At 38.3% G+C, this 131,328-nt stretch overlaps 25 protein-coding genes, 1 long non-coding RNA gene and 5 other non-coding genes across 38 annotated transcripts in view; 9 read left to right on the top strand and 22 right to left on the bottom strand.

Annotated features, from left to right (window-relative positions):
• Positions 1–2,293, bottom strand: part of LOC103955416 (arabinosyltransferase RRA3) — a 2,653-nt gene extending 360 nt beyond the window's left edge. Inside the window, exons 1-2 of the mRNA XM_009367307.3 lie at positions 1,801–2,293; positions 1–1,030 (exon numbers count right to left, since the gene is read on the bottom strand). The exon at positions 1–1,030 is cut by the window's left edge and continues 360 nt beyond it. Of these exons, the coding sequence (XP_009365582.2) occupies positions 1–1,030; positions 1,801–1,989 (1,219 nt within the window). The 5' untranslated portion in view covers positions 1,990–2,293. The remainder of the gene's footprint in view (positions 1,031–1,800) is intronic.
• A 987-nt stretch (positions 2,294–3,280) lies between these two features.
• LOC103955417 (probable protein phosphatase 2C 55) lies at positions 3,281–6,779 on the bottom strand. The gene is made up of 5 exons (XM_009367308.3): positions 6,452–6,779; positions 5,152–6,099; positions 4,350–4,674; positions 3,931–4,080; positions 3,281–3,741 (listed from the first exon to the last, which is right to left on the bottom strand). The coding sequence occupies exons 2-5, from the start codon at positions 5,928–5,930 to the stop codon at positions 3,445–3,447; spliced, it is 1,551 nt and encodes a 516-aa protein (XP_009365583.2). The 5' UTR covers positions 5,931–6,099; positions 6,452–6,779; the 3' UTR covers positions 3,281–3,444.
• Positions 6,780–8,037: 1,258 nt separating this feature from the next.
• On the bottom strand, positions 8,038–16,190 carry LOC103955419 (cytochrome P450 734A1). The gene is made up of 5 exons (XM_048588296.1): positions 15,594–16,190; positions 15,103–15,347; positions 14,594–14,957; positions 14,137–14,436; positions 8,038–8,287 (listed from the first exon to the last, which is right to left on the bottom strand). The coding sequence occupies exons 1-5, from the start codon at positions 16,077–16,079 to the stop codon at positions 8,168–8,170; spliced, it is 1,515 nt and encodes a 504-aa protein (XP_048444253.1). The 5' UTR covers positions 16,080–16,190; the 3' UTR covers positions 8,038–8,167.
• A 3,950-nt stretch (positions 16,191–20,140) lies between these two features.
• On the bottom strand, positions 20,141–22,995 carry LOC103955488 (cytochrome P450 734A1-like). The gene is made up of 3 exons (XM_048588289.1): positions 22,473–22,995; positions 20,798–21,042; positions 20,141–20,726 (listed from the first exon to the last, which is right to left on the bottom strand). Exons 1-3 carry the CDS (start codon positions 22,617–22,619, stop codon positions 20,519–20,521), a joined length of 600 nt encoding a protein of 199 aa, XP_048444246.1. The 5' UTR covers positions 22,620–22,995; the 3' UTR covers positions 20,141–20,518.
• A 1,200-nt stretch (positions 22,996–24,195) lies between these two features.
• On the bottom strand, positions 24,196–27,012 carry LOC103955422 (cytochrome P450 734A1). The gene is made up of 4 exons (XM_009367315.3): positions 26,474–27,012; positions 25,368–25,612; positions 24,941–25,304; positions 24,196–24,811 (listed from the first exon to the last, which is right to left on the bottom strand). The coding sequence occupies exons 1-4, from the start codon at positions 26,963–26,965 to the stop codon at positions 24,392–24,394; spliced, it is 1,521 nt and encodes a 506-aa protein (XP_009365590.1). The 5' UTR covers positions 26,966–27,012; the 3' UTR covers positions 24,196–24,391.
• A 1,851-nt stretch (positions 27,013–28,863) lies between these two features.
• LOC103955421 (zinc finger protein GAI-ASSOCIATED FACTOR 1) lies at positions 28,864–32,952 on the bottom strand. Its single transcript, XM_009367312.3, has 4 exons — positions 32,465–32,952; positions 31,967–32,363; positions 31,629–31,843; positions 28,864–29,944 (listed from the first exon to the last, which is right to left on the bottom strand). Exons 1-4 carry the CDS (start codon positions 32,610–32,612, stop codon positions 29,097–29,099), a joined length of 1,608 nt encoding a protein of 535 aa, XP_009365587.1. The 5' UTR covers positions 32,613–32,952; the 3' UTR covers positions 28,864–29,096.
• Positions 30,789–31,622, bottom strand: LOC125479231. The gene is made up of 2 exons (XR_007259892.1): positions 31,297–31,622; positions 30,789–31,173 (listed from the first exon to the last, which is right to left on the bottom strand). It is a non-coding gene; the product is annotated as an uncharacterized LOC125479231 (long non-coding RNA).
• Positions 32,953–39,902: 6,950 nt separating the features above from the next.
• On the bottom strand, positions 39,903–45,401 carry LOC103955420. Of its 2 annotated transcripts, none has more exons than XM_018649478.2 (16): positions 45,250–45,401; positions 44,477–44,688; positions 43,935–44,071; positions 43,744–43,854; positions 43,516–43,617; positions 43,234–43,342; positions 42,938–43,138; positions 42,481–42,649; positions 42,190–42,306; positions 42,042–42,124; positions 41,740–41,836; positions 41,455–41,539; positions 41,277–41,349; positions 40,882–41,055; positions 40,660–40,782; positions 39,903–40,375 (listed from the first exon to the last, which is right to left on the bottom strand). In XM_018649478.2, the coding sequence occupies exons 1-16, from the start codon at positions 45,260–45,262 to the stop codon at positions 40,214–40,216; spliced, it is 1,968 nt and encodes a 655-aa protein (XP_018504994.1). In that variant the 5' UTR covers positions 45,263–45,401; the 3' UTR covers positions 39,903–40,213. The 2 variants fall into 2 exon arrangements, with proteins under 2 accessions (XP_018504994.1, XP_009365586.1); XM_009367311.3 differs by having other exon boundaries at positions 42,042–42,135; positions 42,225–42,306.
• Positions 45,402–45,620: 219 nt separating this feature from the next.
• On the top strand, positions 45,621–49,574 carry LOC103955423 (COP9 signalosome complex subunit 4). Its single transcript, XM_009367316.3, has 14 exons — positions 45,621–45,768; positions 45,871–46,016; positions 46,237–46,340; positions 46,444–46,504; positions 47,075–47,167; positions 47,271–47,371; positions 47,454–47,562; positions 47,640–47,684; positions 47,818–47,886; positions 47,965–48,056; positions 48,146–48,188; positions 48,387–48,446; positions 48,858–48,917; positions 49,141–49,574. The coding sequence occupies exons 1-14, from the start codon at positions 45,639–45,641 to the stop codon at positions 49,213–49,215; spliced, it is 1,188 nt and encodes a 395-aa protein (XP_009365591.1). The 5' UTR covers positions 45,621–45,638; the 3' UTR covers positions 49,216–49,574.
• A 505-nt stretch (positions 49,575–50,079) lies between these two features.
• LOC125479239 lies at positions 50,080–50,937 on the bottom strand. The gene is made up of 2 exons (XM_048588379.1): positions 50,632–50,937; positions 50,080–50,278 (listed from the first exon to the last, which is right to left on the bottom strand). Exons 1-2 carry the CDS (start codon positions 50,935–50,937, stop codon positions 50,237–50,239), a joined length of 348 nt encoding a protein of 115 aa, XP_048444336.1. The 3' UTR covers positions 50,080–50,236.
• Positions 50,447–53,428, bottom strand: LOC103955424 (uncharacterized membrane protein At1g75140-like). The gene has a single exon (XM_009367317.3). The coding sequence runs from the start codon at positions 53,155–53,157 to the stop codon at positions 51,244–51,246; it is 1,914 nt and encodes a 637-aa protein (XP_009365592.1). The 5' UTR covers positions 53,158–53,428; the 3' UTR covers positions 50,447–51,243.
• Positions 53,429–58,736: 5,308 nt separating this feature from the next.
• LOC103955425 (protein IWS1 homolog) lies at positions 58,737–63,181 on the bottom strand. The gene is made up of 11 exons (XM_009367318.3): positions 62,259–63,181; positions 62,113–62,167; positions 61,925–62,024; positions 61,677–61,833; positions 61,192–61,245; positions 60,966–61,105; positions 60,200–60,806; positions 59,910–60,021; positions 59,746–59,795; positions 59,464–59,601; positions 58,737–59,266 (listed from the first exon to the last, which is right to left on the bottom strand). Exons 1-11 carry the CDS (start codon positions 62,919–62,921, stop codon positions 58,889–58,891), a joined length of 2,454 nt encoding a protein of 817 aa, XP_009365593.1. The 5' UTR covers positions 62,922–63,181; the 3' UTR covers positions 58,737–58,888.
• Positions 63,163–63,264, bottom strand: LOC125479383. The gene has a single exon (XR_007259944.1). It is a non-coding gene; the product is annotated as a U6 spliceosomal RNA (small nuclear RNA).
• A 1,216-nt stretch (positions 63,265–64,480) lies between these two features.
• On the bottom strand, positions 64,481–66,463 carry LOC103955426 (outer envelope pore protein 24B, chloroplastic). The gene is made up of 3 exons (XM_009367319.3): positions 66,251–66,463; positions 65,798–66,154; positions 64,481–64,805 (listed from the first exon to the last, which is right to left on the bottom strand). Exons 1-3 carry the CDS (start codon positions 66,446–66,448, stop codon positions 64,725–64,727), a joined length of 636 nt encoding a protein of 211 aa, XP_009365594.1. The 5' UTR covers positions 66,449–66,463; the 3' UTR covers positions 64,481–64,724.
• A 2,094-nt stretch (positions 66,464–68,557) lies between these two features.
• On the top strand, positions 68,558–73,033 carry LOC103955489. Its single transcript, XM_009367386.3, has 7 exons — positions 68,558–68,893; positions 69,062–69,127; positions 69,422–71,630; positions 71,709–71,784; positions 72,054–72,436; positions 72,545–72,643; positions 72,847–73,033. The coding sequence occupies exons 3-7, from the start codon at positions 69,489–69,491 to the stop codon at positions 72,988–72,990; spliced, it is 2,844 nt and encodes a 947-aa protein (XP_009365661.3). The 5' UTR covers positions 68,558–68,893; positions 69,062–69,127; positions 69,422–69,488; the 3' UTR covers positions 72,991–73,033.
• Positions 72,998–74,226, bottom strand: LOC103955428 (transcription repressor OFP7-like). The gene has a single exon (XM_009367321.3). It carries the CDS (start codon positions 74,096–74,098, stop codon positions 73,085–73,087), a length of 1,014 nt encoding a protein of 337 aa, XP_009365596.1. The 5' UTR covers positions 74,099–74,226; the 3' UTR covers positions 72,998–73,084.
• Positions 74,227–76,247: 2,021 nt separating this feature from the next.
• On the top strand, positions 76,248–79,258 carry LOC103955490. The gene is made up of 3 exons (XM_009367387.3): positions 76,248–76,661; positions 76,778–77,125; positions 77,396–79,258. The coding sequence occupies exons 1-3, from the start codon at positions 76,398–76,400 to the stop codon at positions 77,885–77,887; spliced, it is 1,104 nt and encodes a 367-aa protein (XP_009365662.1). The 5' UTR covers positions 76,248–76,397; the 3' UTR covers positions 77,888–79,258.
• LOC125479388 lies at positions 79,221–79,308 on the top strand. Its single transcript, XR_007259949.1, has one exon. It is a non-coding gene; the product is annotated as a small nucleolar RNA R16 (small nucleolar RNA).
• Positions 79,309–79,656: 348 nt separating this feature from the next.
• Positions 79,657–79,742, top strand: LOC125479389. The gene has a single exon (XR_007259950.1). It is a non-coding gene; the product is annotated as a small nucleolar RNA R16 (small nucleolar RNA).
• A 4,260-nt stretch (positions 79,743–84,002) lies between these two features.
• Positions 84,003–85,608, top strand: LOC103955427. The gene is made up of 3 exons (XM_009367320.3): positions 84,003–84,339; positions 84,465–84,689; positions 85,246–85,608. The coding sequence occupies exons 1-3, from the start codon at positions 84,076–84,078 to the stop codon at positions 85,321–85,323; spliced, it is 567 nt and encodes a 188-aa protein (XP_009365595.1). The 5' UTR covers positions 84,003–84,075; the 3' UTR covers positions 85,324–85,608.
• A 636-nt stretch (positions 85,609–86,244) lies between these two features.
• LOC103955430 (protein ESSENTIAL FOR POTEXVIRUS ACCUMULATION 1) lies at positions 86,245–94,020 on the bottom strand. Of its 2 annotated transcripts, none has more exons than XM_009367322.3 (10): positions 93,853–94,020; positions 93,123–93,211; positions 92,023–92,940; positions 91,831–91,942; positions 91,545–91,739; positions 90,451–91,218; positions 87,707–90,323; positions 87,313–87,500; positions 87,172–87,231; positions 86,245–86,901 (listed from the first exon to the last, which is right to left on the bottom strand). In XM_009367322.3, the coding sequence occupies exons 1-10, from the start codon at positions 93,920–93,922 to the stop codon at positions 86,528–86,530; spliced, it is 5,391 nt and encodes a 1,796-aa protein (XP_009365597.2). In that variant the 5' UTR covers positions 93,923–94,020; the 3' UTR covers positions 86,245–86,527. The 2 variants fall into 2 exon arrangements, with proteins under 2 accessions (XP_009365597.2, XP_009365598.2); XM_009367323.3 differs by having other exon boundaries at positions 91,545–91,736; positions 93,853–94,019.
• Positions 94,021–98,028: 4,008 nt separating this feature from the next.
• LOC103955431 (deoxyuridine 5'-triphosphate nucleotidohydrolase) lies at positions 98,029–99,364 on the top strand. Its single transcript, XM_009367324.3, has 3 exons — positions 98,029–98,675; positions 98,777–98,868; positions 98,967–99,364. Exons 1-3 carry the CDS (start codon positions 98,335–98,337, stop codon positions 99,209–99,211), a joined length of 678 nt encoding a protein of 225 aa, XP_009365599.1. The 5' UTR covers positions 98,029–98,334; the 3' UTR covers positions 99,212–99,364.
• LOC103955432 (glucose-6-phosphate isomerase, cytosolic) lies at positions 99,334–105,185 on the bottom strand. Of its 2 annotated transcripts, XM_018649479.2 has the most exons (25): positions 105,077–105,185; positions 104,743–104,920; positions 104,557–104,643; positions 104,393–104,469; positions 104,192–104,273; positions 104,052–104,099; positions 103,747–103,902; positions 103,572–103,668; positions 103,376–103,418; positions 103,139–103,206; positions 102,947–103,031; positions 102,762–102,810; positions 102,406–102,478; positions 102,264–102,324; positions 101,752–101,818; positions 101,398–101,454; positions 101,258–101,311; positions 101,042–101,170; positions 100,807–100,870; positions 100,641–100,714; positions 100,512–100,565; positions 100,371–100,439; positions 99,962–100,051; positions 99,746–99,853; positions 99,334–99,610 (listed from the first exon to the last, which is right to left on the bottom strand). In XM_018649479.2, the coding sequence occupies exons 3-25, from the start codon at positions 104,605–104,607 to the stop codon at positions 99,560–99,562; spliced, it is 1,707 nt and encodes a 568-aa protein (XP_018504995.1). In that variant the 5' UTR covers positions 104,608–104,643; positions 104,743–104,920; positions 105,077–105,185; the 3' UTR covers positions 99,334–99,559. The 2 variants fall into 2 exon arrangements, with proteins under 2 accessions (XP_018504995.1, XP_009365601.1); XM_009367326.3 differs by lacking the exon at positions 104,743–104,920 and having other exon boundaries at positions 105,077–105,150.
• Positions 105,186–105,632: 447 nt separating this feature from the next.
• Positions 105,633–105,704, bottom strand: TRNAE-UUC. The gene has a single exon. It is a non-coding gene; the product is annotated as a tRNA-Glu (tRNA).
• A 166-nt stretch (positions 105,705–105,870) lies between these two features.
• LOC103955433 (protein LIKE COV 1-like) lies at positions 105,871–108,454 on the bottom strand. 2 transcript variants are annotated; one of them, XM_009367328.3, is made up of 7 exons: positions 108,098–108,454; positions 107,713–107,765; positions 107,189–107,298; positions 106,728–106,895; positions 106,429–106,653; positions 106,229–106,353; positions 105,871–106,122 (listed from the first exon to the last, which is right to left on the bottom strand). In XM_009367328.3, the coding sequence occupies exons 1-6, from the start codon at positions 108,248–108,250 to the stop codon at positions 106,247–106,249; spliced, it is 816 nt and encodes a 271-aa protein (XP_009365603.1). In that variant the 5' UTR covers positions 108,251–108,454; the 3' UTR covers positions 105,871–106,122; positions 106,229–106,246. The 2 variants fall into 2 exon arrangements, with proteins under 2 accessions (XP_009365603.1, XP_009365604.1); XM_009367329.3 differs by having other exon boundaries at positions 105,871–106,119.
• Positions 108,455–109,047: 593 nt separating this feature from the next.
• On the bottom strand, positions 109,048–111,719 carry LOC103955434 (glucan endo-1,3-beta-glucosidase 7). 3 transcript variants are annotated; one of them, XM_009367330.2, is made up of 5 exons: positions 111,560–111,719; positions 110,776–111,440; positions 110,336–110,659; positions 109,370–109,736; positions 109,048–109,300 (listed from the first exon to the last, which is right to left on the bottom strand). In XM_009367330.2, the coding sequence occupies exons 1-5, from the start codon at positions 111,615–111,617 to the stop codon at positions 109,263–109,265; spliced, it is 1,452 nt and encodes a 483-aa protein (XP_009365605.1). In that variant the 5' UTR covers positions 111,618–111,719; the 3' UTR covers positions 109,048–109,262. The 3 variants fall into 3 exon arrangements, with proteins under 3 accessions (XP_009365605.1, XP_048444157.1, XP_048444158.1); XM_048588200.1 differs by lacking the exon at positions 109,048–109,300 and having other exon boundaries at positions 109,326–109,736; XM_048588201.1 differs by lacking the exon at positions 109,048–109,300 and having other exon boundaries at positions 109,612–109,769.
• Positions 111,720–112,966: 1,247 nt separating this feature from the next.
• LOC125479384 lies at positions 112,967–113,069 on the top strand. The gene has a single exon (XR_007259945.1). It is a non-coding gene; the product is annotated as a U6 spliceosomal RNA (small nuclear RNA).
• A 15-nt stretch (positions 113,070–113,084) lies between these two features.
• On the bottom strand, positions 113,085–117,372 carry LOC103955491. Of its 2 annotated transcripts, none has more exons than XM_018649480.2 (5): positions 117,036–117,372; positions 116,463–116,524; positions 114,302–116,353; positions 114,132–114,210; positions 113,085–113,921 (listed from the first exon to the last, which is right to left on the bottom strand). In XM_018649480.2, exons 1-5 carry the CDS (start codon positions 117,142–117,144, stop codon positions 113,281–113,283), a joined length of 2,943 nt encoding a protein of 980 aa, XP_018504996.1. In that variant the 5' UTR covers positions 117,145–117,372; the 3' UTR covers positions 113,085–113,280. The 2 variants fall into 2 exon arrangements, with proteins under 2 accessions (XP_018504996.1, XP_009365663.1); XM_009367388.3 differs by having other exon boundaries at positions 113,085–113,915; positions 117,036–117,371.
• Positions 117,373–122,808: 5,436 nt separating this feature from the next.
• On the top strand, positions 122,809–124,897 carry LOC103955435 (DNA-3-methyladenine glycosylase 1). Its single transcript, XM_048588457.1, has 4 exons — positions 122,809–123,446; positions 123,804–123,945; positions 124,059–124,185; positions 124,304–124,897. The coding sequence occupies exons 1-4, from the start codon at positions 123,068–123,070 to the stop codon at positions 124,643–124,645; spliced, it is 990 nt and encodes a 329-aa protein (XP_048444414.1). The 5' UTR covers positions 122,809–123,067; the 3' UTR covers positions 124,646–124,897.
• Positions 124,898–125,120: 223 nt separating this feature from the next.
• On the bottom strand, positions 125,121–126,511 carry LOC103955436 (protein BRASSINAZOLE-RESISTANT 1). Its single transcript, XM_009367332.3, has 2 exons — positions 126,118–126,511; positions 125,121–125,985 (listed from the first exon to the last, which is right to left on the bottom strand). Exons 1-2 carry the CDS (start codon positions 126,358–126,360, stop codon positions 125,341–125,343), a joined length of 888 nt encoding a protein of 295 aa, XP_009365607.1. The 5' UTR covers positions 126,361–126,511; the 3' UTR covers positions 125,121–125,340.
• A 1,241-nt stretch (positions 126,512–127,752) lies between these two features.
• LOC125479367 (NEDD8-conjugating enzyme Ubc12-like) lies at positions 127,753–128,860 on the bottom strand. The gene is made up of 4 exons (XM_048588609.1): positions 128,797–128,860; positions 128,580–128,693; positions 128,179–128,287; positions 127,753–128,093 (listed from the first exon to the last, which is right to left on the bottom strand). The coding sequence occupies exons 2-4, from the start codon at positions 128,686–128,688 to the stop codon at positions 127,892–127,894; spliced, it is 420 nt and encodes a 139-aa protein (XP_048444566.1). The 5' UTR covers positions 128,689–128,693; positions 128,797–128,860; the 3' UTR covers positions 127,753–127,891.
• Positions 128,861–131,328: the final 2,468 nt, after the last annotated feature.

Here is a 131,328-nt window from a genome sequence, read left to right as displayed (position 1 = left end):
TATCCGGGTGGTAGTTTACATGAAGGATTACTGGTTTCAACTTTTTCAAGTTAGCATCTTTCCTGACCGTCTTGAAGAGGACCTTGCTATTCATAAACAGATAGAAATCCATTGTTCTCTTGGAAGCATGAAGCCCACTGTACCCCGGATGAGAAGGGAAAAATAGTTCCTCGTTGAATACTGCTTGGTCCCATGCTTTTTGTGGCCTAGAGAGTCGTTCAGCCACACGATCAAGAAGCTCAATTGCAGGAAGCGTAGGTCTTATGTAAAAGAAACCAGAGTTATAAACCCATATCCTCATCGTGTGAGCATAACGAGCCCACCCCATAGAGGGTTCGTCAAACACATCATTAAATCCATAAGCTGTATAGTTATTGTGACCATCAGTCATGGACTCTACATCAGAATCTCGATAAAGATGATTGAACGGGTTTTGCAAATATATTATATCAACATCCGAGAGAAGAACACTATAACCTAGTTGCAGAAACTCCCTCAAGATGCGAAACTTCAACCCTGAGACGGCATGGTTACCTCCCTTCTTCGCAATTGGATCAATACCCTCGTCCGAATCTCTCTTGTACACAGGAACGTCATTAGCTTTGCAAAATTCTTCAATTTCATCGTCTAATCCTACTACCAGATAATTGGTTATACCAACTTTCTTGATGCTAGTAAACCATACCTCCAACATGACTTTCACATTTGAATTCGCAAGTGCAACTATAAGCTCCCTTTGAACTGCAACTTCCTCCAAGATCTTTGCCAGCCTCGGATTCACGGATTCATCAGGAACGACTGTCGGGTTAGTTCTCAAGCCCTTGACGGTACCAAAAGGGCCAGCCTTATGTGGTTTACCTAACACAGAAAACTGATCATGTGCATGATCCTTTCCTTGTTCAGACAGACGTAGCTTTTCAGTTAGTTCCTGCACCTCCTTCTTCAGCTCGTCATTCTTGTCCGACAATGATGCAATATCGGACCTCAACGCGGTAATCCGTTCTGTTGATTCACATTGTGATGAGCTAATCTGCAAGCAAAAATCGCATAGCCAGCCATATGACATCGTTCCACATTTTAAAAAATTATGCTATTTAGCATTATATCGATACTTCTAAAATACCAAATACAATCTGTAAGCTTAATGCAGACTAAAGATCGATGCTTCTAGAAGGTTAAAAGTGTTATATGACATCAAAAGCACTTCCGACAACGTTTTGCCCAAAAAAAAAAAGAAAAAAAAAGAGTAAATTGTTATATGACATCTTAGCTACACGTTTTGATGAATCGAGGGACCCCAATTGTAGCAATGGTCCTTCCAATATAACTTATTTTAACAAAATTTTGACGAAGTTGACGAAAATGACCATAATTACACATTTTAATAAGTTGAGGGAAGGTAACGAATTTTTAGTTAAGAGATCATTACTCTAATTTGATTAAAGTTGAGGAACCATTGCAATAATTTAGTCAAACAATAAAATAAAAAAATTATGGATCGCAGAAACGCTTTTTCGAGAAGAGCCCGCCGAAGATGCACTTGGATTTTAATAAAAAAAAATTAACCAATTTATAATAAAAGCACTTCTTAACTGCTGGAAGTGCTTTCTGCAATCCCGAACAACACTTCGTAACTGCTTCTGGATTAAATTGATTAGAAACTGAATCCAATTTCTCAGAAAAATGTAAGCTTTACATGTAAGTTCTATAATCACTAAATGAAGCGATCAGATATGTAATTAGCGCTGATTAAAAGCGAAAAGGCAGTGAGTGAGTAAATTAGGGAAGCGAGATCCAAACCTGGAGATCCGATTTCCCGACTCTGCGGTTTTGGATAGGCCTATCGGAGCCCAGGAATCCGTGAGGAAACAAGTAGGCGACGACAAAGCCGAGTAGGATTCCGATGACAATGGCGGTCACGATTCGAGATCCAGGAAACGACTGCGTCTTGTCCCTCATCAACGACCCCTCTCTACGACCTGCCATCATTCCCACCTTCTTCCAATCTCTCTCGAGTCGTTCACAGCCGTTGGCGAGAAAGAGATGAAACAAATCAGTATTCGATTAGTACTCTACCAGTTGCGGCGGTGGTGGTTGCGGCGGTTGTGGTGGAGTTGCCACTATCTCTTTCAAAAATAACAGCGGAGCAGCGGGGTTGCTCTCTCCGGGGGGCTGATGAGAGAGGGAAAAGATCGAGCTGGCAAAGATTCGGTGCTTTGCATGTACGGAACTAGATAACCATCATTGCTGTCTTTGTTTGCACATCGGCCAAGACTAGGTGTGTTTTTTTTGTGTGTGAAGTTTGTCGTTTTTTGGGTGGACAGTTAATTTAGTTTCAGTTTAACCAGTCCTAGTGGGCCTAACACCGAAAGTCTAGTAAAGAAGGGTTACATCTAAGGAAAAAGGATAGGGATTTTAGAAATTCCGTGATTGTAACCGTTCATCGTATATCGTACGATAAAAAATTATTTTAAAATTTAAAATTAAATATAAATAACACCTAACGAAAACTGACCACATGATATACGATAAATGATCATAATCACGGAATCTTTAGAATTTCTAAGAAAAGAATCCGACGAGGATCCTTTTTCCACATCTAAGTATAGCATTTCAGTCTAATATTATACTATTATGTGATAAAGGACTGGTAGCACCACAATCCATCTAAATGCGGTCATTTATGGTTCGTGAAACTATAGGGAAGGCAGATTCGGGATACTCCATTCAACCTTCTAATTTTCTTTTCTTTTTTTTTTCTTTTCTGAATTTTCGTCTTCCCATAAAACTCCCTCTTGAAACATTTCTGAGAGACTTAGTCTTATTTCATTTTTTTCACACACGATGCCGTTATTAGGATTGGGTTCTCCAGAATAAACACAAAGGGTGTGGAGAGAATATTGTTGTTGTTTGCGTTTTGGGTTATAAAATTAATTTTTCTTTTTAATTTATTTAAGGACAAACTTGAAAGTTTGATATATAAATTTTTTCAGTTGCATATAGATATAAGAAAGCTAGGTTTAAATAAAATTTTCAGGAATAATATTCATCAGCTTGACAACAATAACAAATGCAAAAAAAAGTTGTAAAAAGATTAGATAGAGTAGGTTTCTTTATACCAAATGAGGGTAGTTTAGGAACTAAAGTTGGGTGTAAAGAGATTTTGATAGATAAATCAAATAAAATATGTGGACATAGTAGGTTGGGTGTAAAAATAAATAGTCGAGTATAAACAGAGCGCAAAAAAAGGAGAAAAGGTAAAAAGAAGAGTATACGTGAATAAAAACAAAAGAAAGAAGAACATAATAAAGTAAAAGTAACGTCATGACAAAAGAAATGCAATGGAATTTTATCCAAGTGAGCAAAAAGGGAGACGAAGGAAAGAGGAAGAAGTGCAGCATATACATGAGAGAGAGAGAGAGAGAGAGAGTCCAATTGTTTGTGTCATGGATCATTTGAACTGGTCACATATGAAACAACAACAGTTATATCATCAAGCTTGCCGCCATAATAACGGAACCCAGCATCTTGAGCGGCAGTGGAGAAAGGCGTCTGCCGGTCTCGATCCTGTGCTCGTTGGCGTGCCAACGCTGCAATCTTCTGCGCTGTCACCTGAGGCCCTAAGCCAGCTCTTATGGCATGGACCACTACTGCAGTAATCTCGTTGTTGTACAAGTTGTCAAACAGGCCATCAGTTCCGGCAACTATAACATCCCTGGGTGCAACAGGGACTGTAAAAACCTGAATCATACAAAACCATCTTAGCTTTGTTATATGTACGACAATCATTCCAGGACACTTGAAACATTAAATGAAAAATCATGAAATCATGTTCTAAGTGACGTTGTAACTTGCTTCTGCAACAAACTCAATCTATTATGCCATATTTATCAACCAGCATAGAGAAATTTCGGAAACATTGATGCTAACCTGGCCAGAGCTAGGTAGATCACCGCTGTTTCCACTCTCCAGTTGATAGGTAAAGTTAAAATCATGCTGTTGCACAGGGGATCTAAAGACGGTGCACCCATCTCGAACCACTATAAACCCACTATCACCTAAATTAACTGCATGAATACCCTGCAGGGAGATAGCAAACAGTTAATGCAAGTCCCCAAATAGTCGGTATGATAAAATAGCATTATTATCAGATCCTTGCAATCCAATTAATCTACAAAAACCACTCTTACAAGAAAATAAAACATAAGAGATGAGACTTCCAAAGTTAATTTTACTACAAAGTTCATTATTTCAGCATACGGCAATTTTAAACAGTGTCACAAGAATGGATATTAGTTCCTTGATACAAGCATTAAACATCCTGCTTAGAACGAAGAGAAGTTCCACACCTGTTCTGTGAGTGCTATGATGCATGCCGTTGAGGAACCCCTGGCTTTTGTGCTCGAGTGAGCTTTCTCCAATACGCGAGCAGGGTCAATGGAACCCTTGGGCTCCTCCTGAACAGCGGCCACAGAATTAGACATCAGTTCTCTGGAGTACAATCCGGAATTAACACCGAGATCTGCCCAGCCACCAACACCATCCGCCACCCCTATTGCTTGTTCATTCGCACAAATGAAGTGAGCATCCTCCCCGCCAGTTTCCTCTTTATCAGGATGGGGCAGGTAGTACGATCCTGAAGTTAGTTTGAGGGACTTTCCATCTGTAATCTTCCTGTAATCATAGCAATGTATGTTTAACAAATGCTGAGACTTATTGCACTACTTAAAGTAAGACAAATTACATCGGACCAAATACTTTTCCACCACAGAATACCTTATATTCCAATAAGTTAGTACATACTTATGTACCAAAATATGCAGGTTATTATTGAACAAAAAAGAATACTAATTGTGACTTGTGAACACATATCAAGGTTTAGTGATTTCTTCTCATCAAATCCAGAAACCTACAAAGTATCCTAACTCTATAACTATGCAATTTCTCATCACAGCTAACTTTCTATTAAAATAAAGGAAACCCTAGCCGCAGGATGTATGTTACACAGAGAACTAGAAAAAATGAAATCAGTCGAGATGAGCATTTAAAATATAAAATATGCCTCTCAACTAGATAAGACAACAAAGAAATAACATCTCAGAGACAAATATGACAAAGCATTTGAGATAAAACCTGGTCTCTACAACTTACTCATTAGATGAATCTGCAGAACTTGAAAGTTGCTCCTCAGGAGCAGAACTTGAAACTTGCCCTTCATGAGCAGAACTATCGAAAGACACGTCATGGGCAGTCCTTGTAGATGAGCATGTTGATGAACCATGAAATTCTCTTGACCCTGATCCTTTACTTGGGGAGGAATTACACCATCTCTTTCCAACTTCATACATGAAATACCCATAAATTGCATTAGTGTTGGACTGCCCACTTGTTTTCAAACTCATGCTAGCTGTTTGAAAACAGTCCAAACTTCTTTTGTTGTATAATGTACAGGCACTTTCGGGTACCATTGCATGAAGCCCACACCTTGAAGTTAAATTATCTGGGCAGCATCCCCCAAATAAAGTTCTAGAACCGCAAGCAGCCATAGGTTTATTCTGAAACTTACTTCTGGTCACAAACTGACTGGGCTCAGAAAGCGCACAATCGATATGATACCCACAAACCTGAATTGAAGGCCCTGACACAGACGGGGTTGAAATAATGCGCGAAATCTCTTCAACAACAGAAATGTTCCTTCTTTTATTAACTAGCTGCGAATCCAACCTCGCAGCAAAAACAATGCCTGGTGAAAACAATGCTTGGAGGTCTGAAATAGTTGAAAACGGTCTCGACTGGAACAACTTAGAATTTCCAAACAACAATTTTCCCTGCCCAATTAACCCATCTACCGATTCCTGAAGCGCTCCTTCCTGCCCAACAATCGATCTCTGCAACGCAGTCCTAATCTTCGACAAGTAAGAAGATGTCATCTTACCCTCTTAAACAAAACAGCTTAGCTTCAACCCCTCTATGGCACATAACACAAAGGCCACCACCGTACGCAAAATTAAATCTCATAACTATATGCACATCTAATCCTACATTAACTAATCACATGATCCCCTATCTCGAACCAATATATCACGATCGTTCAAAATCCTGAGAAACGAACACAAACGGTGCACGTAATCAGCCATCGAAATTTGTATCAGCACAAATTCCGCAGAAAAATCTCCATAATCCACAAGCAATCAGATATATCTCTATATAAACCAGAAAATTGAAAATTAAAGAAAACCGAGTAGCCAGCTAACAATAACATGTATCTAATCAGGCAGACGTGAGTTAGGCCAGTTCCCCCGGGCAGCGTACCCGCCCCTCGTAGTTTACAATATAAACCGTATAGCAAAACTCCAGGAAAAAATAAAAATTCAAATTCAATCTCCCAAAATAACACAAATCATACTTAAAATAATGGAAAATAGCTGAATCAAAGAAATAGAAATCTCACCGTGCTTAGCCGCGATCGGATTCGAAGCCCCAATCCAGAAAAATCAAAAACTAGATCCCTTATTTCCCCGAGACCCAAAAATCCGACGATCGCCTTCAACGGTTAGAAAAGTTGAGTCCCGGAAAATTCCAATTTCACGGGTTTTATGCTTTAGGGTTTTTTCACTTCAGATGGAGCGTTGAATTTACTGACTGTTTAACCACTGGTTGTACTGATATTTACGGAACACTACCGGTAGTTTACGATCTCATACGATGGTGGTTTGGTAATTGTGCTGACGGCTGAACAACTAGATCCGACCGGTACGTGAAGACATTTATCCGAAGTCTTTGGACTCTTTGCCATATTTTCTTGATTTTGTCCAATATAATTGGAGGATAAGCTGGTGGCGCGTTGATGTGAGCGCAACCACATGATTTAGTCTTTGAATTCAAATATTGATCAATATCGTCTTCCAATTTAACTATCATACATCAATATCGTATTTGTCGTTAAACTTTATTAAATGTTGTGTTAAGTGTTCTTTTTATAAACTGAGTTCGTATCTTTCCTCCCATAATTGTGATTAGATTACAATAAAAAATTTGTCATTTCAATTTTCAAATGAGAAGATAAACGATAATGATTATATATGTGTAACATGATGAGAGTTGAAGTAGAAGGTAGGTCTTGTTCTGTTAAAAAATGTGGAAGGTAGGTTATAAATTAACCTTTCTACAAATAAAATAAAAAAAGTGGAAGTTAGGTTATGTATGTGTATATGAGAAAATAAATGAGTGGATTTTGATATAATGTTAAACTATACAAAAGATTAGGAGTGCACTTTTGTCATTTTATATGTGATTTACCCCGAACTTTTATAATTGGTTAATTCTTCTCTTGAATTTTAGTTTTAGCCGATTACCTCATAAACTTCTACAATTGGGCAATTTCTCCCCGAACTTTAATTTCTCTCTTAAACCCTAAAGTTCAAACAAGAAGTGTATTGAGTGAACTAGCGGAAAAGAAGAAGAAGAAGAGAAAGAGAGAAAAAAATATATATATATGTGTCCACATTAGGGATAAAATTACCTTTTTGCAATTAAAAAAATAAAGTTTTGGGAGAAATTGACCAATTATAAAAGTTTAGAGGGTATCGGCTAAAATTAAAGTTCAAGGGAAATTTGTCAATCATAAAAGTTTAAGGGCATAATTGGCTAAAATGAAAGCTCATGAGAAAAATTGACCTCTCCTCACAAGTTCAGAGAAAAATCGACAAACACTTCTTTTTGGAGTAACAATAACAACATCCTAATAATTTTTTTTTACAATTTGTTGAATAGTAATTCTACTTGAGAGACACACAAAATTGCTCAACAAACACAACCATCAAATTGTAATGCGTACCTATTTAATATGTTTATGAATTTTTTTTCCTGATAAAAACGTAAGTAAAATGCGTTTGACCAAATATGTTTATTTCACAAAAAAAAAAAAAAGTGACAAATGAGGGCAAATTGACACATTTTAAATGCGACTCATAACCAAAGTAAAAATCAAGAAGCCAAATTGAAAGAACATCATAAGTTATTGATGGGCAAGTACTCTGAAGGACAGAAACCCTAATTTGAAATTGCATGCCAAGCTCTTATTGCATAAATAAATCAACAAAAAAAAAAAAAAAAATCCACACAAATTTCTGCCCCAAATTTCTTTGTCGGAAAACCTCCAAAATTTTCAATTTGAAATCTTCGTGAAGAGGATCTGAGCGCCGTACTGGGGCTGTAAAGTTAAAAACAGCATGGGGGCATGAACATATGTTGGTGACACCGTGAAAGAATAGCACCGGATGATGAGTGCTATGTAAGACATATTCTGAAATCACAACAACAAGACATTAGGATCACTAATAAATCAAATCAATATAAAATAGAGATTAACTAATTATATTAAACTTATCTGTAGAATACGGAAGACATTGCAGAGTTCTAGGTCGTCTTCTACTTCCAGTACTACAAAATATCTCTCTGCTGTGAATAGGGTTTAGCGTATTTTTGAGAGATTGAGCGTGTGGAAGCAGGGACTTAACCATAGTATTTATATCATTAGGGTTTAATCACAGCCGGCCTATTATTGGTTGTGGAAATCAAACCCTATCACTTAAGTGTTTAAGTCCCACCATGATACTATATCTTTGTAGCGAAATCCATCAGATTTCTTTAGGTCAATTGCAAGGGATAAGACTCCATAATCTTTATTTTATTAGGATTATCAGATTACTTAAGTTGTTAACAACTCACTAAACAAGTGGCCTACAACATAAGTAATCCAATACATCATTCATTGTCATTCACAACCTTACATTCTCCCACTTGAATGTCAATGATTTATCCTAACAAATAAGAACTCATGGTGATCACTGAGTCTTCATAAGTATGCAACAACCTTTCCTAGCAACGTGTCACTTTGAATCGAATGTAGAACCAAAGAAAACAAAGAACAATTTGGTCTGTTCCTTGCACTCCAAGATCACATACACATTCAACTTAAAAGCACTTTGTTGCTATCAAAGTCATGGTGTCAAGAGCTAATAGTCAAAACATTAGCTCACAATAGTCGAACTGAAATATGGTACAAAAGTAGTTCACAAAAGAACTCAACAACGTTGGTGACAACATCCAACTTTTCTGTCAATTTAGAATATGATAAGAGAACAAGTAAAATATGACATACTGTTTACAAAATCAGAACCTCTTATTAAAACTTATAAACAAAACTTAAACAAAATTTACTCTTAAATTATCAGCCACTAACACTTCAAATTTTTAACACAAAAGGTAATTTCTTACTCCCACTGATTAGTAGAGATAAACAAATTATTACTCCCACTGATTAAGAGAGTAAAAAAAAAAAAAAAAACTTTATAAATGCCTACAAAATGAAACATATACCTTTCAAATACTCCCATTAGCAAAACATTAGTCATGGGATCTAAAACATAAAATTTGTGAGCTCAACATCTTTATTCTAGATATTTGTAGGGAAGTGACTCTTGTGACTGAAAAACTATACAAAATCATTTGGTCAGTTTTGTTCATCTAACATTTGACAGAAATAGAAAACTTTAACTAAATGTTTTCTAATGCATCAAAAGCATATAATTCTAGAATCATCTTTGGACAGAAACTAATTATATTAGGTTTGCATAGCTAAAACATAAAATACAAGGGTAAACATATATAGCTTCAACACTTTTGAGCAGATGAAGTATATACCATCTTGTCAATTCCATGCTTCACTATACATTGATTTATAGTTGTGCTGAATAAGAAAACACTTTTGAGCAGATTAATTATCCATCAATAACATATAAATCACAAGTCCAATTTCTTGAACAACATACAAGAATTAATAAGCAAAACACTTTTGAGCAGAATATACTTATTAACCCTTATTGAATTTCCTACAAGATTAGTTGCATATATAACAAATAAAATATAAACAAGTATGATAATGTACGTTTTATCTACCAAAACTATGACCATTAAAAGCATGCAAAATTGATGAGTGTGAAGCCCATAATAAATTCTTTCTCCCACTTGGGCAAACACTCAAAATTGCAAGATTAAACACTAGAGAAAGTGGTTTTCATATAACAAAATATAGGCTAGTTGAATCAATAAAGATAGTGTGTAGGCTCTACCAAAATTTCAGAATTAATCATAATTTAAATAAAATCAATTTACAATCTTTAATATGCTCAAAACACGAAAATTTCTTAAATAAATTAAAGGTTCATTTCATTAGAGAAATAACCGTTAATATGCCCAAAACATTAAAATTTCTTAAACAAATTTGTTGTGTCACAAAATAGTTGGTTTGGACAAAATAAACCAATCTATATGTATCAAAATTAGGCTTATATAAGGAACAATATCTCAACATTATTAATTGATCTAAAAGTGACAAGTGATTAGATAAACCAATGGCTACAAAATGTATTTTAGTGTATGAGAGAAGACTCACATACGTGTTAAAGCTTAGGTCATAAATTAAAATGAAACCTAATAAGAGAATCCAAACTCAAAATTTATGTTTTAATTCTAAAACAAAGTCGATTAAAGTAAACACATAGATATCTTAACAACATCAAATTTTCAACAATAATTTTAATCCAATTTAGAACTTACAGAAAATTAAGGCAAAAGATTGGCAAATTTACCTACTCATTCTTGATTCTGCAAGATTCATCATGGAAGTAGTCGAGTTGTGGAGGATCGAACAAACTCCAAATTGCATAATTGTTACACCTTTGGGCAGAAACTAATCATGCAAAGAAAATACCTGCATAGCTAGCTAAAACATAAAATACACAAAATACATATAGTTTCAACAGCTTTGGCCAGATGAACATATGTCAAAAGTATTTCATGATTTGCTATAATACTAATTTATAATTGGTGAGTGATTTCCTGAAATTCCCATTGGGACAAAAGTATTCACCATATAAATTAGAATTCTGATTTTTCAAAATAATCCTTTAGAACAATATTAAATAACCGTTTTGTTGGATATTTAATGATTCTCAAAAGATTCAATCAGACACAAAAGTATGTCGTTGTTGACGTTGAACAATAGAGTTCTCGAAAGAGGAAACATGGTTATTCAGTTATTCGATAGAGACCAAAATGATCAATTAGTAAACTGATATCACTTTCCAATTTTTGTCTCAAAAGACAATGATCATCGTAATCATAATTGATGACCAAACAAAATATTGGTTTGAGCAAAATAAACCAATACATTCTTTTCAACCAAATTTAATCAGTGTTGCTTAATAAAAAAAATCATTAAAATTGAGAATTTGCACAAGATAAGAACAAATAGGAGCAATTAAACATGTCAAACAGTTGATACCATTAGATGTGCACAAATCACTGAAAACAATATTTCAGAACATATGTAGTTTTCGAAATTCAAAACTTAGCAATACTACTTTTGTTTGCAAATTCACTCAAAATCAATTCTCGTTAGATTGCCATAAAAATTTTTAGGTATGCACTAGACATATATGGCTACTATTTTGCAAAATTTCATGATTTTTAAAACTTTTAAGCTGGCCAAAATATGAATTCGAAAAGAGAGGTGCAGAAAATGCAGAAAATGTTCGGTACAGACCTGAGATTACAAATTCACCAAATATTCATTGTTCATCTGATATAGATCAGAATTTTCAGACATAAAGTAAACATAAAAATCTGTTATTTCCCAAAATTTCATAATTTTTGAGATTTTACAAGTGTACTAAAAACAAATTCGAAATAAGTTGTGCTGCTGAAACAACAGAAATTCTGCAAAACATACCCGAGACTAAATAATTCACCAAAACTTCAATCTTCCTCCAATGTGCACGAAATTTTTTTTTTAGAAATGAAGTAGACATATAAATTTACTGTCCCCCAAAATTTCATAATTTGTTTGATTTTACAAGTGGGCTAAAAATAAAATCAAAATGGAATGTGCTGCTGAAACTGCATTAATTCTGCAGTACAGTCTCGAGATTAAAAATTCACTAATAATTCATTTTCAAACTAATGCTTGTGAAAATTTCCAAATTTGAAATAAATATCTCAATGTATATCATACTAAAATTTCTTGAATTTATCAATTACATAAATATATCAAAATAATATTACAAACACACTATTCTGCAGAAGTCTGCAGGCTTCCAGCAACATGGTATCACACTTAAAAATTTACCACAAGTCCATTTCTTGTCCAAAAAACGTGAAAAAAAAAAAAATAATACCAGTTTCTACAATCCATTCTATATTACAATATGACAAAATTTCATAACATTTGGAGTTATGAAAGTCTATTAAGCCCAGGTTATTGTCATGAATGGTTTTCCTTATGAAAATTACATCAGTTATATAGAATACTAAAAGTAATATTCATTGCAATAATAGAAGCGACTATCATTTCATAGAGAAATAACCAAGAACCAAAACTTACTTTTTCATTTGCATATGCACTATAAGGATAAGAGTCGAAAAATGCAAAATTGAATTAATCCCAAATGAAAACACTATATTTGCTCAGAAACAACAAGATAGTATTCAACTTCTCAATTATAGTGTCACAAAATCAATTCAGTTGAAACCAAAAGCTTAATTTCAATTCAACCAAATTGCAATAATTTATGAAACACAGTTTCATACCTTCGCGGGAATAACCCGAAATTTCAAGCTTCAAGTCAAGCATTACAGTGATTGAAGGAGGTTGGTGTAAGCTGAGCATTGATGAACAGCAACCTCACGCGAGGGAGAAACCCTTTACTGTTCGCATGTTTTTAACCCTTTGTTTTTTTTTTTTTTAATAACCAAATAGTAACTGGTAATATTTATCAACTAAATTAATAATCAGAAAATTATATAATAAATCAAAATATTACGCAAGATAAGATTAGGTCATCGTTCACCGGACCTTAATATATATATATATATATATTAATTATTAATTCATAATTATCAAATAGGAGTCCATAAAGTCGCATACAACAAACCCAGTTAGAGTTGTATACCTAATTTCAGTTTATCTTGATGCCCAGGTAAACGTGATAAAAACAAATTGCAAGAAAAATATGCAGAAAACAGAAGCCTGGTTATGAAAGAAAACCCTCATTGCCCAGATTCAACAATCCCTTTTCCTAGTTCTTTATTTTGGCATTAGACAGATAATTTATTTAAAGACACTTGATTCATATAATTGGAAAAATCACAACATAGATGACACGATCTTCTTGGCAATACAAGGTTAACATATCCATACAAGAAGAAAAAGCGCGTAAGCAAGAAAAACCCCAGAATTATATCACAAGAGCGCGATTAGTCAAACCAAAAACAAACCCACTCTTAATAATTAAATGAGAGCCAAAAAGAAAAATAAATAATTAAATTTCATGAAAACTACTATGCATAGTCACCACCCAGGCCAATCCATATATTATTAACCATGAAAAATCATTGCACACCAACACAAAATTGCGGAAGCATCAAAACAAATTTTCATGAGATGGAACAGTAAAAGGCATCCAACCAAAACGATAAGCAAATTTTCTTTAGTACGTGAATCATATTCCATAAACAAATTTGCTTATACCTTTATATCGGACCCTAAGCTTGTTGTGCGGCTCTGATACCACATGTAAGACATATTCTGAAATCACAACAACAAGACATTAGGATCACTAATAAATCAAATCAATATAAAATAGAGATTAACTAATTATATTAAACTTATCTGTAGAATACGGAAGACATTGCAGAGTTCTAGGTCGTCTTCTACTTCCAGTACTACAAAATATCTCTCTGCTGTGAATAGGGTTTAGCGTATTTTTGAGAGATTGAGCGTGTGGAAGCAGGGACTTAACCATAGTATTTATATCATTAGGGTTTAATCACAGCCGGCCTATTATTGGTTGTGGAAATCAAACCCTATCACTTAAGTGTTTAAGTCCCACCATGATACTATATCTTTGTAGCGAAATCCATCAGATTTCTTTAGGTCAATTGCAAGGGATAAGACTCCATAATCTTTATTTTATTAGGATTATCAGATTACTTAAGTTGTTAACAACTCACTAAACAAGTGGCCTACAACATAAGTAATCCAATACATCATTCATTGTCATTCACAACCTTACATGCTAACGCTAGTTTTGCTTCAACCACAGCCGAAGTTTGACCTACGCAGATTCGAGGCCCCAGGCCAAATGGGATGAACGAGGCTGAATGCCTTCGAGATTCCAAAAACCTCGATGGATTGAATTCGTGAGCATCTTTTCCCCATTTCTCAGTGTCGTGATGGACAGCGATCAACGGCAAATAAAGCTGTGCATCAGCAGGAATTTCCAGGCTCCCGAGCTTTACCTTCTTTGTTGTTTCCCTCATAAGCATCGCGGCTGGAGAGTATAGCCTGAGCGTTTCATTAATGATTATAGTTACCTGTTCAAAAAGTGACAGAAAATAAACAAAATGCGAGGATCAAGCAACTTGTTTCTGTAATTTAAGTACTACTTTTATCCAAAGCGTAGTACATCAGTGATACAAATAAACGGGAATGGATTTCGTTATGTTGGCGAAATAAATAGACCGAGCTTACATTTTTGAGTTCATTCAAATTCTCTGCAACCGGGAGCTGATTGTCTCCAAAAACACGGAATACTTCTTCCCTAGCCTTGCTTTGCCATTCCGGATGCTGTGCCAAAAGTAGTAGTGCCCAAGTCAAAAGATTAGCTGTTGTTTCTTTTCCCGCAAAGTAGAAGGTCTTGCATTCATCTATAACTTCCTGTATCCCTAGCTTTTCCTCTTCACCATCCGGATTCTTGTATGGCGTCATTAGCAGACTAAGCAGATTTCTCGACTCTCCCTTCTTTTTGCCATTTTTCGCAATCAACGTCCGTATGGATTCACTACTTTCCTTATCTAATCTCCACCTTTCTCTGTTACTCTTGGTAGGCAAAAACCTGCATGCCAAGAAAACCAATCAATAGAACCGCCTTGTTTAACTAAGAATATCTCAGTAATTAGCGCGTATATAAACGACAACAAACGAGGGTAACGAAGGATTAGGAGAACATATATATACGAACAAGGTTTAAATTACTCCACCTGAATCCAGGAATGTAGATGCTCCTTGCTGCCTTAATGTAAAGATGCATTTGTTGTTCTTGCAAGTCGAAAACATGTTTTCCCTCCTCGAAACTGCTTCCAAAAGCCGTCCTCGATATGACTTCCCCTAAGAGCTCATGAAGTTCTTTGTGCGCATCCAACTCAAACTCTTCCCTCCCTCCTCTTACGTCCTCCCATTTCTCCAACATCTTCATCGTACTTTCCACAATCCCGGGAACCCAACTCTGTTGTATTAAAACCAGTAACAAATCAATTTTCTAGCCATTTAGTGCTTAACTAACTTGGGGTTCCGTTTGTAATGCGAAACCTTTTTGTTTCACAATTACGCTACTAATTTACCGGATATAATATGGACGGACAAAATAGTTGATACGCTACTATGAACCTTAAACATAATGTTCAGTAATAAATATGGATATATTGTATTAAATTGATAACGCTAGATGACTGTGCAAGAACGGAGTTCTCACCTTGACACGATCCATTCTAAAGGCCTGGTTCACGATCCTTCTGTGAAAAGCCCATTTATCGCCCTCGAGGCCGACGAGCCCCCAGTCACCAAACAAAAACTTAGTCAGAGGTGTAGACGGTACCTTTCTAAACGACCCACCCGAATTTAAAAGGACTTCCTTGATCATATCCGGGTCGGATATTGCCACTCGGGGCCTCAACCCGAACCAGTAGACGAAATTCTTCCCGTACATCAAAGACCACCGGTAGTAAAATGGGGTAACGCGTCGAACAATGTCGTGGTCGAAAGGGAGCGGCTTGGAGAGAACTTCCGCGAACATACGGCGGATCTCGGCCGAGTTTCCGACGACCGGACGGTAGGCGGGGCCCCGCAGGCCTTGCTTTTGGAAATAGGTTTGTGTCCTCAGTGGTACCCATATAGTTGAGTACACAAATTTGAAGATGAGGATAAGAAGAGGGAAAGTCAGAAGAAGAAGAAAATGCATCACGAAAGCTTTTCTGGGTTTGTACAAACGCTGCTTCCCACAAAAACACTGCTGCTGACAGCAGAAGCTGCTTTTTGGCCTGAACAAGTGAAGCTGCAAAAGAGTAGTTGGTGGTTCTTATACAGAGAGAGTTGAGCGGTTGTGTCGATTTTTAAGTTTCAATAAGAAAAGTCTTTAGGGAATCTAAGACAGGTTTTTGAAAAGTCATCCGCGATTATTCATATGGAACCGGGTCCCTCTAGATTCAATAAAATTGAGCTTGCAGAGCAGGCGATCCGGATAGTTGAAGTTTGATTCAACGACTACAAACAAGGACCCTCTAAAAGTTATAATAATTGTAGCCGTTAAATCAAATTTAAACGGCTCGGATCGCTTGTTTAGTAGGCTCAGTATATATGGATCCGGTTCCTATTCAAATGACGTTCTATAGTTCATTTTTCAATGTTTAATTCGATTAGAAGACTAGGAAAAAAATTGCCTACAAAAACTAAGACAGGTTTTTGAAAAGTCATCGGGGATTATTCAAATGATGTTCTAAAGTTTATTTTTCAATGTTTAAATTTTAATTTTCGTTTTAAGTGTTAGAGCATCGGGAGAAATAGGACTTCCACCACCAATTAATATTCATTTCGTTGGATTATTGGGGTTGGGTATAAAAATATAAAAGTTATATCTACCATTGGTTTTCCGACGGTTCAAAAGTAAAAGGAAAGTTGCAGGAATAGCTACTAGCATTCACATAAAAAATCAAGAAAAAAAAAATGAGTTGACGATGTGTAGCATTCTCATGTGGGTGAGATTTGTTTGCCACTCAAAATTAACAATACACCCACTCTTTGAGTCCATATATACAGTTCTCACATTTAAGAATTTTTTTTTAATTATCTGTCGAGTCTCTATATATTCCGACTCATTAAAAGTCTTTGTCCCTAGATTTAAGGTATATACAGTTGTATGGACTCCTATTTATGGTCCCATTAGACCATCTCCAAGGATAAAGCTTAAAAATTTTAGCCACAAAATTGTAAGCCATAACCCATAAATTGTTATTCTCCTCCAACCTTATGGCTTAAAATTTTAGCCCGAAATTATTAAATAATAATTTTAGCCTAATTTTTTTTTCTCTGTAACTTTTTTTGAAAATAAAATTTATGTAGATTATCCTAATTTATTTTTATGAACATTTTATTCTAAAAATATTTAAATTTCGATAAATAATTAAAAATCATACAAATACATAGGTATTTATAAAGTTTTAAGTGAAATTTGATTTAAATAATTTTCTTAAATTATTTAAGATGTTATATTTAATTTTGGGCACTCAATTTTTTTTTTTTTTTTACCATTAGATTTGATCTCATTTGATAACAGCAGTTAGATTATAAGTAATAAATAAATAAATAAATGTTTGAAATATGACAGTTTTGTGGGTTCAAAATAATTTAAGTTAGACTTAAATCTTGGGAAGAATCTAGCCCAAAAATATATTTTCTCTCTATGACTTATTTTAGCCCAATGATTAAAGATGGTTTGGGAAGTTTAAGGCTTTTATTTTAAATTTTATCTAATGGGTTAGAGATGGTCTTAGAAGGAAAGGGATCATCTCTGGATTCCTTTCCACCTAATCCACTTAGTTTGGCATCCGAGCAGTTGAAATCTGATCTAACGGTTATAAATAAAGAACCCCTTTAAAAGTGATAATAACGACTACATAGCCGTTAGATCAAATTTCAACGATCCAGATTCCAAACTAGATGAATTAGGTGAAAAGAGATCCTCCGTCTTTGAAATGCCCTTATTCCATAACATTTAGAGCAGGGGAGGACGCGTTTTTGTTCGTGCAAACAAGTGTTGAACTTTCTTTATTTTACCGGAAAATGTAAAGGGTTGAACTTTCTGAGTCTCTGACAGCCTAAGAAACATCTTTTTTTTCTTCTTTTTTTGGCCTGCTCAGCTGTACTACTAAATTTCCATGAGCTTACTAAACACGAACGAAAACGGAGTGGAAAGTATATACGTCTCCCGTTAAAATTCTTAATTTATTATTAAGGATATTAAAGTTAGATTGACAAAAGAATAGTTGTTCCATTACTTATTTCGGAACTCTCCTATTCTTGACTTACGCGGTTTCTTTCACTTCAAGTAACTACTATTCCTCTCCATAGCAGTGTGACTGATGTCGAGTTTGCATCTTTTTCTTGTTGACAATTCAATATTCTAAAATGAGGTAATTAGTGCAGAAGGAAAATTCGAACTTGAATGCAAAAAGAATCGACCAAAGTTACAAGTCAAATTCCACTTACAATCTTAAAGTCACCGGAAATAAAGGGAAGTTCGTAGAAAATACAATCACATATGGTTGCAATATGACTTAAGATATCTGTGTTCTGATGCTTCAACAAGAGCCAAATATTGGCCTGCACGGATTCGAGGACCCAAACCAAATGGAAAGTACGAGGCTAAATGGCTTTGAGGCTCGGAAAAACTCAGCGGGTTGAACTCGTTAGCATCTTCTCCCCATATCTCAGTGTCGTGATGGACGGTGGTCAAGGCCAAATAAAACTGTGCGTGTGCAAGAATGTCCAGGCTCCCAAGCTTAACCTTCTTTGTTGCTTGCCTCAAAAGCATCACCGCCGGCGGGTAGAGCCTAAGCGTTTCGTTAATGATCAGCTAACCCGTTCAAAACGGGACAGAAAATAAACAAGATATGGGGTTGCAGCAAATAAGTACTGATGAGTCAATTTCATATCATATATTTTACCTTATTCTTAGTATATTTTAGTTAGTATTTTGAAAGAATTTTGATACTTTGAATTGTATTTTCAATATAAGACTTTTGACTACCTCTAGAGCAAAACATGGTCAAATGGACGAATTTTAGAGTAATTCTAGTTGGAGGATGTTTGTGAGTCGCTTAGTTTGATCATGTCAAAATATCATATTTTTCCACCAAGCAGTTATTTTCTGGCAATAAAATAAATGAGCGATGTACGATGCTGGAATAGTGACGTTTTGAGTTTGAATTGCGTTTTTGAAACCCAAGATGACCTCGGATGGGTTCGTGGCCTTCTAGAGATATGTTCAGAATGTCCCGATCTTCAAAACAAGCTATTATGGACCGGATTTAGAGGATGTCTGAGGTTAAAACGTGGCTGGACAGTTCCCTTGCAGTGTTTCCTAGTTTAATTAAGACTTTATTTTCTAAGTATTTTATTTTATTATTTAGTTCCTAGTTGGAATAAGAGACCTATGTTTTAGGATTTGTGCCATGGCTTAGCAATTATATTGCTTTGCCGTTCTTAGTTTTAGGCTACGCTTCCTTTATTCAACTTTGGAGACAGAGAGCTTTGCTAGGGTTTTCAAAGGCTTTCAAATTTTCTACTTCAAGGTGTTTTCATTCTAAGAATATTTTCTGTGATTTTTATTATGAGTATGCGTAACTAATTCCTTTGCTAGGGTTAGGCCATAAGTCTTAGTATGAATATGTGATTTTATTAATTTGCTTATGAATGGATGCATGTTTTCTTTGAATTATTAATTACCGCGATTAAAACTATCTATATATTTTGATGATTGATCACCATTAGGACATTTAGACAAGTAATTTGATGCAATTTCTATTGGAACATCACCCTGAAATTGAGGAGGACTTCTTGTAATTGGTAATTGTAAGTTCACTTAAGGCGAACATCACGCTCTTAAGGGTTGCATGGTTTTTCAGAGGATTTTCACGAAACTTAATGAGTCTTACATGTTTATATTTGATCTGAACATCACAGACGGATTGCATGTTAGATATACGTTTTCACTTGAACATCACAAGGAAATATGTATTAGGAAAACCTAACCTTCAAAGCATGTATGTGGAAATTCATAAGTAATTGATGGAATTGCATAGGATCGTGACGATGATGGCTAAACCCTAGATTTCTTCAAATTGTTAATTTTATAAAAACGTTTTTCTTCTTTGCTGTTATTATTTGTAGACTTTCAGATTTCTTTTATTGTTTATCTAATCTTTTTAAATTCATAAATCTCAATTCTTTGATAAAATATGTTTTAATAGTTAATCAAGAGTTAGTTTAATTACAAAATTAGTCAAACAATCTTTGGGGACAACGACCTTGCATGAGCATTTATACAACAATTACCTTGTAATTCTTGTAAGTATTTTTAGTGATTTTAACCCTATTTGGGCAAGTACTAAAAATCCTATCAAGTACAAAATTAAATTTCTTCCCAGCATTGGTACATGTACATAGGAAAGACTGCATGGAACTTACGATCTTGAGGTCATTAAAATTATCTGCAACCGGAAGCTTATTGTCCCCCGACATGCGAATGATTTCTTCCCTAGCTTTGTCTTGTCATTCCTGATGCTTTGCCAAGAGCAGAAGCGCCCAGCTCAGAAGATTAGCAGTCGTTTCCTTTCCTGCAAATTAGAAGGTCTTGCACTCATCTATAACTTCCTCTATCCCTAATTTCTCCTCTTTGCCGTCCTGATTCTTGTAAGGAGACATCAACAGACTAAGCAGATTTGTTGAATCTTCACTTCTTTCGCAGTTACTCACGATCAACATCCGTATTGATTCACGAGTTTCCATGTCGAGTTTCCACCCTTCTCGGTTATTCTTGGTAGGCAAAAACCTGCATTCAAAAGAAGTCAACGAGTTTGGAATTAGTCACATTTCGCCGTTGAATTTTGGAAGGAAAGTCACCTGAATCCCGGAATGTAGATACTCCTGGCTCCCTTGGTGAACAAATGCATTTGTTGTTCTTGTAAGTCGAAAACTCGCTTTCCTTCCTCAAAACTGGTTCCGAAAGCTGTCCTTGATATCACGTCCGCTGAGAGGTCATGAAGGTCTTTGTGCACATCGATTTCGAACTCATCTGTCCCTCCTCTTACATTCTCCCACTTCTCAAACATTTTCATGGTACTCCCCACAATTTCTGGTACCCAACCCTGCATTCCATAAGAAACCCCAACAAATGCATCAAACTAAACGATATAAGATGTTGTCATTTGATACCTACTAAAAGCCATCGTTTCCGAAAGCATTTGATAGAAAAACTTAAAAAAGTGCTCTTAGTTGAAGAATCACTTATGAGCAAAGGAAAGGAACTTCTTACGCTTAATCTTGCTTACTATGATATAAAGGCTAAAATATCATTACCTATATCATTAAGCTTAGTACAAAGTTCAGCTGTCGGGACTTTTAACTTGTGTAATTTACTAATTATTTCTAAACATAAAAAATCCAACTTATCCTTGCACATCTCGCTTGCAAGCTTAATTGTAATATACACAAATTATACTTCAATTGTGAAAAAGGTAAGGTCTATGTCTTCTCTTTTTCTTGTATTATCTTTTAGAAAAAGAGTAAGGTTTATGTCATTTCATTTTTTATGTGTGTTCTTTTTTTAATATCAATATTCTTCGTACCCTAAAAGTTCCTCTTCTTAAAAAAAAAAAATACTTAAACTGTTAAAATTAATAAACTACAATAATCAAAGAACGACAACTGAAACTATAATGATGAAGCGACTAAATTCATGTACGCCGAATAATAATGCCTAAAATGAAAAGCCCATTTTAGGAATCTCCATGTTATTAGAACAAGTTCATCCCCACCCAATTGTCCCCCAAAGCCCAACAATCATCTTCCTTACCACCCAGCCTAATAAGTCTGACCACAGGTGGGCCCAAGACCACCGAACTAAGGAGTTCAGTAAAAATAAACTCATTGTGCGTCTGAGGTCATGTGACGTCACCCATTTTTTTTTTTTTTTTTTTTTTTTTGTGCCAGATGAGTACGTTTCACTCGCGCATGACGTCTAGTTGTCCAACAAAATGCAATCGGTGAGGCCCGCACTACAGGCACTTACGCCATTTGCGAACATGGGATGTTGGATTTCCCAAATTCAACGGCCCATGGTAATTTTGATTTTTTTTTAATTAGAAAAAAAAAAACAAAAAAAGGATATATCTGGAAAAAGACATTGTGACTATGTGGCACAACCTGCACTCTTGGATTGAAAAAAAAAATGTCATCCAACAATCCATATTAATTATGTTAGTAAAAAATGTTTAAAATTATAAAAAAATACAAAAAAGAAAAAAGAAAAAAAAGGAGAATATGAACTGTGGGTCGACCGAGAAGGGATTATTTCTTAAGAAAATGACACGTAATATGACGAAATTGGTTAAAAGTCTCATTCAAAATTGAACATAATATTAATTTTAAGGTGAATTACCCACACAATTTATTTACAGAATAAAGGCCTATTTAAAAAATTACTATTCATTAAGGCAAGAATTACCTTTGCTCAATTGATGGAGAAATTATTGCCTTGGGGGTGGACTTCTCTTAATTGGGTTAATAGAGTAATTACCTTGACCCGCTCCATTTTAAAGGCCTGGTTTACCATCCTTCTATGAAAAGCCCATTCTTCTCCGACAAGCCCAAAAAGTCCCTCTCCAAACAAAGTTTTTGTTAAAGGGGTAAACGGTAATTTCCGAAACGACCCACTCGTATTCATCAACACTTCCTTGATTATGTCAGGTTCGGATATTGCCAGCCTGGCCCTGGGCCCGAACCAGTACAGGAAATTCGTCCCGTATGTGCGGGACCACTTGTGGTAATGTTGGGACGCGCGGGGAAGCGTGTCGTGGTCAAAACGACCCCGCTTTGAGAGAGATTCCGAGGACAGCCGGCGGATCTCGGCAGAGTTCCCAAGGATCGGACGGTGGGCAGGCCCCTGTATGCCTTTGCCTTCGGAAGTGATGTTGCGTCCTCAGTGGGACCCACAACGTGGAGTTTACAAATTTGAAGAGGAAGAAAAGGAGAGGCAGTAAAAGAACTGCAAGGAGAAGGAAATGCATCGTGAAATCTCAGAAGAAGAGAGAGAGAGAGATAGAGAGAGAGAGAGGGGAGAGAGGACAATTAAGTTCCTAAATACATCATGCGTGACGTACACCAACGTAATCTGCTTGATAAAACAACTTGTTAGTTGATAATTAGGGCTGGAAATTTTTTTCGGAAATCCCAAATCAAATAAAAAAATTTTGATCCCATACCGAAAAATTTTCAAATTGATAATAGCGAAATTTTTGGGATCCATACTGAACCAATTCCAAACCTTTCGGAAGAATCGGTATTACATATTCAATGATCTGAAAATCTCGAACCGAACCGAAAAAACATATATATTTATTTTGTTTGCATATATGTTAAATGTTGAATTTAAGTAGTTTGGTGGTAGATTATATTAGAAACAGAAGTATGAAATTAAGTAGTTTAAAACTTTCGAACATCAATTCAACTTGGTATGAAATTTAAAATTAATATGAGATTAAAAACATAAATTTCAATTGATATGAAATTTGGAACAAAATTTTAGGCCAAAAGCCCAAATTTTGGCCCACATTAAAAAAATCTCAAATTTTAACCCAAAAGTTCAAAAGTCAAAAATTAATCCCGATCCATCTCGAAATACCGAAAGCATTTCGAGAATATTGAAAATTGGAAATACCAAAATTTCGGTTCAGGATTAGTCTTCAAATTCCCGTCCCAAAAATTTTCAGTTTGGGATTCAAGATCCCATTTTCGGTTTGAGATCCCATACTAAACCACCTATGCTAAGTAGTGTCACAGATCGTTAAAATACATTACGAAGTGGATCTTACAAAAATGTGTCAAAATTTGTGTAAAAAAATGGTGTCATGAATCTACCTCCAATATAATTAGATAGATAAAGAATAGTAATTTATTTCTCATTTGGCTAAATATCCAAAATGGTACTTGAGATTTGCATAATCAATCTAATTATATTCTTAGTCGTTTGGACAATCTCGGGACCATTTATATTGATTATACAAATCTTAGAGACTATTTTGGATATTTAGCCAAACGAGTAATAAATTACTATTCTTTATCTATCTAATTATATTAGAGGCATATTCATGACACCATTTTTTTTAAGATGAGACAAAGATAATGGTACCTTTCTATTGATTATGCAAATCTTAAAGACCATTTTGGATATTTAGCCTACTTGTTTCTTATATCTTCTATACTTAACTTACGCGGTTTCTTTTTATTTCAAGTAATTAGTGTGGAAGGAAAATTCGAACTTAATGTAAGAGAACAATCAAAGTCACAAGTGAAATTCAACTTACAGCCTTAACGTCGCCGAAAATAAGGGGAAATTTCGTAGAAAATACAATCACATATGGTTACAATATGACTTTAGGAATCTGTTTTCTGAAGCTTCATTGTACAATAAGATAAATAAAACCCTAATTAGAATCTTCAATTTGAAATCCTGCTAAAGAGGATTTGAGCGCCATACTGTGGCTGCAAGGTTATGAGCAACGTAGGGGCATGAACATATGTTGGAGACACCCTGAAAGAATAGCGCCGGATGACGATTGCTAACACAAGTTTTGCTTCAACAAGAGCCAAATTTTGGCCTGCACAGATTCGAGGACCCAGACCAAATGGAAAGTACGAGGCTAAATGGCTTCGAGGCTCGGAAAACCTCAGCGGGTTGAACTCGTTAGCATCTTCTCCCCATATCTCGGTGTCGTGATGGACGGCGGTCAAGGCCAAATAAAGCTGTGTGTCTGCAGGAATGTCCAGGCTCCCAAGCTTAACCTTCTTTGTTGCTTGCCTCATAATCATAACCGCCGGAGGGTAGAGCCTAAGTGTTTCGTTAACGATCATGCTAACCTGTTCAAAACGGGATGGAAAATAAACATGTATGGGGATGCAGCAAACTAATTGTGCAATTTAAGTACAAAAATTAACTTTCTTCCCAGCATTGATACATATAAAAAGGAAAGATTTTACAGAACTTACAATTTTGAGGTCATTCAAATTATCTGCAACCGGAAGCTTATTGTCCCCCGACACGCGAATTATTTCTTCCCTAGCTTTGTCTTGCCATTCCTGATGCTTTGCCAAGAGCAGAAGTGCCCAGCTTAGAAGATTAGCAGTCGTTTCCTTTCCTGCAAAGTAGAAGGTCTTGCACTCATCTACAACTTCCTCTGTCTCTAATTTCACCTCTTGTCCATCCTGATTCTTGCAAGGAGACATCAACAGACTAAGCAGATTTGTCGAATCTTCACTTCTTTTGCAGTTATTCGCGATCAAGATCCGTATTGATTCGCGAGTTTCCTTGTCGAGTCTCCACCTTTCTCGGTTATTCTTGGTAGGCAAAAACCTGCATTCAAAAGAATTCAATGAGTTTGGAATCAATCACATTTCGCTTTTGAAGGAAAGTCACCTGAATCCCGGAATGTAGATGCTCCTGACAGCCTTGGAGAACAGATGCATTTGTTGTTCTTGTAAGTCGAAAACACGCTTTCCCTCCTCAAAGCTGGTTCCGAAAGCTGTCCTTGATATCACGTCTGCTGAGAGCTCATGAAGTTCTTTGTGCACATCGATTTCAAACTCATCTCTCCCTCCTCTTACATTCTCCCACTTCTCCAACATCTTCATGGTACTCCCCACAATATCTGGCACCCAACCCTGCATTGCAGAAAAGAGCCCCCCAACAACAATGCAAATAAAAAGATTTAAGATGGTGTCATTTGATACCTACTAAACGCCATAACTAAAATCGTTTCCAAAAGAGCTTGATAAAAAAAAAAATTCAAAAGTGCTTTTAGATGTAAAAGCACTTGCCAAAGTACCTCAAGACTAACTTATGAGCAAAAGAGCTTCGTACGCTTAATCTTGCATATCATGATATAAAGGGTAAAGTATAATTAGGTTCCCTATCCTAAGCTTAGTTCAAAGTTCAGTTGTTAACTCGTGTAGTTTACTAATTATTTCTGCAACAACAATAACAATAATAGTCTCATCCCACTAAATGGGATCGGTTGCATGAATCCTAAAACGTTACTGCACTCAGCTTTGCGTCAAATATTCCGTTAACTCCAAGTACACTAAGCATTTCTAAACATTAAAAATCCAATTTACCCTTGCATATCTCGCTTGCAAGCTAATTGAAGTATCCACGAATTATACTTAAACTACGAAGAGTAAGATTTATATCCCCCTTTTTTTTTTTTTTTTTTTATATATATTTTGTTTTTCTTGTTTATGTGGGCTAATGTTTATATCTCATGAGTAAATATAATGCGAGATTGTTAGATTAAATTAACAAACTAAATGAAGTGTCACCAATAAAAAATGAGCACATTTATACCGATTAAGTAATAATTCAATCACCAACTTTCATGTCATTTAGTTTACAAAATTTAATCAACAAATTAAGTCTCGCTAGCATTACTCAGTCAAAATCACAGGACTAAAATTTAGATTGCTTAAAATGAAAGCCCATTTTGGTAATCTCCATTCAATTAAGTGGGTTCGTAGAGTAATTACCTTGACCCGATCCATTTTGAAGGCCCGGTTCACAATTCTTCTATGGAAGGCCCATTCCTCTCCCTCAAGCCCAACAAGTCCCTCTCCAAACAAAGTTTTAGTCAACGGGGTAAACGGTGTTTTCCGAAACGACCCGCCAGCATCCATCAACACTTCCTTGATCATGTCGGGATCGGATATTGCCAGCCTGGCCCTGGGCCCGAACCAGTAGAGGAAATTCTTCCCGTACATGCGGGACCACCTGTGGTAAAATGGGGACGCGCGGTGAAGATTGTCGTGGTCAAAAGGGCCCCGCTTTGAGAGAGCTTCCGCGAACAGACGGCGGATCTCGGCGGAGTTCCCGAAGATCGGACGGTAGGCAGGCCCCCGTATGCCTTGCTTCCGGAAGTGATGTTGCGTCCTCAGTGGGACCCATATCGTGGAGGTTACAAATTTGGAGAGGAAGAAAAGTAGAGGAAGTAAAAGAACAGCAAGGAGGAGAAGGAAATGCATAATCTCAGTGTATCATTAGCAGAAGCAGAGAGAGAAGATGAAGATTTATTAGTTCCTAATACATCATGCATGACGTACATCAACTAATCCTTTTGAACAAATTGTTAGTTTTTAACGAGGAAATTGTTATTAAAATTTCAAAAATCTCTTTCGACACTCCTCACAAACGTATTTTTCTTTTTAATTATAACTATTTTATTATCAGATAGTACTGTTTACACAATCAATTTTTATTTTTAACACACTTTTTTAATTTTCGATCATCAACTCAAAGGAATTGAAAAAAAAAATTAATATAGCTTGCCCTATGTGTATCAGAAGTAAAAATAAGTCACTGTATGTACTACATACGGAGGATGATTCTCTTCTCTTCCCTCCTCTTCTATTTGAACGATTACGGTCTAACCACGTTAATATCTTATATTGATTTTTTTTATAGAGACAATAAGACAAAAAAAAATATGTGAGAGGAGGGGAGGGATTAAGATGAGAATAGGAGAAGAGAAAATTCTACTCCGCTACTTATTTGCATTCATGGCAGTGTTGAATATCACAAAGAAACTTATCCAAAAAATGGGGTAATTCAGTTAGTTATGAGCATCCACTTCGGGACGCGCTTTCGATAAACCTTTCAACTGCTGGTAACGTTTTGAGTCTTCGACGTTAAAAATCTCTTATCCAGATGAACAACACAGGTAGCTGGGTGGCATTAGCACCGGAGGCAGATTGTTTGCCCTTCTGTTTGGTGCTCTTTCTATCCTCTCCTATTTTATGTGATCATGATTAAGTCATGTCAACATTTTATACTGATCTTTTTATAAAGATAATAAGATAAAGCAATAAAAATATAAAATATTAACGTAATTTAACCGTAATCTTACAAATAAAAATGAATAAAAAGCGCACACAAAAAGAAGTGCAGACGATCTGCCTCCATTAGCACCCGTAGGGTTGCCGCTGCCAACCAGAGATACGACCGAGCAGGCAGGTGCCCTACCACACCATAAAACCATGGGACCCACATGTGGTCTAGTCAGAGCAGCACACAACAAATGCAACCCGCCAGTTCACAAATTAAATACATCTTCATCTTGCTACTGACCGATCGACCAACCCGCATGTTGTCCATACTGTGTCAAATTAAACCGAGGTCCCAGTTTAATCCGCTCCGATTTGACTCGTTTGACCGCCATCAATTTAGTCCATGTGCTCATTAGGACCAAAAGAAAATCCATGTGCTCATCAATGCAAAACGGCACCGTCTCATGCATAATTTTTTACTTTTCTTTAATTAATTTTTTAAATTTTTTAATTTTTTTACTAAGTGTTTTATCACGTGGTATAAATGTGACAGTCACGTCAGCACAAATAGAAATCTCATATTTGTCACATCATTACTCAACGGTTAACTTAACAAATTTTTTAACGATTGTATGAAATTGAAAAAAAATAATAATACTAAACGTATGAGATTAAAATGCTTTAAAAATGTTGTATGAGGTTGTAATTGCACCGAAATCTAAGAGGGTAAAATGTAATTTACCCAAATTCTTTTCTTTGATTTTCTCCAACGCATTAATTGCGACGAGTAATGCTAAAGTACCACATTTTTCATACTATTTTTTTTTCTTTTGAGGAAAAAGACAATTGATGGTAAACTACGATTATCCATCTTTTTCGAACTCAAGAAGTTTTCTTTTGCCTGTGACCACAATCAAATAAACTCACCAACTCAAAATATTGAACCCAAAACTTCCTACATTTTTTTATTTTTTAGAAACTTCCTACATTTTTTTTATCTTTTAGAGAGCCGCAGTCCGTGATATTATCAGTGGACTATATCTTTAGAGAGATGTACAAATTTAATATGGAAAGTATTAGAGTATAGCAATTTTGAATTGGGATGGTCACACTGCTACGATATTTTAGAATAGGACAAAGTGTTGACTTTGTCGATCAATGTGTTATAACATAGGTTGAACAAGCTCCTGTACAACTTAATTTAACTTTTCCATCTAGAACGGCGACGTTTCAAAAATCAAAGCACGATCTATCGCAAAAACAAGGAAGCTATTCTTCTCTGCAGTTTACTACATAATATATGATATAACCAGCACAGAATACAGGAGGCCTAAATGTTGGGCTTTCTATCTTGTGCACCTTCCCACGATTCTCCCTGCGAGCTTCCACCGCCCGCTCCTCCACTTCCGTACGGAGCTGCAACATTGAAGGCACCGCCGCTGCCGCCAAAGGAATTCAGGAAAGCAGAAAATCCGCCTGTGGAAGCGCCACCGCCACCACCACTACCGATGCTCAGCCCAAGAAGGTCACGAGTCATGGGCTGGCCCCCGAACGACGAAGGTGGACCCATCATTAGATCATTCAATTGGGTAACATTTGCAGTTGAGAGAAGTTGAAGCCCTAACTCGGCTCCCACGTGAGCACCACCACCACTCTCTGGCTTCTTGTTCCACTGCAATGTGGTGCTACTTTCTTGAGACGGGGATGAGGTCGTGGACAACCCGAACCCACGAAGCAGTGAGGCGTTTGATGCTGCAGCACCCATTTGGGCTGCCTTTTGGAGCAATGCCGTGGCGGACATGGCAGCGGGCTGAGCGTAGTCGCGGTGGTCTTGTTGATCGGGTGTTGGAAACAGTGAGAAGCCAGTGCTGGAGAGGTAAAGGGAGGTAGAGAGTGAGAGTGATGTGGGTTCATTAATGGCGGAGGTTGTGGTGGAGCCATCCAGGCGGCCCAATGTGGATACTTGATTGGTGAATGAGGACGGTGACGATGCTTGGGGTGGCTGTGTCATCAACGCTGAAGCGGAGGAAGGTGCAAATACACTGGCGAATACACTAGTACCATTGTTGCAATTTCCAGTCGAGGTGGTGGCAATGGAGGTGGTGCTGATTGCCGTGGTAGTTAAGCATGTCGTGGCTGGCGCCGGAGGGGACAGGCCAATTGGGTTTTCTGGCAATTCTGTAACCACCATAAAACAATCAAGCAATCATGATCATCAAAACTTAAAAAGCAGAATGCAACAAAGTGGTGCAGTCATGAATAAAGCATGTAGGAAATGTGTTTGAAAATTCTACCCAAGTCCCTCATTGGAAACAACTTAAAAATCTTTGAGATCTTTGTGCTTTATGTGCAAAAGGAGAAAGGAGAGAGGCAATCATGGCGTCCTTTCCCCTCAAACTTTTTCTTCTATTTTTTCGTTTTTTTGTTTTTCAACCCTAATACTCCTCGATCCCTGAGCTCCCATATCAATCGTGCATCCATCCATTTTTCCTGTCGCCGTGGGACAACTCCACTCTCTCTCTCTCTCTCTCTCTCTCTCTCACTCTCTCTACATCCCCATGCCTATACTACTGTGAAAGTTTCAACTTTACAAAAGCCTACTCACCCACGCGAGGGCAACATCAAGGTAGAGACAAAAACCCAGTAAGTATGATTCTCTCTTCTCTTTTTACCTTCTCCTTCCCTCCTTTTCCCTCCCTTTCTATTTAAACGATCACAGTTAAACCACGTCAACATCTTATAGTAATTTTTTATAACAAAAAAAAGACAAAATAAAAGAATGTGAGAGGAAATGAAGGAAAAAAGAGGGGAGAGATCCTAGTCCATAAAAGAATCCGGATCCTCTCAAAGAGGATTCCGGATATCCGTCAATTATGTCTGTTCATTATATATCATGAAGTTAAAAATTATTTTAAATATTTTTATTTAAATTAAATACAAATAGTATTTGACAAAAACTGCCTGCACGATATATATTGAACGAACACGATTCACGAATTTCCATAATCTGCACCAAAACCCGAAGAGGATCCTGTTGGATAAAATAACACCCCAACAGCCTTCATTATTATTTTTTACAAAGTAATGCTAGAAGGACTCTAAAAACAGTAGGACTCTTTAAGGAGTCTCAGTCATTCATAGTTTAACGTCAATTCGTATGCTAATATTGTAAAATATTATGCAAAAAACATGAAGAGGCAGGAGTTCCACTTTTGAGTCTCTTTAGTATTTCAAGAAGGAAATTGAACTCCCTTTAGAACTAATCAACCCTATGTGTTTCTAACTATGTAATTAGACAGAGACGCATATACGTACGTTAGGCCAGTTACACATAGTAAGGCCACCTTCGCATTGAGTTTGATTCCTCTCGACAATCTACGGTAGTTTCCTTTTCATGCAAGAGCTATCTAGAAGAACGAGAATCAAACTCGGGATTTCAGCACAAGTGTGAACGTATTCAACCAACTTACAAGTCACCGAGTGCTAGCGTAGTTCTAAGTTTATTTGTAAGATGTGCAAAATAATAAAACCTGAGAATTTTGTTGAAAGGACTGCGACAATCATGTTACGTATCCAAGACGCGCTCCCAAGATTAGCGTTTGACACATCAAGTGAGAGATTTTTCAGTGTAACAAAAACACAAGATGTACTTGTTACAATACAAATGACAGGATATGTGCGTTAAAAAATTAATAACTTAAAATATAAAATTTTCCATCACTTATATAAAAACCCGTAATATACTATTCGTATTCCGACTACAATAAAAAACAAATTTCGCGTACACGATGTGCCAATGGTCATATTATTCATCATATCGCAATGATAAACCGCATTTATTGACCTTATTAAATAGTGTTACCTGAGCTCTGAATAGACAAGGCCGGAGACACCACCGTGTTTGACGGTGTGTGAGGCGGTGGAGGCGGCGACGCCACCACCGCACTCTTTGCACTCGGAGCCGGATTTGAACTCGGGTTCGTACTTCCGCCGGACCCAACCATTAGGGTTTGAGCCTTCGCGCTCTCCTCCGCCAAAGCGTCGCAGAACGCCCTGTGCGTTATGAAGCTATCCCTCCTTCAACCATCCCAAAACAAAACGACAACGCATTAATAACCGGCGGTTTCCCGAGAAAATGTACGAAAATGGAAAGGAAAAGGAAAAGGAAAATGTAAGTTTTCTCGGGAAACAAACACACACCTAGAGAATAAAGTCCCGCAATCGCATTTGTACTCTCGGGTGCCGCACGTCTTCATGTGCGCCTTCCAATCGGACTGCACTGCGTATTTCTTGGAGCACCGCTCGCACTGCCACTTCTTCTCGCCGTGCTTTCGACAAAAGTGCTTCTTAATCCCCGTCAGGTCGCCTAGCGCCCGGGTCGGGTTGTGGTGCACGCAGGAGGTCTCGGGGCAGACGTAGACCCGCTTCCGTACTTCTTTGCTCGTCCGCTGCTTCAGCTTCCACGGCAGGTTGTGGCCCCGCCGGTGGAGCTGCAGGTTCTGGTCCCGCTGGAAGCCTTTGCTGCAGATCTCGCACACGAAACGGTTCGTAGCAAGCAGAGTCGTCGGCGACAGCGTGATCACATCCGCTTCGGGATCTGAAAAAGTCGAAAATTAGCAAGGAAATACGTGCTAGCTCAGCTCTAAATAGCAAAAATTAGCAAAATTTAAAGACTAATCGAGAAACGACGTCGTCTACCTGGCATTCCGGGAAGGTTTCGCTTTTTCTTTTGCGGCGGCTCCGAACGAGTCATGGCTTCGCGAGCGGAGGAAGTTAAACTGGCTTCGCCGCCGGAAGCCGTTGAAACCTTCGGTAACGGCGATGAGGAATTATCCAGCTCCCCCATTTTCCAATTTTTAAATCTCTGAGCTCAAAGCCTCTCAAACAAGCTATAAAAACAAGCTGACTACTTACGGTTTCAGTTCTGATTGATTAAAATAAACAAAAACTCTGATTGTTTCCCGAGAAAAGAGAATTTTCCGAGAAAAACCGACAAAATTGCTCGAGCTAAATTAATGGACTCTTTGCCCCGGAACGCCGAGTCAACTCAGTCCTCGAGGTCGCACACGGAGAGCCAAAGTCCCATTAGGCGGCGCGGCTCCATAGCTGGAAATGGAAGAGAGGGGGGAGAGAGAGTGTGTGTGCGTGTTTGTGAAATACAGGCAGAGAGAGAGAGAGATTTGAACGGAGTTGAAAAATCTTAAATTTATTGAAAACGGGTTAAAGCGGCGGCATTAACCATGGTTAAATTAGGAAGCTATGGATTTTAACCATGGTTAGGGGATATACCCGAACCCGATGAGTCGAAAGCTGATCCCGTGGCTGATGGGGTAGATCTGGGCGTCCACGTGTCGCAAGAAGCGAGAAGGCGACGTTTGTCGGAGGACTAGGCGGTGCTTGTCTTTTTGCACTTTGAAACTATTTTTCTAACCAATAATATACCAAACTTTTTTAAATCAGGACAAAAACCTTGCCTAATACTAATTACGTCAAAAGCCAGTTTTACCCCTGCACAATCCCCCGTTTCACAGCGGAATGAAGCGGGGTTTTTGGAATTTGACGTGTTTTTTGTAATTTTACAGTAATGCCACTGAGCCGATAAGGATGGGCAAGCAAATGTGGACGAGACAATCTAAACGTTTTGTCCACGGCCTCAGTGGCTTTCTTGTGATTCTCTTGAAAAGCCTGTCTTGTTTGTGTCACTTACATTGGTAAGGGAGAAGAACTTTCATGTCCACATCTCAACTTAATCACGTCTTAATCATGTGATTAAGGGTTTAATCACCGTTACAGTAACAATCTGTTGCAAGGGCACATTCTTCTGGTGGAAGAACTTTCTTGTCCACATCTCAACTTAATCACGTCTTAATCATGTGATTAAGGGTTTAATCACCGTTACAGTAACAATCTGTTGCGAGGGCACATTCTTCTGATGGTATCTAAAAGAAACATGAACGCAACATCACATATCTTAATTTTTCGACTGATAATATGCTATTAATTGCTACAATGCATATTTAGTGTAAGTTTTTCTAGTCCATCACAAGGGCTTACTTATTACTCGATATGCCATCGTACATTATAATCGGTAATACAATGTCATTTGTTTTACCGTTTTCACACCGCACGACATAACGAATACGAAATGTTAATGTGGCATAATAGAATTTAGGCATAATAGAATTTAGGTAAGTCTCCTTCTTTCATCTATCAAAATCAAACAGTAGAATACTGTACCAACGGAGGTCAAATGTCACGGATGCCCTCGTGAATCATGTGGGTGCTTGCACCCCTTGCGTGCACGTGCTTGAGTCTGCCACCAAGAGCTTCAATTCCCTGCGTCATAAGTCCATTGCAATCCCATGGACCTCATGGTGTTCCGAGATTAATAACCGTCGACTGGTCAAATCCAAAGTTTAAGAAGGAGATGCGATGCATAGTATAATGTTTGCCCAAAAAGGCCGGTACCCTTTTTCTCTCCAAAAGTCGGTTAAGAGATTTTTGATGTAAATCAAACACCGGTATTGGAAATGATCCTATCTTTGAATATCTTTCTTTTAATTCATCAAATATAATTGATTTGAACCATTGAAATTTAATCTAACGTTACAAATAAGGATCAATTTTAAAAGTTAAAATAAATTTAGCCGTTGAATCAAATTCAATGGTCCTAATCATTGGACTTGGTGGATTAAAATGAAGGAATCAGGAGAAGATCCCTTTCCATCGTTATTGGCCCTGAAAAAACTTCGTTACAGATAAGCTACGTGAGAAAAACTGAGCGAGGAAAGAGAGTCACCCACGCCTAGAAGGCTAGAACAAAACAAATCATGTTATAGTATAATCATCAGACAAATAACTAGTTAATTATGAAAAACCGACATCACAGTAAAGGCAAGCGATCTGATGGAGCTGATTAGATTGACAACCGAGATGAAGCCATCCCTGGAACCTAGAGAAGCTATCCCTCCCAAGGCTAGAGCACTGAACAAGGAAATAGCACAATCTTACCCCGTCTTCACATCGGTAAAATTTTTAATGAATGAATCCTATGGATTGGATTGATACATCTACCTTACCAATTCGGCAAACGCTCAAATTTTCTCATTCGAATAAAAAAATCTCATTTTTTAAAAAGTTTCGTTAGCATTTCCCATTATCATGAAACTTTTTCTACGCGACCGAGCCCACGGGCATTTAAGACATTTTGGTCTAGTACATTGATATTCAGATTCAGACACAGTGGACCGGGTTTTGCAGGCCATCGACGGTCCACATCTCTTGGGGCCCACCAGAAGGAAGCCTAGATGCTGAGGTGGACGGTGCGGATGCAATCTGTCATCACTGCTTAGTATATCGACAGGTACTTTTAATGCCATTGTTTAATCCCAGATGGTCATAATTATACTCAAATAATTAGAACCCACTTGAATATTATTTTATCACAATAAAATAATTACAAGATCTAATTGTTTAGGACGCCGATTCCACCCTCCTGTTTGGATGTATTTCTCATCCCTTTTTATTTATACGATCATGATTAAATTATGTTAATATTTTATATTTATATTATTTTTTATTTTATTATCTCAATAAAAAAAATTAATATAAAATGTTGACGTGACTTAACTATAATCGCACAAAATAAGAAAGGATAAGAAAGGCATCCAAACAAGGGGCAGACAATCTGCCTCCAATTATTTAAGCAAGTTGTTGCACCCTCGTCTCCAACTTAATCTTTGATTTGCCCGTTAATTATTTTTAATTACAAATTTTCAACCTTTATGTTTATATTTTATATGAATTTAACCCCACCTAATATTAAATCCTCATAATTTATGTCCTACCAATTTAGCAAGAAAACAGTGCAGTCACTGCCCTGGTTTGTTGTAAACTGAATGAGTCAAACGCCAGCGTTTGTTTTGTTTTGTTTTGGGGCATTGATCCATTTGTATATTTTATTTGTATTTCGTTTGGTTCTTTTTGTTTGGTAGACTTTTGACCTCAAAACAAGCAAAGCTTTCGTTGGACTTGAATTTTTTACTTTTCACAGGTTTTGTTAAATTTGATCATTGATTCCGTTTGATTTTCTCAAATAAGTGGTTAAAAATAAAAAATATATATGTGAGAAGTAAAAGATAATGTGAAAATCACTTCTGAAGCTTAACATTATTCGGTAATTCTGAAGCTTAACATTATTCAATTTGTGTTAGTGTTCTCGACCATATATTGTTAGTTTTGTCATTATTCGATAATTCTGAAGCTTAACATTGTCCATTTTGAATTGTCAATGCCTCTTGATTTTTTTTCGTAAGTTAGTTATTGATTACGTGTGAATGTAATATTTTGTTGACGTATATGATGCAGTAAACATAAAATTGTTATGAAAATGATGATTGGTGGTTATTGGTGCTAATTGAAAATTCATGACGGCTAAAAACCAAATTAAAAGTTGGGGAAAATTGAACAAGGTCAAAAGTTTATGATCATCAATTAAAAAAATCCCGTAATAAAATAAGAACATATTCTATTTTCCATAGTCCAACAAGAAAAAAAAACAAGTGGGATTGATGAAAGCTTACCAAATAAAGAAAAAGTTTAATCAATGTCATAATTCGAGAATTGAGAGAGATTAATTTGTGCTAAGATCATAATTAAGTGCCCAATTTGATCAAAATTGGCATGATGATGTTTCAAGATAAACTTACTAATTATTCATGGATGGAATATTGACTTGGCAAGAAAGAAAAAATGCTAAAAGGGGTAACTGTAGGCATGTTCAAATGAGGTTTCATCCAATCAGAGATTATCAACGTGGAATTTCACCATATAGTCTTCTATTTTGGGAAGGTAAATAGTGAAGAAATTTTTCAGTGTTCAGAACATGGAAGTATGCGCTATACGACATTGTATAAGTAGAGGGATGCTTGAAAAACAAAATTCATTCAATTATGTAATAATACATGGAGAAAATTGTAGCAATGGTCTCTCAAATGTAATCCAATTGGATTATTGGTCATTCAACTAAAAATTCGTGACCATTGGTCGCTTAACACATTAAAACGTTCAGTTATGATCATTTTTGTTAAAGTTCCCAAAAAAATATGCTAAAAGGGGTAACTGTAGGCAAGTTTAGATGAGGTTTCATCCAATCAGAGATTATCAACATGGAATTTCACCAGATAGTCTTCTATTTTGGGAAGGAAAATAGTGGAGAGAATTTTCAGTGCTTGGAACACGGAAGCATGCGCTATACGTCATTATATAAGTGGATGGATACTTGAAAAACCAAATTCATTCAATTATATAATAACATATGGAGAAATTTGTAGCAATGGTCTCTAAAATTTAATCCAATTGGATTATTGGTCCTTCAACTAAAAATTCGTGACCATTAGTTGCTTAACACATTAAAACGTACATTTATGATCATTTTCGTTAAAGTTCCCAAAAAAATAAGCTAAAAGGGGTAATTGTAGGCATGTTCAAATGAGGTTTCATCCAATCAGAGATTATCAACATGGAATTTCACCAGATAGTCTTCTATTTTGGGAAGGGAAATAGTGGAAAGATTTTTAATGTTTGGAACACGGAAGCATGCGATATACATTATTATATAAGTGGATGGATACTTGAAAAACCAAATTCATTCAATTATATAATAACATATGGAGAAAATTGTAGCAATGGTCTTTCAAATTTAATCCAATTGGATTATTGATCCTTCAACTAAAAATTCGTGACCATTAGTTGCTTAACACATTAAAACGTGCAGTTATGATCATTTTCATCAATTTCATTAGAACTTCTGTAAAAATGAGTCATGGTGAAAAAACCATTGCTACAATTGAATTAAAGTTGAAAGACTATTGCTAATTGGTTTTCCATACTTGCCCCTGACTCAATCTAATGTGCAGGTCATGTGACTCATTTTGACGGAAGTTCTGACAGAGTTGATAAAAATGACTATAATAACGTGTTTTGATGAATTAACATACGAATGATCATGAACTTTTAATTGATGAATCATTGCTTTAATTGAGATCAATACTCATTTCTTCTAACATACGGCATACCGCCCACTAAAATTTGTTCTAGAAAGTGCGGTTGGACGAGAATTTTATCACTTTGTTCATTGATCAATTGAGAACACATACGTTAGATGTGACTGAAGACAAAGAATTTATCAAAAATTGAAATGATTTAGTGGCTCAAAAGCAAATAAAAGCAAGCAGAAAGTTGAAATTTATACATGTTATCTAGCTTGTTCAAAAAGCATTAACTTTTACTGACAAGTTGTGAGCTCAAAAGAAGACTCTCTTATTGCAGCCGGTTTGGACGTGGTTTCAGAATTACTATGGAGTCTTTTTAAGGTTGCTGATTTTGAAAGCAGTTTGGCCGTTTGAGAGTGCTTATCTTGAGAGCAGTTCGGTTCATAATACTTTTGATAAATGTGCTTTTGACCTTTTCTGCTATAAACTCCTAATAACTCGTTTAGAAGTGCTTTTAAAATAGTTAAACACGTTTTTGGAATCAATCATTTGTAAAATTATCAATGAATTATAGAGAAGCGCTTAGTAAAAATGTCAATGAAACTCGGAGAAGCACCTAAAGTGCTTCCTACATGCAAGAAGCACCTAACTTGTGGATCTTGCATCTCACAAAGATTGGATTTCACTGATTTCCATTTATCTAAGGAACTTTAACGAAAAAGTCCCGGTACTGTTCATTTTAACGAAAAACCATATTTTTACATTAAAAAGTTAATTCTGATATTATATACATTACCATTTATTTTGTCATTATCGTTAAAACTTAAAGTTTTCAAATTATTTTCATTAATTTTCCATCTATTTAATCTTGAAAGCACTTATAGTACTTTTGAAATTCAAAAGTATTTTATTAAAAAATAATTTTAATCATTTTAAAAGCATTCTTAAACAAAGCAAAAAACTTTATTTAGTTGGCAATAAACGCTTTCACTCGCTCCATAACATTTCTAAACACGGCCTAAAAAAGTTGGAGATAAGCAAAAGTGCTTCTAACATCAGCGAGCGTGGGTTAAAAAAAAAAAAAATTTGTCACGAGTTAGAAAAGCACTTTGCGAAGTTGCACTTGATGTGAAAAAGAAAACAAATGGAATGCAGAGTCACAAGCACAAGGCAATGATGACTAGTTTGATTATCTTTTTGGTAGCTTTTCTGATTCCAATATGCTGCGCAAAAGCTCCGTCTTGAATCTCAATTTTTTATTTATTTATGCGACCCCACTCCCTCCCTTTCCCATTTTTTCCCTTTTGGTATGAGTGGAAAGGGATTCTCATCGGATTCATTTTGTGGAAATTCTACGAATGCTTATATTTTAATCGTTTATTGTATATCGTGTGATTATTTTTTGTTATATATTATTTGTGTTTAATTTTAAATAAAAAAATCAAATGATTTCTGACCGTACGATATACAATAAATAACTAAGATGTAGATAGTAATTCGGATCGGATCCAATTCCGTTATGAGTGGCCCTGCGGGGCCCAGTACTGCTTTGTGGATGCATAAGAGTCAATGGCAGAGTAATTTTGGAGGAAAAATGGCTATGGGGAAAAAAGATTTGAATCGTTTTCCGGTTTTCTGTGTCGTGCTAAATGCAGTGAACCCACGAGAAGAGATCAATGCTGTTCGGCACAAAGTAGGTCACTCCTATGTCTGTCGCTGGCTTGATTGACTAAATAGAATGCGTCAGGATGATTTTATCGCATTATTTCAAGTCAATCATAACTTTCTGTAAAGTTGTCTATCCTCAATTTTATAGGCAAAATAAGATGCCTCATTATGATCATATTGTAGTATCTTAAGTTAATCATGCTCTTATTGATATCGGTTACCTTCGACAAAAATTATAAAATTTACCATGGGATGAATATATAAACTCATTCAAATTTAGTTAAGATTAGAGAAAAATTTCTCAAAAATTTCAAAAGGTTGAATTATGCAGTGAATTGGAAAAACATCGTCGATATTCATTGATTTTTTTTATCGATCCTTGTATTTGGACAAAAATATCGACACTTTCGTGAATATTTTATACACTGAATCCTATTGAGACAATCCTATCACAGTATCTCAAATGAATCATGCCCTTCTACAAGGAGAAGTTATGACATTACGTGATTGCTTTCGGTTACTGCTGCAGTGGCATCCCAATGTATGCAGTTTTCTCTCGGTTAAGTAGCCCGAGGATGTTTCCTATCTATGTACTGTAAACTTCTGCAGGTAAAGTAATCGGCCTCCGATAAAGAGAAGATACTAGAAAGCATCTGTACATTACACGAAAAGATTATGAATATATGGAAAGTGCAATACCCGCGGAAAACAAAAACATCTCTCATGATCTGCTGGATTCAATCTCGCTGCTAACAACGTTCGTTTGCAAGTCTGGAACTGTCTTTCCTCACGAGCGACATGCATTGTAGATCTCACCCCGCATTGCATCAATGGGCGTGTGATCGTGCGTGTAACGCTCAGGACCGAGGTACAAACCCGTCTTTTCAAGGAGAGCCAGTCCTTCATCTCGACCGTATCTTGAAGAGTAGAGTCTGAGGTACTCAATGTCCTGATAAAACACCACAGAAAGAAAGTTTAAAATTCTGAACTTTTGGAGCAAGAAAAGATTCAGGAATTATAGTTGCATTCTCGTTGAGTAATTTGAGGGTCAAAGGCATGAATTTTCGTTGAGTCAAATTTTAAACTCAGTTATTCAGATAATTGATAAGGAACCATACTGTGGAATGCGTCGAGGATTGCTCGACATGATTGTTTCGTATGTGTTAAAGAAAAAGAAGAATAAATGAAAACAGATTGGGATGAACTTACTATAACATTTTAAGTTTCATTTACCTGCAAGCCACTGAGAATGCGCTCGAGTCTGACTGAAGCAACTGGTTGACTTGATGATGAGAACACCTGGCCAGGGTAGAACAAAACTCCATCTCCGGGGGGAAGGCCACGCCTGAATCTTATCTGCTCACGGGTAAGTTATTTATTTCAGTAAACTGTGAGGATGTAGCTTTTTATAATTGCTAATCAACCTCATAAACCATCAAGATGCCAGGAAAGTACCTCTGCGCTTGGAACATTTGCCTTCTCATAGCAATTGGCACCCCAATATAAGAAACCCGTTCCACCTTCTTTCCATACACGCCACATTACAGCACGGTGTTGTGTACCTCGCATCCCAAGGTGCCAATTGGGATGGGGGTCAGACGGTCCCAAGCACACGTAAGTCCACCATTCCTACAAAATTGATGAGTTTACATCCTTCAGCAAGTAACAAACAAGATGCATGGACTATAAATAGGTAACCATACATAATTACCAGAAACTGTTTAATCCATAAAACAAAAGACCACAAACTATTCCTTAAATTCAACCAAACTCAACAAGAACAGAGCCCAGAATTTAAGAAAGTTCCCAAGAAGATTAGATAAAGTCGAGCAAAAATTCTGTTACATCACCTCGCCATTTTCTGTTTGTATTTCGGAAACAATATCTTTGACCAAATCCTCTCGATTCCCAAGCACCCATTCACTGCCAATTTCAAACCAAATTATATTGTTCTCAGCCATTGACATTGACAAAAAACTAGCAACTAAAGTCAAATAACAGAGATACAAAACGAATGAATATCAATACCTTGTACAATAAATTTGAGTATGTGGGCGCAGGAATTTTGGAACTTTCACAAAACCCTCGAACGCAGTAGGTGCATTGCTAGGCCCTACAAGTCGGAAAAGAGCAATATAACAACATAACTTCCCAGTCAGAAGGAGCCAAAGTATGGATGAACTATACACCAATGTCTTTACTGAAGTATTCATTCAGCAGAACCAAAATAGACAATCAAACTCACACTACCGCCTACGAAACTCTATGCAAAACTTAAAATCATCTAGTTAGAAGAAGCAGATGAGTTCATACCACAGTAGTAAGTAGTTAAAACACGAGCATCAGGCGCATACGCATGGATCTCGGTGGCTAAGCTGCGGAGGGACTCATATTGCTCCAGATTCAGTGGCTGGCATATATTATTAAAGAATGCACATTAACTTACTATAAATTAGTAATGCATTTTGCAAAAGTAAAAAAGACAATGCATAAGTTGTCTCTAATGCAACAACCTTTCATAAATCTTTCTAAATTGAAAACTTAAGGGAAACATGGGATCAGCAACACAACCCAAAAAACATCACTTTCCTAACATTTTTCGATAGTGTTCATACCTCATCCCACAAGTAAAAGTATGCTTTCTTCCAGTGAGACTTTGTCCTCAATATATCAATTTGTTTCTGCATGTAATCCTTCGCTGCATCACCACTGTGGCACATCAGCAAATGGGTAGAACCCCATCAGTTTTCATCACATATATACCTGATAGAAGTGAACTTGGATGACTAGCTGTATACCCAGAGACAGATCGACTATATGGCAAAGCATAGGCTGCCAACCGTGGATCCGAAAAGTATTCATCTGATTTTGGATGATCAGCTGCAATAGAGAGAGATAAAGGTCACAATGATACGTGAAATTCACAAAAGCAAATAATGCATCTTTTTTAGAAGGCATTTATTGAAGATAACGAAACGAGAAAGTTTAAGAAATCAGAGATAACCATATAAGTAATTGATAATAGCAGAGTAACTTAGACTTGCTCGTACGTACCTGGCCAAGGGCAGGTATACGTCAAGACACGCATACTGTCACCCCATCTGCAAAAGTATGGACTGATTTTGTATTGAAGAAGCCACTTAAAATGCTGATCCAGTGCCTCATACCACTCATCAGTCCCATGTTCAACACCAAAACGATCTTCAATTACAGTATCAGATATCTAAAATATGGTTTAAGGATGCAACGACATTGTAGGATCACGAAATATATGTGGTCAAACATACAACAGAACATAATTTATAAAAGACCATTGGTCTTTGTCATAAGAACAGCACATCTGCATCTACACACATGGGCATTATTTGCAGTAAGGAATTCATGATTCCCCTTTCAATTTTACAATTACTAAGAACTTTTTATGCTTCTCAGTTACTTGAATTAATATGTCAGAAGTTAAATAAAATTTTCAAATTATACCAAATACTATTTTTATTAAAACACAGGATACGCCAAAAACAGCAGGAAGTGATGGGGTTGCAGGAAGAATGAAGTCCCAAACTGTCATATTAATCTTCACACGTGCTGAAAGGCTCGAAACAGCATCTTCCTCCATCATATCAACTGACCCATTTAATGTACAGAATTCAGAAAATAATGGTGACAGAAGAACTCTTCTCAAAGATGTTGTAGCAGATTTCACCCTTTCTACCTAAAAAAGCACATGCTCAAATGACCAGCTAATAACACACAACAAGATTAAACAGAATAATACACTTGTGTACGAAGTTCAATTTGTAAACCAACCACTTCATCCACCGGTTTCCCATCAATGGGCTCCACCATTTCAAGACAACTTTCAAGATCCCTATAAAGTTGATGCTTCTCGGCTTTGCCCAAGCAATGCGCTGGAGCCCTGTACCAAGTCAGAATCAATAAACGTAGATAACTGCACGTTCATATTTCAATGTATATGGAACAGGAATTCCAATATTGCTGAATCAATAGAGAGCTAAAATTGTACAACTTATTGACTAAAAATCAAAGCACATCACTCAAAACAACTGAAACAACCGTGAACTAACTCACTCTGCATCTGCCTTTGTAGCAGTAATGATGATCTCTCCCTCATACTGTCCTGGGGGTTGCGCACTAGGAACATCAATGGAAATCCAAACTGCAGTTGTCTCTCTGGAGGCACCAGCACGGGGAGGACACGGAAGGAGAAAGAAGATTGTGTCAGTCTCTTGCAATAAACTCTTATAGAATTCTTTCACACCAAATATAAGACTATCATGTTACTAATACGATCAGTACCCTGGTAATAAGTTTATTTGACTAATTGGAAGATCAAGAGGTGCAAGAGCATCTGGGACACCCAATATGGGAACCACACGCCGCATGTTAATTGATTGTCCAACAACCAACCTGCCCAGAGTCAGAAAGTAAGGAATTGGAAGAGTAACCGTAAACCTACAGCAAGAAAGATATGACTTCAAAGAACTAACCGATCACCAGATGTGGAGCACAAGTCTCTACACTGGACCTGCACAACCCCTGCATTTCCAGGATTACCCCAAGAAACTTTTGGACGCAGTGCAATTTGAATACTCTCTCTTTCATTTCTACCAGCCAGAAGATTAACCTTCAAGTAAACCCAACTTAGAATTCAGAAGGCTACAGCACCTCAAAAGCAGAAGATAGGATACTTCATCCTATTCTAGTAAGTAAAAAGATCACGAATTGCTGTTTTCACAATTTATGATAGCTCCTACATATTCTAATAGAAATTATATAGAACAAACAAAAAGCAATAGCCTCCAACAGTGCGGTAAAAATCTACTGAAGTGCAGATTATTAAAAAATAAAAATAGAATGTGCATAACTTTAACTCATCTCAGACATGATAAGGATTGAAAACCAAATTACATTAGGTGTGGCAAGACACCACCTAAGCTGCTTGCCTTCCATTTTCAATAAATGTCATGGAATTCATAGTTTTCAGAAGCTAGTTAACAAGACACCATTTAAATCATGGAACTTTACATACCGACTCCAAATTCCTTGGTGTTTCTTGTGGTCCAACATTTGCTGTGCTTGGCATGCACCACACATGCACTAAATCAGCAGTCGGAACCTCTGTAGGGTCGATAGATCCCTTGAGTGGACTTGCACCTTGTAAGCCACCCTCAGTCCATCCATATGCCGTCCCTCCTCCAGCAACACCTTCAACTGGTGGCACAACAACGTCCTGAGGATTGCCTGGTAGTTATCAAAAAGAATAAACAACTCAGCTCACATCAATCTCTACATTCAAAATTATTTACTAAATTTTGAGGCAAATCCAACTAAAAGGCACTTCAATCGGTAAACGATGGAAACGCTTCGCAACAATTACAAAATCGCATAGCATATCCTAAATCCAATCAGAAAAGCCAATGCATAAACTCCACATCAGAAAATTCAAAGTTCCGGACAGCTTTTCAAGTCAATAACCTTAGTCGATCATCGAAGCTAAAATACAAACATTTAAGCAATCACAAGCAAAATGTTCAGTTTCGCGGAGATTGCAGTGAAACAAAGCATTTATTTACAACAGGCATTTGCATATTGGACTATAACCGCTAAGATTTCAAGTTCGATTCATATTTTCTCACTTACTCCTCCATTTTTTCTCAAGAACCAAACAGTGCATACAGGAATAAAAAAGAGGAGCAAATTTTCGACAAAAATAGTAGAAATTGAACACCGCCGACTCAAAACAAAGATTAAACTAGCGCCTGAAAAACGAAGAGAGAAAGGCGAACAGTCGCCGGTACTAACCTGAATCATCCATTTCCGGCAATTACAATTTGCAGAAGATCGGCGGTTTTAGCTTTTCAGGTAAAGAAAGCGAAGAGTCGCATGAGGCCTGAGAGAAATGATCCCGCTGCAAATCGATATAAGTACCTGCCGGCCTTTATTTTCTTATTTTCTTTCATTTAATTTATATAGAGTGACAAAATTGCCCTTCCCCATTCGCGACGTGTCCTTCCCTGATTAGCTGAAAATCACATGCAACGCTACACCTGGATGCAGATTAGCCAATCTCCTGCTCCTTCTTCTACAAGCCCTCTGTAGGAAATTGGAGCGAACGAAAAATCCCTCTCGAAATTTAGGGTTTGCGCGACAAACCACACCACCCACCGTTAAGCGACGTCGTTCAGGCTGCCATGGAGAGTGCCTTCGCGAGCGCCTCTGCGATCTCCGACCAGCGGCAGAAGATTGAGCAGTACAAGCACATTCTCTCCACCGTGATTTCCTCAAGCGACGTTGTTCAGGCCAAGAAGTTCATCGATCACTGTAAGTATTTCCTCGTCGCTCTTTGTTTTAATTTTCGCAATTATTTATTTTGGTTTAGCAGCTTTGTTTGGAGGCCTTATATGTAATTTCGTGCTCTTTCAGTGTTGTCGGATGATGTTCCGTTGGTGGTTTCCCGGCAGCTTTTGCACACTTTTGCCCAGGAGTTGGGGCGGTGGGAGCCGGAGACTCAGAAGAATATTGCCCATTATGCCCTTTCTCAGATTCGCGTCGTTTCATTTGAAGAACAGGTCCTTTTCGGACTTCTATATATCGAGAATTCCCCGTTTTGCATTTGTTTTGTTCAATTTTGTAGGTTTAGATTTAGCATTGCCCAATGCCCGCGTTGTGGCAAATATGTAGAAATCACTTGATTTTTTGTAAGATATTTAGAAATATTTTTTACTGCATACATTTTTTATGTGGGATTAATGTGATTTAGAAAGTAAAATTTGGTTTAATGTGATCTAGGTGACGATAATAAGAGAGAAACTCGCGGAATTGTATGAATCTGAGCAACAATGGTCAAAAGCAGCTCAGATGCTCAGTGGAATTAACCTCGACTCAGGAACGAGGTCTGGTAGTAGGATACTATTGCTGTTAGTGTAACTTTTCCCCCTTTACTGCACAATGGGTTGTGGAATTAACAATGTATATGTTTTCATGGTATTCCTTCAGAGCCGTTGATGACACATTCAAGTTATCAAAATGTGTCCAAATTGCTCGCCTATATCTCGAGGTATTGACCTTTTCTTTTCTTTTTTCCAAAGAATGCCTATTTTTCATTTGATACAATTGATGTTCTTTGGAATGGTGTTTAATGCTGTTGTTTGTTGATGCTGCAACTCCTTTATTACTAATATACAGGCTGGACTATGAATATCTGCGTGTGATGATATGCGTTGGAATCGATGTGCTACCTATATCTGTTTCTAGTGTCTAGATCTGTTGTAGATAGCCGTAGTGTGATCTTTACAAGTGCTTACTGGATCAAATAGCTTGTTTCTAAGTCAATTTTGTTGTAGATAGCCGTAGTCTAACTGGTTCCAAAATTGACTTAGAAACAAGTTAGACTTTTATGTAATGTGACAAGTTGTTGACGTGTAACCTTAGTACCTTACCAAGGTCTGATACCTAAGAGTTCTGTTGTGTAGATGATTACTTGCTCATTGGGGAGTTTTCATCAATGTCGGTTGTGAATGTATTTGTTTATGCACTTTGTCTGATGTTGGAATGAAGAACCTTATAGGATTTTAATAATACAGGCAATAGCATAATTGCAATTCAATTTTTGTATTTTGTTTTGCAGGATGATGATGCTGTCAATGCAGAAGCTTTTATTCATAAAGCTTCATTCTTGATTACAACTATTCAGCATGAAGTATTGACTTTAGAGTATAAGGTTTGACATTATTGGATAGTCGGTGAAAAATAATTGCATTAAGTGTGCTGCATGCAAAAAGTATATTTTAATTGCTTTTCCCCTGATGTTTTCTTCCTATCAGATTTGTTATGCTAGGATTTTAGATTTAAAAAGAAGGTTCTTGGAAGCAGCACTACGTTATTATGATTTTTCTCAGATTGAAAAGAGGCAAATAGGAGATCAGTATGTCAAGTTAACTTCTTTCATTCTTGTTAATTGTACCACTTGAAAGACAGTTTAGATGAATTACTTCATTTTGTTGCAGAGAGATAGATGAGGAAGCATTGGAGCAAGCTCTATCTGCTGCAGTTACATGTACAATATTAGCTGCAGCAGGACCCCAACGTTCTCGTGTTCTTGCCACTTTGTACAAGGTTAACTTCTTTAGCTGGAGATGTGTATTATGTGTTCTTCAATTCACATTTGCTGATACCTAGGGGTTTTCATTCAGGATGAACGATGCTCAAAGTTAAAAATATATCCAATACTACAAAAGGTGATCTCTGTCTCTCTCTGTTTCTCTCTCACACGCACACTCGCAAACACACACACGTACTGCATTATCTGTTTACTTTTTTCTCTCCTGACTGTATATCACTTTTACTGTTGCTTTAATGGATATTTATTAGGTGTATTTGGAGAGAATTTTGAGGAAACCAGAAATTGAAGCATTTGCTGAAGAGTTAAAGCCACATCAGGTTATAAACTGACTTATTCTTTATCTGATATCGTATTCCACACGAGCCATAACAGTTATGTCCTATTTATTTCAACAGAAAGCACTTCTTCCAGACAATTTTACAGTGTTAGATCGTGCAATGATTGAACATAATCTTCTGAGTGCCAGCAAACTTTACACCAATATAAGGTAGGAGACATGTTGCTATTGGTTTTCCATTTTGACTTGTGCTATTAAGGCGGGATCAGTAATTCTAACTATTGTGAATTCTGTGGCAGTTTTGAAGAATTGGGCACTTTGCTGGGAATTGAGCCTCATAAGGTACAGTTTTCTCGTTTGTTGAGCCTTGTGTTTTACCTTTTAGTCACACAACATCCCTGCTTCTTTTATTACCAATGATCAAGATTGATGATCTCATCTCTCTCTCTCTCTCTCTCTCTCTCTCTCTCTCTCTCTCTCTCTCTCTCAAGAATATATTATCTTTCATGTTTCATGACATGGATTTAATTTTTCTTGCAGGCTGAGAAGATTGCATCAAAAATGATATATGAGGACAGAATGAGGGGATCTATTGATCAGGTATGAATTACAACCTATCGTGTATCCAATCAATAGGACGTAAGTCGTTTTCTCAGACAAACAAAAAAGGACTTTAAGTTGTCAGACCTGTTTAGTTGTGAGAACCACTGCCAGTTTCATTCTATGCGAGACCATTAAAATGTCTTTTAATCCCCTTTGTATCCCTGAATCTCTTCTTGTTTTCATGACTGCTGCTTATGCTACGAAAACCTTGGAATTTCAAAGTTTTATGCAAGTGGAGGTGTATATGGTTGTGGTTGAAAATGCTTTGCACTGCCTTCCTCTTTTACTGGAACAAGATTCAGAATAGTTCGTTTGATTTTGTAATATATTCTAAATATGTTGCTTTTGGTGACATTTGTTATTCTAGCTTGTACTTCTTAAGCATTTACCCGAGATGTTTCACAACAGGTGGAGGCTGTCATACATTTTGAGGATGACTCTGAAGAGCTGCAGCAATGGGATCAGCAGGTAAATTTATCTGCCTTGAATAGCATCAGCTACTCACTGAGTTTTGTTCGATTTCAAAATTTTCTTTACAAACTTGTGTTGTATCCAAATATAGCCTGGTTTACACCTTCAGTTCTCTCTTTGTTCAATTTCAAAATTTTCTTTACAAACAAATATAGCCTTCCCTCGCCCCCGTGGTCCTACTCTAAAGATTTTTCTTATCCTTTGGTGGCCATATTTGCAGATTGTTGGCCTATGTCAGGCGCTCAATGACGTCTTGGATAGCATGGCAAAGAAGGGCATGTCAATTCCCGTCTGATCTTCATTAGCGTAGCTTCAGAAACTGGAAAGTGAATTTGCTTTCACCGCCATATGTTTTGGTAGCCGTCGTCTTGCATATTGTAGTGATTCGAATTTCTCGAGAATTTTTTTCAACTGAATTTCAAATCCTGTTACAAGGACAGAAAACTCCCCTGGAAATGATTTTTGTGTATAATTTGGTCGTGGTCGGAAATCTTAAGCACTCTTTTTAGCAGCCCCTGTGGGAGGGGAGTGTCACATTTTTCTGTTGGTGGTTTAGAGTAGTTATAAGGAAGATCTGTGGCTTTTTCCCCAGCAGAACATGTATTTGAATTTTGATGCGATGACTTTGGTAATTTAAGGGTGCTCTTTTGCTCACCGTCCTCAAGTGGCAGTAATGCTCACTGTCCTGCTTATTATCATTGGATGAGTTTAAATTTTAAGATTTGTTTCTATCTACTACACCTGTCTGGAAATTTAAATTTTGAGCATCACCATCATTTAAGGGTGACGAGCAAAGATATTTTCGGTAATTTAACTCAACGCAAAGTCTCATGCTTGGGGCATTGGGTTTGCAAATAATTATAAATCTATGCATATAACACTTGGTTAAATCGCGTGATCATATTTTGTTACACATTATAATTACCTGTATATTATTTGAATAAGGTTGCTATACGTTATAACCAACAAATAATTATTGTGTTATCACATAATACGGTCACGTATTATAATCAATTTACATCTAGTTATCAAGAAGTAAATTGTATGTATGCGGATCTAATAGGAAATAGCAACGTGCGATTAAGGAGACAAAGTTGAACCCTATATTCCAACCAAAACAAAAATGTTTTTTATCATAAATATATTTTCCATTCTATAGTTTAATTTTTATTCAAAACTTGAAGTCGTGTTACAAAATACAACGTAGTGCCAAGTTCAAACGTGCTTCAAATCCTCTGAACTCGTAAACCACCACGGGTTGGTCTGGTAGTTGGGAAAGAATTTCATGTTTGTATTTCACAAGGTACATACTAGATTCAATTTTCGAAGACTGAAATGCTTCTGTGAATCTTCCCGACCTGCAAAAGAATGAACTATCGTGATAAAATCACCAACTAATCCCATAAATCAAGAAATATTGTGAACCTATTAAGTGCCTTGACATGTGTCGAAATATTAGTAATAGGCATCTTTTTTTTTCCTTTTTTCGAGAAGATACGGTAGTAGATTCATTTACTTCAAAAAAGTACGGTACAAGAAAGAAAATTTCATTCAGAGCCAATTATGGCAGTACATTGTCCTCCACAAGTAAGTCAGAGACAATACTTGGGGGAGTAACATTCCATATACAATCTTGTTGCACCGAGAGACCAACCCCGTGCAAGGCGATAAGCAACCGAGTTTCCTTGGCGAAGAGTGTGGATAATTTTACCTGATTGAAGGGAGGAGCACCTTGATATCTTCCACAATTTGCCCCATGAATGACAAATCTGGAGAGGACTCGCACGAGGTCTCCAAAATCTGAAGTGAATCGCTTTCGAAAGAAATATGTTGCAAAACCCCTGTGAACCGCCCAAGACAAACCTGCCCTCAAGGCCACTGCTTCTGCTTGGAGAGGTGAAAATACATCCTCCTCCCTGCCACATTTTGCCGACACAAAGTTTCCTGTTTTATCACGGACAATAGCACCAAAACCAGCCACATTGCGGTCCCAGTTCCAGGCCCCATCTATATTCATTTTGAGACGCCCCCGATGGTGGCGCAACCCATTTGGAGGGGACTTGTACCCGAGGTCCTTGCCCTAGCACCGAGGTTCGAGTGAATTCCTACCACCACAGTACAGCCCGATTGACACAAACATCAGGGGGGTCCGTCCTATCATTCCATAGCTTGCCATTTCTTGCACCCCACAACGACCAGAAGATTTGACGCCGTTTCAAATAGCCCTGACTTGCCAAATGAACTGGTCTAACAACTAAATCTCAAACGAACTTCTCCTAAAAAAAAAAAAAAAAAAAAAAGTTGATGAAATTGATCGCAGAGGTCAGCTGCTATCATCCATTACTTGGTTGTTTACAAACAAACTCTCCCTCCGGTTCGGAAAACCCGAAGATTCTAATCCAGACCCTCTAAATTTTAGCTCTGAAGTTGTTCTAAAATTAGGATCGACAGATAACGGTCTAGCGTTATGATCCGTCGTACCTGGCCTAAACGAACTGGTTGCTCCGCCTGTATACCTGGGCGGAGGAGAGGGATACCTCCTCGGCGGTCCTCTTAGGTCACCACCTCTAAGCTCCATCATATCAGGATTTCTCGAAGAAGAGTCCACAAACTTCCTGTCTCCGGCGCTGCTTCCCCCCAGTGGACCTCCCGTTGTACCGGATGTTGAACTGAAAGGATCATCCGCTCCCCATGAAGTGAGCGCTTCCCTTTTCTTCGCAAAAAATTGCCACGCTCCAAACAGGAAAAGTACAAAGAAAAATACAGGGCTGGTCCATAGCATTGTGTTAAATTCGCCTTTAAATTCCGGAAGGTTAGAGCGATACATTCCCACATACCCTCCGCCAAGGCCAAGAACAACAAGCCTTTCCCGGTCACTTGCGATTAAAGGTATCACATTCCTCTTCTCTGCATTCACCGTCTGATAATTGAGAAACGATGATCTAATCTCATCGAGACCAGCGGAGAAAATAATCCGAGGGGCGCCAACCCTAACATAATGCTGAGTTGAAACATTATATACAAACACCTTCTCCCTGCTAACAATAAGCAAACACCCCTTTATAGCCTGAAAAGCTAAAGGCTCATCAATCTCAAACTTTCTCTTGGACCTAACCCTGCATTTGAAGTTCTTTATATCCCCCAACAACAAAACCTGAATCAGATCGCCTTCGGATGTAAGCCCGTACGCCTTAGAGCGCTCCGTGGGATCAAAAACATAGTTACGCGAATGTGAACGGTTCAGCCCTTCACACTCACTCTCCCTAACCTTCATGGTCCTCAGGTCCAAAGACCCTGCACCTGTCTCCGTCAAGAACAAAAGCCGCTGCTTCAAGAAAGCAAGCGGCCTGCTCGACGGCATTGTGGAGCCGTGAACTGAACCATTCTCTCGGTAAACCGAAATCTTCCCACTCGCATCACTAGCCAACACATAACTCAACCTCCCAACATGGTGCACCTCCAAAATCTTAACGGGCAATCCTTCTCCGCCCGTGTCAAATTTCGTCACGGTTTCCATCATAAGCGAGCTCCATTCTTCCCCATTCGCTCCCTCCCAGACCCTATGCATCAAAATGACACCGTTTTGATGCCCGGTGACCACGAAACTCTCGTTCTTGTAAACCGACATGAAGGAAGCCATGGCCATGATCGGAGACCCCAGCAACGTATCAAACTCCACCAAAACGTCGCCGTTTCTGAGAAACACATAAACCCGCCCTCTCTCGTCTCCGACGGCAACATATTTCGTAACCCCCTCGAAATCCTGAAACGGCAGGACGTGAATGCACGTGGCCTGGGAATCCAATTTCACGGCGGAAACGAACTGAAACCGGTCGGACCAGAACGGGCTGTATTTCGTTACCGAAACTGACCTCGCCCTTTCTCCAATTTTACGATCGGAACCAGACCCAGCTTCTTCTTCAACCTGCTTGATCGGCTTCTGGCTTTCCTTTTCTTCAACCGCCGTCAAACCCTCGTCGATCGGAGCCGGTTTTTTCGGAGGATCCGATTGTAATTTCAATTCTAATGTCGCAACTATTTCGGTTAGGTTCTTCACTACTTCCTCGAGCCTCTGCAATACCTGCTGTTGCGCATTGAGCTCGATTTCGGATTCGGTTTCGGTTTCGGTTTCGTTAGATTGGACGAAAAGCTTAGGAACGGAGAAAGGAGATGACAAAATGAAGAGAAAGCAGAGCAGAAGGAGCTTGCCTTTGAGGGAGTTCATCGCCGCCGCCATTGGAGCTCCACACAAGCTGTTCAGCTGAGCTCGGAGACTTTTATGTTTTCAGTCGCTATTGTTTCAGTTTCGCCATTGCAGCGCGCGGGAGATTCGGATCTGCGATTCGGAGGATTTGGAATCGAGTTTTTGAGGAATCTGGCGGTGGCGGTGCGGCCGAGTGTGGGCGGTCAGCTGAGAGACCGGTTGTTAGGAACCTCTCTAATATCACCTGTGAGCTTTGGATTAGATTTTCACTTTCAGAGTCTGTATTTTGGAATTTTAGGACAACAGTTTTAGACTTATGTGTAATTATTATGTATTAAAAGTCGGGAAGTGTTATTGACATTTTAATTTTATATTTTGTGTATTTTTTTTCCTAATATAGAATGTTTGGAGTGTATAATAAAATTTTTAGAATGCTAATAACAATTCTCTAAAAATATAATGTTTTACTGTAATGGAGAAATGTAATATGCATTAACTTTGATACGGATTTAATTCTCAGTATTTTCTCTTTTATAACAATTAATAATTTTAAATTACGAGATTAATTTTAATTCTAATAATTTTGGACTTAAAATTTGGGAACTTCCATGAAAATTACTTCAGTTAAGTTTATTTTAATTAAAAACCATACTATAACTTTATTTAATGAAAAAAAATAAATTTTAATAAAATTGACAAAAAAATTTAAATTTGAATGAAAATGACACAATTTAAAAAATAAAAGAAAATAAAAAACCTGACGCGCTGGACATGTACACTGTTTATGAAACTGAACCAAAACATTATTTATGAAACTGAGTGGTACTATACTATTTATTGGTCCAATTTCATAAATAGTGTCTAGTTCTTGGTCATGTTTAATAAATAATGCCTAGTTATTGGGTACAGTTTCATAAATAATGTATAATAATTGGTACAGTTTCATAAATAGTGTCTCTTTCTTGGTTCAGTTTCATAAATAGTGTCCAGTTATTGGTCTACTTTCATAAATAGCGCTTAGTTCTTGATTATGTTTCATAAATATTACCTAGTTCTTACTCCAATTTCATAAATAGTGTATAATTCAGTTTCATAAATAGTTTCCACCTATTGATTTAGTTTTGGAAATAATGCCTAATTCTTGTTTTCATAAATAAATAATGTCTACTTATTGGTCTAGTTTCATAAATAGTGTCTACTTATTGGTTTAGTTTCATGAATAATGTCTACTTATTGGTTCAGTTTCATAAATAATGTCTACTTATTGGTCTAATTTCATGAATAGTATCTACTTATTAGTGAAGTTTTATAAATAGTGTTTAACTCTTGGTTCAGTTTCATAAGGTTTGAAACTTAGACCATTTTTTGTCCTGTAAAAGCACCATTACGCTGAAAACGATGAACCTATAAGTAACTCTTTAGATCAAAACCTTGAGAAGATTATGTTCTCAATATATATATTTAAAAAGTTGTTTTCAATTACCAAATTAAAATTTCCTCACATTTTTCACATACCTACCATAATAAATGTAGTTATCCATCCAATTTATTGAGCTTGGTGTCATCTTGGAGAAATTTTTCTTTGTGTCCGTAATACAAATGGTATACCACGTGTTATTATATAAGTGGTGAAAAATCTTATTTTATATGTTATTAATTTTTTAACACAAGAATCTCACAACTTGTATAGAGTGTACCACCCCGTGTTCTGGGCACATTGAAAAGTTTCTTGTCATCATGACTACTATTATAAAACAACACCACAAAAATAAAACTGGATAATGTAATTTAATTTGAAGTATTTTTCTTATTCCAAACAAAATAAAAAAAGAAATCTATTAATGTATCTGACAATGGGAGAAAAATGTGGTGTGGAAGTTTTTTTTTATTTTTTTATTTTTTATGGCGGGGGGTGCAAGTTGAGTTTTTTTGGGCCCCGACCACGCCTTCACGGTTTTGTTTATAGGAACTCACGAGCAACTTCCCAATGGGTCATCCATCCTGGGATTACTCTCGCACGAACTCGCTTAACTTTAAAGATCCGATGAACTCTGTAGCCAGTGAGCTCCCAAAAGGCATCGTGCTAGGTAAAGATGAGAATATACATATAAGGCTTACAGGATTCTCAACTCTGGACGATGTGGGATCTTACAATCCACCTCACTTAGGGGCCCGACATCCTCATTGGCACACTTCCGGCCAGAGATTAGCTCTGATACCAAATTGTCACATCCCCGCCCAGGCCCCCACCACATCCCGAGATCGACTCCATCGTAGCACGATATTGTTTGCTTTGGGCCCCGAACATGACCTCACGGTTTTGTTTCTAGGAACTCACGAGCAACTTCCCAGTGAGTCACCCATCCTGGGATTGCTCTCGCGCAAACTCGCTTAACTTCGAAGTTTCGATGAACTCCGAAGCCAGTGAGCTCCCAAAATACCTTGTGCTAGGTAGAGATGAGAATATACATATAAGGCTTACAGGATTCTCACCCCTGGGCCATGTGGGATCTTACATTTACTGTATATCTATTTTATTTATAAATTATATTTTCAAATAAAAATTTTGAATTTGGATGTTGGATCACCCAACAATCCAAATAAAAAATAAAAAATAAAAAAAATCTCCACTACCTTGCAGCAAGGGAAAAATTCGAGTGCGCGAACACTGAAACAAGCTGAACTCATGGTGCTATTATTAACACGCCCCTAAACACTTGAACTTAAGGTGTTACTATTCACACACCCCTAAACCCTAAACCTCATGGGCTTCTATTGCTTCTGATGTGCCTTGGGCCTTCCCGAGGGCATGAGTTTGGATTGCATCACTCTACGCCTAAACCATTAATTTTATTTATTTTATGTTTTGTTTTTATTAAAAAAAATTTTCTCATACCACAACACCAAACTATCATCTTCGTATTCTACGAAATATATTTCAATGAAAATTTTTTTTATAATCCATGTTAAAAAAATTGAAAACAAGAATATAAGTATAAACCTAAATCTAAAGGTATTTGAATCTAAATAAAGTAATGTAGGAAGAAAAAAAAATCAATGGAAAGAAAAGAGAGAAAAGAAAAAAAAAAAAAAGTATACGATCGGTACATAAATACCGATTCTTGCTGAGGACATTCGCTATAATTGAGCAACTTTCTACGATTTCAGTCGCTAGAATTGAGCGACTTCTATTGAGGAAAGTCGCTAGAATTTAGAGACTTTATTCGAGACAAGTCGCTACCATCAAACCGATTCTCCCCTTCAATTTTTTTTCTTTTTCAGTTTTTTTATTTACTTTTTATTTATTTATTCTTTTGGTTAATTTTTCTTTTATTTCTCTTACCATAACAACAAACTATCATATTCATGTTCTTCAAAATATATTTTTTTGTGCAAAATCTATTATAATTCATATTAAACACTTGAAATCAACGATTTAGAATCTAAATTTAAAGATATTTTTCTATTTTTCAACTTTAAAAATCAATAAAAAATATTTCGGGACCTAATAAACGGTAGGATCACATCCAAAGGTCTTCCAATAATTTCCTTAACTCTGACGCAAAATATTTCCTAAAACTAAAAATATCACAAAAAACTGTGAGTTATTATATAACCCACAGTTTTCCAATCGATTTTGAGAACTTTTACAACATTTTTTATAAGTTAGAGTCATTCTACTCGCACCACATGTTTCCTAAATTGAATTTAGATTTTGGACACCAATTCTTGGTATTGTTGACCGAGTCCCAGGTCAGCTAAATCCAAATAGAGAGATTTTACATTTCATCAATTTAAGGATCTTTACTAGGGATGACTCAAATAAGGATATTCACTCAGGAAAAGTTTATATAAAGAACTAATTTCTATTTAAGTCTATCTTCTTACAGAGTATACACACATATTTATAGGCCGAGGAAGAACTCTCCCGAACCTCACGTAAAACTATTAGGGGACAAAAGACATATTCCTCTTTTGTCCATTACTTACATAAGATAAGGAGGAACGTCCTTACATCACAATTAACTTTACCTTACAATACTCTAAATGAGATTCCTTAATTTACAACATATCAATTACTATTATACGTTTCCTCATGTTTGCTTGTCACGTCTTGACTTGTCCCCATCCACCATGCTTCCGCATGCTTTAGTCACATCCATCATTAGGCCAATATTCATCATCTAGTTCATCTAAGTCATCATATCTTCCCCTTGAGTATTGTTAATTCCAGAATAACTATTCTTGTTCTTGTTACCATGTGTGTAGCTGTGGTGAGCTTCTTGGGGTTATATCATGGATGTGTATGTCATTTGCAACATGTGCTCCATAAATGGGGGCAAGCAATTTTAGTGGACAATATGATGACTCATCAATGAGTCTTTGATACCAACTCAAAGAAGCTCCACTAAAATTGATGTCTGTCATGTCACCATCCATTAAATATTTGAATCCATATCAAATATTTACGAGTCTTTGATACCAATTCAAAGAAGCTCCACTAAAATTGATGTCTGTCATGTCACCATCCATTAAATATTTGAATCCATATCAAATATTTACTGGACGGTGACGTCAATTTTAGATTGTATGAAAGAATTCTCATCCAGAAGACAAAGCATAACCTTGATATATTCGTACTAGCATATGAACTTTAAATCCATTCGTTTCAAGAAATAAACTTCGATAAAACTTTTTGACTAAGAGATGGGAGTTTGCGCTTGCGAAGTCCAGATTCAATGACGCAAGACTAACTGCGAACAAGTTTCCGCAATTCGCGTTGCAAGCACCACCTTCCTAGCTAGCGCTAGAACTTGGAATCAGCACCTCCTCCTCCTTCCCCATTTGGATACATTGGAATTGGACAGGGACAGACAGTCATCAACGGATGGGTTTGTTGAGTCCGCTGATCAAGCAATCTCTGATGCACTTTTCCAGTAAATAATAAGCACCTGATATCGTTCGACTGCATCGAACAAGTCTTCACGGTAGCACGCGGTAGAGTGGTGATTTCTTCTCTCCTCTTCTAGATTATCCGCCTCCGCCGCCATTATCAACCTCTGCATGCATGTTCTCGTGATTTTTCGACTGATCAGACACCAACATCCTCAAAATTAAAGTTTTCCTAGGATTCCATCAAGACCCCTAAACCCTAATTCAGCAACTAATTAAAAAATATGATTAGCTCACAAGCAAAGGAGGAACTTAATGTTTTTTTTTTTTTTGGGACATATGATACGAGGACGGGGATTCAAACTTTGGCGCAAAAAAGGAGCACACTGCTCTAGCCACTTTGGCTAAGCTAAAGTTTCTTCTTCGTAAAAAATACATGCAGGTTTATTATTTTAGTTATTATCCTTATTAATGATAATTGTGGAAAGATAATTATGTGTTTTTAGAACTAGGTCTGTAAACAAGCTGAGTCAAATCGAATATCACTCTAGCTTGTTTAACTTTTTTTTAGCTCAAGCTAGGGTTGGAAGAATTTTTGGAAGGATCTTTCCTGCTTGAAATCCAAAACCTCGGAGTTCCAATAGAATTTACCCAAGACTTTCAAGCACTTTTGCTTTCAAAATCAAAAACTTTAACCTCTCATATTGGGTCAAACCAGCTTAAAATCGAGTCAACCAGACTCGTACTTTTAACATTTAATGACGTGACACATATACACGTATGATTGTGAATGAACTAAGAACAAGAGGCAATCACAACGTCTTTCATTTTACTTGAACACCATTCAGGATCAATGTTTCTAATGCACACACTAGGTTCTTCTGTATACACGTCCGTTCGCCCGCTTCGATTTCCTTCCGTCTTCCAATGAAGCTAAGACGGATTCGATTTGGTCAACAGTAATCTCCCCGGTGCCTCGCCTTGATGACAAGGAAGGCTGCCTTAATACCGTGAGTAACGAAGATCCAGCTGATGTGTTTGTCCCCATACCAGCTTCAGCTGATGCCTCCGCCTGCGCACCAGCTCCAGCTGATCTGTCTATCTGTGCACCGGCTTCAACCAATGTTTCTGTATTCGCAACAGCTTCAGTTGATACCATGTCAGGTGATGATTTCTGAGTACCAAACTTTGCCTTGGACTTGCTAAGCTTGGCTGCAGTAGTCTTTTTCGGTAGAATCTCCTTCTGTATCTGCATTTCAGTCCATTACCAGTTGATATTTTCAGTTTTCGATAAAAAGTGATGGTTTGGCGTAACAAGTTATTCCTACTATTTCCCATTTGTCATTGATATCTTACAGATTCTTGATCAGCAGAAGAAAACCAAACTGCTAAACATACCTAGTGCAACTTTCAGAATAACCATACAATAAGATCTAGATGCGCTACCGTGTCTGAAGAATCCTCCGACATTGAGCTCCTACTATTGCTGTCACCTCGTACTAAGATGAAAGAACGAACTGTGCTCAGTCCATGCTTACTGGATGAGGGCAGAGAATGACTTGGCCCCCGACCTAAGAAGGATGACTGCAAAATTTACCAATAACAGAGTTGTGATCAAATGGCATGTCTCACAAAAACTTGGCTAAAACACCAGCGTTTTTGTTTCTTTGTGCTGTTCCGAAATAGCAAGATAATATTCATGTTGCATCTACTTCTATATCAAGTTACCTTTGATGATATGCTTCTGTCTCCTCCAGCGAGCAGCATATTGGGGAAGGCTGCAAAATAAAACAATATGACAGATGACGATCGAGTTAAAATCAAAATGAAATCAGCAGACTACACGGAAAAAATTTACACAACGGCAATATATGATAAATAACAGATCTTACAAGGGGCTTTGGCCTTCTTAGTATCAGATGCAATATTCAGTTTCTTTATATGACCAAAAACTTCTCTTGAACTCTCATCCTCTGCTGGTGACAAGAAGGTAGCCTGCATTTCCTGTTTCAAATCAAAATGTTCTTGTAAGTTAAAAGAATATGTACAGAAAAAATGACATCAAATGCAGTTAAAGAACGTTAGCATGGATAAATGATTTAAACAATGAAAATACTCCACCGTCATAAGGTATAGTGGACCTAAATTTGACGACGCATTCAATAAACCGATAAGAACTCACAGCTTTCTCAGACAGGCACTGTTTAGATAGTCTCTTTTCTGTCTCATCATCGTCAGATGACAAGTATGCATCATCGTTATCAGTATACAGTAGAGGCATCATTTGCTTTATTTCTCGTAAGTTCATTCGCACAGCATTTGCTGGTGCTGAATCTTCTGCTGCATCGTCATCACCAAGCTCTTTATCTTCTGCATTTTCATCACCAAACTCTTCATCTTCCTGTCCATCTGCATCTTTCTCTTCAACCAACGCTGTTTTTTTCCCTTTAGAACCAAACTTCAGCTTCTGCATAAGTTTTTCTGTTCCAGAGGCATCCTGTTGCTCGAGCCACTTTTGATGGAGTTCATTCCGTCTTTCATCATCAACTGGCCTTTCTTCATATCCAGTTGCTATCATATCATTAAGCTCTGCAGTGTCTCCATCATCCTCATCTTCGTCAGTATCTTCGAACCGATGTAGGTCATGATCACTATCATCTTCTTCCTCAGCTTCATCGTCCACAAAAGCTTTGACAGGATCACCAATTGGAGATGAAGGCATATCAGCCACTTCAGGAGAACGAGGAGCAATATTTTCTTTGTCATTGTAGTCCTCTTCATCAGAAGAACTACAAAGAGAGAAGTATCATTGTCCATTTACCAGAAATTTTAAAACAAACAGTATCCAACTCAATTAATTTTAGGAAACATTTGAATGCAACAATGACACAAACTACTTGAGTGCTTCACCTTTACAAGATACGAAGACAAAAACAAGTAACACTTACACATCATCAGGAGGAGCAGAGTCAAGTTTTAAGTTCATTGCAAGTATGGATGGTGCAAAAACCTCTTCCATCGGACTTTTGGGATCATCATTTGGCAGATCATCCTTGGAGTCAGTAGTCTGGGAATCAAAAAACAGGTCCTACAACAATGCACAAGGTGAAATAGTTATGCTCAAATACAAAATCTTCTAGAATAATGACAAATCTGGTTGAAATGTAAAAGAACCTGAGTATCATCAATAGGTGCTCGAAATGTTTGTTTGGGTTCCTCGTCAACATCCTGCAGTTCAACAAATACATCCATTTACTGAATCTCAAGTCTGTCTCAACTTAATGTAAAAGACTATCAGGAGGGTTTGACAGAAAGAATATTTTAAGACTACTTCAGGTATAACATAAGAAGGATTGAAATGATAACAATATTGTTCTTGGATTACCAATTAAAAAGCCCTATTTTTCCACATTGAAAACCGTAGCACTAGCTCTTTCCAAATCACAAAATTTTGTTTGTGTTAGTATTATAAAAAGTAGCTCATTACTCAAATCCATGGATGCATACATCCCTATCCCATTATTTGTTGTTAAGAAGAAACACTCGGTCAATGCACTTTTACATCTACAACAACAACAACAAAGCTTTTTCCCACTAAGTGGAATGCACTTTTATATCTATAAAAACAAAATTGATCAAGAAACTCGAATTCAATTTACCGTCCCAGAAGGAACATTTTCACTGCTTGAATGCTTCTCCTTATCATTAGACCCATCTTTGCACACCTCATTTGCACTATACCCCTTTTCGGTCTGAGATGCAATTGGCTCCTCAGTTGCCGCTTTCAGTACCTTATAATCTCCTGTATTACTACATCTGCAACACTCAAAAGACCAACAACGAACTATTAACTATTTAAATAAACACTAAGACCCTACGAATCTACATTTATAAATAGAATACCAACTTTCGTGAAACCTCCAGTTTCCTTTTCCGAATCTTCTCCAGAACTGAAGATATTGGCTTCTGAACAAGCGGTATGGGTTTAAATGCTGCATCTCTCGTTTCTAACACGGGGAAGATGATATCGAATAAGACACAAGTAAGACTATGCATGGCAAATTAACTATATAATTAGCATCACTTTGTTTGTACCTCGCAAAAGTCTCTGAGATTCAGCACGCAGTTGCTTCAGATGCTCTTGTCTTTCCTACAAAATCAGAATAATTTAGGACTAAGCAGAACAGTATAAATTAATTTCAAACCAATTTTACTGAATGCAACACCAAATTCCGCAATACTTTTTCAGTCGTTCTCTTGCCCTTGACAGCCGCAGCTTCGCTCTTGGCCCTCTTGCTCTTCTTCTTGATATCTTCTTCCTCAAAGCCATCAGAACTACACCTTTTCTTATCCGTCTCTTCTACCCTCACATCCCCACTTCCTTCCGGCATCTCCCAGTTTCGATCTTTGCCTTCTTCACCAAACTCCTCTTCCACAGAATCAAAATCCAAAACCCTCTTAGCTCCATTGCCGTCTTCACCGCCACCCAAACCATCAAAATTCGACTTCATTTCACTTTCACCGCCCAAACCATCAAACCCGGAATCGATTTCACCTCCACCGCCCAAGCCGTCGGAACCAGAACTCATTTCACCTTCACCACCGCCCAAGCCGTCGGAACCAGAATTCATTTCACCTTCACCACCGCCCAAACCGTGAAACCCGGAATTAGAATCCCCTTCGCCGCCCAAACCTTCCGATCCCAACCCTAACCTCGACAGCTCATTTGATTCCTCCAAGCTTAGAGCTTCGAATTCAGAGTGATTCACTGGGCCGCTCTCGGATTCGTGGACGGGAGGCTCTTCGGAAACCCTAAGTGCTTTCTTTAAGCGCTTCAGCTTCGTTTCGCGGACCGGAGGAGCAGCCTCCAGTGACAGCAGCTCGAAGTCATCGTCGCTGTCCATCTCTGCAATTGAATTCCTCGGCGTAATGGGTGAAGAAAAATTAAATTAGGGTTTAGGGTTCTATAAGATTATGATTTTTTGGGGCGGATCTGATCCAATACCTGAGGAGGAAACAGATAAAGGGCAGCGATGTTTAAGCGCCAAATTATTTAAATTTCTTTTGGGGATTTGTCAGTGCCGCCAAATTTATCTGCTCTTATGTCAGGACCGGCGGATTTTTCTAATTTTGGTTAGCGGTTGTGATTGTAGTTTTGAGGTCAAAGTGTTTCATGTCAACTTTGCACATGGGTCATGCTAATCTTCTCTGTATCGTTCCAATTTTATTAGATATTCTTAAAAGGATTTGAGGTCAAAGTGTTAGGTAATTGCATACCATTTTTTTGGAATAAGTGATAGTGATATTTACTACCTTATTTATCACCGTTATGTGAGTTTAAAATTTGAAATATGTGTATTGGATCAAATCTCAAAAATAGAATGGTAAACATTACTTCGATCACTCATTTGATTCCTCCAAGCTTAGAGCTTCGAATTCAGAGGGATTCATTGGGCCGCTCTTGGATTCGTCAACAGGAGGCTCTTAGGAAACCCTAATTGCTTTCTTTAAATGCTTCAGCTTTGTTTTGCGTACCGAAGGAGCAGCCTCCAGTGACAGCACATCGAAGTCATCGTCGCTGTCCATCTCTGCAATCAAATTCCTCAAAGTAATTGATGAAGAAAAATTAAATTAGGGTTTAGGTTTCTACAAGATTATGAATTTTTGGGGCGGATCTAAACCAAAATACCTGAGGAGAAAACAGATAAAGGGCACTGATGTTTAAGCGCCAAATTATTTAGATTTCTTTTGGGGATTTGTCAGTGCCGCCAAATTTACCTGCTTTCATGATGAAACATCAGGACCGTCAGATTTTTCTAATTTTGGTTAGCGATTGTGATTGTAGCTTTGAGGTCAAAGTTATAGGTTGTTATATACCATTTTTTTTTTTTTTTTGGAATTAGTGATAGTGATGTTTACTATCTTATTTATCGTCGTAAGATGAGTTTAAATTTCGAGATCTGTGTAGTGGATAAAATCTCAAAAATAGGATGATAAACATCACCACCAATTGAGGGTGGTGAGCCAAATGCACCTTTTTTTAATGCATTCAATATTATCTACGTTTACAATGGGTTAAACCATAAAAACTTGGTTTGAATTCGCCTTTAATTCATAAGCTCTTATTCAATCGTTAAGTGACTCAGGTTTGCATGTTCTCTTGGATTCATAAACGTATTCAATCATTAAGTTCAACAATGTAAATATACTCCGGCATTTTAATAGAGAGTATTTTTTGAATTTTTCACTAATATTATTCCAAAATTTCAATTTACGTAAGAAATTTTATATCACGATATTAATCGTACACCTATATTATAACACGTGGTTAGCTGTGTATCACTCTCCAATTCTAACTCTGAAGCACAAAACAAAAAAAGAAAGCTGAACACGGAAGATTGAGCCTTGAAATTCTTTGAATTTGAATTCACTTACGCGCTCACTTAGTAAAGTTCATGAACCATTCTCAAGCAAATCAAAGATGTGTATTTTCAGTATAAATTAGCCGTAAACAGGCCCAAGTTCCTCCAAGAGAAAATCATTTCACGAAACAAATGATGATTTTCGTTACTCAGACCGTCGAAGATAAACAACTTAAATTTTCAAGAAGATAGTCGAGGCAACCCGTAACAAGATATCATGAATTTTTATCAACGATGTTTAAAGCCGTCGTGAGACAATTCTACGTCGTTTATAACAATAATGATTCACATATCAATATCCCACGTACTCTCGGCTGTTAACCTTGGCATCTTTCGTTCCCCAGCCAAATTGACAGACGCTGAAACCTGGAAAGAATACAAGAACGTTATCAGGAAACGCTTGATTTTAAAACAGACAAGCAAAACGCTACAAGATTCCCAGAGTACACCGAGTATGAGGTAAAAGTCTCTTTACATAAGAATTTCTATGATCCGTCTAAATTGGAATAAAAATGTATTACTACCATTTAACTGATGGCAACATAACGATCGAACAACTCCACTGCAATACTGCCGTGGACATGAAGTGTTATCTTTGATGCTACTACCACCAAGTTTCAATCCAACTACCCCACTAGTAGGACAAACCACAGTTGTAGCTCTGGTCACTGCCACAACCACAACCCTTAACGCAAAACACATCAGACGGCCTTGTTTTGCAACACACTTGAGAGTTGGAGGAACTGAGTGTGTTGCAAAATTGATGCTGCTTCTTTGCAATTCATAGGACAAACTGTTAAAATAAACCCTTGTATACTTGGACTGACCGACATACAAAATGACATAACAAAAACAAAATTTCAACTTCATAGGGGCAAACTGCAACCGTTCCAACAGCACCCTTTCCGGAGTGCCACACACATCCGATTTCACAATCATCAACTCCATCAACACCCTCGTGTGGAAAGACCAATGTCACCCTTGTCCCCCAACTGAGGTTAATCAATTCTTTAGCATAATTAAATTTCCCTCGAATACTAACCGAATTCAACATCTCCTAAGTGCTAAAAGCATACCCTACTCAATCTACTCATATGCGCGGAAGCCCAAGATGACACAATTGTCGACAGAGAGAGGAGATCGTTTCCATAAAACACATACTTACGCCATAATCGATTTACACTCACTATGTTACTTATTCAAAACTAGGACCGTAATCTGAAAGCAGGCACAAATCATGAACAACCCAAAATTCAAATTCCATACTTTCAAACATCAAAATTATATTTGCAGTTAGAGCAACCAAATCAAAACCCACTAACTAAACCAAGAAATATCGATTTAAAAAGCTTAATTACCTTAAAAGTTCCATTGATTTTAGAACTCCTCGACCACTCCAACCCCAACAGCTTGCTCGAGGTCTGGTACGAAGCCCTGAACACATCATCATAAAACCTCCGGGACACCGCGAAATCCCACGATTCCTTGGCCAAGTCGTAAGACGGCTCAAACGTCGTCGCTCCGCCGTGCAGATAAGAGTACTTGAACTTCCCGTTCCTCGAGCCGAGCACGTGATTGGCCGACACCTTGTTGGCCGAATCGAGCACCAGGGTTCCGTCAAGAATCGTCCGGTTGTCTCCCCTCATGTGAATGTAATTCAAATTCAACGGCTTCCCCGCAACCCTAACCGAGCTCATGAACTGAAACCTAAAGTCCTGCACACACCCAAAAGACAAAAGCCACCATTTTTACAGTTAAATTCACACAGGGCACCCAATTGAAACCACACCCAGTTGCCGAAATCTGCTTACTTTTTTGGGGACGTTGTAATCGACGATGAAGAAGCCGGGTTTCTCGACGGCGAGGACCAGGCCGTGTAAGCTGGGTCCGGCGGCGAAGGTGGCGTCGGTGAGTGAAGCTCGGAACTTGACATCGCTGGCGAAGACGGCGATGTTTGCGGCGGCGCAACTCTTTTCAGTGTCGTAACTGCCCTTCAGAGATGCCTTCATCGTGAACGATGTGGGGGGTGGTTGGGAGAAGGTGAGAGGGAGAGGAGATGCCTCTGGTGAGGGTTTTAAAATTCTTTTCTTGCGAATTTGTTAACTTTGGAAATGTCTCTGTTTTTGGTTGGTGGTGCGATAGGGCGCCTCCCTCTACACATTTTTTTGGTTTTAATTTTTTTGCCAATTTTAAATTTTTATTTCTATTTATTTTAAATTATAGCATACAAGGGGAGGTCAATGGCAAAGGAAAGGGATCCTCTGGATCCCTCCCACCAAATCCATCAATCCGAACCTTTGAAATTTAATTTAACGACTAAAAATAAGAGTTCATTTAAAAGTTATAATAGTTTTAGCTGTTTAATCAAATTTCAAGAGTCTAGATTGATGAATTTGGTAGAAGGAATCCGAAAAAGATCCATTTCTAATGGCAAATACTGGTTACTATAAACAATAATTACTTTCGTGCAGATTCAGCAGTTTTACCATTATCATAAGGATTACTATTTACCGGTTGGAATGTATAAAATAAAATATATTTTTTTTAATTTAAAACCTAATTTTATTGATACAGTACATATATTTTTGCCGGAATATTGACTCTTGGTTTTGTCATTAATTGATTTCGCACTGACATGGATATGGACTTCAAGGAAATGTGGACTAGATTTTTTTGCTTTTATCGTTACAATGTTTTTCTTCTATCAAATTTTGCTGAAGGCTATAATTTTTATGTATATTTTTGCGGAAATAAGTTGACTAGGTTAGTGTGAGTTGTGATTCTTTTACAATTGAGTTCGAACCCTTCTAAGAATAACTAAATTTTGAATATCGATCAAGTAAAAAACATAAAATTGTAATTTTTAATATAACAATTAAAATAAATGTTAAGGAGACTTTATCAAAAATAAGATTATATATGTCTGTCATCTCATATTTTTTACACAATATTTTATAATGTTGAGATAAAATTTAACGTTGAACTATAACATGGTAGAGAGAGAGAGAGAGAGAGAGAGAGAGTCTCCAACAAATATATATGGCAAGGAAACAAAACTCACAAAGTTAAACAAAACAAATAGAAACAAAGAAAGTTCTCTATAACTCATTCTAGCCTATATCAAGACACAAACTCAATACTTACTATAAACTCTCAGCCTACACAATCAATTCAAATTGGTTGTAATTGTAAACATATTCAATGAAGCATCCACAACCAAAATACTTTGTAACAAATTACGGCGACGGATGACGAACGACATGAATAAAAAGTGTATGATTTGTTTATATACCTTACAATCTTAGGCAAAATATATACATTCACTAATCTAAAATCGATAGTGAATATCATCGCTAATAGGGCTTAAGCGTAAGAACCTATAAATGACAGTAATAACGAGTCAAACTTAATAATGTAGACTTGTAACTAAACAGAGCATTAAAATAACCGATTCAATAAGAACGATGACTTTAACCTAGACCCACAAGGCACACCCTTCAAGGGGTAAAAATGGGATTCGACTCATCTTTCAAGGCCAATCCAGTAATTGTAATAATGGTCATTCAATTTTAATCAAATTTGAGCAATAGTCCCTCAACTAAAAATTCATTACCATTGGTTTCTGAACTCATCAAAATGTGTAGATGGTCATTTTCCTCAACTTCGTCCGAATTTTGTCAAAATAAGTTATGTTGGAAGGATCATTGCTACAATTAGGATCTCTCAACTAATCAAAACGTGTAGCTACGATCATTTTCGTTAACTTTGTCAAAATTTTGTCAAAATGAGTTATGTTGGAAGGACCATTGCTACAATTTGGTTAAAGTTTGAGAGATCATTGCTCTAATTGAATTAAAGTTTTGGGATCATTTCTCCAGTTAGATTAAAGTTGAGGGACTAATGGTAATTGATTTTAGTTGAGGGATCATAGCTGCACGTTTTGATGAGTTAATGGACCAATGATAATGTATGTTTAGTTAAGGGATCATTGCTCCAATTGAGTTACAGTTAAGGAATTATTGCTACAATTTACTCGGAAGATAAAGAAAGAGAGAAAGTGATATATCTAACGGTGAGATATGAAGAATCTATCACCAGTCCTACAGGTGATACTGTAGTCTACCACTTCCATTTCCCACCCGAATATTCAATCAAGGAGGGATCGCTTGAGTTCCCGCCCAACAGAATTTGGCGCGTTTTCTAACCATCTGAAAAACCCTCTTTTCCAGCGAGCTAAAAAGTCCCTTTCCCCACTAGCTCTACCCTCTCAAATCTCAAACTCTCTCTACAAACAGTCCAATAGCTCTCCTCTCCACCCCCCCCCCCTCTTTTTTACGTATATCCGTCTCTCCGATCCGGATAACCCCCCAATCACCTCGCCCTTCTTCGTCGTTTCGGTAATCATAGAGGGAGAAGTTCGTGGAAGGTTCTATTGCTCTTTGTTGCTATCGAAGGTTTGTAATTGTGAGAAATTAAATTTTAATTGTATGTGGCCTAATTGATTACCGATTAGGGTTTCAATTTGGGATCTGACTTTTATGCTGGATGTATTTGTTTGACATGATTGTTTAAATTACTCTGTGTAATGTTACCATGGCCTGAAAGCTTATGTTTTCCGGCAGCGTCTCTGGTGGCTGGAGCGAATGAAAAAACAGCAGTGGTGCTCCCCGCAGTCGTAGAGTAATCTGGTACAGTTTTTCTTATCACTGTATATTTTGAGGGTTTATTTTCTTTCAATCGTTGATATCAGCTGCTGAATCTGAAAACTTATTAGTCATTTTTATGTTTTTGATGGAGTTAATGTAATTGATTGATTTAGAGCGCGGGTTGTATTCATGTGAGGCTTTTAAGACACGGGTTTTCTTTCGAAGCTTTTAATATGACCTACATGTTCTGAAATTTGAGGCTGTTGTGTTTTAGGACTAAGAATTAGTTGAGAATAATTTGTTTAGTTTTATATGTAAGTTTGATTTCTGTTTCAGGGAAAGCATCTTGTGCATTTTAATGATCGTTTGTGTACTAATGAGAAGAACCTGAGCTTTATATCTGATGGAGTTGAGAAGTTGCAATCATTTGCACTTTATCCAGGCTCTGAAAGGTGGTTTAGTGATCAAGACTCTGAATGTGGCTTGCGGACGACCAGTACTCAGATTCAAGGAGTTGAATGACATACATGAAAGATTAGATGCCAAAAATGGTGTTTCGTTTCCAAGAATTCCACCAAAAGATGAGTTCAGGGGATCGCCTGTCAACAGTAACAAGGCCATGGGTGAAAGTCGAAGCAGGCATACTGTGCGAAATATAACAGTCAAAACTGAACCTGAAGCTTATGATAGCAGTGATGGCAATGCCGGAACAAATAGTGATTTGGATGGTTTTGGTGATATGACACTGAAGCAGATCAAAGAGACATGCAAGAAAAAGAAAAGAAAACGTTCAACGCTTGTTGATTTGAACAAAATACTTGAAACTTGCTCATCTGCAAAGCATGAGTGTTCTGAGTCACAAAATGATGAAGAGGATGTTGATCTCATAGAGCCTATTAGTAAGTGGAAACACTCGAAGAAGGCAAAGGCCAGGACTAAGAGTAAGCTTAAGAGAAACGTTTCCTCTACTATGTCTAAAAGGTCCACATCGACTATCACATCTGAGCCGGAGTTATTCCAATTCGATCGAGATGTGATTGCATCTGGTCTCAACATTAAAGTAGAGGTTCCTGAAACTGAGTTTTCAGATATCCAAAACACAATTCCTTTTGCTGGTGGTACCTCTTTGTCTTGGGACAATCAGGAGGGTTCTTGCGGAGTGGTGCCTGATGAATCTCCTGCGACAGCTGCTAATTGTGTTTACAAGACTGAGTTGCCAATTTCTGAAACTAAAGAAAGTCAGATTTGTGTTGTTAATGAAGTCTTCTATGAAGATTTGGAGGAAGTGGGGCCTGATGAATCTCCTGCGACAACTGCTGATTGTGTTTCCGAGACCGAGTTGCCAATTTCCAGAACAAAAGAAAGTCAGATTTGTGTTGTTAATGAAGTCTTCTATGAAGGTTTGGACTGTGCAGTGATGCCTAATGAATCTCCAGTGACAGCTGCTGATTGTGTTTCCAAGACCGAGTTGCCAATTTCCGAAGCAAAAGAATGTCAGATTTGTGTTATTAATGAAGTCTTCTATGGAGATTTAGAGTATGAAGTGGTGCCTGATGAATCTCCTGCGACAGGTGCTGATTGTGTTTACAAGACTGAGTTGCCAATTTCTGAAACTAAAGAAAGTCAGATTTGTGTTGTTAATGAAGTCTTCTATGAAGATTTGGAGGAAGTGGGGCCTGATGAATCTCCTGCGACAACTGCTGATTGTGTTTCCGAGACCGAGTTGCCAATTTCCAGAACAAAAGAAAGTCAGATTTGTGTTGTTAATGAAGTCTTCTATGGAGATTTGGAGTGTGAAGTGGTTCCTAATGAATCTCCTGCGGCAGCTGCTGATTGTGTTTCCGAGACCGAGTTGCCAATTTCCGAAGCAAAAGAAAGTCAGATTTGTGTTGTTAATGAGGTCTTCTATGAAGATTTGGAGTATGCAGATCCCACGCCTATTCAGATTGTAACGACCTCAGATTGGGATATTGTTGAGGCAGATGATCCAGAGTTCACCAGCTATGACTGCTTGAATTTGCCTCTATTAGAATATAACATAGAAGGATATATCACGGATTCAGTTCTCCCTGACAACTTCGTTGAAGCAATATGTCCGGCGCATGATCTAAATTTTGATATGCATGACAATATTTCCTCTGAGGATGAAAGGTTATGTCAGGCTAACAGCGAGACCCAGGGTCGACTATCTGAGGTGGTGGGTGATTATCTCTTCCAGTGCATGGGACCTATTAATGGAAGTGATTCATGTCTATCTGGGCCTGACATGAAAGATGATTCACCTTCGAATGTTGAAACCAGTGCTGGCCCTGATAGTGATTGTGACTCGGGCTCTGGTAGCGGTGTGGTTTCTGTTGCTGATGATTCTCCCATGGCTGAGGAGGAGAAGCAATCCCACAAGCCTGCCTGTGCTGGTGCAGATAGAAACTTTTCTCGAGGGATCTTTTCTTCTGATGCTTCTGACGAGCTTATGAAACTAGTGAGTGGTGGGAGTCCTAGTTTAAACCAGCAGCGTCCTCCTCAAAGGCTCTTTCCGACCAGAAAGGTACATAGCATCTATTGGTTGTTATTTTGCTTTATCCTAGTGAGGAGTTTGTTTCTCGTTAACTGTTTTCATGTGCAGGTCATTTCACCAACTTCCCAAGAAAAACTGTGTAAGGCCATGAAGTCAATTGAGTTACACAGTGAAGAACTTCCCGGTAAGTGTTCAAAGCCTGTTGTGCTTTTCAAGTGATTATCGTAGCACTCTCTGTCGGTGAAACAAAATTTCGTTCAAGTGTTCTTAATATTTAAGCTTTCAGTTTCTTATGCCTTTTCATAACATTTCATATGAAATGCCGAGAAATGTTTCGGTACTTTGAATTTTAATTTAGTTTTCTGTTCATTATTCCATTTGCAAATTGCACACATTGTTATATCTCTGTTCTTCTACATGTATTTGACTTTCATGGTTTTCTGATTATATCAGGTTGTAAGGGGAATCTATGTTTTGGAGAACAAACCGAGAGTACGATTGGTGGAGTCCAAGGGCCTGATCAGATCAGGAGAGCCAAATTCTCTATCAAAGCGCAAAACAACCGGAATCCAAAGAACGAGAATATTAATTCCCACCCTAATGGCATCCCTAAACCTTCCAATGTTTCTGCAGCACCACCTCGTTTTACCACGGGGTGTACTTCTATCCGAACTTGTTCAGAGAGCGCCATTGCATTCTCACAACGCCAGATGCAGGACATTGAATCCCTTGCAACGAAACTCATGAATGAGTTACAGACCATGAAAGAAATTGCAGAAGAAAGGCGACTGCCTGAAGCCTACCATGCTACACCCTTGAAATATAATGCAAATGAGGTACCCTAATACTTCTCTCAGATACGTCTGCTGCTGCAACATTTTATCATGTATATATGCAACAATTCTGTGTGCTCATCTATGAGCTTCCAATGGAAAAAATTGCAGGTGCGGATGGCTACTAAGAACGTAACGAGAGTTGAAGCATCTGCGAAAAGATTGCTTTCCCTGATGACGAGGGACTGTAGCCGGTTTTGTAAAATCATGGTTCGCTCCTCATCCTGTTTTCTTTAAAATTTTCGGTATTTTTTTTTTCGCAGTTTAAAAGAATCATTACACTCTTCCCCAATGTAAATAAATTAAGAAAGAGAGCGAATGAAGACTGTTTCGGCGTTCTAATAACAATTCTATTTACTTTCACTGCCGTGTTCCGCGGCATGAATTTGATCATTTCTGTCCATCGATTGCAGAAAATGGCTGATAACGGCGTCGATGCTTCTGAAAACGTTGCAAACAAAGACAAGGAGAGGAAGAAAATTGTGTTTGCTGATGAAGCTGGGGGGAAGCTCTGCCATGTCAAGTTTTTTGAGAATGACGTGGCAACATTTTTGTGAATATACATTTACGAGTAATGCTAGAAAAATCATGTATTTATAATCTTTTTGCATAAGTAATTCAGTAAAACCATTAGGGGCAAAAACGACAACATCAATTTTTCAAATTTACCCCTTGGTCCGAAGGGTCAGAAAACAAGAGCTCCCAAATCTCAGAAAAAGCCCCCACAATAACATCCTGGTAGTGGCGGGAATTCAAAGTCAAGAAGCAACGGAGGAGCTCCTCCAACTCCTTGGCCTCGAAGATCTGCTTCTCCATGATCATCTCCATCATCGACCGCCTGAAATCCTCGTAGGGATCCTCCGACTTCTTCACCACCGCCACGCTCTCCCTCACCTTCCTCTCGCCCCCTCTGCACACCCTCGTCGGCCGCAGCACCGTCTTTATCTTTCCGAACTCTCCGCCCGTCGCCGCCGGTTTCTTCGAATCCAAATCTGAATTCGATCTACGAACCTTATCGTAGTCGACACCGTTAGGTCTCTTCTTGCTGCTCTGCTTGTGCGATTCCGAGATCTTCTTGCCTATCGTCTCCATCACCAGCGAGAATTCATTCGAGAAGCTGCTGGAAGAGTAGATCGGAGTTCTGCTTTCTTCGCTGTTCTCTTGGCTGCCGTCGAATTCGCCGCTGGACCAGTTTCCCGAAGAAGTATTTATAAACGGAAGCTCCAGTTTCGCTTTCCGTTTCGATTTCTTCTTCCTCTTCGTCTTCTCCTCCTTCCGCTTCTTCCTGTAATAATTCTCGGTTTCCGAAATAGGCGGCATAAAATTATCTTTGTAGTTATTATAATTGTGATTAAGTTCGTCATTATCCGCGGATGATTTGATTTCAACTTTACAGTCGGAGATGAATCGCGTGGATGACCGGGACCGGCACGATCCGCAGCCGGTGGATTTTGCGGGCTTGGAGAACACGCAGCGCTTTACGGAGTTGTGCTCCGGTGTGGACGGCGGCGGTGCCGGGCGGTTGGGGAACCCGATGTCCATGGCTTTGGCGTTTACAGGGGACAGCCGGTATATTGCCGGCAAAGGGGAGTGGTGTTTGGGACGACAGAATTGGATTAGGGAAATAACCCTGGGGAATTTGAGCTTAAAGTAGCGTTTAGCCATTAATTAAGCTGGAGATTAAGCGATAACAGATGGAGAATTTGCGGTTGGATTATATGGTGAGGTGAGGCCGGCTGTATAAGCAGAGGCAGCGGGATTATGATTACCAAATCCAATTTATCCGATGGATTAAATTAAGAGAGATGACGTGTGCATGGAATTCTCTCTAGTGATTGTATGGTTTGAAAATGTGTTAAATAAATGGCTAGGTTTAAGATTAGTTAATTGATAATCAAATTACCAATCAGGTTGAAAGCTACTTAAAAAATAAAATTAATGAATTTTATTTCTGGTTCAGGCTGACGAGTTCCATGCAACACTTGATAGGGTGGTGTTAGTATTGATAGATTACGCATCAATAGGAAGGCGTCACGTACTAAATTCTTGTACAAAATAAAATTAGGTTTGATTTCATTAGGTTCGGTTTTTTCATCAAAACTAAAAACCAAACTAGAACTATTGTTTGGTTCGGTTTTCTTTAGTCTTTCGGTTCACTTTGTGTTCTGTTTTTTGGTTCAGTTTGTGTACTGAAAACCGATCGAGAGGACAAATTCATCAAATTAGTATAAAGCAGTGTAAAATAATTAGGTTTAATTCCATATTTCGTTTTCAATATGAACTGAAAACCACTAGCTGACAAATTCGTTGAGGAGCTGACAGCCGGATAGATGCAATTTTGTATGACACGTGTACAAGCAAAACCACTACAAGACAATTTGTAGAAAGTTTCTTCTACTATACAGTGTGCACACGCGCTTTGACTTCTTGACTTTGCACTATGGGTCGAGCTGGAAGCAAGTACGACTTGGGCCTTCGGGGCCCGGGAGATAAGTATTATGGCCCGCAACGTTGGAGTCACTTGTGACGTGTGAATTGAATAACTTTTTTTTGTTTTGGACAAACGATAATAGTTAGTAGGTTCAATTGTTAGTTATTGAGAGAGAGGGATCAATGAGTATCGAACTTGCAATAAAGTGTATAAGTATCATTTCTTTCGCCACTAAGGTAAAACGTCATCTGTGAATTTTTTTGTTTTAAAAAGGCTACTCTTACTACACTTTGTATCATCTCTTTAATTGAGATGTGACCCACATGTGTTGGTGGGCCTAATTTTATTAGAAAGATGATACAGACATGTGGTAAGTGTAGTATTACCTTTTTGTTTTTGAGTTTTGTTTTTTGTTTTTGTTTTTAGGCAGTGAGATGACGTGAGCTTAACTAACATTATTCCATAAGGTAGTGAAATCATAAAGACCATACATGTGAAAAATCATTCAATTTGGAGATCTTTAGCCATTCATTTATATATCAAATAAATAAACGGTTCATCATAAGGATGCTACTTATTATTAAAACCGTCGATTGATTTGACATTGATGGCTAAATGAGCTCTAAATTGAATAACTTTTTGCATATATGATATTTTATGATATAAAGAGAATGAACAATTCCGATTACGATGTTTGTAGGGTAATTATATGTTAATCATAATTGGAGGGACAGGTACAATCCCTCATGAAGAGAACACAAATATTATTCTTTTAAACATCAACGATGGATCGGTTGAAACTATGGGATGGGAATATGGATGCAACATGGGTTTACCAACGCTTGCTAGAGCAATGTGTTCCATCATTTACATTCAAGTTCAAAGCAATTTTATTGAAATTTAGATGAATTTAGTGTAATTACCATATATCATTCACAAACAAGGAACAAAATGCCACCATAACAACGACAATGGTTCATGAAACATATGACCGGACATTAACTAGGTCCTATATAATTTAGTGATACATTTATACGCATCGTTGTTGATTTAGTAATAATTTCTTCACAATATTAAAACGTGTCACAAGTTTGAATTTTCCTGATGATTTTATCTCAAATAATATTTATGTATGACAAGTTGAAATTAACTTAGTTACTTTGACTTGTTTGATGAGGAATGTTAATTAGTTGTGGTAAGGGTTAAGGGGTCCTAAAATATGCATGTACCCTTAAAATGGTTCCAAGCCATGCGAGACCTACGCGCAAGGAGCACCTTAGACAACGAAACCTCTCTCCCTCCCTCTTACCTTCTCATTTACAATACCAACTTAATCTCCTACTAATTAAAATTAAAATTTCCACAATCTCCCTTCTAATTTTAAAAGACCCTAATCCTTTAGGGGGAGAAAGAGGAAAGTTTCCCTTTTCCTCTTTCTCTAATTTAATCAATTTATCTCCTCCACTATCCCCTAATTACATAGGTTCCTCAAATATTTAATTTTACATTTTTTTTACAATTTAATTAATTTCTATGAGGAAGCTGTGCCCTAACCTTGACAATCAAGATGGCCTGGCTACCGTCCTCGAGGTGCCGATTCCGGAGGAAATGTTCACCAACATGGGCAGCAGCGCCGAGTTGCAGTGGGCGAATCTCCGTTCTTCCATGAAAGCTCATCTCTCGTCAGGATCAAACAATGAGTTCATGGCATTGCTCAAGCTTGTTGGTTCTCCTCTCATTCCCCTTCAGGTTCATTGCGACAATGCACTCTCCCGCCCAATCAAAGACTGTTCAATCGTATGTAGTCTTATCCTAACTTGTCAAATAATATAGTTTTCATTTTCCATTACGTACCTACGTAGTTCGATAAAAATCAAACGAAATATAAAATTTGCATGCATGCATGCGGGTAGGAGGCTTCGACGGCGAATTATATAGTGCAACAATATGTGGCGGCGACCGGGGGACTGGCGGCGTTGAATTCGGTGAATAGCATGTGTGCCGTTGGGGAGGTGAAGATGGTGGGATCGGAAATGCACCAAGGTGATAACGACAGTGTACACGTTCAGAGCAAAGGCAATGGCGAGGTTGGTGGGTTTGTCCTATGGCAAAAAGACCCCGACCTGTGGTACTTGGAATTGTTTGTTTCCGGCTTCAAAGTCAGTGCTGGAAGCGATGGCAAGGTCGCATGGAATCAATGCGGCTCGCAACCTTGCCATGCCAATAAAGGGCTCCCAAGACCCCTCCGCCGCTTCTTTCAGGTATGTACTTTACTTGAAAACAACGCATGCACATTTCCTTACGAGAGTTTTTGCTATAAGTGTTTTTATTATTTATTAAAATCAAGTGTTCTCTTGGAAAAATATAGAATATGTGTTTCTTCGCAAAGTAATTATACGACCTAGAAACACTTACTAATTATTCTATCGTCTGAAGTACTTTTGGTTGTTAGAAAATGTGATTACTTCATCATAACTTGTTTTCTTCGTAACACGATTAAGTGACAGAATTAACTTTTGTTTATTGATTAGGGTTTGGACCCAAGGAGAACAGCCAACTTGTTCCTAGACGCAGTATGCACAGGAGAGAAAAGCATCAACAAAGAAGAATGCTTCATCCTCAAGCTAGAGACTCCCACGGAAATACTCCAATCCCAAAGCACGCCCCAGACTGAAATAGTCCACCACACCATCTGGGGCTACTTCAGCCAGCGTACGGGACTGCTAATCCAGTTCGAGGACAGCAAGCTGGTCAAGATGAGGTCGCGAAACGACAGCGTTTTCTGGGAGACGACGATGGAGACGGTGATCGGGGACTACAGATACGTCGACGGGATAAACATAGCGCACGCTGGCAAAACGTCGGCGTTGCTGTACAGGTACGGACACGCTTACAACCAGAAGAGGAGGATTGAGGAGACGTGGAAGATTGACGAGGTGGATTTTAACATTCGTGGGTTGTCCACGGATTGTTTTCTTCCTCCGGCGGATCTTAAGAGGGAAGATGGCGGTGGAGATCAATAGTACGTACCATACGACTGTTTGTTTTTAAAAGAGACTGTTTTGTTTGGTCAATTTATTTTTACAGAACCAATACAAAAAACAAAAAAGAAAGAAGGACGAAGGGGGAACTGCATGTACATATAGGTAAAAGCAAAACTGTTTTTTCTCATTGATGCCGGTGGTTTTTGGAATTAGAGAGAGCAAGACGAAGAGATTGATTAATTTTTGGAATTAGAATACGTTGTGTATGTGAGTTGATCTTTGGCGATTCATAATTTGGACCCACGAAATAAATCCCACATGCATGCAGCATGCGTTATTGATCCCAACACTCCTCTTTAGACCTAACATCTAAACCAAATCAAAGCTTTGCTTGTTTCTATATACTAATATGCACCTTGGTTGCTGCGCTTCCCCACATGTAAGTGAAGAACGAATGGAAAGGGATCCTCCCTTCCACCAAATCTAACAAATTCATCAATCCGGATTCTTGAAATTTGATCAAACGGCTACAAACAAGGGCTCCCCTTTAAAAATTATAATAATTTTAGCCGTTGAATCAAATTTCAAGGTTCCGGATTTGTGGATTAGATGGAAGGAATCCGGAAAGTATTTCTTTCAGGAAGAATGAATGATCTTCCAAAAAAAAAAAAAAAGTGAGTGAGTGAAAAGCATTGCGAGAGACTGAGTTTGACTCGCAAATGATCGACAAGTGGACCGATCCTTTTGGGCATTTGTTATGATTGGCCTGTTCAGTATACTATACACAAGCCCAATCAAAAGTTGGACCTAGATAACTTTTAACAGAGCCCATAGAAACTCCCCAGACATCCATTCAAAGCTCAAAGAAAAAAGGAGTGGGCGGGGCCACCAAAATATCAAAATCTGTTTTCCAGTTGGGTAAAACCCTAATTCACATAAACCCCTATATAATCTCGATCCCTCTCCTTTCTGCCTATCATTCTTCTGCGCTCTCAGTCGCTCTTCAACTTTCAATCTCCGCAGCCACACCGTTTCATAAATCTCCTTTCTTAAGATCCGATTGTGGTTTGGATCCGATTGGGTTTCGGATCCGAATACATAGCGTCTGTGTTTTCTGAATTTTTGTTTGGATTGTCTGTGCTCGCGCCTATGTTTGTGCGCCATGCATCTGTTTACCCTCTCCTTCCATGCCAAAGAATCAACGGTGAAGGAGCTTAGAACGGATGCAGATATCGATTGGTTGGCTTACCAGCTCACTGCAGATTGTTTGAGTTTGCTTTTGGGTCAAATGGACCTACCGATATATTTATATCCTTAATTATGTTTAATTAATTTTCTTAATTATGTTTAAATTAGTGTGGGTCGAAATTCAAATGGCAAATGATGAATAATCTTTTCCGCTTATTGATATACTGAATCTTCTGTGTTGACATAAACTCCGCTTATTATCTGATGCCATTGTTTTTTATTTATTTATTTTATTTGTGGAAAAATTAAAGAGAGTTTTAAGGAAATACATTGCATTTTTAGTGAAAAAAAATATTTTTACTTTAAAAAGTTAGGAAAACTAACGCAAGTTTAAAAATTTTAAATTTTAACGATATGGATAAAATAAAAGGTAAAATGAATATGATTGATTTTTTACTGTAAAAATATGATTTTTTTTGTTAAAGTAAACAGTATCGAAAATTTTTCGTTAAAATTCTTTAAAAAGTCATTCATACTATTCATTTGTAACGTATTTTTATCATTTTGACTAAAATTCAAAATTTTTAAATTTTTTCATTAGTTTTCTTGAAATTAAAAGGCAAAGTGTACGATGAAAAATATTATCACTTATACTACACACCGAAATAAATGTGGACAAAATCTCCGCTTATTTTCCGATGCTTTGCAATTTTTTATTGATTTTAAAACAATTTAGTATCTTTGTTTTGGATTTTTAGTGACGGTTTTGGTTAGGAATTGTGTTAACAATTGTTTCGATGAAGAGTAAAAGCAGACGGGCGGACAGAATCTGATGCTGTGTAGATTGTCTGCAATTTCCACTTGTGTGGAATTGTCTCTGAGGATGATTTCTTTTTTAATTTTGTAAAATATTTTCATTTTTGTTCTTGTTTTTAAATTGGATTGAAATTGAATTAGTAATTAGGAGTTTAAAGTTTGAATTGATAGCGTGTGATTAGTAGTTTAATTATTATAATTTTATATAAAAAACCGAAGAGACGGGAGGCTTTGTCACTTCCGAGCATTTCTAAATGAGATGTTAAATTTTAAACATTAAAATGATAGTTGACAGCTTATGTGGTAATTTGACATTTTGTACAATATTTTGCTTCACCCGATATGTTAAATAATAATGTCATTTAATAAACTTTTTATCTTTTTGTGGAGTCTAATAATTAAGCCAACTAATTAAATATTTCAAAATTTTTATTATATATTATATTAATCTATTAAAAAAATCATTTAATGAATTTGACATCTACTATCAAATTTGACAGCAAAAGGTTTTGCCTTCAAATAACTTAGCGCCACGTAAAAAATTGAAGGCTTGGTTCGAGAGAGTTTGCTATTATTTTTTACTGTTGTATGCTCACATGGCAATTTTGACATCTCCTTTGAAGATGCCCTCAGTAGTCAACCTATCTTTTCGAAGTTTTGAAAGTTTCATAAAAGCATTTCGTTTTTTTTAATTACCATAGTGTGATTTACTAGCGCAATGATTCAAATAGTTGCAAAAAATATCGACACGACAATGATGATATTGACAAAGAACAACTTAAAACGATAGAGAATATTAGCAATAATTTGGTTAATAAAAAGAAAAAACGAGCCACATCTCTTTTGTTATGCTCTTTTTCAAAAGCATGATGTATTTTGAGCCATTTTTCTTATAATTTTTAAGAAAATTAAACTAATAATTTGAATAAAAACTAAAATTATTTAGTCGATCCCTACCAATTCTTCTCTCCATTTGCTGTTTTTGTTTCTGTATTTTTAATTTTTTTTCGTTAGATTGGTTGGTTCTTTGCGCTTTATGACCATAGACCTTTGCAACCAAGTGTGTGGGATTCTTGTGGTTCTGGTGAATCTATCTACAAGAGAATAAGGAACGGAGAGCTTTTCCCGTTTTCCGTCTGAGTCTTTGGTCGTTATACTAAAAAAAAAATTATACAATTTGAGGAGAATAAATTGAAAATTTTGGTTGTATTGGGTCCAACGATAACAAAGTGATGGTCCGGGTGATTCATTTCCCTCTTTAAATGGGCTTACTCAGACAGCGCTGTCGGCCTCAATGAAATATGGATGGGTCGGGCCTTTTAGGTTTGGTTGAAGCCCAATGGGCTTGTTGAAATCTTAAGGGGATTTGAAAAAATCCATCTCCAAATTTCATTTCCTATCCACTAATTAAGATTTTCTTTATCAATATTTTAAAAATATTTTAAGTACAACCTCTATTCCTATTGATTGGAGTAGAATTGTTTTAGGAAGCTTAACTTCATAATTTTTTTTAGCTAAAATTTAATTTAAAAAATAACCATGGGTCCAATTGTTGGGAATGAATTATAGGCCCGTATTCACACGGTACGTTTTGTATTTGATTCATGGTACTGGTGAATCACACGATAGTAGTCAGGAAAGGCCTAAATTACCTCTGCAAGTCTTTCTAAGCCCTAGAAAAGTGAATTGTCGTGACAAAAACACTAATCAGTCCCTTTTTTTTTAATATAAAAATTTTACTTAAAAAATAGAGTGATTGGAGATGCACTAATGGATTGGTAGTCGCGGTCTTGTGATGAACATAATTAGAAATTAAGGAAGGTTAAGCTTATTTGCTGTCGTTATCAACCAATAACCCCACTTGCTTTAGCTGAGGTTGACTATTTAAATTAGTGCAATGTCGTTGTTTAGTTGTCAAATCGGCGGTCCTACAACTTTAGTTTGGTTTTCGAGTCTTTTGGATGTCCGACGAATCCATTGGGATAATATTTTCATTTCTCAACATTTGTAATGATGTAGTTCCGTATTTATCTTTGCGTCCGAAGTTTTATGCTAAATTTCTTCCTTCCACTATATCGTTTGTATAAAAAAAAAATAGAAAAAAAAAAAAAAGTTTTGTGGTAGTTGTGCATGAAAGGTGCGAGTCAAGGGAATTAATCAACTTTTGGAATACTTTGCCACTCTAAAATAAAGATTCTCTTTGTATGCTTTTTTTCTTTCTCACTTGGAAATGAAAAAAATGCTTGGCTCTTTAGGATTGCGAAGAAAATTCATTTAGTGGCTGGTTCACGTAACTTTGTGGAGATCATATCTACGAAAAATAATCAAAATTAAGGTTGTTTAGTCAATTAATTTTAACAAATACATAAACGGTTTGTAATTCATTTATTGAATCCATCCATCTATTTTCATATAGTTCAATGACCAAACGATTTTATATTTAATCGATTTTCTGCATAGATGGTATTTACATAGTAATTTATAAATGAACGGTTTTGATTATAAGTATGAATTTCCGTGAATCAAATACATAGTGAATTGAGGAGGAACTCATCCTCGTTCATTAAGGAGCCAAGTTAATTGAAAAAAAAAAACATAGGGAGATTAAGATTTTGAAAGGGATGCGAGTGGTAGATTTTCGTAGAAATTAGCGTATTTTTTTCTTTAACTCATTGTGTTTTGGTTCAAAATAGTAATAAGGATTAAGTAATCTAGTAAAATTAGTTTGTAACTGTGATATCAAAATCTTGAAGTTGGGCAAAAACTTAAAAACTTTTCTCCTCAATGATTTTCTTTAGTCTTTCTTTAAACTAATTATTTTCTAATCATGAATTAGTTGAGGAATGCAATGAACACAACATCAACAGTTCACCTATCACAAGTTGACATTTTTTAAGGGGCACTAAAGTCGCCTTAAGAAAAATCATAATTACCATAATCGTGTTGGAAGCCTGAAAACGAAACTTGAGTATGAATGTTGAATCACGTTAATCGTAAGATATTTATGACTAAAACGCCAGATTATATATGTTAAACTCATTCAATTATAAGCAATCTTATACGACATAAGAATTAGGCTTAACAATTTTTCACACGACAAGTTAATTTGACATAAAACGACATGAAAATTACAGGTTTCTGACCAACTCGTCAATGAGTCTAGTTGTTATCAAGTCATCCATGAACAACCTTATCAAATATTGTTTGTCAGATTTACATTAGACATGACAATTTTTTGCATGACCCATTAATCCCACATGAAAAGACCCCGTTAACGAATTGAGTTGCTATTAAATCACCTCTTAAGAATCCATTAAAATGACAATTTAAACACAACATAACCTATTAAGATAACAAGTACGATACAAAAATAATACAAAGACAACCCGTTTGTAAGGTCTAATCAAAACCGACCTAATCAGGGGTCCTCAGTGCTAAACGACACAGGTGACGTGATGGTGGGAAATGACTAGTGTCACACACCGGCTGACGCGGCTGTATGCCCCAAACAGTCAACCTTTAGTCGGCAAATGATACCCATTCCCGCGTCTAAATGGACCCCGCGTTCACACATACTTTGATGGGTGCGTGTCGTTACAAAACCATTCGGAAATTTCGGAATGGTAGCTCGCTAAACACTCCACAGTTCCCTTCCCTTTCCGACATCAAAATTCAATTTTAAAGCTCGTCTAATATGTCTCATTCCGTTGATTAAAACCATTCATCCCTAACTTTGAGATTTCGAATTTGATTTTCTTCATCTCATATCGTCTTGCTAGAAATCTATTGTTCAATTAAATAAGAGCATTCACCACAAAATCGAGGTTTCTAGTTCAATTCTATTCATCTCAGACTCATATAGTCCTATTCTATTCATCTCAGACTCATATAGTCCTATCACGAGTTGATCAAATAGTTAAACTTGAGATCTTAAGTTCATTTTTACCCACCTCATCGTCTTGTCACAAAATTATGGTTAAACTAAATCCGACACGCCAGGTTCGATTCTCAACTCGTATGTCATAGTGGTATTGAGATGGCTCACCCACCCATGATCTCATGACCCCAACACATTAATACAAAATTTACTACTCACACCCCACCCCCACAGTCCCATAGTCCACAGAGAGTCCCAGACCGTCTCTCTGTCTCTCTGTCTCTCTGTCTCTCCTCTCTGTCTCTCTCTCTCTTACTCCTCAGCAGTAAAACTTCATCTTCTAACAATGAAGAACAACGATGCACCGACACTGATAACGATCCCATCATCAACGGCGATCAGGAAGGACGCCTCATCGTCGTCATCATCCTCGAAAACCAGAGTCTTTCTCGACAAAAATGGCTACAAGTTCTGGGCTTTAGCGGCGATTCTTCTCCTTGCTTTCTGGTCCATGTTCACCGGCTCCGTCACCCTCAAATGGTCCACCGGCAACTTGTCCCGCCTCTCCGACGACCTCGACATCCCGACCTTCGACGATCTCGACATTCTGGTACTAAAGTCCGCATCTTTCTCGTACTTTGGACTAACCCATCTGCTTAATTTCTTCGTTAATCACCGTGGATTTGGAATTAAACAAAATTAATTAGTGATCAATACTGGATTAATGATTTGCAGGAGGTGGAGGAGAGAGAGAAGGTGGTGAGGCACATGTGGGATTTGTACACGCAGACCACCAGCACCAGCACGAGTCGATTGCCGCGGTTTTGGCAGGAGGCTTTCGAGGCGGCGTACGAGCACTTGACCAGCGATGTTGCCGCCGTTCGAGACGCCGCCGTTTCGGAGATTGCCAAGATGTCCATCCGCTCCATCGTTCTTGATCCTTTTCCTCTTCAATCAACGGTCAGTAAGCCCTCTGATCTGCATAATCAAGTCTCTTTTATGTTAATGTGTGATCATTTTTCTGCTAAATTTTAAATTACTTGATGATCTGCTTGCTCTTATAGAATGCAAGATTAGCTTTAGCCACGAAAGTTTAGTGATATTTCCGGTAAGCTTAATAATTTGAGTAAAAATGTAGTATAAATTCAAAACTTGAGTAGTAGATGTAGGTTAAGCGCGATGGCCGAGGCAGTGTGTTTGCCCTCTTGCATCCGAGTTCAAATTCTTATCCAGATAGATTAGAATAATTTAAATATAATAGTCGTTTAAAAGAGACATAAAATTCAAAACCTTGAGTTTGTGCATCGACTTCAAGAAACTCTATGAATGTCAAGAAGTGTTATAAATTGGTCTAATTTGATACGAATTTGATCTTATCCAACCATCAAAACACACTGAAAATTTCCACCCGAAAAATCTGTGCAATTTTCAAGTGACGGAGTTCACAAATTTGTATCGAAGCCTAAGCAATATGTGATTGCGATTTGTGACTACTTATGTTTGTTATTGTGTCCAGAACACAAGAGAGATGAAGAAGAGATCGAAGAAAGACGAGGAAAGCAAGAACGCGACTACATTACGAAGTAGCAGCTAGAATTCTGCGTTACAGTTGCTCGTCATCGAACACTTTGCTTAAGTTTTCGGAGGACGACGGTGGACACACACCGGAACTATGTGTTATATAATTAGGGTTCAGATCAACCCCATCACAGGAGTCAGAGCAAAAGAAAAAGATGCATATATGAAAACTGGTATATGAATTGTCCTTCAGTGAACCCCATTAGTTGGGAACTTTGGACATCAGAAATCCCATTAATTGGGATTTATTAATTGTATATTTTATTTTTAATTAAGAGTAATAAAAACAGTAAATTTCCAATCCTGGGTGTTGAGGGTTGTTTTGCAGCGAAAGTTTTATGATGGTATGTGTAAAGAATTGAGTTTTAAAATTAAAAACATTGAGTTTAAAACTGAATTCTTTTAAGTTTAAAACTACAATATAATGGTATTCCTCTTTACTTGTAAGTAAAGGGTTTTCGGTTCGATTCTCGCCAAAGATGAATTTGAACCATATTATTACTAGCTGAGGCTTAGCCACTTTCCAAACCCCTTAGGATAGTCTCTGTAGATAATACCGTTTGTTCAAAATAAAATAAAAAAATAAAAAACTATGCACTTGCATTTTGAGAAATTGTAATAATGATCTTTCAACTTTAACTCAATTGAAGAAACAGCCCTCCGACTTTAACCTAATTAGAGCAATGATGTCTCAATTTTAACTCAATCGTATCAATTGTCCTCCAACGAGGCTCATCTTGATAGAGTTACTAAAAATAACCATAACCGCACATTTTGACCAGTAAAAAACCAATGGTCGTGAATTTTCAATTAAAGAACCATTGTTGCAATTTAGTTAAAGCAGCCATTGCTACAATTCTCTCCTTGCATTTTCACTAGAATATCAAAAGTACTTTTAATCATTTTAAAATCACTTCTAAACGAGCTCTAATTTAACCAAGTGAAAAAATAGGGTATAATTTAAGGCAGTCTTACCACTGTATAATTTAAGGTTATACAAAATCGCTCGAGCAGAAAAAAATAGCACTGCTGCTGTCGTTGGCTGGCTGGCACTTACTACTACTACTACAAAAGACGGAAGATCCAGAAAATATGGGATAAAGGAAAGGGGGCAGGTAAGAAAAATCCTAAACCGATGAACGTAAAAATCCATTTACAGTCCAAAAGCCGAAAAACTATTTACAACTGCCTCTTCTGATCTTTGAACTTCATCATCCTCCCTAATCTTCCAGTGTCTGGATCTCACCCATCATGATGCGGTTACTCACGACGTTAAATCCCAAAACAGCCGGACTAACCTTCTTTCCTTTCTTCCCCTTCTTCTTGCCGCCCCCTTTGGAGAACCCGTCTTGGTCCACATCCCCAACATCTGCACTGTATGAATTCATGTCTCCGCCGCTGAACCCAGCGACCCCCCCTTGGTCATTCCCTTTTTGAAAGGCAATTTCAAGGACATCAGCCGGTAGCAACTCCTTGTAGTTGAGAAATTTGTCAATGAACTCGTGATCGGGATCATACGACCCTAGGTTCTCTTTCAGAAGCAACTCCGCCTCCGATTTGGATTGCTTCAGGCAAAACTCGAGGAAACTCGTATCTGGAAAGAAAAATAAATGACATAGCCAGGAATAAGACCTTGAAAGGATATATTCTTCTGAACAAATTCTAGCAAATCTTATATTTCTCAAATCAGTAAGCCAATTATGAAACTGAATATCACGAGAAGGAATGGATTTGGACCAACACAATGCCTAATATCAATTCAGTTTTTTAAGCTACGAAAAAAGCAAAATTATTATAGGAAAAAACATCCGGCTCCATGGATTTTGCCCACTATTTAACGAAGCTTAGTACTATTATGCAATACCTTTCGTGCCAATAAGCCTCACGCACTCGCTCTTGCACCAATCTCGGAAGCCCATGGCTTCTGCAAAGGAAAATAAAACAATGTAAATAGGTGACGAGTAATATTTCTGACAGAAAAATCAAAAGTACCATGACTCTTTACCTGATTGCTTGGTCATGGCATCTCTTTTTCCTTTCATAGATGACTGAGACGGTGAGGATGAAAGTAATCGCTCGGTTGACTTTCCACCCACTGATTTCTGCCTGCCTAATGAACCAGCCGAAGTTCCTTTTACAGGAGTATTTTTCACTCCCCGACTGCCCTGGCTTGCAAGATGAGGAAAATCTGCCCTGCTCACAGGGAAACAAACAAAAACACAAGATCCAGGTCAAACTAGCACTAATGAGATCCCTACATATACTAGAGCTGTGAGCCAAACCCCATATTCATCCCTGCAATATAATTGAGGTTCATTAAGCTTTCCGTCTCAAAGCAAAATAAAGTGGACACAAACACACAAATGAATAGTACATAAAGCAAAGGAGTAATATCATACTGCTTATTTTCTTGCTTTGCTTGATCAATTGGTCCCCAGAATAAGTCATCTTCTACTTTATTTCTTGACTGAGATGCATGGGAATTAATCGCGATGGGAGAAGCAGCCTTAGATGGAGATGATGCTGAAAGCGACCATGATGGAGCACTATTGCGGGTGACTTGAGGTGGCTGTGATTTCTGTGGAGTTGGAATCTGATTTTGGTGCTGAGCAGCAGCAACCCTCTTCTCCTGCTCCCTTTGGATATCTCTTAAAGATGTGGGTTTCGGAATCTTCCCGGAGTCTGTAAACCATGCTGGAGAAGGAGCAGGGTTAGCTGTTTCTCCTTTCCAAAGAACAAAATCTCCCAATGAAGGCCCTGATGGAATTGTAGGCAATACTTCCTGCTGTACAGAACGGGAGCTTTTGACTTTCTCAGTGGGGCTTGAACTAACAGGCACATCTACAGCAGTAACTGATATTGAGGTCTTGGTTCCAGTAACCTTTGCTTTTGCTGACCTTTTGCGACTCTTTTTGGTGTCTTTTGCCTCAATAAAGTTATCGCCATCTATAGATTCTGAATGGGTGGGCATAATTTGTGAAGAATGCTGAGTTGACACACCATTAGGAATTTCATCATCTCTTTCACTAGACTTGGCCAAAACCTCATCTGCTAATAAATCATGTAGCGGGCTCTTCTTGCTCTTTGGGTTTTGAGAAGTTTTGGACTTCCCAGCATTTAAGTCATTAATATCTGCATCTACCGGAGTTTCTCTAGATATTTTTGGTTCTGAATTGGCTACAACCCCGGCCCAAGGAGTTATCAAACTGGGGGAGTTGATGGTGATCTCAGGTATAATCACTTCTGTCTGTGCCTTCCTCTGTTCTTCCTGTTGAATTTCTAATAACGATTTCGCCTTAAAACCAGGAGCAGGCTTCCAAGCTCGCTGGCCAATCTGTGTTTGAGTACTCTGCCCAGAAACAGACTCAACTAACTTAGAATCACCCCTGATTTCATGAGGTTCCGTATCATCTCCAGAACCTTTCACAGCCTCTAATTTTTCAGATTGTTGGGATTCCACAGCCTCCACTGTAACAATTTCAGGCTTACCGCCTCGGTTGCCTCTCCTCTCCAATTTTGCATCTCCAACAACAGGCTTTTCAGCTTCAGACTGCGCCTTGGATGCTCCTTTTGCTTGGTCACTTGAAGACTGTGCCTTGGCAGATTTTTGCTTCTTGGACTTCTTCTCAGAAGTCTTTCTTTGCCCTCTTACTTCAACATTCTTGGCTTCAACCACTGTAGGAGCCTCATCATTGTATTTTTCCCTTTCAATCTGCTGTTCTTCAATTTGATTGCCTGATTGAACATTCGCATCATTGATATGCTCAGGTACATCTTTCTCGAAAGCTCCTAATGATGGAAGAGGATCTGCAACACACTGAGAAATTGCTACCCCGGCAGATCGGTCAGCTATGAAAGCGTTTTCAGCTGCCTCTTCCAGGGTTTTAGCAACATGAAAATCAGAATCAGGTATGGACTCCTGCGCAAGGGACACCTCTCTAGATTTGGTCATCACATCAAACAACGGTGAGCTCTCAACATTTGTGGACATTGGCAGCGACTCCTGCTGAATAGAAATTGGTGCTGCCAGAGTAACATCCCGACTTCTTTGATGAATAACATTCCCAAGCACTTGATGCGGTAAACGTACTGAGGATGCTCCCTCACTAACATTATGACTGATATCTTGGTTACCTTGGGGAGGCAAAGTCATATAACTACTAGTAAGTTCATTTTGCGTATTAGGAACCTGCACATTTGTACCAACTGGAAACATTTCTTGTGATGACTGAAGCCGGGAGGGATCTATCCCTTTCAGCATCACAGAAGCCTGCATCTGTCCAAAAGATGGCTCAGTAAAATGCTGTTGAGAGTGATGCTCTGGCATAACCTGGGAAAGCAGCTGCTGTTGTTGCCTTAACAAAATTTGCTGCTCCTCCTGTTTCTGTTGCTGCTGCTTGAGCAACATTAAATTATCCAACAATGACATTTGTTGTGTTGGAACAGGCGCCTGGGAATGTAACTGCAATAAATACTGCTGTTGCAACATACTCAATACTTGTGGATCATGTAAGAAACCAGAAGATAGTAATTTCTCTTGCGTTGAAATACTTGAACTATCAATAGCTTGAGAGAGTAAAGATTGTTGATTCTGAGGATGCAGCCTCTGCTGTTGGAACCCAAGTGGGATTTGGGGAGGAAAGTTACTCTGGAGTGGGGCTTGGGGAGGAAAATTACTCTGGAGTGGCTCTGAGCCACCTTGGACAGGAAAAGTTGACCGACCAGCAGCACTATTATTTATGTCAGATGATGACCGGTTAGTTAAGCCTTGAAGGATGGACATGAGGTCAGCATTTTGGGTATGAGGAGGCTGACTTGGATTTTCAGCCACTGAAGAGAGGGGGTTTGCATCTGGGACAATCTCCGACATAGGTATCACAGATGAAGCATCCGTCCCAGGCCAATATTGATAAGGATTAGGAAAAGACCTCTGTCGTTCAAGAACCATTCTCTTGGCCAACAGATTATCCAATCCACTATGAGCGTGAGGATTGTTTCCCATAAATCCTTGTAAACCTAACAACAAAACATAGAGATCCAAGTCACAAGAGGCCAGGACAAATGAAACTAAAGCACGAATAAAGCTTCAGAAAGTACGAAAACATTAGACTTGAAATGTAAAACATATGTTAATATCACCAACCTTCCGAAAAAGGAAACTTATGAAGTGGTGAGCCACTTGGATTACCAGACATCAGTGACTCCAGAAACCTATTCTGAGCTTCTGTTGTCGAGCCCTGTTTATTCCTTGGATCATTTCTTGCTATCTCTATCTCACTTAAACCAGCTTGAATCATCCCAACATTACCAAAGTTTGGCCTACTTGATGTATCTGCAACCTCCGGTTTAGGTGCAGTAAATCCAGGCGGTGGTCTAGCTTTAGCTCGTAAATGAGGCATAACATCACCAAGTGCCAAAAATGGCATATCATTTTTTGCACCTGCTATGCGAACTTGCAAATCTATGCCAAAATATCCAGCCTCAAACCAGCCAATAATGTCAGCCCCAGAGAAAGGACCTTGAATTATTCCCTGAGGATCTTTATAATAAAGCTGAAGCTCCTCTGGAGAAAGCTGCTGAGGTTGTCTCAATTCTTGTTCCCTATCTAGAATTCCCGATCGCTGCCTCCTTGTTACAGGATCATCACTGGTTTTCCATCTTGCCTCATCCCTACTTTCCCATTCGTTATTAAGATCTTTCGATCCTAACGACCAGCCCATATCAGGAGTTCTTGACTTAATATCACCGGGAATCTCGTGCCAATCATGCAAGACTGTATGTGAGCGTTCACCTTGTGATGAAGCTCTCCATGGAGAACCAGAATGAGCAGTAACACCTCCCTGCATGCTCAAATCTGCACTAACAGGTGCCTCCTCAGCCCTTATGAAAGGACCACTGTCTCCTCTAAAAGCTGCAAACAGAAAGTACATTGAGTAAATTTAAATAGGGAGACCCATCTCAGGCTAGTAACACGTCTGAAAAAGGCCAGTAAAATCATTTGGGTCCTTCTTTTTTTGAAACATAATCTCAAGAAAGAATGTAAAATTCTGAATCAAGAATCAAATAAACCAGTTCCACATGGGCAGTGAACAGGAGGTTAGCATTTTCCCTTCCATTCAAAAAACATAGGTGAGTTTAAATTATCTAGACCAAACTTTTCCAGCCCACCCAATCGTAACCTTTACCAACGTGCATATTGATGTTTCAACATCCTTTTCATATTGTACATCAACATACCTTCCGATCTGAAATTGTTCTCTGAGTATGTCTCATGTTCCTGCGTTATTTCTCCTTTTAGGCTGGATCCATGATGAAGCACCTGCCTTTCATAAGAAGAACCCTCTGAATAATTCGGAAGACCACCTTTTGACCTAGCAATGCTTTCATCTTTAGAATCACCAAGTGCAAGGGGTAAATCTTCTCTACTGCCTGCTAAAACAAAACAGTTCCAACACAACTCAATTCCCACTTGAAAAGGATCATGCATTTATAGTTTTTAAATATCTTGAACCAGCAAAACTACCAAGCTTGGGTCTTCTTGACTGTGTGAAATCATTTGGGTTCCTTCCATCTTTAGAAGGCTGGGGTGCACCACTACTTACTATATCTCCTTTGTCAATTCCCTTCAAAAGAGCCTGCACAAACAAAAAATATTCAAATGCATGAACAAAAGTATCAGAAGTAATCACAAAATAATAGAATGGATCTGCATTACCATTTCCTCAGAATTCGGTGCACAAAGTGCCAGAGGTTCCAATGGTTCATCCACCGCAAGAGAGCTCACTTCTATAAACCCATCAACTGGTTTTTGATATGATTTCATATCAGCCTTCCTGTAAACATCAAGCAGCTTCGTCCTACTATACCTTAATGGATAAGGCTCTCCATGTTCACTTTCAACTTTGTCCAATACAGTTCCTATAGACTGAGGAATAGTAGGACTGCTGTTCATAAAGCCTCCACCAGAGCCACCCCTTCCACGACCAAGAGAAAAGCTGGGAGGTGTAATCTCTCCACGCCCCCAATTAGATGAATGTGTAGGAGCATGCTTGTTTGCTGATAAAGTGTGGTTATAAGAAGGATCTCCCCTTCCCCGGGCTTGGGAGGAGTTTGATCTCCAAGGCCGGTAGTGATCCCCATCCTTCTCATCCTTTACATGATTTCCAACATGAGACAAACTCTTATCAAGATGCAGACCATCTCTACCAGAGTCTGCCCACTTGTCAGGCAAACCTTCTGCCTCCTTGTCATTAGGCCCCCAGCGCGTGTTCCATTTGCTCTCTCGCCGTTGCTCATAATTGGATTCCTTGTTACTTGAGTCAGTCCACCGCTCAAGTGGGGCACGACGTGCTTCTCCAAAGTGCTTTGCAGATGGATTTTCCATCCATCGATCCATCCTGCGAGTGTCACCAACTTCTTTATCCCCATCCCTCCAACGATCTTTGCGTCCTGAGGAGTTGGTGTCTCTTTCTTCATCACGCCAGCGTTCACGACGACCACCAGCTTCCATATCCATCAAAGATGGCCTGAAAACATCCTTCTTCTGGGTATCACGAATTTCATCACCATTACCTGATGATTTCATGGTATCCAAGCGACTGCCAAAGGATGGATTTGGGCTGGGAGGTTTTTCCTGCATTTATTTTTAAGAAATAAATAACAGCGAAACTCTGAAGCAATATTCTGATCTTATTTTGATAACTAAGATAGAAGTGCATACTAATTGGAATAAATGTAACAAAATTTTCTTCTGAAACCAAGCAGCAATTGAGGGAAGCAGATTAATATACAATTATGAAAGAGAAGATAACACACCCCAGTTAACATTCCTGTCTTACTCTCCCCCGGCTTAGGCAGAAGCCATTGCGGTGAAAGGGGAATAAGATTCTCAGAACCTTGTCCACCTGTGTACACCAGAAATAAACACAATTTAGAATTATATGAGAATTACCAAACAAATCCAACCAGAATCACAGTTAAATGGTGAAGCACAATTATTCCAAAGAAAAGGGAAAACCTAAAACACCGAAACATGATTGAATGACGAAACATTATAACATGAATTCATAATATTAATCGAAATCAATCAAAACATGAATTGAGAAAGGCTTGTCAAAACTTGAACTTTGATAAAGTTTATGATTCAAAATACTACTACAACCGGCAAGCATGGGAAATTGTTATGGTGAACCATATTACGATATACCTGGAGCATCCTCATTGAATTCATAAAATTATTTGTTCCGACCAATAAACAGGAAAATGTAAAATCGAATTTAAAAGCCCTAAGAAAATTAATTGCATTTACCAATATTAATCAAAACCCTAGGAATAAAATATTTATCAAAACCCTAACTACGGAATATTTATCAAAACCCTAAACTCGGCTACGAAAAACATCAACGCCAATACGAACAGCAACGACAACGATTAATGTGCGAGCTAATTATCAGAACCGACACAAAAATCTAGGGTTTTTGGTATCGGAGGGTGGAGGGGAAATGCGAAAAATCAAGACGGCAAAGGAGGTCGAGGGAGGAAATACCTTTGGAGATCTGGGGCGGAGTGGTAACGGAGAGCTGGCGGCGAGAGGCTGAGCTGGAGAGGTCGGCCATGGATGATCAGTTGAAGTTGCAGAGAGCGAGCAAGCCAAAGAAACCCTTTTGCGCTTTGGTAGTGAGGTAAGACAGAGAGAATGCGAAGGGTGGGAAATAAGGGCAACAAAAATGAAGGGAGATAAATGTGGCAGGGGTAGATTCGGCATTTTGATCAAGCGGCTCACGTTAGCAAAGCATCGATTTGTTGTCTCACGCATCACCCTACTTTAACACCCTTGAAAGAACGCGTGATTGTTTTTTACTTTTTCAGATGTTTGAGGCTTCTAGGTCTTTTAATTTTAATTAAATTTGAATAATGATTTTTAGCTAAAAATTATTGATTATTAGTTCTTTACTCATCAAAACGTGCATTTATGGTATTTTTTGTCAAGTCCATTATAACTTCTGTAAAAATAAGTCACGTGCCACGAATGCAAAGCTGAATAAAAGAGCAAATATTGAAAACCAAATGAAAAAAATTGTTGTAAGGGTCCCTCAATTTTAACCTAATCAGATAAATGGCCCTTATATTTAACTCGGTTGAAGCAATAATCATTCAACTTTAACTCAATTATAGCAATGATCTTTCCAACATGACTTATTTTGACCGGTGTCTTAACAGAGTTGACGAAAACAACTATAGACGCACATTTTGATTAATTAAGGTATCAATGGTCATGGATTTTATTTGAAGGACCATTGCTCCAATTGAATTAAAGTTTAGGGACTATTGCTACAATTTTCTCCATATACTATTCACCCGCATCAAGTAAATTAGAGTTTAAATCTTCTGCATTTATTTGTGAGTGTTATTTGTGACCTCTATTATTAATTGACATTTATTAATTAACTTAACTCTCTTTAATTTTGTTGTCATAAACTTAATACTTGTCAATTTATGATAAAGGCTACACACAAAGTAAGTGCAAAAGATTTAATCTCGATAGATTATTCACTTTTCTATGTTGGCTGACACCCAAGGGTGACGAAAGCCATTTATTAAGTGCAAATGCTGAAAACAAGGGGTAGATAAGGCTTATAAATATAAAAGAATAATGAATATGCATTTAAGAAACGTGTTCAGAGCATAAAACTAACTAAAACACTAAAAGAAATAATATAAAATTGAACGAAACAAAGGACGGATCCTATACCGAGAGGACTTGAAGATGTCAATGTGGAAGTGCCTTGACGCTGGGATTGTATGCCTCGATTCTAAGTCCTGAAGGAGGCGCAAAACAAACATGAGTGGACCAAGTTGATATATATATATATATATATATATATATATAATAAAACAATTATCAACGTACTAACCCCCAGGTTCTATGAAAACACATATATATCATGATAAACATAGGTTTTCCGAAAACTAGCATGCCGTGCAATGTCTCAAATCATAACTTGTATATATAATAATCACTAGTGAATGTCCGATAACCCCCAGGCACCATGCCGGCTCCCCGTCCCTGTGCTAATAGCCAGAGGAAACACACTGCAGGCGCTATACCAACACCAAACCGTTGCCTAGGACGGACCGGAATCTATCCCTACATCCCGTAGCGGAATAAGGACCACTAGGTAAGTACAAAACCATTGAACATACATATATTGAAAAGTAACTTCATAGTATAAAGTCATCCACCATCTATACTATAAAGATGTGTTCTAAACATGTTCTAAATATCATATCGTCATCCATCACATATTTTATAAGAACACGGTTTATAGGAAAAATAGTAATAATTCAAACTAGTCTCAGTAAGCATGTGATCTTATAAAACATTTATAAAACATAATCATCAAATCATGTTTTTTATGTATGCATTTCTATTATCAAAACATGCATTTTTATAAGGGGTCCACTCATAGTACTTAGCTGCCGAAGAGCCACGCAACTAGCGAAGACAGAAACGCCACAATTAATTGCCCCTAAGCACATAAAGGGTACATTTAGTCAAACTTTACTCAAATGATTGAATTTGGGAAGACAAATTTCAAAAACGGGTCCAGGATGTTGAAATTAGCCTAGGAGAGGTCTCGGACGAAAACCCGAAAAGTCAACGATCAAAGTCACTGTTGATCGTTAACCAGTCAAAGTCAACGGATCCGGGTCAAGGGTTTTGGGTTGGACCGGGTTAGGCTTAAAGGGTTTGGACTTAGTTTAGGTTTAGGTAGGTTGGGCTTAGGATAATGGGTTAATGGGTTAAAGGTTTAGCTATTTTGGTGGGCTGAGATTTAATGGGTTTAGGATTAAGTTTTGGGTTACTCGGGCCTAGGTGGGAGGCCCAAAGGCTGAGGCCTTAGATTTAAAAAGAAAATGCATGAGGGAAAATTGGGTTTAGGGCTTAGGCTCGGGGCCCCCAACAACTCACAGCCCAAAAGCCTTTAACAAATAATTTAAAACAAAACAAAATAATAAAAAGGGCATTGGGCTTGGGTCTGAAACGGACCAAAGGCCCGATGGTCTTTGAGGTGGCCATTTAAAAAGGAAAGTTGTAGTACTCAGTGATGCGAATAGATTGATACCTTGCATGCCTGCCAACTTGTTATGGTTTGGCTAGAAATTGCCTCGAAATAGGCGGTGCTCATCGGAAAACTGGGGAAGTTTTCCCTGTGAGGTTCCTACGTCCAAACATTGATAACACTTCTTAAAACCACTTCCCAACATACATTAAGACATGATCTACAACTTTTGGACGAGGTTTAAGGCTTACTTTCTCTGGAAGAGGAGGAAACTTGCTGGAGAACTTCGGTGAACAGTGTAGGCTGAGAGAAATGGAGGGGTTTAGGGTGTTCTCTTTCAATTCTAAGCTCACTATGGTGTTAATGGAGATATTGATGTTGTTGTGGTGTTGTTTGTTGGTGAGAAAAATCCTCGGAGGGGGCTGAGATAGAGAAAGCCGAGATGGAGTGATAAGGGAGAATGAGGGAGAAGAGAGAACTGAGAGAAAAGGGAGAGAGAGACCGGGGACACAAATCAATGGTAGGCCCCCTTGGGCACACCATTTAAGACCCAAAAATCATTTTTTAAAAGGAAAATATCCCCAAGCTTAGTGAAAATACAAAAATACCCTTTTTGTTCCGTAAATCCTGGGACGAGTTGTTACATATTGTTCCATAAAGAAAATGTAAAAAGAAAAAACACAAGTACAAAAGTAAGATTCTAATGGGTGCCACGTGGTACAATAGTTTTTTCAAATTTTTTTTTACTGTTAAATTATTAGACCGTTGAAAATCCAATGGTGTAGGACACACAGAGCAAATAGTCATTGGGCTCCATCGCTTGTTGTCTGTCACGTGGCTCGCCTCCACTTGTTGACATCACACTGGCATTATTCATTATCAACAGGCTCAATGTCTAACATAAGTTAGCTGGGCAGTCCAACTGGCTTGGTGGAGCCCATGAATCGCCCTCCAAAAATGGCCCGCTAGAGCAACTTCTTGTGTTTTGGGCAACTAGGCAGCCCTTGACTATGCCTTTCAAGAACCGATGGACTTGCCCTTGCCCTTGCCTTTTGTAACTAAACTACCTAAGGGCAACTTAATATTACCAAACAACAAAATGGCATATGATATTTTTGTTTTTCGTTCACATTGGTTTTGTTTTACATATAATAAGTGCGTACTACCTTACAACGCATGCATGTTAAAGGGTGGTAGCGACTTAGTTCGAGGTGGTAGCGACTTAGTTCCAAACCTATTTGCACTTGAATTGTATAAAAAAAATAACACTAATCAGATTATAAATAAGTTGGATTCAAAGTAATGAATCGATTGTGATTGGAATCTAAAGCTTGATCCTCAAACCAAGTGAGATGTCAAAAAATCCATAGTATCTACTAACTATTAATCTATTGATACTTTTCTTCCCAATTCAATTTCTTGCGTCGCCATTTATGAAATGGTATTGTTAAGAGTCTTCTTTTTAAAAGTTTTAATTTGGTAAATCTTTTTCAAAAGCTTTGATCATTAGGAAAACTAATGAAAAGAGCTTAAAAATTTTGAGTTTTAATAATAAGGACAAAATAAAGGGTAAAGTGAATAGTACCAGGATTGACTTTTTAATGCAAAATTATAATTTTTTGTTAAAGTGAACAGTACCGTAGGCTTTTCGTTAAAACCCTCTTGATCCTTGTAATTTTAAAAAGAAAAAAAGCTTATTACCAAGAAAAAAAAAATCCCTATGACCCATAAATCAATAAATAAACTTGGATAAATTTCAGACCAAGTTGGGCCCAACTTTTAAGTGAAAAAAACTGACTGGGCTATTGATCTTTCTTTCCAGACCATTGGGCTGAGGTTCCTCCTCATTTTTAAAGATCGGCCCAAAATCCCTAAGGCTGACGTCGGAGGAGGAGGAGGAGGACGGTGAGGAGGTTGGAGAGAGCATTTATTCGAGTCTGCGCACAGTAGGTGGCAACAGAAAAATGGCGGGAAAACTTGGCGCCATTGAGCGGGAAACGCCATTGTTCGCGACTCTCTCTCTATTTAAACAAACTCCGTCTTCCCATTTGCCCCCAAAATTCGGTCATTGCCAATACCCGCCACATTGCCGCCGCTGTCTCTGGCAAGCTCTCAGAATGGCCCAGCAAGACGCGCAGAACGGAAGCCACGAAGTCAAAGAGCCAACTCCCAAGATCGCCAAGCTTCACGAAAACGGCGACGTTTCTGGAAATGCCGCCCATTTTTTCCGGGTGAAGAAGCTCTCGGAAAAGGCGGTTTTGCCCGCGAGAGGCTCGCCTCACTCTGCAGGCTACGATCTCTCGAGGTAAACTCCGAAAACCCCTTATTCGCACGCTCGATTTTTTGTCAGAAAAATCATCGGAATCTGATGTGGGTTTCTCTGGATTTGTTTTGATTTTTGTGTAGCGCGACGGAGACGAAAGTTCCGGCCAGAGGAAAAGCCCTGGTCCCAACCGATCTGAGCATAGCAGTCCCTGAAGGGACCTACGCACGAATTGGTAAAAACCGGAGTCCCCAACCTGTTCAATTTCGATAAATTTTGGTTCTTTGTATACCGAACTGATGTGCGTTTTCTGTATTTTCTGTTGGTGTGCAGCGCCACGATCGGGGCTGGCATGGAAGCACTCGATCGATGTCGGAGCTGGTGTCATCGATGCTGATTACAGGGGTCCGGTTGGGGTTGTGCTGTTCAACTTTTCTGATGTTGATTTTGAGATCAAGGAGGGTGATAGGATTGCTCAGCTGATCATTGAGAAGATCATCACCCCTGATGTTGTGGAGGTTGAGGATTTGGATTCCACTGCCAGAGGTGCCGGAGGGTTTGGGTCTACCGGTGTTTAGACCGCTCTGCCGATGTTGCTTCGCTGTGTTTTGGGATCGGGGACTTGGGTGACAATGTAGTTGGTTGGTTTGTTTCAGTCATAGGTGACTGGTCTACTTTCTTGTTATGCAAATATATTCAGTGAATGAATGAGTAACTGGTTTTATTTTGTATATACAATATGCTTGGACAGCATTTCTTCGAACGCAGAAGCGTATCAATTCGACTACAAATATGCTCCATGTAAGGTTCATATAAGAAAATTGCAACCAAAACCGGAAGCAGGTAGCCTTACGTGGCTCGTTGTAGTTGGTTAAAATTTTATTCGTTCAACTTACTTTAAATAGAACATTTCCGGCAGAAGGCAACTATATCTGTGGCAGAAGCGTCGGAAGGTCAGCAGGGATGTCTTTAGTTGCCTGCCATACAAGAAAGTAATTTAGCGTCATGATACTTCCGTTCCAAACCGGATCTCAAACTGTCCAACAGGAAACAATCTCCCGAGACAACCTACGGCTGATCTATTATTCCAAATGAAAACTCGATTTGCATACCTCCAAGTATTTTGTTAACAATGTTGTGGTACTGTAATTGAAGCCCTCAATAGGTTGCCCTTCTGTACGAGATGCATTGAGTTGCTTTCTAACTTGACTGGCCAATGACTGCGCTCACAAACACGAAATGAATGGATTAAAAAATATGAAGGGGCGAATAGGAAACTTATCTTAAATGGGGAAAGCGAGCAGATGAAAGTTAATGCAGTTCTCTACCTTTCCCAATTCTACTCCCCACTGGTCAAAAGAATTGATTCCCCATACAAAACCTTCAACTGCAATTCTGTGTTCGTAGATTGCCAGCAACTGGATGCGGGCAAGTCGATATTAGAATGCAAGAGCAGTACAGACTTATAAAATTCCGACAAAAAACAAGGTTATACTTCATATAGCACACGACCAGGACTACTTCCAGTAGAAAACAAGCACGGAGACTAAACATGCAGGCCTTGAATGTTATGTCTTAGAATTGACGAGTTAGCAAATGTGTAGCGAATGCCGACACATCAAGCAATTAATTATCCGTAAAAATTGATTTTGATAACATAAGCTAACACACAAGTAGTCAAACCATAGGATGACCCGATCACATTACAGAAGGTAGAAAATGGAACAAATCACAAACCTGTCCAATATTGTAAGCATTTAGTGATGGAAGCAGAAGGCTGAGAGAAGGCCGATTTCCAGAGAAAGTCTGTGAGAGATCTCATAAATTAGTACTACAGATTTACCTATAAGCCAATGACTAAAGCCGAAAGGAACACACCTTATGAGTGATAAGATGCTCTGGAACATTCTCTTTCTTCAGCTGTTCTGGGTGCTACAAGAAACTTGATTTTGGTTAGAAACATCATAGACCATGTTCACGTGCTCTCCTAATCAGCATAAAGCATACCTTTCCATAGGCCAAGGCATCGGGCTGTGCAAAAAAGTTAGACATGAGCTCATCGTGGTTACTCACCACTTCACCTGTAGCACTCCGTTGACTAAACATCAGAATACAAACTTTGAACAATCCATTGGCCGCTATTATCTTTTCAAATGAGCTATAGATTAGGTACCTTTCAGGTAAACAGGTTGCTGACTCTTCATAACACCAATAAAGTCGCAAGGAATAACGCGGCCCTGAAATTAAGGAAGAAAAGGTTAGCAACCATACACACACGACAAAAACCAAAGTACCAAATTAATCATCTGAAGGTCAGCAATGTGCTTGGTCCTCCTTCACACACAACAAGAAAACTAAAGGTTATGTATATCATTTTTCATGCTAACCTAAAAGAATGTTCAGATCACCTGGTGAATTAGTTGGTAAAAGCTGTGCTGACCGTTTGTTCCGGGTTCACCAAAGTCAATTTCACCGGTCTCAAAGGGAAGAATTACACCGTCAATTGATACACCCTTGCCGTTACTTTCCATGCTAACCTAAATTGAAGAAAAAATTGGAAGTTGTAAGTCCAGTTAACATAAAAATGCGCTAACATAAAAATGCAGATAGTGGGGTGAACTTACCTGTTGAATGTGCGGAGCAAGCTTCTCCAGTGCTTGGGAGTACGGTAAGATAGCCTAAGGAATAAGCAGCAACAAGTAAAAACACAAGGCTCATTGATGCTTACAAATATGAAGTCTGGAAAGGATAAAGTAAGACTCACTCTTGTAGGATATCCAAGAAAGGAAACATTCCAAATGCTCAACAGACCTAAAAGAACCTGAAGCAGGGATGAAACGTTAGATAACACATCCCCCATTATATCACAAGGCAATCAAATCTATATATAAAGGGAACACACCAAAATGGTGAAAAGAAGGGACAAAGTAGTAAAATAAAATTCAAAAGAAACACCACCCCACGTAGAGAAGTAGTTAGTGACTTCTTTTTCAAAGAATTATTTTAAATCATTAATAAAGACGAACAAAATATAAAAGAGCCAATTGTCACACATGTTAGTGTATGGCAAGGGGCTAGTTCTACAATAATTATGACAATACAAACTTCAGGTACTTACAGGTATATTTTTCTCAAATGGTGTTGAGTAGAAGTGTTGGTCAATGCTAGAAGCTCCCTTTAAGAACCTTTGATTAGGAAATATAACATCCGTGTTAGTATACACAAAGATCATATTTCACCAACTAATGAATTAAGCACATTATGCACCCTATCTAAAATATTTTCTTCAAGTATTTATTTATTTATTTATTTTCTGGCAGGAGGAATCTGTGTCTATAATTTTGACTCAAAATCCAGTTTCAGAAATAACACAGATAAAAAATGTATCTCAAGTACATACATTTACTGGAGAAAGCAATGACCTTTTGTTTTGTTCCAAAGAGCAGCAAAAGTTTTAAGTTTTTCTATATTAAGCTATTAACTACATTTCGATAGAATCCTAGATAGAAAAACAAAATAAATAATCAAAACGTAATCTGCATTGCCTCATGGTGTGTGATAAATCAAATCTATGCATCACAAACTTCAAAAGTGACTCAAATATAATTGAGACGGCTATGAGTGGCTTACTTTTCAACAACTGAGAACCCATACTGAAGAGATAAAGGCAACACTCCAACAGCACTACAAACTGCAACCAGCAATTCAAAAATACTAATTAAACATCAAGGTAGCTGCATATATTATCTACACAAAAAGGAAAATAACTTACCACTATATCGGCCACCAACCCAGTCCCAAAATGCAAAAGCATTTTTTGGGTCAATTCCAAACTTCTCTACAAGCTGAAAAAGAAAGACACAAGATAAAATGAGTGGATATCTAGACCTTATAACTTCATTGTGGGTTTTCACTAGAGCACCTAAGTCTGCCAAGTATTCCATCTAAAAAAATAACCTCAGTCCTAATGGTCTTAATAAATTGCATCAGCATTGGAAATTTGAAACCAAAAAGAAAAAACTTAGAATTTAGAATGACAAATGACCAATGAAAAATAGTTAACTAAAATAAATAATAATCTTAATGTTTAATCAACCACAGGCAATAGAGCAAGGGAAATAGTTATACCGTAAGATTAGTGCTGACTGCTACCATATGCTTTGCAACTGCAGCAGGCCTGAAATTATTACATTCACCCATTAGATAGAGTGAGAGTAACTGAGTCCAAATTCAATCATCAAATAATAATCAAACCCAGAATCTGAAACAACTATTAGACTCATATATCGAAGAAGAGTTAGCAATGCACTAACCCGAGAGAAGATGATATCCATTCCCTAAGAGTTCGAGCATTCAACATAGTTTCAGCTGTTGTAAAAGTCTTTGAAACTACCACAACTGCAAATATCAAAAGAATATGTACAATAAGAAACCCCACATAGAGCTTAGATCACCACGTCACTACAAAAGTAAATACTTAGCATATAAATAAGTTCATTGCTTACCAAGGGTAGTTTCTGGGTTGAACCCTGCAATATTTCTGGCAACATCAATAGGATCAACATTTGCAAGACTGCAGACAGAAGAAAACAAGTTATTAGATTGACAAAAATAAAGTATCATATGGATACAATATTGAAAACCCCCAAGCAATGAATTCGTACTATAGTGTCTTAAGTTCTAATTCATTGATACATAAAACTGGAAATTAACAAATTAAAGTTCAGTGAATAAATGCTTACAAATGCAGCTGCCTTCCCTTTGCTGCTCCCATAGCCTCTGGATCTGTAAGATGTAATCAAACTAATGAACACTCGCTAAACTTTGTTCTGAAGACAGTTTAACCGTTTTCACAAGGAAAACCCACACTGTATAAGTGCAAAGAGAAGAAAATGTGAACAGAGCTGCAGATCGATAAATGAAATGTATCACTCTGACCTGTTTGAAGAGCTGTGTGCACAAATAGAGGACCTAAGAAGCTGCCACCAATACCAACAGCAATAACATCCTTCAGTGCTTTTCCTGTGGCTCCAACCTACCAGAATTGCCAATCACTTCAGAATTCAAGCAATATGAACCTAAAACGGATGGTTAAAAAATTTCAGTTGATTACCCAAGATCCACTTCTAATACTCTCAGAGAACTTTTGGATCTTGTCCAGAACTTCCCAAACATCTGGGACCACATTTTTCCCATCACACTGTATAACTGCATCCCTTGAAGCACGAAGAGCTACATGAAGCACTGCCCGATTTTCTGTGCTGTTTATCTGAAAGCACCGTCCAGAAAACAAAAATTCATAAGAATCATGTATTATTGGTCTGAGAAATTTGCTGGTCTCTTCCACACATCCTATAAGGCTATCGAATACAAGTTTTCACATAACACTTGACCAAAGGAAGATAAACATGAACTTACACGCTCGCCAGCAAACATTCGATTAATCTTTTCTTTTAGGGATGCACCCTGCATTGTGGAACCCAAAACATTGATTAGAAAACAATATATTCACTCAAACCCTCCCAAAGAAGGACTGGTTACGAAGTATTCAACCCTACCTCCGCCAACTTGAGGAGCTTCTGCAAGGTTTCAACCGTGGCACGTTGCCGTGAGTAGTCCAACAGGAGACCATCAAACTCACTGCAAGAGTAAATGCACACATTATCAAGCTCCAATATTCATAATTTCATACAAAACAAGGATTATATGAAATTCGAAATAAGATTAACGATTTCATAAGTTCCGATAGATGAACATACACCATCATCGCCTGCGACCGCTTGACATCGTTCAGCAAATCGCGCAGATGGGTCTTGTTTATGTCCTCAACGTGAGCCTGAACAACGAAAAATTACGTATAATTAACACAAAGATCACGATACTTTCAAACTGCGCGATTTCAAAGAGGCAATGCCTCGATTACCTTCAAATCCTTCCACGGCTGAGTATCAGAGATCAGAACAGACGAAGCCATTTCAGATTATGCTGAAAAACTTCTCAACCAAATTCTCTGCGTTGAAGAATTGTGTGAATTTTCGACCAAAAATAAAAAAAATTTCAAACTTCAACAAAAAAAAAACAGAAATTTTGACAAACAGCTCTCACGCACTGTAAAACAATCAAATTGCAGCAAAAAAAATATTCTCTTTTCCTAGCGTTTCCCGGGAACCAAACAGAAAATCCAATCAAATTGCCATTTTCTTTCCCCTTTTTTTCAGCTGATCATTTTTCTCCGATCTATATACAAAACCGCATCCATACTTTTGCCAACGGTGTGTCATCTCAGGCTGTAACATCACGTCGCACTCAATTGAAAAAAAATTCGATAAATAAAGCTGGCGTGAAGGAAACGCGACCAAAATTGCAATCAAGTCCGACTGGAAATTAAGAAATTAATCGAACAAAATAAACAAATATTAAAAAAAATTGGAGATGATGTGTACCTGGTGAGGTTTTCGAGAAGGGGATATTCTTGGTGCAAGAAGAAGATAGATTTGTAGATTGGCAGAAGCTTTGGAAGTTCGTTAAAAAGGAAAGTGGAGAAGCTTCGAGCTCCAAGTGTCACCGGGCCCACTCGGCGAACCCGTCACGTGAAACTGCGGGCGGCTTTTCGGATGGATCGGACACGTGGCAAAGCGCGGTGGAATAAAAAATGAGAAAAATGCAAAAATTAAATTAAAAAAGTTCCGTGGCCGGGTATGGAACCCGGGTCATGTAAAACTATGGGTGCTTTTCCGGATGGTTTGACACGTGTCAAAGTAAGGTTGTATAGAAAATGAAATCATTGAAAAACTCTGTTGCCTGGAACCGAATCCGGATCATTGTCGGATCTTATTTGTGAAGATCCTGAAGATACTCATCAAAAGGATCCGTAGAGGATCCTGTTGGCCGGGAACCGACCCCGGTCACGTGAAACTGTGGGTGCTTTTTTCAGATGGATTGGAGACGTGGCAAAAGTGCGATTGCGTAGAAAAGAGGGAAAATGCAAAAATTAAAAAGTTCCGTTGCCGGGAATCGAACCCGGGTCTCCTGGGTGAAAGCCAGATATCCTAACCGCTGGACGACAACGGATTTGTTGTTCATGTTATATTACTAAATAAAACTATATGAATAAAAGAGAAGGGTGGGGGGGGGGGTGGCGCACTTGGAACCGTTTGCTTTTGCGGTTCTGATACCAAACCGTAGTTTGGTTCCAATTTCAATGTCAGCAGCATTTCAACTGTTACCCCTCACACTGATCAAATCACATTAGATAAAAAGAAACATTTACAAATTGGTATTCATAATATATGGTACTTAAGAGAGGTATATGTCCCTTGTATACAAATACTTTCAGTTGTGGTATGTTTATAGTTTTGTTTCTAAAAGGGGCTTCTCTGCATTTCAGGATTCTGCTATGGTGTTCTTCACTCCATTCCCGGTACGATCCGGCAGCTTTTGAGCCTCTAAACTTTCTCTGCAAAACTTAGTTTGAGTTTGACAACTTCTGCTGCAACATGAAACATAAGTTACAAATCTATATCGTTCCATTAACCTGAAGGACAAACAGTTTACGGTGAAAAGAACAAGCAGTGAAGTACATTCTCATTTCTCACCATTGTAAAGACATATGATCATACTTTTGGCTCTTCAAAGTGCGGAACTCTTCTTGGTGTAAGGACTTGTGCATCCACCGTAGTTAAAAGTTGCGGTATGGATAGACCTCCGGAGATGACAATTTCTGCAGCGAACGAAAATCAAATGCGAAACAATTTTAAGAAGCCGAGATTCATAATTAGAGAGAAAAGAATCGTACCAATCCCCTCTCGAACGGACAGATTAGGCCTCAGAATATCCTTGGGACTGATCAGAAAAATATCTCCAAGATAAAGGTGGTTCGTAGGTATATAAACACAGCATAGTTCTTCTCCTACGTTTCTTTGAGAAAGAACAACAGTTGAAGTGATAAACCCTAATGCATACTCCCCAATTCTTGGATGCCTTATGATCGCCACTTCCTTAAATGCTTTCGAGCTCTGATCTGCAAAACGATGTAAAATGGATCAATGTTTCAGAACATGTAGGTTTAGACGACAATGTATGGTTTACAAGTACCTGGTGAAATTGCTATGCTAATTTGTTTTGATGCAGCGTAGATATAGCTTATAAGCGGCATTTTCTTAATAAACCACTCCCAAAGAGTAAGAACAGAAGTTCCCAACCACGATTGCATGAAAATGCCGACTAAGAAGATGAAGGTGAGGGAGGTTGCAAATCCAAGACCTGCAGATTGACACCAACAAACATGTTTTGTTCCGTAAACCAGGCCCCGAAAAATGAATGAAACAGCCTTCTAGCTAACATATTGCAGATCATATATTGAATTCATCCTTTTGCATTGCTCAAAAGATTTGATTACATCTTCAAAGGCTATATATGCCTACTTACCCATGTTGACTAACCCAAGCAAATCATGTTAAAACTCGAACGATGATGAGTTGGTAAGACAAAAAAATCAAATTCTTCGACTCCTTGGAGATAAATCTACAAAACATATATGTAATAATTCGACTTACCGAAAATATTGATTCCGAGGTGACTGTAGATTGGGGAGAAGAAACCATCAACAAATTTAATGAAAGCCCATGTGATGTAGAATGTAATAGCTATTGGAAGAAGAATGACACTGCAAAGAAAATAAAGAATCGTGAAACATATCACGAAAGACTCTAACTTATATACATTTCAAGAGAATGTAACGAGGTTGTAAATGCAGGTTAAGTAAGTTGGCGAGGGCAGAGTGTCCACCCCAGCACTCGAGTTCAAATTCCCACTCCGTAAAGTAGACTATTTTATAGTGTAGTTTATATGAAAATCAACTAGCTGGGATTGGCTTCATGGAATCTCCTCCTTCCCCATCCCCACAAACAAAAGGGTTATTTCAGAACATATGAATGCTAATCATGGTACATTAGGGTTCGTTACGGCAGATGCCCGGAGGAAGTCCGGCCTCATTTGAATCATAACGCGTGCAAATGCCACGAAGAACTAAACAGTGTTGAGTAAGAATTAAGAGGGATTAGAAGAGACAATACGTTACCATCCTGTCATAAACTTCTTGGAAGCCCAGCTCTGAATAACTTTCGAAAAGGCCTATATCAAATAACAAGCATATAATTCAATATCATGCAACATTCTGAGAAAATATTTGATCTAACACATCACAACACAAGTAACAAAACAAGAACATTAACGACAAGATCACGATATTTCAAGTTACGTTAGAATGTAATCATCCAACCTAAAATCAATCTGCGAACTGGCCATACTAGATTTCATCATTTGATATGAATACGGATCAACCATAATTACCAAAAGAAAAAAAATTTCCCACATGTCATCCGTGTTTATATGATATGAAATATTCCGATCATATATAAACCTAATGCAGAAGGTCCAGAGAGAAAATGAAATTAGACGAGAACCTCGTGGCCGGTTTGATGATGGGAATGGGAGGTGGTGGGAGGTGGGGAGTTTGCTGGGGAGGAGGATTTGGAATCTCCTCCGGTTTCGGAAACTGAAGCGACTGGGATGAGGAGCTCGAGATCCCTTTCCCTTTCTCTCTCTCTGGTCGCCATTGTTGCTTTGCCTCTGCGTCTCTGCTTCCCTTTGTGTTGTTTAGGAATACTCGGACCACTATAACTGAAAATCAAATTTAACCAATCATCGCTTCCTCTTCCTCAGCTGTTGTTACTTATATTTCCGGGGTTGAACCGGGTCCAAATAAACCAACCCATAACGTCTATGGTCCAGCATTTTTTTTTTCTCCGAAGGTTGGTTAATTTGAAACCTGTTTAGATTAGTTTAAAGTATAAAATAATTTTTATTGTATCAAAATGAAAAATTTATATCAACAATTATAATATATTAATAACAAAGTTCGTATTTGAATACAAAAAGAGTTAGGCCTAACTAATTATCTTAACTCACGTATGCTATTGAACTTATTTATTCATTACTGGTGACTTTCCTTTGCTTATAGAAAAGTCACTTAACATGCCTAATACATTAAATATGATATTTTTACGTGAATTTGGTTCCTTTTCAAACCTTGGTATTCGGAACCTAAGGTGCAGGAAAATTCTGGTCTTTGATTTGTGTGAAAGGGAAATCAGAGTCCTTGGTTTGTTTGAAATGAGCTAGCGAAATGAGTTAATGGAGACTGTCAGACTCAATTTGAGTGGTCCGAAATGCCTAGTCTTTGAGCTTCGATAGTGAGATCCAGAATGGGTCTCTATTCTTGTTATGTCACCAAAAATACACAACAAAAGCAAGATGACATATCACAAAGCAATATTTATTACTTGCAAATTTCAGCATAACACGTATGTAAAATATAACTCGTAAAAATTACAAAAGATAGGTAGAAAGAGTCTTAGAAAAAACATGAATTGCATAATTAGAAGACTCAAGTACAAATTTGAGTACCCAAAACCATGACATCAAACACCAACTCCCTCACAAGATAAATATACAAACACTTCTTGACAAGGAAACCTAATTCCTAAGCAAACACACATATTAGGGAGGCAGATTAACTGAAATCCCTCCATACACATTCCGAGTCTTCCCAGGTTCCTCCATACATCTTTAGGTACTCCCACCTGGGTAGTTGCAGCTATCATAGCCTACGTAACACAAAAGGGTACAAGTTTAATGAATGAAAAGAAGAAAAAATATCAAGACCAAAAACTTACTAGGGTTGTTGGATGAGAGTGTGGCGGTTTGCGAAAAATCGCAGTTTTGAGGATCCCCGCCGGTGGTTTGATAGAGGAGATTCATGGCATATGCAGCGTGGGATTTTACGTTGTTTGGTTCAAAACAAGACCCTCCAGGTTGAATTGGAGTGCAATCGAAACCACGTCCACAAACATAATCTATATTAGCCTGCAACTGAGAGTCCGATACGCCGGCCTTGGGTACACAATATGATTCTTTCTTCGGATTTGGCCCCGATGGGTTAACCGGCGTTTTGGGTACTGCCGAAGGCATAGGTGACGCGGATGGCGTAGACGGCGTGGTTGGCATAGACGGCGTGGTGGGTGTGATGGGCGTGGTAGGGGTCTAAAGCAAAATAAATCAAGTTAAATTTATACACTGCAACAAAAACATTTAGAACATATGTCAATCCCTTTGTAATTTGTTACTAGCCGATAACATAGTGTTAGATATACTTTTAAAATGACTGAAAACGCTTTTGGTGAAAATGTTTTTGAAACCAATCCTTAGTAAAAATGTAAGTAAATTATGTTTTTAGAACAAAAAAATATTTTCTCTAAAAGCGCTTTCAGTCATTTTAAAAGTACATTCAAACGAGCCAATAATCAATTTCGATTGGCCCTAGCTAATTCCGTCAGGGTTTGTAGTACAACCAAACGGCAAGGAATCCTCTCCGGATCCCTTCCACCAAATCCACCAATCCAGACTCTTGAAATTTGATCCAACGGCTAAAATTATTATAACTTTTAAAGTGGACCCACGTTTTTAATCGTTTGATCAAATTTCAAGGGTCTGAATTGGTGGATTTGATGGAAGGAATCCGGAGAGAATCCATTTCTCAACTAAACGTCAACATGTCTTAACCTAATCGAAAACCGGTTGCATCAGCGTATCAAAATTACCATAAAATCCCAAATTGATGACAGTGATATCATGTTTTTTACCTGGCTGCTCTTGGAGAGGCCAACATCATAAGCCATGGTGAGGTCAGGCTTGAAGAGACCAAATGCTCTCTCAGACCCAGGGCCAGGCTTCAAGTTCTCATCATAGAGTGCGAAGAGGTAAGTGTCCACAGACTTCCCCGGCATCAGTGGCGTCCCAACCATCGATCGAAGGTGCGCAATCAGGTTTCCGTTATAAGCTTTTGCGTTCTCGACACTCGGACCAACCTCATTGTCGTCTCCTTTGTACGGCCATCCGGTCTCCGCCACCACAATTTCCACGCCCTTGAAGCCCATGGAGTCCAATGCCGATCTTATTGCATCCACCTGCGCATAATTGGGGACGATAATTAGTTTAAAGTTGAATATCGCTCGTAAAAAAAAACCAATTTAACTAATAAATAACGGTCTTGGACCGGACAAAACCGGTGCGGATACTTCACCTGAGCATCGAACATGTTCATATACTTAATATTTGTGTTGGTGTCGAGCCGCCCCTCATTCGGTTGGAATAGGCAAAAAGCAAGTGTCTCGGGTCTCGGGTCGCTCCGGTAGGCGAAATACGGGTACGGGTTGATTGCGAAAGGCGAACCGGTGGCGTTGTTAAACCCAAGCAACCCCTTCATAACGTCGCCGAAACCGGGGTCGAAGCTTCCAGAGGACGGCGGTTCGGATTGCTTGAGCACCGCCATGGAATGTACGGTGGAGACCTTGATTTTCCCTCCAAGAGACGCGGAATTGAGGGCGTTTTGGACATTCTGAATCGCCGGGACCAGCTGAGAAATTAGGCCCTGCTCGCCGGATGTCAACACCTCGTTGCCGACGGTTATGAGGATAATGTTGCTCGCCGGGTAGAAAGGGGACACGTTGGCGCCGACCCAGCTCTTGGCGAAACTCGGGTCGGATGCGAGACCCGGGATGTCACCGTTCGCCGCTCCGATGACGATTCCGACGCCGGTGTTCGCCAGGGCTTTGATTATGGCCGGGTCGGAACCGTAAAGCCGAACCTTTTGTATTGAGGTGGACTGGAGCAGCTTCGCGGTGGATGACGGTGGCGGGAGGTTGTCGGCGACTTGGCCGTAGTTTACGCCGATAAATGATTGGCAATCTGCATTGAAAAAACAGAGCAGTTTATCCTTTAATTTAAATTATGGGGTTTATTTCTTCTGAAGTAAAAAATATTTTTTCGATAATACGATTGAGTCAATCAACATTTTAAGAGCTTACTTGCGAGGTTAACAGATAAAACGAAGAGTGATACTGCATGAAGGAATGTAATCGCCATGGCTGAAGACCGAGTGCTCTGTTAAATTTTCTGAAGGTGAAAGAGTGGAGGGAGAACATTAATAGAAGGTAGGAAAGTGCAAGACTTGGGGCAAAATCGTAAATTCATTTTAACTTCCACGTGTTTAAAAACGTGGACGACATAATTAATAGACTCATTTATAAACGATTTTAAAATGATTGAAAGCGTTTTTAGAGAAAATATTTTTAGGTAAAATACACTTGAAGTGCTTCCTGCAAAAAACTTAGAGGAAGCACTATAAGTATTTTTTTTAAGATTTACTTGCATTTTTACTAAGAATTGGTTCCAAAAATATTTTCATTAATAGCTCTTTCGGTTATTTTAAAAACATTTTCAAGTAAGTTCAATATTTATTGCTCCTAAAATATAATAATTAAAAATAAATACAACCTTATAATTTAAGTATAATCGTAACACTACATAGCAGTATTCTGATAAAAAATTCCTAGCACGGACACCTGAGAACATTTTTCCTTCTTTTTTTTTAAAAAGAGAAAGAACACCTTAGCACGTAAGTAATGGCAACGACAAACATATTTTTTTCAGTAAGTTCAATATGCTCATCAAAAGAACAAAAAAATCAATCCAAAACCACTTTAATTCTGAACCATTATTTTATGAAAAGAAAGCACTTTTGTGAATCTACGGTCTACCGAAATCAACCAGCCACGTTACGCAAAGCTAATTTTACTTCCTCACTAAGGAAGAAGGAAGCACTTCGTTTTAGAAAGTGACGACAATTTCAGCTTAAAAGAACTTTGAACAACATAAAATAACCAACAATATAAAGCACACTGGGAAAAAGTGCTTCAAATTTGGTCACTTGAATAACAACAAAAGAATTGAGATCCTTTCTGGATCTTTGTGTTCGGAGTCAGCAAATTTAGAGATTCCGACAACTCATTTTAAATTCTACGACTCATATTAACCTATCCATTGATTCACTTCATACAAATTAAGAGTCTAGATCTGTTTTTTTTCTATGAACAGCCCACATCTCTATGTCTGCTAGCTTCGAACTTCGAGATTCGAAGAGGATCTCGATTCCAACAAACGCACAAAGGTAAGGAAAATTTGAGAAGTTGGGTATAATTGGCGCGCAAGTAACCTTTTGAATAATGCTGACAATAATGGAAAAGAAAGAAGATTTCAAACATTAAAAACTAAGCTTTCTGCCTAACACTTCGTGAATGCTTTAACTAAACGGTTCGCAAAAGAAATTCCAGTTCACGTGGAGCAAGAGCAAGCGGAGCATGGCGATGATGTTAACGGGGAGCTGTAGAGCAACAAGAGTAACCAGCACGAGCTCAGGTGGAGCTTTCACCCTTGCGGAATTACTGTTCATCTCTTACAAAATTGGAACGATACAGAGAAGAGTATGACCCCTGTGTAAGGACGACATGCGTAAATCGAGAACAAATATGAATTTGGTGATGACAATTTTGATTAGTGGAATAAATCCTCATGATTAAAACAAAAATGCACACTCATTACAAGAAATTTCTTCAATTAACGATTACATTATAATTTATCTCTTCGAAAACCAATTATATCGAAAAAAATAAAACAAACTTTGCTCAAATGGCGTAATAAATCCTTTTCGTGTTGATAATGGTACTTGTAGGTGTTCGTATTCAACAGGTTAATGTATTGCAGACAAACCCGTACGACGGAGGTCTCTGGTAAGCTCATCTACAAGTCCATTGAGCAGAAGCCTCTCCAAATCTTTCACAACTTCATCTACTTGAATAACTGCAAACATAGTTTCATCCCAACCCATATCCCACATGCAATTCACGTCCGGCTGCCAGTTATGCATATCGTTTTCCAGCATTTTCGGAAGATACGCTTCCACCTCACATTCGTACTTTCCTTTTCTTCCGTAGAACTTCAGTGTCTCGAAATCTTTATGCAGTTGCCTAACCAGCTCATCCAAAGAATGTATTTTGACAAAACTTATCGATGTCTTCGTGCAGTTGGGATGGACATTGAGCTCGTGCCTTCTCCCTTTTCGTTTCATTACTTCATAGCCGCATTCTAATGTGAGCTTGATGTCTACATCCCGGCTGCAGTCGTGTCTGCTGTCGTGAAGAATGCCAAAAGGGATTTCGAGTTTGAAAAGTGCTTCTGCTGTGTTGAGGAAATGATGGCTCTTGATCACTACCTGCTTCAAGTGGTTTTCGCTTTCTGTCAGCGGCTCTTGTTTTCTCAGGTTGAATGCTTTATGTTGCTCCCGTACTTCTGGATAACAAATGTCCAAGCCGGCTTCACGGTTTCCTGCAACTTTTAGAAACCTAATGAGTTCGCATTTTGTATAAGATGAGAAAAACTTACCTGCAACTAGATGCCATTGTGAGCTACTTAAGTATTGCCACTTGTTCACATGGTAGTGAGTGATTAGCTTGAAATACTGCCACAATGACATTCCCCGTTGCAGAGAAGTTCTTCTCGTGTAAGATGGGAATTTGAATTGAAAGCAGAGGTTCTACTCACCATTAAGTGTAGTTGATGCAGTTATGCACTCATCATAATCGAAAAAAGGTGCTTGATCTTGCTGATCATACGGCATAACCTGCCAATTTGAATTACACAAATTTTGTAACTGAAGACGTATCTTTGATTTGGAAGTTATGAATTTTCAGATTTTGTATAGATGGACTTACACTTTCATTCGGAAGTAGAGTTTGTGGTTTTTCGAGGCTTCGACATTCAACTTCATTGGGATCACACAGAGTGGGAGCCTCCAGCTTGGCTTCTTTATGTAGGTTTTGCTTTGAATCTACTGATTGAATGCTTGCTCTTGACTTGTTGGACTTGACGATGCGCGGCTCAGCTTGTTTTAGCCTGCTGGCTCTAACTTTTTCTGTTGCATTCTGGCTACCAAGTTTTTCATGGCTTCTTCTGGTTGCCACTTCATCGATTCTTCGAGGCATTTCGTTTTTATTCACTCTTCTAGATTTTGCCTTCTGCAATGGTGGTGCTGCATGAACAGGTCTCTCCTCCATAGCCAGTGGAGTGCCAAATTTTTCTTTTGATGGTTCAGGATCCAGGTACTTTGGAGAAGAATTGTTCGTGCCAAAATTCAAATCAGAGGAGCTTTTGCTTCTGACCAGATTTTCATGGAATCTGCCATTTGGAACTCCTTTGGGTTGCACTGCACCAGCGACTTCTCTCGTGTTTTTCCTATGTAGTCTAGCTTGGTCTGCAAGTGTCTGCTTCTTTTGCAAATCTACTGCTCCTGTTGACTTAGTCCTTGATATGATTTCGCCTCCTCGTTGTTTTCTTGCTGGCAACTTTGGTTGTGGACTCTGCTGCTCCTTCATCTCTCTTCCGCGCTTATCTTCCAGTGTCTCTGATTTCAAAAACATGGATTGCTGCTGAAGTTCATGATTGTTCGGTGACTTATGCTGATTTCTCAGGGGAATCTTGTTCCCGTTTTGCTTTTCCGTCTGAACCCTAATTTCCTTGAACTCTGTTTTTCCTTGCGTCACAAGTCTCGCTTCGGAACTGCTGTGCACCACAACTTTATTCGGTTTGACGCTCTGAGTAGTTTTTTGCTGCTTATCTGATTTGATGGTTGCCTTTTCTGATCTCGCTACCGGTTTAAATCCTTCCGGGTCTTTCCATTGCGATGTTCCATCATGAACAACTAACTCAAGGCTGACATTGTTGGGGAGCATGTTTTTTTCTGCTTGCAAAACAAATGTGGTATTAGGCATCAATGGATCCTTGGTCTTAACTCCAGAAATCTTACTCCTTTCGCGCATTGTTTGCTCTCTTGTCCGGCTTTCTGTTTTTGACTTGGAACTCAAGTCTTCATGCACGTTGTGCTTCACGTTTTCGTTTTTCGGAAGCTCATTCAACCCCATTAGTTTTGCAATTACATTTGGAATTCTTTCCTTTTCTGGTTTAGACTCTTTCGATTCTGCTGATGGATTCTTGATGCCGGAGCTATAGCTGACTGACTGCCTCTGAGTAACTGATGGGGAGGAGGTTATTTTCCCTTGCTTTTCGCGGTTGAAGCTACTACCTTCTGTAGTATAAGTCAGAGCTGCAGTCATCTTCTGCATGAACCCCGTCCTTCCAACTTCTTGAATTTTACGCCCGTGTCTCGAACCCTTGTCAAATGAGAACCTTGGCAGATCAATTTGCTTTTGCTCATCTAATTTAACAGCATTATCTTCGTCATCTTCATCCTCATCCAGCAATGTGATCCGATTTTTCCTCTGAGAGCGGACCATGTATTCAGAAGTTTCCTGCAGGTTTACGAGCATTCTCAAGGACTCTTCCAAATCCATTGCCCCTTTCATTAACTCCTTCCCAACTTCTATTGAAAATCCATTGACATTAAGACCATTCGAGCATGCTTTTAGGATCTGATTCAATTTATGTGCTCCTCTCGATATTTCTTCGATATGGAGATGAGAAAGGTTAGGAAATTGGTTACTTGAACCGAAGTACCTATTCGTTCTACCTTTTCTTTCCATCTTGCTGAACTCCATGGCTCCCCTCCCAATTTGATTCAAAAATCCTAGCATTGAACTTCTGCTAGATGTATCCGCCCTCCCGAACTTTCCTCCATTTTCAAGTGCAAAAGCCAATGCCATGGAAAGATCTCCCATTTGTTGTGAGCTCCTACCTCCTCTCCCGTAAGCAACAATCTGATTCGAACCATCTTGAATAATCGGTGTTCTGCTACTTCCTCTGGAGCCAATCTGCAGTAATTCGAATGAAAATAAAAACATTTGGACCAAACGAAGTTCATTCTATTCCGATTCCTCAAATAACTGGAATACAACAATTTCGCGTCATCAGATTACTTACTGTTCCACTGGTTCTTGCATCCCCTCTTCCTCTATAAGCTTGCTTGGAATAAGCATATGCATCTGTATAAACACATGAAAAGAAAAAAAAAAGAAACGCACATTATTTTTTGCACTGCATATGGAATTGATCAATAAGTACACAAATAAACGTTACTTTAACGAAAAAACACAGACTATCAAGATCATTGCAAATATGTTTGATCAAGTGACTTTCAGAAAAATTTCAAAGATGAAACTGAAAAACCAAACACTAAGTCCTTTTCCCGATGTGGGATTCACTCTCGAGTCTCGACAAGATGATATATTGGTCTATGATGTTTGCAACATTTGATTTTTTCACCTTACATAAACTTTTTTTGATGCATGATTACTTGCAGTAAAAAGGACACAAGAAGATTCTTTCCTTCAAAACTGGTTTTGTGCTTATGAATTTATACAGTTCGTGCTGCTTTAACTGTAGCCCTTACTCGTGCTCTGTGCGAGTGATGAAGATTTAAACATTTTCCTCATCGAGGACTAATCAGTGAAATTAATAAACGTTTAAATGGGATAGATTAGATTAGAAACTTACCTATTGCCATGGAGTTCGACCGGTTGGAGCTCTGAGACGCACCCATTTTCTCCTTGCGGACGCGAAGATCATCCAACAGCTTCTGCGCAAAATCCGATCGCTTTGCCATGTTTTGCCTGCAGATCACTTGTAGCAATGTTTCAGCTAGAAAATGGTGTTTGGGGCATTAAATTCCTCAAAAAACAGAGAGGTGAGAGGGGAAGCTCAGTTTACATAATTTGTGGGTGGATGGAGGGATCCTTTCAAGGTTTGGTTTAGGTGGCAAGTCTCAAATTATTTATGGAGAGTTTTTGAATTTCTTTTTATCATATGATACAAGGGTTGACGTAAACGTCATCTCTCTCTCTCTGTTACATATTGGTCGTGTGAATGACCTTGTATTTCAATCTAAGCAAGGGCTGAGGTTTTTTCAATGGGGCTTCGCTTTCAAGCTTACTTTTTTCATCTACTTTTTACTGTTTTGCTTTTGTCTTTCGATGAGTATATCTGCTTCTGTCTCTCTCTGGACAATTTGTGTTTACCACACGATTCATGATGACGAGGAAGAAAGTGAAATATGGCAAACGTGTAATCGACGACAGTGGGTAAATGACTGAATGAGTACGTTTATTAACGTCTAAATAATAATTCAATCATCAATTTTTATATCATTTAGTTTCTAAAATTTTGTCTACAAATTTAGTCTCCTTGACATTATATGTTGTTATATCCTTTATTCTATTCACTTAGGCTTTTGGGTCAACAGATTTGGACTAAATAATCTATATTCTATTCACTGAGTTGGATAGAAGGGTGTTATTTTTCTTCGAATCCTCGTTTTTGTAGTTTTATTATTTTAACACAATTTTAAAAGATGTGGGCATTGGGCTTAAAAATTGAGTACCGACCACATCGAATAGACTGACCATCCGATTTTGGTTTAAAAATAAAACATAATTTCAATACTTTTCAAACTTAATGATAACTCGTAATGAATTAACTAAATAATTTAAAATAATACTACACTTACAATCTAAACAAACCGTATTTGGCTCAACTCCAATCTACCAAAGCCAACTCGCTCATTTGCTCTTCAGACATGGAGAAATTTTTCATTGTAACGGAAACATAAGTAGTACATCACGTGTTTTAATATGAGTGGTGAGCAATTTTATTTTTTAAGTTATTAACTTTTTAGCATACATATTTCACCATTTGTATAATAACACATGGTCTACCACCCTTTGTATCGGTCACACTAAAAAATCTCTTCCCGACAAGGTCCCTCCGCTCCCGAATAACACGTACACAACCGAACCGGCCGGCTGCTTGTTTAGCCACGTCAGCAACTTCGACAATTCCAATGCTGACGTCACCGGTTCATCTTATTTGGTCAACTGTCCAATCGGATAAACCGGCGGCGATGACAGGGCCAATTCCAATTCTTTCTTTTTTCTAGCCATGCAACGTTCATGCATGTAACAATTTCCATTATTTTTCTTTACCTAATTATTTTGATTTTGAAATATATATATATATATATATATAAATTTTAGTGGCTCTGTTATGAACCCAACTTCTCTCTATTTAGATTTGGGTTTTTTCGTTCGTTTTTATATGTTTGCAGGTTGTGTTTGGCATTTGATTTGGGAAGGGAGACGATATTTCTTCATTTCTTTTTGTGAGTTCCATTTAAGTATAGTTGTTCTATACGGCATTTTTAAGTTGGGTTCAATGTGTGTTTTTCTTTTGGGAAAATTTGTGACAGTTTTTTTTTTCTTTTGCTTTATGTTTACAGGAAAGATGGAAGACAGACTTTTATCTTGTGTTGTGTGTTTGAATCAAGGGATGTAGTCTTTCTTTTTTTAAAATGACACTAGTTGGTGGTTTCGTCACGACAGTCCACCCTTCTAGGGGCCATGAAGACTCTCAAAAGCATTTCAGTCTCCATCTTACCACCATTGTGCTATTCACCAGCTGCAGGAATTGAACTTAGGATGTGCCGTGTAGACTAGGATGATGTGTACATATTCATCGTACTTATACTATGTAACATTTGTATCTAATCAGTTGATGTATGAAACTTAATTATTACTTTGCTGATAATCCTTCTTGTTTCTACATCTGGGTAGGTGAGGGTATTAATTTATGAATCATAAATATATTTTCAAACAAAATGAAAAAAATTATAAATATAGTTAACTTTGAAAATGAGAGAATATATATCATACAATTAATTGTAGAATGGAAATCGTTTTTAAATTAAAATAATTCACAAAGAGCAACAATGACAAATGCAAATAACAATGCATACTTAAAACTTAAATTAAGGGGCTTAATAATCGTCCTTAAAACTTTTAACATCCGCACCTAATGTTTGTTAAACAATTCAAATTAAGGGCCTTAGTAATCGTCCTTAAAAACTTTTAACATCTGCACCTAATGTTTGTTAAGCATCAAACTTGTATACGTGGCATAATAACTAGTAGGGTTGGAAATATGAAATGTTTGTCCCTATTTTTAATTAATAAATACAATTTTTTGGTCTACTTGCTCTTAATTTTGTCGCGTCCCGCAATGGGACAAAAATCCGCCGGTGACGGATGCCGTAGGATCGCCACCTGACTGGTCCGGGATGTGACCACAACTCCTACTCCACTGTCCTCTCAGAGAACCCTTCCGGCAAATAGGGCTTCGGATCGTTCAAATCCCCTCCAACATTGAAAAACGCTGCCCACGCGCCCGCGTTGGTCGGCTTTCGCACCAACCATATGAACCTCTGCTGATTTAGCTCCAGCCCCCACGCGCTGCCCAGAGCGATGAAAATGACCGAGTCTGGAGGCTGCTGGTCTAGCCAGGCCAAGCATTCAGAGTTAACTTTGGTCAACAGTTCGTCCTCTTTAATCAACGGTTCAACGCAGTGAAGTGGGATTGGGATGAGCTTATAAAAGGGGTCTTCTCTAATAAGAATGACCCAGAGGCGGTGGAGGGGGTGGGGGGGGGGGGCACATTTCTGGGTGAACGAGGGTGGACTCTTAGGCAGGAGGGAGGTCGAAGACGCGGAGGCCGGACCGGAGGGGAGGGTTGGGGAGTGGAGGAGGGTGGTTGCGGTGGAAGCTTCTGTGGTGAAGTCGAGGAAGCTGACGTGAAAGCCGTGGTGGAGGACCAGACGCTTCGGGAGCTTGAGGAGTGGGATCGTGTGGGACGGCAACGTGGTGGAGATTCATGGTTTCTGCCGATTCTACAGCCATATATGGTGGTTTATAAGATGAAAGCACACTGAAAGTTTATCTTCATCTTGCTATAGTGGTGTGTGGGACGTGTGTGTGTGTGTCTATATATATATCTGTATATTAGGATTAATTTATTGGAAAAAATCAAATATAGAGGGATCACTTTTTTGTGCGTATAATTTTGCATGCATGCATGCATTATTTGCATACATGGTACTGGTGTCCAAGCATTGAAGTTATAAATGTGTTTAGCAGTCTGTAGTGTTAATTTGGTTCGTCTAACCAACCCCAGTAGAAAAGTATACAGTAAACAACATGATCAGATCTATATATTATTACATACGTACAACAATACATAAAGGGTGGTGCTATCTTCACACCATTTTTTACCTTTCACAACTCCTCTTAATTTCGGCTATCGATTGTAATGAACTGAAGATCAAATGATATAAATTTATAGAATATGTGTAGAAAGTAAAAAAGTGTAGAAAACACCACCCTACATAAACTGAAAAATGTCAAGGGGAATTATTTGTTTTGCTTTGACAGAACATATTCTACGTTGCAACAAAACGAGACTTATGTGACGATGTTTTATGCAATGACACCCAAAAAGTTGTGACAATAATTGTCAAAATTAACTGGCCATATTGCAATTTGTAATTATTTACAAATATGTGTGGAAAATATTAGAGATACCATATAATGTGGACATGCATGTTATGTGAATGATTTGTATATTAATTTATATGTTAGTTATATATAACAATTTTACTCATACGCACTACTTGTCATGTCAAATTACACGTGATCTTCATACTAGTTTGTGAATGAATGCATAAGACATTAATCATGTTCAAGTTTCAACTATAGTTCCCCTTGCTATGCCTCCTCTCTGGGAGAAAGACTAAATTGGTGAAAATTGTTCAATCATGCCATATTACTTGTCTTGTTTCCCAACTCTCGCACTTCTGCAGCAACGCCGGAACTTTGCCTATCCCTACCAAATATTGCACATGCAGTTACTCTTTCATCGACCCTCACATTATTTTGAGTCGCACCTATTTAATAGAGGTAGGGCTTTACAAACACAATTAATTTTTTTTTTTAATTAGAGAGGTGCTACAAATGCAATACAAAATAAAATATGATATATTTAATCTAAATATATATATATATATAGAGAGAGAGAGAGAGAGAGAGAGAAGCACGCACAAAAACTTCAGGTTATTCACTAAGTCATATCGTCGATTACTTGGTGGGCTTGTTGTCGTTAGCCAAATTATGTTACATACATGTCAACAAATATCGATACATGCTGTATTGATCTAATGAATGATATAGAGAAAGAATTTAAGAATTTGTTGAGTGTTGTTGATACAACCTGTTAAGACATGCCTAGCATGCATTACATCAAACAGTTAGTAGCCATAAAAAAAAATCTATACCAACATTCGAAAGATCTTTAAAATACCTTCACATGTATATTCCTCGATCTCGTGGGCCTTTTATCCCCATGGATTTACAATTAGAGTTTTCAAAGTCATGCAACTTAATAGTAGATATTTGATAACTCCATATTAGCAGCGCAGAGGCCCAGACCGGCCCAAGTGAAGAGGCCCAGTGGGACCAAGTCATACAGCCGACTAGCCGTTGGTTACCCACTGAGTTTGCACTTTGGATACTTTTACTCAACGGTAAGGAACCCCTTTGCCCGCCACGTCACCATATAAAACGCACAAAACGTAACCCGTTTCACAATTTACATGCATAACGTTTACCAACTGAATGCGACTGGCGGCCTAAAGCGTCGGTTGTTCCTCCAACCGCCACTTCCTGCTTCCCGGTTTGCAGCTTGCTGGTAGTTCGCTTTGAATATCCAAAATACCAATTTTACCCCTCATCTCTACCCCATGAAAACCTAGAACCTTCTTGATTAGGCTTTTACTCACATTAATTGAAACCAACCCAAAGTATTTATCTTCTCTTAATTAAGTAGTTTTAGGTTTGCCTTTTTTTCGCCTTATATTTTGTAACAATTATAATACACTATTCACGTATTAAGAGGTGCAGCACAAGCGTAGGGGGACACAAACATATACCCTAAAAAAACCAAGTCTTCTGGAATTTGCGAGAGTTTGAGAGAAACCCAAAAATTATTTTGTTAATTCTGAATTGATGATTACAATAGCAGCCATAAGCTTAAATAGAATTAGCTCAGCTTTTAGAAGCTCAGAATAGTCTTAAAGAATACGAAAAAAATTTAAGAAGTGTATATAATAAATCAGACGTTAAACAAAAAACCTGATTTCTATTACAAATTTTAGAATGCAGTTTAGAAGTTTAAACTCTAAATTAATCTAACGTATGAAAGGAAAATTTTGAACTCGAACATAACCAAGGGACATGTCGCTCCGCCTGGGGCAAATTGGATATTGGGGGAAGTTTCTCAATCGCTTTCAAAACCAAAACGGTTAAATGTCACCGACACGCAAGCATTACCGGCTGTTATCGGTATATTACCCGTTCCAGCCTTCCGTTTTAAATCTGCAGAAAACGGTTCGTTTTGTGTCACTTTGCGCCCCCTTCGCTCTCAGCACTCCGCTCTCCTCTCTCCTCTCAACTTCTGCTCTCTGCTTCAAACTTCCAACTTACCATTTTACCCTCCGCTGACGCCCTAATTACCCATCCAACCAACATCCCAAAGCAAATTACACACAGCACGCAAGGATAATAATCTTCCATTTCGACAGAATTCAGCTGAACCCGTCGTTTTGGAGCTCGAAATCGAACCGGCGGAGCTCGAATTCGAAGCTATCGATGGCAATGTCGGTGGCCAGTAAGCTTCAATCTCCGACTTGCGAGCCACGAGCCGTACTCGGTCCCGGCGGGAACAGAGTTAGGGTTTTGGAGGGCCCGAAACGCAAAGACGACGGCGCGAAGAAGCCGCCGCAGCAGACACCGAGGCCAAGAAAACCTGTACCTGAATTGCCGGAACCGGTGGTGCGGAGCGACGTTTCGGTGGACAGCACGTGCTCTTCGGACACGTCGTCGAGCGGTTACTCTGCGAAGACGGCGAGCCCTGGAAAGATTGTGAGGCGTAAGAGCTTGAGGCCGGCGAAGGTTGCTTCCGACGATGCCGAGGTGGCCAAGCCCGCCGGTCCGCTGAAACGGTGCGATTGGATTACACCTCACGCTGGTAAATTTGCTGTGCTCTTTTTAGTAGTTTATCTGGTGTTTGGCTGCCTAGAAAATTGATAACAAAAAGAGGGAAATTTGGAATGTTAGTTAGGAAAAGTTGCCTAAATTTAGGGAAGAACTTTAAGCTCTTTTCATTTGCCAAAGATTTATTAGAATCGCTTATAACATGCATATAGTTGAGTTGAGAATTAAGAATGATAAGAATCACCATTGATTTATGTAATTTAGTTTGGGTGACCAGAATTTCATTAGGGATGGACACACATTGATGCCTTAGAAGTTGAGATATTGCAACATTTTGTTCAATTTCGATTGATTTGCTCGCTTTAGTTGACGTTATGCTTTGCTTTAACAGATCCGATTTATACTTGTTTCCACGACGAAGAATGGGGGGTTCCAGTGTATGACGATAAGAAGCTGTTTGAACTGCTTGTCCTTTCACAAGCTCTCGCGGAACTCAGCTGGCCGGAAATACTACGCAAGAGAGATATATTCAGGTATGCTTGTTTCACAAGAATCAGAACTGCCATGGTTCATTTCATTTAAGCGTTTCGGATAAAGTAATGTCTGTTTGAGATTATACTTTTATGCTGGTTTCATCCCTTGGCAGGAAACTTTTTGACAATTTTGATCCGTCCTCCATTGCAAAGTTTGATGAGAAGAAATTGCTGTCTCTCAAAGTGCTGTCCGAACAAAAGCTTCGTGCAATTGAGGAGAATGCCAAACAAATGCTCAAGGTAATCACCATTCAGTCAATGCACCTTGCGCCATTGCTTAAGCTCACATTCATAAGGTGATTTTGCCGGTGAATTCCTTCTGAAATATTGGTTTCCATGTGATTCACCCGTTTTGCAGGTTCAGCAGGAGTTTGGTTCCTTCAGTAACTACTGCTGGAGCTTTGTGAACCACAAGCCCGTAAGGAATGGATTCCGTTATGCACGTCAAGTGCCGGTGAAGTCCCCAAAAGCTGAAGCCATAAGCAAAGATTTGATGAAGAGAGGCTTCCGCTGTGTCGGGCCTACTGTCATTTACTCATTTATGCAAGTGGCGGGGATTGTGAACGATCATCTCGCAACATGCTTCCGGTTCAAGGAATGCAATGCAAATGCCAAAGCAGACTCGAAACATAAGATTGAGAAGACAGGAGAAGATGACACTAAACTAACCGAAGCTATGAAGATCGGAGACCAGAAATGACCAAATTGACTGAGCCAAACTTCGCTAATCGCACGACATCTACATAATTTAGAAGTTACTGTAAGAAGGTGAAAAATCAGATGTTTTCTAGTAGTTTTTGCATGCTTTTATCATGTCTGTGTCATTAAACTAACTAGGTAAGAATGTTATGCTTGCACAGTTGTATCTAAAAACTTCTCATCCTTTGTAATTTGCTCTTCATTTAGTGTCCTGTAATAAATATCCACTATTGTTTTGGTGTATTGCTTTCAATATTTTGCTCTCAAGGGAAATTTTTGAGGCGTTACCCACACCCGGCTATGCTACGAAGGTCTCCCAAATGAATAACGCGATGTCATGTGTTTTCACATTACCACACTACGTTGCGTGGTGTATACCTGATCTTTATAACATTGCAATACTTGATTCGAAATTACGTTTTGGAAAATATTTCTACAAAAAATAAATTAACAGTACATTTGAAAAAGAAAAACGATACACAACAACAATACCAATATCTAAATTAAATCATCTCAAACAAATTCGAATGGAAAAACTAAGAAATAAAATAACTTCAGATCTTACAAACAACAAGTATGGTTCGAAATATGCAGATTGATCCAGAAAGGGTTGTGGCAGATCACCAACCTCTTTTCTCCTCATCATCTTTCATAACTCAGTAGCTCACACTACTAATTCCCGAATTCGGGATTGGATTAAATCCGAGCCTTACCATTCCCAAGCGTGAGCTCCAAGTCATCCAATCCCACCTCGTGAATCTTCTCTCCGATCCACGGCTTTACGTCCGGGATTTGATCCGCGGGAATATTCTGCTGAGGGAAAGCAGGCTTCACAAGATTGAAGGTCGGAGAGGCTGGCATTGCTGACAGCGAAGGAGCAAATCTCTGGAAGCAAACCCATTGTCCGGAATCGACGGTGGAAGCATCGGACTCGTCGCACTCGGGGATAGTGGCAGCTGTAGGATGAGGATGGTGTTGGCGGGTCGGGCTCGCTGGAGCGGAGACGGCGTAAAACGGGTAATCGAAGGAGGCCATGGACTGTTTGGCAATGGTGTCCCAGTTAGGAATTGGGTTGGGGCGTCTGGAGGTCGGGGAGGAGAGCGGCGGGGTTACAGGGGCACTGTTGGAAATTCGCAGGGGAGGAAGAGATGGGGGGATTGCAGAGCGGAGATAGTGAATTGGATTGGATGAATTAACGACAGGATCGAAGCGGGTGGGACTGGGATAGGACGAAGACGACGGACTGACTTGGTAGGACGGGATTGGACTCGGATTTAGCGACGAGTACGGGCTGATCTTGGTTGATGCGGCCGGCGTATCAGTTTGAATCGGCTTTAAACCCTGTACAACAACAAACACAATCCAATTAATTGAACTTATCACAATTTTCTACGGATATAAGCTACAAGAAATAGAAATTAATTAATTAACTATAAATTAAATAAGGATTTGGGATAATTAAAGTACGGCGACCTTCCGGTACGTGGTGCCGTCGTCCTCGACGGTCCAGCCGGCCTGGAGGCAGAGAGCTTTAAGGACCTCGTTATTGTCGCAGTGCTTGGGCAAATTGAAGTCTCCCTGAGCTCGGAGGCCGGCGAATATCTTCGCCGCGATGGCTCTCCTCCTCCGCTCTCTCCTCCGGTTGTTCTCCCTCTCCCGCCACGACGGCTTCCTCCGCGCCGTCGTCGCCGCTGAAGTCGCCCCATCCGACGTCATTCTTCGAACCAATTAGCTCCCTCTACCTCTCTCTCGGCCGCAGAGATTGTAAATGGTCGAGCTCAGGTGCGTCGCAGGGGATTTAAACCCAGCAGAATCACGAGGAATGCGCTTTCGCTTTTTCGCTGGTTTGTGTGGAAGAATCTCTCTCTTCTACTTCTCTCTCCTCTCAGTGTTAGCCGAAACACAAAAGAAGCCGAGAAATGATACCACGCATTGCGGGTGCACTGAAAGGCCTTGAGGCCGGCGTTTGTTATTCGTTGCACTCATAGTCATTTCGCAATAACTGATCAAGGACCGTTAGATTAGGATCGTGGTATATATACGATCAGTGATTGAAGACCTATCTTTTGCATGGTGTTTCTGAGCGCAGGTGAGCCGGTCTCCGTTGCGAGTGTGTGAGAGAGAAACGCTTTTCGCCGCGTGGATTTTGATTATATAACTGTTTTTCCCGATGAACTAATAATTCTCCCGCGGGTCCGGCCGTTTCAATGGGACCCACGTTTCTGGTTGGATTTTTATACTTTGAACGAGCATTCTCTCCGGATGTCGTAAGTTTTTCAATTACTTAAATTGTATGGTGAATTTTTGTTATGTATTATTTATATTTAATTTTAAATAAAAAGATTTACAATGATTTTTTATTTTACGATATACGATAAACGAAGGTGATTAAAAGATTTATGATATCCTAAAAAAGAGGATCCTCATTCTTCTGATTTGTTGTCCGCATGGGCATTTCGGTTTGCACAGGTGGAAGAAAGAAAACGGCTTTTGGGTAAGATAATGGGCTTTCAGTTCTAACGTTTAAAGCCCATTTCACCAGGCCCAACCCAAAATAACAGGTTATGGATCAAATCAAACACGCTGAAAAACTGATTGCAATTTGCATTCATGCATCTTTGGGAGAAGAACTTGCATACAACTAAAATACTAACGTGATAATGTTTTAAACTAATCATGAAATATTAAGTCAGTAAATTAAAGCACATGATGATGCATAAGGGATTGGGATACCGCCACTATGTAGTCCCATTTCTTTGAAGTTTCTTATGTTTTCACATGTTTAATCTAATACTTCGAATGAGCCCAATGCTAAATCATGTTTATAATAGTTATGATTTTATACATGCACCCCCCAAATTATGGCCCGAAAATTTGCCACAGGACAAGACCGTAAATGATTGGGGTTGACTTGGGAGACGCGATATGTTTTGTTGTTTTATTAATAACTGCACCCCCAAATTATCGAACAATCAACAAACAACGGCCACGAGATTGATTCAATTAAATTGATATAGTCAAAGTCAAAATCAAGCCTTAACATGATGCCATGTTATTAATGGAAGGAAGATCAAAATTACACTAGTACACACTCTCCTGCTACAAGTATGGGCTGAAAATGTGCCACAAGACAATCCCCCACCAAGTACTCACCCGAAATGCAAAAAACACCCCAAAAACACACAAACCTTCAACCTCATACAACCATGGTTGGACCACGGAGAAGCAAAACCCTAGATAAACCGAATCAGTAGAAGTCGCCTGTTTTGCACCCAGGGAAATGGGCGCCTCCCACCCATATGTTTCCCTCGATCGATTTTCTCACGTTCAATCCGAACAATTTTGGATTGTCCCTCAAAAGATCCGCTACCTTGGTTTTGCACTTGACCTTCGGAGGCTCGTGAGGGTAGACTGCGGGAACTTTAAATGTGAAGACAAACCCACCATCCCTACGAAAAGAGGCACAAAATGTCGGATTCAGCAAGGTGACATCGAAGTTGCAAAATCCAAAGCTTCAGATCAAAGGTTACTTACATATAATATCCCCGATAAGGTGTAATGGTGATCTCAAAGTCCATCAAATCATCCTTTCCATTGGGGAATGAAATCTTGCATTCTTCTGGCATGTTCAGCTCACTTATATCTACAAGACAACAACATAATACAATTGAAGGACTACAACAACAATAACAATAAAACATTTTTCCATTAAGTGGGGTCTGCTATATGAATCCTAAAACATCATTGCGTCGTATTGTGTCATAATACAATTGAAGGACTGGTTGAAAGAATTAAGATAAACATCGAAACCTTGCCTTTACGTACGTTGGAGTTAAACGTGTATTTAGGAACTTACCATGCGTGCAAGAGTATAACTTTGTACCACATTGCAGCAAATCATAACATATATACATCCTAAAATCATATTAATTTACCTCTATGAAGACGTAATTCTCCTGCACTTTGCTTCTTTACGAGACCATTCTCCCTTGCGTTTTCAGCTGTTTCCTTTTGCTTTTCTTTCACTTTAAACAACCTGATCATGGTTTCTGTCATTAAAAGAAAAGCACACATTTAAAACGGATAATAAGATGAACCATACATGTCTGTTGCAAGTGTAAACAATTCGTGGACAAAAACATCGAAGAAAACCTGCTCGACGAAATGCCGCCGAAAAGCAAAAGGAAAGGAAATGGAATGGGAAAGCAAAGACGGGAGAGACACAACGAAGACCTGGTTTGGTACTGAGGTGATTCTGAAAAAAGCTGCTATCAAAAAAAGCTGGGAGCTGTTTTTGTGTTTGGTAAACACTCAGCTTCAGCTTTTTTTCACAGTTTTGGATGAAAAAAAGCCAAAAACAAGAAGCTACAAAACCTAGCTTTGAAAAACTGGCTTTTTTTCACATCTGTTTTACATAAAAGTTTACCAAACACTCTAATACTGCTTTTTTTTTTCAAAAGCACTTTTACAAAAAAGTTTACCAAACACTCTGCTGCTTTATTTCACAGCTGCTTATTCTCACAGCACAGCAGAAGCAGCTTTTTTTCAAAGCACAGCAATACCAAACCAGCCCGAAGACGGACAAGGAATGAAATGGATTTATAGTCTTCCTTTCTTCTCTATTCTTGTCTTCCTGCTACTTGTTCGCGCGGCCACAGGCTACATTTTAAAACTTTAATTATTTAGTTAATTTAATGGTGCTTAATTTCAAATAAACCTCTTGAGAATTCTCGTGTTTTCATAAAGCCCCTTAAATTTTGAAAACTAGACAAAACTCCCTCCATAGGCTTGTAACATATGGAGAGATGTGTCTATGGGTCTAGGAAGTCTGGTATATATTTTGATATACCACGTGTAATAACATAATTGCTTGAAAATTTGAAAAAAAAAATATTTTCAACTAATTATATTAGAACACTTGATATACAAAACTATATCGACTTTTTTTTTTTTATTTATTTAACCGAGCAATATGTTATACGCTAAAAATTTCTTTAACATATGTGCATAATAAGTTAAAATTACAAAAAACACCCTCGCAGATTTCAACTAGTATTTAGTTAACGAATTTTGATTAAATCAAGTAAAATCCCCGAACAACTCGGCCAAACCCTAAAAATCCTCGCAAGGTGTATGTTAAATCCTAGCCATGCATTATAAAGAACTTGTGACTTCGTATCCATCATGCTGCCTATCCCATGCATGGGATTCTTCAAAACCATTTCCCTCCGTTTATAGGGAACGTATAGTTTTCTTGTTTAATTTAAATAGCAGTGGACCATCCAATATTTCATATTGGGAGAAAAACTAAATATGGCATACGAGGGAAAAAATAATGAAAAAGAAATATAAAAAGCAGCATACAGATTTTGAAACAAATAAAAAGAACGACTAAGAAAAAGCTATAAATAACAATGAAAACTGTATTAGTACTCGTAAAATTTATTTTATTTTATTCTCAATAATAATAAAATGATCAAACAGCTCTGAAATGCTACATAGGGGTGGGTTCAAAAAACCGAAAACCGAAAAAAACTGACAACCGAACCGGACCGAGGCCGAAAAAAACCGAACCGCAAAAAAACCGAACCAAAATTATCAAACCGAACCGAACCGAATCTGACCAGTTCGGTTTCGGTTTTTGAGGCTCGGAAACCGAACCGAACCGATATATATATATAATTTTTTTAAATATTTATAAATAGTTTAGTCATACAATCATAACAAAACATAATCTGTTGCCAAGTTGGTTTCAGTGAAACTTTACAAGCTGGAGGCATGGGTTCGAACCCTCATGCCTCCAGGATTTGTGAGATTATTTTTAATTTTTTAATCTTTTTAACAAAACCCTTAACCCTGTATGCCGCCGATGTAAGTTGTAACCCTAACCCTCCTCCTCCTTATTTTCATTCCCTTGGCCTGGCCTCTTCTCTCTCGTTCCCTTCCCTGCCTTCAGTTCTTCTTCTTCAGAGTTCTTTCATGAACCCTAGGGGCCTAAACCCATTAGTAACCCTCTCGCAGTCTCGCGCAGCCTGAGGCCCTGAGCCTCCTCTCTCTCTCTCGCTCTGTCTCTCTTAATCTCTCAGGCGACTCGCTACGGCACGACCCTTTTCACTCTCAATCTCTCACACCTCGCCGGCTCGCCCTCGTCGTTAGTCTTTCTCTCTCATCTCGCCGTCAGATTTTTCTTGCCGTTTTCAAGTCTCGACAGTCGACAGCAAAAGGTTAGCCTCATCTCTCTCTCTCTCGGTCTTCAACTTCAATCACTTTCTGTCTCTCTCAAACTCTCTGTCTCTCTCAGTCTTGAATCCCAGGCGACCGTGAGTTCGGGCCGACGGACCTTTCTCACTCTCAAATTGTCTCAATCTCTCACATGGTCACACCTTGCCCTCGCCGCCAGCGCCAGTCTTTGATCTCGCCATGAGCTTCTTCTTGCCGTGTCTACTTCGAGTCTCGAGACTGCAAAAGGTTGGTCTCATACTCTCATATATGGGTTTCTGCTTCTGCTTATCGATTCTGGGCTTCTGCTTGACTGCTTCTGCTTACCGATTCTGGCCTTCTGGGCTTCTACTTCTGCTTACCAAATTACCAATCATTAAAATTGCATGCAGAATCAGAGAATAGTAGAATACCCATGTTTCAGAATTCAGAAATTGTAAATTTGTAATATTTGATTAATTATTC

This window comes from the organism of the source record quoted next, unplaced genomic scaffold, assembly GCF_019419815.1.
Source record: "Pyrus x bretschneideri cultivar Hongxiangsu unplaced genomic scaffold, Pyrus_bretschneideri_v1 Contig28, whole genome shotgun sequence".
Lineage (NCBI taxonomy): Eukaryota > Viridiplantae > Streptophyta > Magnoliopsida > Rosales > Rosaceae > Pyrus > Pyrus x bretschneideri.
Note: the sequence above shows the minus strand (reverse complement) of the source record. Positions and strands in the feature narration are given on the sequence as shown.

What these genes read in the sequence shown, in the direction of transcription:
- LOC103955428 (XM_009367321.3), bottom strand. Translation starts at nt 74,098, where the DNA reads ATGGCTAAACGCTACTTTAAGCTCAAATTCCCCAGGGTTATTTCCCTA.
- LOC125479367 (XM_048588609.1), bottom strand. Translation starts at nt 128,688, where the DNA reads ATGATCAGGTTGTTTAAAGTGAAAGAAAAGCAAAAGGAAACAGCTGAA. An exon ending in AGAATTACGTCTTCATAGAG is followed by an intron (nt 128,288 to 128,579) that starts GTAAATTAATAT and finishes GTTGTCTTGTAG; the next exon opens with ATATAAGTGAGCTGAACATG. An exon ending in CCTTATCGGGGATATTATAT is followed by an intron (nt 128,094 to 128,178) that starts GTAAGTAACCTT and finishes CTCTTTTCGTAG; the next exon opens with GGATGGTGGGTTTGTCTTCA.
- LOC103955434 (XM_048588200.1), bottom strand. Translation starts at nt 111,617, where the DNA reads ATGGCGATTACATTCCTTCATGCAGTATCACTCTTCGTTTTATCTGTT. An exon ending in TTTATCTGTTAACCTCGCAA is followed by an intron (nt 111,441 to 111,559) that starts GTAAGCTCTTAA and finishes TTTTCAATGCAG; the next exon opens with ATTGCCAATCATTTATCGGC. An exon ending in TGAACATGTTCGATGCTCAG is followed by an intron (nt 110,660 to 110,775) that starts GTGAAGTATCCG and finishes AATTATGCGCAG; the next exon opens with GTGGATGCAATAAGATCGGC.
- LOC103955417 (XM_009367308.3), bottom strand. Translation starts at nt 5,930, where the DNA reads ATGACATCTTCTTACTTGTCGAAGATTAGGACTGCGTTGCAGAGATCG. An exon ending in TCTGCAGATTCATCTAATGA is followed by an intron (nt 4,675 to 5,151) that starts GTAAGTTGTAGA and finishes CTATGATTACAG; the next exon opens with GAAGATTACAGATGGAAAGT. An exon ending in ATCTACCTAGCTCTGGCCAG is followed by an intron (nt 3,742 to 3,930) that starts GTTAGCATCAAT and finishes TGTATGATTCAG; the next exon opens with GTTTTTACAGTCCCTGTTGC.
- LOC103955419 (XM_048588296.1), bottom strand. Translation starts at nt 16,079, where the DNA reads ATGCATTTTCTTCTTCTTCTGACTTTCCCTCTTCTTATCCTCATCTTC. An exon ending in TTAGAATGGATCGTGTCAAG is followed by an intron (nt 15,348 to 15,593) that starts GTGAGAACTCCG and finishes TTAATACAACAG; the next exon opens with AGTTGGGTTCCCGGGATTGT. An exon ending in ATCTACATTCCTGGATTCAG is followed by an intron (nt 14,958 to 15,102) that starts GTGGAGTAATTT and finishes CTTGGCATGCAG; the next exon opens with GTTTTTGCCTACCAAGAGTA.
- LOC103955490 (XM_009367387.3), top strand. Translation starts at nt 76,398, where the DNA reads ATGAGGAAGCTGTGCCCTAACCTTGACAATCAAGATGGCCTGGCTACC. An exon ending in CAATCAAAGACTGTTCAATC is followed by an intron (nt 76,662 to 76,777) that starts GTATGTAGTCTT and finishes GCATGCGGGTAG; the next exon opens with GAGGCTTCGACGGCGAATTA. An exon ending in CCCTCCGCCGCTTCTTTCAG is followed by an intron (nt 77,126 to 77,395) that starts GTATGTACTTTA and finishes TTTATTGATTAG; the next exon opens with GGTTTGGACCCAAGGAGAAC.
- LOC103955425 (XM_009367318.3), bottom strand. Translation starts at nt 62,921, where the DNA reads ATGGACAGCGACGATGACTTCGAGCTGCTGTCACTGGAGGCTGCTCCT. An exon ending in AAACTGGAGGTTTCACGAAA is followed by an intron (nt 61,834 to 61,924) that starts GTTGGTATTCTA and finishes TGAGTGTTGCAG; the next exon opens with ATGTAGTAATACAGGAGATT. An exon ending in TAAGAAGGCCAAAGCCCCTT is followed by an intron (nt 59,796 to 59,909) that starts GTAAGATCTGTT and finishes TTTATTTTGCAG; the next exon opens with CCTTCCCCAATATGCTGCTC.
- LOC103955431 (XM_009367324.3), top strand. Translation starts at nt 98,335, where the DNA reads ATGGCGGGAAAACTTGGCGCCATTGAGCGGGAAACGCCATTGTTCGCG. An exon ending in GCAGGCTACGATCTCTCGAG is followed by an intron (nt 98,676 to 98,776) that starts GTAAACTCCGAA and finishes ATTTTTGTGTAG; the next exon opens with CGCGACGGAGACGAAAGTTC. An exon ending in AGGGACCTACGCACGAATTG is followed by an intron (nt 98,869 to 98,966) that starts GTAAAAACCGGA and finishes GTTGGTGTGCAG; the next exon opens with CGCCACGATCGGGGCTGGCA.
- LOC103955430 (XM_009367322.3), bottom strand. Translation starts at nt 93,922, where the DNA reads ATGGCCGACCTCTCCAGCTCAGCCTCTCGCCGCCAGCTCTCCGTTACC. An exon ending in GTCAAGAAGACCCAAGCTTG is followed by an intron (nt 91,740 to 91,830) that starts GTAGTTTTGCTG and finishes GTTTTGTTTTAG; the next exon opens with CAGGCAGTAGAGAAGATTTA. An exon ending in GAACAATTTCAGATCGGAAG is followed by an intron (nt 91,219 to 91,544) that starts GTATGTTGATGT and finishes TTCTGTTTGCAG; the next exon opens with CTTTTAGAGGAGACAGTGGT.
- LOC103955422 (XM_009367315.3), bottom strand. Translation starts at nt 26,965, where the DNA reads ATGCATTTCCTTCTCCTCCTTGCTGTTCTTTTACTTCCTCTACTTTTC. An exon ending in TCAAAATGGATCGGGTCAAG is followed by an intron (nt 25,613 to 26,473) that starts GTAATTACTCTA and finishes TCTGCAATGCAG; the next exon opens with GGTTGGGTGCCAGATATTGT. An exon ending in ATTTGAATGACCTCAAAATT is followed by an intron (nt 24,812 to 24,940) that starts GTAAGTTCTGTA and finishes CGTTTTGAACAG; the next exon opens with GTTAGCATGATCGTTAACGA.
- LOC103955436 (XM_009367332.3), bottom strand. Translation starts at nt 126,360, where the DNA reads ATGACGTCGGATGGGGCGACTTCAGCGGCGACGACGGCGCGGAGGAAG. An exon ending in ACGGCACCACGTACCGGAAG is followed by an intron (nt 125,986 to 126,117) that starts GTCGCCGTACTT and finishes GTTGTTGTACAG; the next exon opens with GGTTTAAAGCCGATTCAAAC.
- LOC103955421 (XM_009367312.3), bottom strand. Translation starts at nt 32,612, where the DNA reads ATGGGGGAGCTGGATAATTCCTCATCGCCGTTACCGAAGGTTTCAACG. An exon ending in TGCGGGACTTTATTCTCTAG is followed by an intron (nt 31,844 to 31,966) that starts GTGTGTGTTTGT and finishes GGATGGTTGAAG; the next exon opens with GAGGGATAGCTTCATAACGC. An exon ending in CTTGTCTATTCAGAGCTCAG is followed by an intron (nt 29,945 to 31,628) that starts GTAACACTATTT and finishes TGGTGGTTACAG; the next exon opens with AATTGCCAGAAAACCCAATT.
- LOC103955489 (XM_009367386.3), top strand. Translation starts at nt 69,489, where the DNA reads ATGGAGTTGAGAAGTTGCAATCATTTGCACTTTATCCAGGCTCTGAAA. An exon ending in GGCTCTTTCCGACCAGAAAG is followed by an intron (nt 71,631 to 71,708) that starts GTACATAGCATC and finishes TTTCATGTGCAG; the next exon opens with GTCATTTCACCAACTTCCCA. An exon ending in ACACAGTGAAGAACTTCCCG is followed by an intron (nt 71,785 to 72,053) that starts GTAAGTGTTCAA and finishes TGATTATATCAG; the next exon opens with GTTGTAAGGGGAATCTATGT.
- LOC125479239 (XM_048588379.1), bottom strand. Translation starts at nt 50,937, where the DNA reads ATGAATATAGATGGGGCCTGGAACTGGGACCGCAATGTGGCTGGTTTT. An exon ending in GTGCTCCTCCCTTCAATCAG is followed by an intron (nt 50,279 to 50,631) that starts GTAAAATTATCC and finishes ATTCTTTTGCAG; the next exon opens with GTCGGGAAGATTCACAGAAG.
- LOC103955420 (XM_018649478.2), bottom strand. An exon ending in TCCAAGTTCACTTCTATCAG is followed by an intron (nt 42,125 to 42,189) that starts GTATATATGTGA and finishes GTGGTGATGCAG; the next exon opens with CGAAGGATTACATGCAGAAA. An exon ending in TTTAACTACTTACTACTGTG is followed by an intron (nt 41,540 to 41,739) that starts GTATGAACTCAT and finishes TCCGACTTGTAG; the next exon opens with GGCCTAGCAATGCACCTACT.
- LOC103955426 (XM_009367319.3), bottom strand. Translation starts at nt 66,448, where the DNA reads ATGAAGGCATCTCTGAAGGGCAGTTACGACACTGAAAAGAGTTGCGCC. An exon ending in ATTACAACGTCCCCAAAAAA is followed by an intron (nt 66,155 to 66,250) that starts GTAAGCAGATTT and finishes GGGTGTGTGCAG; the next exon opens with GACTTTAGGTTTCAGTTCAT. An exon ending in AAATCAATGGAACTTTTAAG is followed by an intron (nt 64,806 to 65,797) that starts GTAATTAAGCTT and finishes TATTCTTTCCAG; the next exon opens with GTTTCAGCGTCTGTCAATTT.
- LOC103955424 (XM_009367317.3), bottom strand. Translation starts at nt 53,157, where the DNA reads ATGGCGGCGGCGATGAACTCCCTCAAAGGCAAGCTCCTTCTGCTCTGC.
- LOC103955491 (XM_018649480.2), bottom strand. Translation starts at nt 117,144, where the DNA reads ATGGCAAAGCGATCGGATTTTGCGCAGAAGCTGTTGGATGATCTTCGC. An exon ending in GTCGAACTCCATGGCAATAG is followed by an intron (nt 116,525 to 117,035) that starts GTAAGTTTCTAA and finishes GTGTTTATACAG; the next exon opens with ATGCATATGCTTATTCCAAG. An exon ending in TGCATCAACTACACTTAATG is followed by an intron (nt 113,922 to 114,131) that starts GTGAGTAGAACC and finishes GGTTTCTAAAAG; the next exon opens with TTGCAGGAAACCGTGAAGCC.
- LOC103955488 (XM_048588289.1), bottom strand. Translation starts at nt 22,619, where the DNA reads ATGAATACGAGTGGGTCGTTTCGGAAATTACCGTTTACCCCTTTAACA. An exon ending in TTAAAATGGAGCGGGTCAAG is followed by an intron (nt 21,043 to 22,472) that starts GTAATTACTCTA and finishes TATGGAATGCAG; the next exon opens with GGTTGGGTACCAGAAATTGT. An exon ending in ATCTACATTCCGGGATTCAG is followed by an intron (nt 20,727 to 20,797) that starts GTGACTTTCCTT and finishes TTTTGAATGCAG; the next exon opens with GTTTTTGCCTACCAAGAATA.
- LOC103955435 (XM_048588457.1), top strand. Translation starts at nt 123,068, where the DNA reads ATGGCAATGTCGGTGGCCAGTAAGCTTCAATCTCCGACTTGCGAGCCA. An exon ending in CGCAAGAGAGATATATTCAG is followed by an intron (nt 123,946 to 124,058) that starts GTATGCTTGTTT and finishes ATCCCTTGGCAG; the next exon opens with GAAACTTTTTGACAATTTTG. An exon ending in ATGCCAAACAAATGCTCAAG is followed by an intron (nt 124,186 to 124,303) that starts GTAATCACCATT and finishes CCCGTTTTGCAG; the next exon opens with GTTCAGCAGGAGTTTGGTTC.
- LOC103955427 (XM_009367320.3), top strand. Translation starts at nt 84,076, where the DNA reads ATGAAGAACAACGATGCACCGACACTGATAACGATCCCATCATCAACG. An exon ending in TCGACGATCTCGACATTCTG is followed by an intron (nt 84,340 to 84,464) that starts GTACTAAAGTCC and finishes AATGATTTGCAG; the next exon opens with GAGGTGGAGGAGAGAGAGAA. An exon ending in CTTTTCCTCTTCAATCAACG is followed by an intron (nt 84,690 to 85,245) that starts GTCAGTAAGCCC and finishes TATTGTGTCCAG; the next exon opens with AACACAAGAGAGATGAAGAA.
- LOC103955423 (XM_009367316.3), top strand. Translation starts at nt 45,639, where the DNA reads ATGGAGAGTGCCTTCGCGAGCGCCTCTGCGATCTCCGACCAGCGGCAG. An exon ending in TTCTTGCCACTTTGTACAAG is followed by an intron (nt 47,563 to 47,639) that starts GTTAACTTCTTT and finishes GTTTTCATTCAG; the next exon opens with GATGAACGATGCTCAAAGTT. An exon ending in TGCAGCAATGGGATCAGCAG is followed by an intron (nt 48,918 to 49,140) that starts GTAAATTTATCT and finishes CCATATTTGCAG; the next exon opens with ATTGTTGGCCTATGTCAGGC.
- LOC103955433 (XM_009367328.3), bottom strand. Translation starts at nt 108,250, where the DNA reads ATGGCGACCAGAGAGAGAGAAAGGGAAAGGGATCTCGAGCTCCTCATC. An exon ending in CCTCGGAATCAATATTTTCG is followed by an intron (nt 106,896 to 107,188) that starts GTAAGTCGAATT and finishes GTCAATCTGCAG; the next exon opens with GTCTTGGATTTGCAACCTCC. An exon ending in TAGCATAGCAATTTCACCAG is followed by an intron (nt 106,654 to 106,727) that starts GTACTTGTAAAC and finishes ATCGTTTTGCAG; the next exon opens with ATCAGAGCTCGAAAGCATTT.
- LOC103955432 (XM_018649479.2), bottom strand. Translation starts at nt 104,607, where the DNA reads ATGGCTTCGTCTGTTCTGATCTCTGATACTCAGCCGTGGAAGGATTTG. An exon ending in CGGTCGCAGGCGATGATGGT is followed by an intron (nt 104,274 to 104,392) that starts GTATGTTCATCT and finishes TTACTCTTGCAG; the next exon opens with TGAGTTTGATGGTCTCCTGT. An exon ending in AGCTCCTCAAGTTGGCGGAG is followed by an intron (nt 104,100 to 104,191) that starts GTAGGGTTGAAT and finishes TCCACAATGCAG; the next exon opens with GGTGCATCCCTAAAAGAAAA.